Source organism: Rana temporaria, chromosome 11 (genome assembly GCF_905171775.1).
Source record: "Rana temporaria chromosome 11, aRanTem1.1, whole genome shotgun sequence".
NCBI classification, from domain to species: Eukaryota; Metazoa; Chordata; class Amphibia; order Anura; family Ranidae; genus Rana; species Rana temporaria.
Genome location: NC_053499.1, coordinates 4,856,477 through 5,000,655, shown reverse-complemented (window position 1 = coordinate 5,000,655; position 144,179 = coordinate 4,856,477). Strand labels below are relative to the sequence as shown.

Sequence of the window (144,179 nt, the reverse complement as noted above, 5' to 3'; positions counted from 1 at the left end):
ATCTTTGTCGCACATATGGAGAATGTGAGGAGATCGCAGATAAAGTTTGGAGCACATCAACGTCTCGATCTGTCTGAGAGCAAGGCCAAGGTCCCTGCAAGGTCCCCAGCGAGCCTCGGCGCGACCCGCGGACCCAGCGCGACCCGTGGACCCAGTGCCTGCTCTAAAAAGAAACTGCATTATAATGACTGAAAAAAAGCTTTGAACCGTCTTATAAGGTGACCCTGTAATAAGTCATTGTTTAAACCCTGTAATTTAATAAATCCGTTTTCCCCCAATTACTGAATTCTCATACCAGCTTTAACATGTCCTACATGTCCTAGCATTGACTCGGCAGCTCAGCTCCCCCTTCCCAGCAGAGACTCAACATCTCCCCCCCCCCCCACATACCCCTATTCCCAGCAAAGACTCAGAATCTCAGCTCCCCCCCTCCCAGCAGAGACTCGGCAGCTCACCCCCCACATACCTCCATTCCCAGCAAAGACTCGGAATCTCAGCTCCCCCCCTCCCAGCAGAGACTCAGCAGCTCACCCCCCACATACCTCCATTCCCAGCAAAGACTCAGAATCTCAGCTCCCCCCCTCCCAGCAGAGACTCAACATCTCCCCCCCCACATACCTCCATTCCCAGCAAAGACTCAGAATCTCAGCTCCCCCCCTCCCAGCAGAGACTCAGCAGCTCACCCCCCACCCCCATTCCCAGCAAAGACTCAGCATCTCAGCTTCCCGATCCAAACCGAACCTCAGCAGCTCCCCTCTGCCAACAGAATTTCAGAAGCTCCGTTCCCCCCTCCCAGCAGAGACTCTGCATCCTTGCTTTCCCCCCTACAGCAGAAACTCAGCAGCTCAGCTTCCCCATTCCAGCAGAAACTCCATAGCTCAGCTCCCCCCTACAAGCAGAGACTTGGCTGCCTACGGTAGCTCCCCCCTCTCAGCAGCTCCATTCCCCCCTCCCGGAAGAGACTCGGCAGCCCTGCTTTCCCCCTACAGCAGAAACTCAGCAGCTCAGCTCCCCCCTTCCATCAGAAACTCCATAGCTTAGCTCCCCCCTAAAAGCAGAGACTTGGCTGCCTAGCTCCCCCTCTCAGCAGCTCCATTCCCCCCTCCCGGCAGAGACTCGGCAGCCCTGCTTTCCCCCTACAGCAGAAACTCAGCAGCTCAGCTCCCCCCTTCCAGCAGAAACTCCATAGCTCAGATCCCCCCTACAAGCAGAGACTTGGCTGCCTAGCTCCCCCCTCTCAGCAGCTCCATTCCCCCCTCCCGGAAGAGACTCGGCAGCCCTGCTTTCCCCCTACAGCAGAAACTCAGCAGCTCAGCTCCCCCCTTCCAGCAGAAACTCCATAGCTCAGATCCCCCCTACAAGCAGAGACTTGGCTGCCTAGCTCCCCCCTCTCAGCAGCTCCATTCCCCCCTCCCGGCAGAGACTCGGCAGCCCTGCTTTCCCCCTACAGCAGAAACTTGGCAGCTCAGCACCTCCCCTTTTCAGCAAAACGTCAGCAGCTCAGTTCCCCATCCCATCAGAGACTCAGCAGCTCACTCCCCCCCGCCAAGCAGAGACTTGGCATCTCATATCCCCCTCCCAGCAGAGACTCAGCAGCTCACTCCCCCCCCCCACATACCCCTATTCCCAGCAAAGACTCAGAATCTCAGCTCCCCCCCTCCCAGCAGAGACTCGGCAGCTCACCCCCCACATACCTCCATTCCCAGCAAAGACTCGGAATCTCAGCTCCCCCCCTCCCAGCAGAGACTCAGCAGCTCACCCCCCACATACCTTTATTCCCAGCAAAGACTCAGAATCTCAGCTCCCCCCCTCCCAGCAGAGACTCAACATCTCCCCCCCCACATACCTCCATTCCCAGCAAAGACTCAGAATCTCAGCTCCCCCCCTCCCAGCAGAGACTCAGCAGCTCACCCCCCACCCCCATTCCCAGCAAAGACTCAGCATCTCAGCTTCCCGATCCAAACCGAACCTCAGCAGCTCCCCTCTGCCAACAGAATTTCAGAAGCTCCGTTCCCCCCTCCCAGCAGAGACTCTGCATCCTTGCTTTCCCCCCTACAGCAGAAACTCAGCAGCTCAGCTTCCCCATTCCAGCAGAAACTCCATAGCTCAGCTCCCCCCTACAAGCAGAGACTTGGCTGCCTACGGTAGCTCCCCCCTCTCAGCAGCTCCATTCCCCCCTCCCGGAAGAGACTCGGCAGCCCTGCTTTCCCCCTACAGCAGAAACTCAGCAGCTCAGCTCCCCCCTTCCATCAGAAACTCCATAGCTTAGCTCCCCCCTAAAAGCAGAGACTTGGCTGCCTAGCTCCCCCTCTCAGCAGCTCCATTCCCCCCTCCCGGCAGAGACTCGGCAGCCCTGCTTTCCCCCTACAGCAGAAACTCAGCAGCTCAGCTCCCCCCTTCCAGCAGAAACTCCATAGCTCAGATCCCCCCTACAAGCAGAGACTTGGCTGCCTAGCTCCCCCCTCTCAGCAGCTCCATTCCCCCCCTCCCGGAAGAGACTCGGCAGCCCTGCTTTCCCCCTACAGCAGAAACTCAGCAGCTCAGCTCCCCCCTTCCAGCAGAAACTCCATAGCTCAGATCCCCCCTACAAGCAGAGACTTGGCTGCCTAGCTCCCCCCTCTCAGCAGCTCCATTCCCCCCTCCCGGCAGAGACTCGGCAGCCCTGCTTTCCCCCTACAGCAGAAACTTGGCAGCTCAGCACCTCCCCTTTTCAGCAAAACGTCAGCAGCTCAGTTCCCCATCCCATCAGAGACTCAGCAGCTCACTCCCCCCCGCCAAGCAGAGACTTGGCATCTCATATCCCCCTCCCAGCAGAGACTCAGCAGCTCACTCCCCCTGGAATCAAGCAACTGATCAGCAAGTTGCACAGCTAAGGTCAACAGCATCCAGTGGTGGACAGCAGGGAGGAGCATGCACATCTAAAGGGAGAACAGCTCTTGTAGACTCCGCCTCAATCCCTTTCCCCCTCCAGCTCTCAGATAATTACACCGACTTCAATGACTTTGAAAGGAACGCAAATCTTGGTTTATCCACCAAAAATAGGTTTGTTTTGGACGGCCGTCGTTTGTCAGCGGCGGCTTTATGGGGTAAAATTCCCTGGCCGATGTTTGCTGACAGTATAACGGATCGGGGGTGAGCCGTCCGCGCAGTGCAAAGATGCGGGCATCTGCTGTGAAATCTGTGCGGTGGTGTCCTCAATATGCTGAGGATCTTTCAGAGGAGCGCCATGCTGGCCCGGGGCTCCGGCGACTTGGCAAACCTTCGTTGTAGGTCGCGGCAGGATTTATCGCCCGGAGCCAAGACTTAGTCGCTGCACGGCGCGGTTTATTTTTTAATTGTTAGAGGGACATTGTTACTCAATAATAAATATTCCGTATATACTCGAGTATAAGCCGAGTATCGGCCTAAACTGAGGGAAGAAAAAAAATCGTATATATTTTTTGGGGGATATTTATTATAGAAAAAAGTAAAAAATATTGCATCTTTTTTCAAAATTGTCGCTCTATTTTTGTTTATAGCGCAAAAAATAAAAACCGCAGAGGTGATCAAATACCACCAAAATAAAGCTCTATTTGTGGGAAAAAAAGGACGCCAATTTTGTTTGGGAGCCGCAGTGCCGAATCGCAAAAACTGGCCAGGTCCTTTACCTGCGTAAAGGTCCAGGTCTTAAGTGGTTAAGCGGTTAAAAAGAAAAAAATCCCATGTACAGTGGAACCTTGGTTTATGAGTAATGCAGTTAACGGGCGTTTTGAAAGACGTTCGGCAATAGATCCGAGATCAGCCGAGCTGCCCCTGAGTACTTCTGAGGCTCCCAATTTTGAGTTTCATAAACTGTTGGGCGTGTATCGTGTGACATAAAAATTTGGAACTACCGCTATTTTATTCTCTGGAGTGTCTGCTTTCACAAAATACATCGGCCCAGATCCACGAAGAACTTACGGCGGCGTATCTATTGATACGGCGCGTAATTTCTACGATGCGCCGGCGTATCTTTGTTTTGTATTCACAAAACAAAGATACGCCAGAATGTGGGCTAGATCCGACTGACGTACGTCTTAGTACGCCGTCGGATCTTAGGGTGCATATTTACGCTGGCCGATAGGTGGCGCTTCCGTTGATTTCCGCGTAGAGTATGCAAATTAACTAGATACGCCGATTCTCAAACGTACGTCCGCCTGGCGCAACTTTTTTTTACGTCGTTTGCGTAAGGCTTTTTCCGGTGTATAGTTACCCCTGCCTCTATGAGGCGTACGCAATGTTAAGTATGGACGTCGGGCCAGCGTCGAATTTTTCACGTAAAACGTTCGCGAATAGGGCTTTGCGTAAATTACATTCACGTCGTCTAGGCATTGAGCGGGCGTAATTTAATTTGAAAATTCGACGTGATTAAACTGAGCATGCGCGCGCCGTTCGAAAAAAGCGTCATTTACGTGGGGCCATGCTTAGTTTACATAAAACACACCCCCCTGTTCCTCATTTGATTTAGGCGCACGTACGCCGGCACATTTATGCTACGCTGCCGTAACTTTAGACGCAAGTGCTTTGTGAATACAGCACTTGCCCCTCAAAGTTGCGGCGGCATAGCGTAACTACGATACGCTACGCCCATTTAAATTTACGCCTATCTACGTGGATCTGGCCCATCATGTTCTGGGGTTTTTATGTAATCTTGTGGCCTAATTTTTTTTGTTTTAAACGTGCGCATAAAGAAAAAAAAAACGCAAAAAAAAACGGCTCAGGGATCAGAAGGGTTAAGCGCTAAGCTGCGCCCCTGTATTGGTTGATCCCGCGTCACTTTCCCGCTATGGCCGGTGAAGGGAGACGGGTCGGGATTAGTATGCCGCGAATCGACGTGACCCCGACCAGAAATGAATTAACCTCGGATCAATTCTCGTCTATGGACCCCGTCCACTGCTCACCCACCGGAACCCGCGCGGGGCTGTCGGGGGATGGTGGGAGAGATGGTGGGAGGAGTCATTCGGGATTTATTGGTGTTTATGTAATGGGATGATTTTTAAATAAAAAATAAAATCTGGAACTCTTTTCTACAACCGAAAATTCTTGTTACTCTTCAAATAATCTTTTGGTCTTAATGAATCTCTTATTATACGTCCGACTTTTATATAAAGGGACAAAGGTTGTGAGACGCCTACAGCAGAGCGGCGCGATTCTGGCCAAAAAGAGAGTCGCAATTTTTTTGCTTAGGATAAAGATCGTGATTCTCGCAGCGAAAATCTTTTACATTATGCACAAAAAATTCAGGGCTAAGTTTACTGGTGCGTTTTTTTTCTTTTTATTCATTAACCACTTAACCCCCGGACCATATTGCTGCCCAAAGACCAGAGCACTTTTTGCGTTTCGGGACTGCATCGCTTTAACTGACAATTGCGCGGTCGTGCGACGTGGCTCCCAAACAAAATTGGCGTCCTTTTTTCCCCACAAATAGAGCTTTCTTTTGGTGGTATTTGATCACCTCTGCGTTTTTTAGTTTTTGCGCTATAAACAAAAATAGAGCGACAATTTTGAAAACAATGAATATTTTATTACTTTTTACCATAATAAATATCCCCCAAAAAAAGATATAAAAAAACAGTTTAGGCCGATACGTATTCTTCTACATATTTTTTGGTAAAAAAAATCGCAATAAGCGTTTAGCGATTGGTTTGCGCAACATGTATAGCGTTTACAAAATAAGGGATAGTTTTTTTGCATTATTATTTTATTTATTTTTTTACTACTAATGGTAGACTGCGACATTATGGCGGACACAACGGACAATTTTGACACGTTTTTAGACCATTGTCATTTTCACAGCGAAAAGTGCTAAAAAAATGCACTGATTACTGTGAAAATGACAATTGCAGTTTAAGAGTTAACCCCTACAGCACCCCCTAGTGGTTAAGTGTGACCTCATATGTGTTTTTAACTGTAGGGGGGAAGGGGGTGGACGTGTGACGTCAGTGATCGTCTTTCCCTATATCAGGGAACACACGATCACTGACACTACCACATTAAAGAACGGGGAAGCTGTGTTTACACTCACCTCTCCCCGTTCTTCAGCTCCTGTGACTGATCACGGGACACTGGCGGCGATCGGGTCCCGCAGCGTTTCGGACCGGGTCGCGGGCCGCGCGCCCCACGGCTGGGCATTTAAAGGGGACGTACCCTTACGTGATTGTGCCCAGCCGTGCCATTCTGCCAACGTATATCGGCGTTGGGCGGTCCAAAGGGTTTTTAAACTTTCCTAATTTACACACAGAAGTCTATTCCTTTGATATAAAAGACAAATTGATACAATGTTTAGACTTAACGTTCCACTGATAAAGAATGTTGTAAAACTTGTCAGACTGCCCAGACTTTGACTTTTGATGGCTGAGAGCAGAGAGAAAATTCTCTGCATACCAAAGATCGGGAAACCCTTTGCCAAGATCTCAACGGGAAAAATCACGATAACGATTCTTGGCGATTAATCGTGCAGCGCTAACCTACAGCATTGAACACCGGAGGGGGGTTGGTATTTTTCAACACCCCCCAGCTCAACATGAAAGAAAATGTATACACACCCGGCCACTTTATTTGCCGGTCCGTCCAGCCTTGTCGGTGTCCGACGCGTCCGTCTGCCGGGGGTTGCAGCGTTGTGTGTTTGAGTTTGCCGCCTCGGTCGAGCTGTGCAGAGCTGGATTTCCGGTGTGTTCGGCTTCTCTCGGCTCCTCTCGCTTGGCTGCGGGCGGAAGCCGAGCGTGGCCGAGCATAGCCAAGTGCGCAGTACACTCGACTCGGTCTTTGTCGGCGGCGCTCAAAGACAGCGGGGATCGGCGTATAACGCGCACCCACGATTTCCCCCTGATTTTAAGGGGAAAAAAGTGCGCGTTATACGCCGATAAATACGGTAATCATTCCTGAATATATTAAAGGAGTTAATGGTATGAACCTTCCTTTAGGGGGCGTGTCTTATTGGTGTGCAAACTTTTATTTTTTATTCAGTGAAGTGAAAAATACCAATTTTCTGAGCGGCATCATTGCTTCTGATTTAAAATTAGTACATTTGCTCAGTGACATTTATCGTGGAAAGAAAACAATAGACCAGCTTACCTACAGATTACAAAGGCTGGAGTATAAAAGGGGGGCAGGCTGTGCCCCAACCAAAGCTGCATTCACAACATGCGGGTGCGAGGGAGCATGCGCACGTTCCTATGCGCCGTGTGTAGGGCAGCATCATTCATTTTCAACGGGCTGCCCTAAACTATTTAAAAAACGTAAAAGAAGTCTTTGACCCTTTTGGAAAATCGCACCACAACGAACCGCGCGGTGCTGGTTTGAGAGCCCCATAAAAGCCCCTTGCCGGTTGTTAACACCGATACCGATCTGCTACCAAATGGTTAACATTGCGATCGGCTATTGCTGCGGTTTTCACCATTCTACACCCTTGCTGTAATGGCTTTCTCGTGACAACAGAGATGAATTCCCTCCTTCTCCTTGTCATGTATGTAGCATCCTTGCTGAAGGACTGCTGAGATCACAGATTACCAGATAACATTGAATTGTTTCCAGTCAAGCCGCTTCGTCAGCTATAATGAAGAATTAAGACTGAAGGATCGGCTTGGATCAGCTGCGGAAACGTCATTCGACTATCTATCCCACCACCAGGATAAATGGAGACCTTCACAGGCCTATTGAATTGGCTTTAATCCGTCAGACCTGACTTGTAGATAGGCAGAAAGGATGACAGGGAACTGAAGAGAGTGCAGAGAAGAGCCACCAATCTGATAAGAGAAATGGAGGAGCTCAGCTACGAGGAATGATTAACTGATCGGAATTTATTCTTCCCTATTAACAGGCAATTAAGGGATATGACCGCCATGAATAAATACCGTGACCTTGGTGCAAGGTCATTCACTTTACGGTCATTGCAAAGGACAAGGGGCACTCTTTGTATCTGCATGAAAATAGGTTTAATCTTGACATATGTAAAGGCTTCTACGGTATGAATGTGGAATAGACTTCCTCAGGAGATGATTCTGGCATAGACTTCCTCAGGAGATAATTCTGGCATAGACTTCCTCGGGAGATAATTCTGGCATAGACTTCCTCAGGAGATGATTCTGGCATAGACTTCCTCAGGAGATAATTCTGGCATAGACTTCCTCAGGAGATGATTCTGGCCTAGACTTCCTCAGGAGATGATTCTGGCCTAGACTTCCTCAGGAGATGATTCTGACCTAGACTTCCTCAGGAGATGATTCTGGCATAGACTTCCTCAGGAGATGATTCTGGCATAGACTTCCTCAGGAGATGATTCTGGCCTAGACTTCCTCAGGAGATGATTCTGGCCTAGACTTCCTCAGGAGATGATTCTGGCCTAGACTTCCTCAGGAGATGATTCTGGCCTAGACTTCCTCTGGAGATGATTCTGGCCTAGACTTCCTCAGGAGATGATTCTGGCCTAGACTTCCTCAGGAGATGATTCTGGCCTAGACTTCCTCAGGAGATGATTCTGGCATAGACTTCCTCAGGAGATGATTCTAGCATAGACTTCCTCAGGAGATGATTCTGGCCTAGACTTCCTCAGGAGATGATTCTGGCCTAGACTTCCTCAGGAGATGATTCTGGCCTAGACTTCCTCAGGAGATAATTCTGGCCTAGACTTCCTCTGGAGATGATTCTGGCCTAGACTTCCTCTGGAGATGATTCTGGCCTAGACTTCCTCAGGAGATGATTCTGGCCTAGACTTCCTCAGGAGATGATTCTGGCCTAGACTTCCTCAGGAGATGATTCTGGCCTAGACTTCCTCAGGAGATGATTCTGGCATAGACTTCCTCAGGAGATGATTCTGGCATAGACTTTCTCAGGAGATAATTATGGCATAGACTTCCTCAGGAGGTGATTCTGGCATAGATTTCCTCAGAAGATGATTCTGGCATAGACTTCCTCAGGAGATAATTCTGGCATAGACTTCCTCAGGAGATAATTCTGGCATAGACTTCCTCAGGAGATAATTCTGGCATAGACTTCCTCAGGAGATAATTCTGGCATAGGCTTTCTATGGAGCTAATGCTGTAATAGACTTCCTCTGGAGCTAATGCTGTAATAGACTTCCTCAGGAGATAATTCTGGCATAGACTTCCTCTGGATTCTTCCCAATGACACCAACAATGGGTCCCAGTGACACCAGTGATGGGGCACAATTCCTCCCAATGACACTGATAGGGCCAATTCCTCTCAATGACACCAACAATGGGTCCCAGTGACACCAGTGATGGGGCACAATTCCTCCTAATGACACCGATGGGGCCAATTCCTCCCAGTGACACCAACAATTGGGCCAATTCCTACCAATGACATCGAGGATGGGGCACAGTTCCTCTGAATGACACCAACAATGGGTCCCAGTGACACCAGTAATGGGGCACAGTTCCTCCCAATGACACTGATAGGGCCAATGACGCCAACAATGGGGCCAATGACACCAACAATGGGTCCCAGTGACACCAGTGATGTGGCACACTTCCTCCCAATGACACTGATAGGGCCAATTCCTCTGAATGACACCAACAATGGGTCCCAGTGACACCAGTAATGGAACATAATTCCTCCCAATGACACCAATGGTGGGGAATTGTTTACTCCCCCTGATGCTGGAACATTTTGTACTCCCGATGGCCACAGTCCCCCCCCCCCCCCCTCATAAAATTTGAAGGACAGTAAACTGGCCCTTTGTTTAGAAAGTTTAGAGACCCCTGACCTAGATCATGAAGAAACCGCAGCACAACGATGACCTCATCCCTGTAGTTTTCTCCTGTTAGCATGTCCACTGTGTTAGACTGACAGCACTTTGTAAGGCAGCAGAGCTCTGATTGGCTCCCAGAGTGTAACAGGATTGGGGTCTCTTTTCTAGGTGAGGTAGAAATGCGTTTCATTCCTGTTTTAGCGACTCCATGGCTCGATGTAATCATTTTTTTTTTCTATATCTGCCTGGAGTTCGGCTCTCATGTAAATCACGGCGTCGGCTGTTCCCAGCGAGCGGTAAAATTACAGATATCGGTATCTCCGCTCTTCGCTGTACACGTGTTTATCCCGGGCAATTTGTAAGCAGATGGCGCGCCGATCGTTGTAAGTTTATTTGTAAGCCGACTTAAGTGGTCTCCGAGGGGCAAATAAAAGCGCATAATAGGGTAATAATGAAATGTATTCTGTCCTAATCTCCCCGGCTCCGCCGCCGAGCGCCGCTCTGGCAAGCCGGAGGGGGACGATAAGAGCAAGGTGAAGTGGATCTATCCCGGAGAGACTCTCTCGGCGGCTCCGGGGGCCAGCTGAGCGCTCGGGAAACATCAGTCATCTGATATCTACATGACACTGATTAATTGTGCCGATCATGGCGAGGTGTTTCCGAGGCTCCGGTGCTCCGTTCAGCTGCGAGGAGAATACTGCACAAAGCAGATTGAAGGCTCAGCCGGAAAATTATACATTGATTACCTCTTCGCTGAACGGTCTTCTGGAGCAGGGAGATTTGGAAAGGAAACTCGTCCAGAGAGAAATACGAAATGCTGGTTGCCTGGCTGCTGTTGCGATACTTTGATTAGGAGCAGGGCAGCCATCAGGAATTATGGGGCCCCTTACACAGCTTCAGGCATGTGCCCCCTGTAGCAGAGAACCGGGGGGGGGGGGGGGCTGCTGCCTGAAATTGAGAAGTGGGGGGGCTGCTGCGAATTGAGAAGCGGAGGGGGGGGGGGCCTTTACAAAAAAAAGTAGAAATAAAGAAAAATATATATAACCTCTGGGCCCTTTAATAAAAAATAAATATATATATTTATATATATATATATATATATATTATTAAAAATTTTTATAAAAAGAAATTACAAAAAAGGGGGGTTGCCATCCGGGACCTCTGGGCCCTTTAATAATAATAATAATAATAAAAAAAATAAACATTTTATAAAAAGAAAAAAAGGTTTCCACATGGGGCCCTGGGGACCTCTGAGCCCTTTAATAAAAAAATATATATATATATATATATATATATATATATATATATATATATATATATATATAAAGAAATAAAATAATATAAAAAAAATGTATTTTTTTTATAAAAAAAAGGGGGGTTGCCATCTGGGGACCTCTGGGCACCTCTGGGCCCTATAATAATAATAAATATATATATATATATATATATATATATATATATATATATATATAAAATAAATAAATATATACACAAATATTTTTTTTTATTATTAAAAAAGGGGGGTTGTCATCCGGGGCCCTGGGGATCCCCTAAAAAAAATGGTCCTTTAATGAAAAATAAAATAAAAATAAATTAGAATTTTTTTTTTATAAAAAAATAAATAGAAAAAAGGGGGGGTTGCCATCCGGGGCCCTGGGGGCCTTCGGGGGCCCCTGGGGACCTCCGGACCTCTAAAAAAAATTGGCCCTTTAATAAAAAATAAAATAAAAATATAATAAATATATATATATATTTATAAAAAAAGGAGAGTTGCCATATGGGGCCCCGGGGACCTCCAGGCCCCTAAAAAACAAAAAAAAAACTAAAAAAAAAAAAATATATATATATATTTTTTTTTAAAAGGGGGTTGCCATCCGGGCCCCTGGGGACCTCCGGGCCCCTTACATGTGTACTGCCTGTACCCCCCTGATGGCGGCCCTGATTGGGAGGAACGATTGGGCTTGATGCTGAATACTTATTCTGGATCAATAACTGAATGGTATGCAAGCAGCTAACAGTCGGTAAAGGCAGTCTTAGTATTCCCCTTAAAATCGGGTTTTATGCGACTGCGTCAATCACAGAACCTTTTCATCCCAAACCCCTCTTTAGTTCCAGAGCCTTTTATTCCTTGAATCCCAGAGGTCTTTCTCCTCTATACCCCCCTCCTCCCCTTTAGGTTCTAATAGGTGGATTCAGGTAGGCGGGCGCATAGTTGCGGCGGCGTAGCGTATGGCATTTACACTACGCCGCCGTAAGTTTGCAAGGCAAGTACTGTATTCACAAAGTACTTGCCTGCAAAGTTACGGCGGCGTAGCGTAAATGCGGCGGGCGTAAGCGCGCCTGATTTAAAATAGGCTGAGGGGGCGTGTTTTATGTTAATTAGGCTTGACCTGACGTGATTGACGTTTTTTTGGAACGGCGCATGCACCCAGGGCCGGTCCTAGGGTCACAGACGCCTGGGTGCAGAAATATTTCTGGCGCCCCCACATGGGCGTGGTCATCTTACTAACTCCTCCTATTTAAACATGTTTCTATGGCTACGACTAAAACAAAGAGATGCTCCCCTAAGAAGTCTTCATTAGTGTCCCCCATCAGAGCCCCCCACAGCAGGTGTCCCCCATCAGAACCCCCCACAGCAGGTGTCCCCCATCAGAGCCCCCCACAGCAGGTGTCCCCCATCAGAGCCCCCCCACAGCAGGTGTCCCCCATCAGAGCCCCCCCCACAGCAGGTGTCCCCCATCAGAGCCCCCCACAGCAGTTGCCCCCCATCAGAGCCCCCCCACAGCAGGTGTCCCCCATCAGAGCCCCCCACATCAGGTGTCCCCCATCAGAGCCCCCCCCCCCCCCACAGCAGGTGTCCCCATCGGAGCCCCCCACATCAGGTGTCCCCATAGATCAGTACTTGTCCAATAGATCCCTGTAGCTCGGGCTCGCTGGGAGCAGAAGCACTTTACAGGGGCGGGGCATATGTGGCATCTTTGGTTACTTGGAGGGTGGCACTCGGAGAGCATTTCTGGGAGTGCACGGGATGATTGGCAGCAGCTCCGGCCAACCCAGAAGCCTCTCATCACACCGCCTATGGGAGAAGAGCCGACACACGCAGAGGGGGCGGGGCAAACAGGAGACTGCTGGAGCCTAGTGCCGGAACGTGTTTCGGTAATTGGCTCCGCTGTGGTACCCAGCCCGGATTCCGGGGACAGCGGGAGGTATGTGCTCTTGTCAGTTGCCAGCGGAGAGAGCAAGCGGGGTGGGGAACCGCAGCACTCGCTACATGCGCTCTGCCTCTGGACACAGACAAGGAGGAGGGAGGGGAGCACTTGGAGCCTCGGCGCCCCCACCTCTGCAGGGCCTGGGTGCGGAGCATCCTGTGCACCCTGCCTAGGATCGGCCCTGCATGCGCCGTCTGCCTACATATCCCAGTGTGCATTGCGGCTAAGTACGCCGCGTGGTCCTATTGATTTCGACGTGGACGTAAATGACGTAAATCGCTATTCACGGACGACTTACGCAAACAACGTCGAACATTTAGACACGGGAACGGAGGCCATACTTAACATTACTATTCCAGCTATTTGATGGAATAACTTTAGGCCTGATAATGCGTTACGTAAACAGCGTATCTTTACTGCGTCGGGCAGGCGTACGTTCGTGAATCGGCGTATCTAGTGATTTACATATTCTACCTCGACCGCAATGGAAGCGCCACCTAGCGGCCAGCCTAAATATTGCACCCTAAGATAGGACGGCGCAGGCCGTCGTATCTTAGATAGGTTTAAGTGTATCTGAGATTGAGAATACACTTAAACTTAGGTCGGCGCAGATTCCGAGTTAGGCTATCAGTAGATACGCCGTCCTCACTGTCTGTGAATCGGGTGGCGGGCAGCGGCGCGACTCTGGATGCGCGCCGGGCCCTTCCCGTGGATCGCCCCAGCTGCGGTGGGCGCCCCCTTCCCGTCAGCCGCCCCTCCTGCCCTTCGTGGGGTCGGGAGGGTGTCGGCGGGCGCGGCGGGGGTCAGTACGAGTGAATCTACCTATAAGCCTTTTTTTCCCCAAATACATGCTTTACTTAGGAGGTACCCTTGTCCCGGCCCCTGAAAGGTACAAGAGTATCACTTACCTGTATGTATGGCGGCAGCATTAGACCTACAGATGGTATCAACTTTTGTTCTTTTTGTTTTTCTCTCTGCAGGTGAGGTCTTGGCGGGGAAGATATTCGTGCGCAAGAACCGGAAGGACCCGCGTTCCCTCCTTCTAACCCTTACCCTGGACAGCGCGACACAAACCTATATCGTGCAATAGACGCACAGGCTGCTGAAAACTCAAGTCTTTTTTTCTAGATATATTCATTGAAATAAATTTATTAAAACATTTAATTTTTATGGTGTTGTTTGCAGTTTCCCAAAGCAAAATGACTTTAAAAATGCTCTGCCACTTGTGACTTGGCCGGGAAGCTGCGCCGCCTCTACTGATGATGTGCTGTTAGGCCCCGCCCCCTTCCTCTGTTAGTAAATAGGGGAGCCTCCTCGGATATGAGCGTCGGATATCCCAGGAGGAGCCAGGACACCGCCGTCATTCGCCTAGCCACTAGGCGCCCGCGCTATAGCCGAATGACGGCTAGAGTGCGGACCCCATTTGCCGGGAGGACGTCAATAGACGTCCTCCACTTTGCACGCGCCCTGTGCTCCAGTGGCGGCTGGTGCTCAAAATTTTTGGGGAGGGCGCAAACGAAAAGAAAAAAATTGCAGCCTCACTGTGCCCATCAAATGCAGCCACTGTGCCATCAAACGCAGCCACTGTGCCATCAATCTGCATCACTGTGCCATGCCAACAAACGCAGTTACTGTGCCATGCCATCAAACGCAGCCACTGTGCCATCAATTGTCACCACTGTGCCATGCCATCAAACGCAGCCACTGTGCCATGCCATCAAACGCAGCCACTGTGCCATCAAACGCAGCCACTGTGCCATGCCATCAAACGCAGCCACTGTGCCATCAATTTGCACCACTGTGCCATGCCAACAAACGCAGTTACTGTGCCATGCCATCAAACGCAGCCACTGTGCCATCAATTGTCACCACTGTGCCATGCCATCAAACGCAGCCACTTTGCCATGCCATCAAACGCAGCCACTGTGCCATGCCATCAAACGCAGCCACTGTGCCATCAATTTGCACCACTGTGCCATGCCAACAAACACAGTTACTGTGCCATGCAATCAAACGCAGCCACTGTGCCATGCCATCAAACGCAGCCACTGTGCCATCAATTGTCACCACTGTGCCATGCCATCAAACGCAGTCACTGTGGCATGCCATCAAACACAGCCACTGTGCCCATCAATTGTCGTCACTGTGCCCATTGATGTCACTGTGCCCTTTTATTGTCACCACTGTGCCAATTGTCCCCACTGTGCCCTTTAATTGTCACCACTGTGCCCATTGATGTCACTGTGCCCTTTAATTGTCGCCACTGTCAATTGTCGCCACTGTGCCCATTGTCGCCGCTGTGCCCTGTAAAATGCCACTCCCCCCCCCCCCCCCGCCCAGCACTTACCTTTCTGGGGTCGGCCATCCTCCTTCCACGTCCCTCGATGTCTTCTCCCGCCCTCGATGACGCTTCAGCCAATCAGGTTACAGGTGAACCTGATTGGCTGAGACGCCTGTCAGTCTTATCCAAGGAACACACCCCCCGTATGTCCCCTGGATAAGCATCCGGAAGGCTGAGGGCTGTACTGGGAAAGCCTATCAGAGCCGCTGGTTAAGTTAAGTGCCCGGTAAGCAAGTGGTTTGGCAAATGATGGAGAGCGGGCCGAAACGTAATAATAAAAAATAAATAAATGGCGCCATATATTGCCGTCTTTACAGGATACAACCCCAGTGATCTACATAAGACGGGGAGTCCTAAAAAAAGGGACTTTAAAGAGTTCAGCACACATCTCTGTCCATTGTGTTCTGTAATAGATAATAGAACCCCAACGTGTAATTAGTATGTTTTTGTAGCGTGATCTGAGGATCGGTGGCGGCTTCCATTACTTATCATGTCTCTCCCGTCACGTCGGTTCTATAGACTCCAGGTCATGCTCTGCCGACTTCATCCCCTCCCCCACTGTGTTACTAAACTGGGTTTTCCCATTGTTACCTTTAGGCTTTAATTATTATGCATTTTAATTAAATCCTGCTTTTTTATTCATAAGCTATTTGGTTCGTTAGCCATCAGTGTGGGGTCCGGAGAGGAGAGCCGAGCCCTTGACGCAAATGTTATTCCTTCCCCATCGGGATCGTCTCGTTTTTTATATTTCCCCAGGTATAGTACGGCGCGCACGTCATCAGAAAGTGAGGGAACAGAATGGGAAACTATAGACCCTCTTTCAGGTTTTTATTGCTGGAACACACATACACTATATTGCCAAAAGTATTGGGACACCTGCCTTTTACACACAGATGAACTTCAATGGCGTCCCAGTCTTAGTCCCCACACACAGGCCCTGATTCACGTAGAAGCGTGCATCTTTGTGCGGGCGTAACTTATCCTATTTACGTTACGCCTCCGCAACTTTGACAGGCAAGTGCCGTATTCTCAAACCAAAGTTGCGGCGGCGTAGCGTAAATAGGCCGGCGTAAGCCCGTCTAATTCAAATGTGGTAGATGTGGGCGTGTGTTATGTAAATTTAATGTGACCCCACGTAAATGACGCTTTTTACGAACGACGCATGCGCCGTCCGTTAAAAGTATCCCAGTGCGCATGCTCCAAATGAACCCGCAAGAAGCCAATGCTTTTGACGTGAACGTAAATGACGCACAGCCCTATTCGCGAACGACTTGCGCAAACAACGTTAAACGTGAAAAATTTTACGCTGTTCCGACGTCCATATTTAACATTGCTACACCTCATCTGCGCCTCATATGGCAGGGGTAACTTTACGCCGGGAAAAGCCTTACGTAAATGGCGTATCTGTACTGCGTCGGCCGGGCGTACGTTCGTGAATTGGCGTATCTAGCTGATTTACATATTTCTAGGCGTAAGTCAGCGTACACGCCCCTAGCGGCCAGCGTAAATATGCAGTTAAGATACGACGGCGTAGGAGACTTACGCTGGTCGTATCTTATACAAATTCTGGCGTATCTGATTCTTTGAATCAGGCGCCAAGATACGACGCCTCAGACTCAGAGTTACGACGGCGTATCTGGAGATACGCCGGCGTAACTCGTACGAGAATCTGGGCCACAATATCCAACTTTTGTTGTCATATTTCCTTCAGATTTACCAAAACCATGTAGTGCGAGGGCCTGCCTGATTGCATACAAATTAGAAACGTCTAAGATTTGACCTTATAATATATGGTTTACAGAAAATTGTGACTATATTGTCAAAAGTATTGGGACGCCTGCCTTTACACGCACGTGAACTTCAATGGCATCCCACTCTTAGTCCGGAGGGTTCAATATTGAGTTGGCCCCGCCCTTTGCAGCAATAACAGCTTCAACTCTTCTGGGAAGGCCGTCCACAAGGTTTAGGAGGGTGTCTATGGGAATGTTTGACCATTCTTCCAGAAGAGCATTTGTGAGGTCAGGCACTGATGTTGGATGAGAAGGCCTAGCTTGTAGTCTCAGTTCTAATTCATCCCAAAGGTGTTCTGTCAGGTGGAGGTCAGGACTCTGTGCAGGCCAGTCAAGATCCTCCATCCCAAACTTGCTCATCCATGTCTTTATGGACCTTGCTTTGTGCACTGGTCCAAATCATTTGGTGGAGGGGGGATTATGGTGTGGGGGGGGGGGGGATTATGGTGTGGGGGGATGTTTTTCAGGGGTTGGGTTGGCCTCTTAGTTCCAGTGAAGGGAACTCTTAAGGCATCGGCATACCAAGACATTTTGGACAATTTCATGCTCCCTTCCTGTTCCAACAAGACTGCGCACCAGTGCACTAAGCAAGGTCCTTAAACACATGGATGAGCGAATTTGGGGTGGAAGTCTGCTGCAGGCAGGAAGTAGCATTTCAACCTCTATCAGTGTCCCACAGTGCCTCCCAGCCCCTGGCAGTGCCCCCAAACCTGCTGCAAAACTTCTAGCCCCTCATTGTGCCCTCAACCTCCCACAGGGCCACACAGCCCCCAGTAGTGCCCCCCAACTTGCTGCAGAGCCTTTAGCCCCACAATGTGCCCTCAACCTCCATCTGTGTCCCACATTGCCACCCATCCTCCTACAGTGCCCCTCAGCCCCTGGAAGTGCCCCACAGACTGTTGCAGAGCCCTCGGCTCCCCATTGTGCCACCCACCTCCAATAGTGTCCCTCAGTGCCCCGAAGCCCCTGAAAGTGCCCCACAGACAGACTGTTACAGAGCCATCAGCCCCACATTGTGCCACCCACGTTCAATACACCCCCCCCCCCTAAGCCCCTGGATGTGCTGCAGAGACTTTAGCCCCACATTGTGCCCTCAACATCCAATAGTGTCCCACAATGCTACCCAGCCCCCGGTAGTGCCTCCAACCTGCTGCAAAACCTTAACACCCCCCCCCCCATTGTGCCTCCAACAGTGTCCCCCATCCTCCCACAGTGCCACACAGCCCCCAGTAGTGCCTCCAACTTGCTGCAGAGCCTTTAGCCCCCCATTTTTTCCTCCACTTCCATCAGTGCCCCCAAACATTGTACAGTAACTTTGTAGTAAGTCACAGGTTGAGAGGCTGCCGCAAAGGGGGCGGATCTGTGTCAGACAATTGGGGTGACAGGTCCTCTTTATCATAGAACTTTTTTTTTTCTTTGAGAGTTTCAAGAAGTAATTTTTCCTAATTTTAGGATTATCTCGGCGCACGGAACAAAATGATCTCCTAATATTGCTCATCAGCTTTCCCTGTAAAAGCCGTCCCTTGTGATCGAAGGAACGATCGGCCTTGCTTGCCAAGGAAGGTTATGCGTTATAAATGGATGGCGGTGTCTTTAGATTTGCAATCATCACCTTTTACGATAAAACGGGATTTTAATAAAAAGTCCTTTGTGAGTCCATCACTTTGCATTATTTATAAGAATTGATCGCCGTCCGCGAGCTGTGACAATGGCGCGCGCCTTAATGTGAACAAACAGAGGGCTCAGGTGACGGCTCCGGAAAAGCACACTGACATTGACATATAAGGCAGATTAATTCTAATCAGCAATTAAGAATCTAATTAATTAGCAGCTGCCAGAACTGGTTTATTCTCAGCAAATGAGGTGCAGGTCCCAAAACTTTTTTTTTTTGCCCAATGTCACCTAACTTGATGACACGGGAAATGATCGGCTCTGGAGGGACAGTCAAGGGAGGAAAGACGTGGATCTGTTTATCAATGTGACCCGTTCTACTAAACGCCTGGCGCTGGACTGTGCGTAAAGTCCGAAGGTTCCGTTCTTTAACCACTTCAATACCGGGCTTTTATACCCACCTCCATACCGGGCCTATTCTGGCACTTCTCTCCTACATGTACAAATCATCATTCTTTTGCTAGAAAATTACTCAGAACCCCCCCAAACAGTATATATATATATATATATATATATATATATATATATATATATATATATATATATATATATATATATATATACTATGTTTTTTTAGCAGACACCCTAGGGAATAAAACGACGGTCACTGCAACGTTTTATCTCGCACAATATTTGCGCAATCATTTTTCAAACTCCTTTTTTTTGGAAAAAAATTGTTTCACGAATTAAAAAAAATAACAAAACAGTAAAGTTAGCCCAATTCTTTTGTAAAATATGAAAGATGATGTTACACCGAGTAAATAGATACCCAACATGTCACGCTTTAAAATTGCGCACACTCATGGAATGGCGCCAAACTTCGGTTCTTAAAAATCTCCATAGGCGATGCTTTGAAATTTTTACAGGTTACCAGTTTAGATTTACAGAGGAGATCTAGTACTAGAATTGTTGCTGGCAGTCTAACGCACGCGGCGATACCTCACGTGTGGTTTGAACGGCGTTTACATATGTTGGCGGGACTTACGTGTGCATCGCTTCTTCGCGCGAGCTGCCGGGGACAGGGGCGTTTTTAATTTTTTTTTTTTACTTATTTCTTTATTTTGTTACACTTTATTTATTTATTTATTTATTTATTTTTTTACTTATTTATTTATTTTGTTACACTTTTTTTTTTATTATTACTTTTATTCCTATTACAAGGAATGTAAACATCCCTTGTAATAGGAAATGTGTGTGACAGGTCCTCTTTATGGAGAGATGCGGGGTCAATAAGACCCCACATCTCTCCTCCAGGCTGGAAAGCATGAGATCGGTGAAAAAAAATTCACCGATCTCATGATTACTGTTGCTTACTACATGGGTGCTCAACCTGTGGCCCTCCAGCTGTTGCGGAACTACAAGTCCCATGAGGCATTGCAAAGCTGATAGTTACAAGCATGACTCCCAAATTCAGAGGCATGATGGGAATTGTTACATAGTTACATAGTTAGTCAGGTTGAAAAAAGACACAAGTCCATCCAGTTCAACCACAAAAAACAAAAAAACTAAATAAAAAACACAGTAAAATCCTATACACCCAACTCCATACCCACAGTTGATCCAGAGGAAGGCAAAAAACCCCAGCGGAGCATGATCCAATTTGCTACAGCAGGGGAAAAAATTCCTTCCTGATCCCCCGAGAGGCAATCGGATTTACCCTGGATCAACTTTACCTACAAATCTTAGTACTCAGTTATATTCTGTACATTTAGGAAAGAATCCAGACCTTTCTTAAAGCAATCTACTGATCTGGCCAGAACCACCTCTGGAGGGAGTCTGTTCCACATTTTCACAGCTCTTACTGTGAAAAAACCTTTCCGTATTTGGAGGTGAAATCTCTTTTCCTCTAGATGTAAAGAGTGCCCCCTTGTCCTCAGTGTTGACCGTAAAGTGAATAACTCAACACCAAGTTCACTGTATGGACCTCTTATATATTTGTACATGTTGATCATATCCCCCCTTATTCTCCTCTTCTCAAGAGTGAATAAATGTAGTTCCTCTAATCTTTCCTCATAGCTGAGCTCCTCCATGCCTCTTATCAGTTTGGTTGCCCTTCTCTGCACTTTCTCCAGTTCTCCTATATCCTTTTTGAGAACTGGTGCCCAAAACTGAACTGCATATTCCAGATGAGGTCTTACTAATGATTTGTACAGGGGCAAAATTATATCTCTGTCTCTGGAGTCCATACCTCTCTTATACAAGAAAGGACTTTGCTCGCTTTGGAAACCGCAGCTTGGCATTGCATGCCATTATTGAGCTTATGATCAACTAAAACCCCCAGATCTTTCTCCACTACAGACCCCCCCAGTTGTACTCCCCCTAGTATGTATGATGCATGCATATTCTTAGCCCCCAAGTGCATAACTTTACATTTATCTACATTAAACCTCATCTGCCACTTAGTCACCCAATCAGACAGAGCATTGAGGTCGGCTTGTAAATTGGAGACATCCTGCAAGGACGTTATTCTACTGCATAGCTTGGTGTCATCTGCAAAGACAGAAATGTTACTTTTGATCTCAGACCCAATATCATTTATAAATATATTGAAAAGTAAGGGTCCCAGCACTGAACCTTGGGGTACACCACTCATAACATTGGACCATTCAGAGTAAGAATCATTAACCACGACTCTCTGAATTCTGTCTTTCAGCCAGTTTTCTATCCATTTACAAACTGATATATCCAATCCTGTAGACCTTACCTTACACATGAGCTGTGTGTGCGGAACTGTATCGAACGCTTTTGCAAAATCCAAATATATCACGTCCACAGCCACGCCTCTGTCCAGGGTTTTACTTACCTCTTCATAAAAGGAAATCAGGTTTGTCTGACAACTTCTGTCTTTCATGAATCCATGTTGTCTGCTGCTTAAATAGTTTTTTTCCTGCAAGAACTCATCCATGTGGTCTTTTATTAAACGTTCCAGTATCTTCCCAACTATAGAAGTTAGACAAACAGGTCTATAGTTACTTGGTAAAGACTTTGTTCCCTTTTTAAATATGGGCACCACATTGGCCCTGCGCCAATCCAGTGGTACTATTCCTGTCATTAATGAGTCCCTAAATATTAGATACAGTGGCTTTGAAATGACAGAGCTCAACTCACCTAGGATCCGTGGATGGATGCCATCAGGTCCAGGTGCTTTATCCACCTTTATTCTGTCTAAATATTTCTGGACCATATCACTATTGAGCCATTGTGGATTTGGGGCTGTGTCACTCCCACCCCCATTTTGGACATGAGCTCCCCCATGCTCCATTGTATACACAGAGCTGAAGAAAACATTTAATAAATTTGCCTTCTCTTTGTCCCCAGTCACCCACTCTAGATTATTTTGTAAGGGGCCTACATGCTCAGACTTCACCTTTTTACTATTAATATATTTAAAGAATTTTTTGGGGTTTGTCCTACTATCTTTTGCAATCTGTCGTTCATTTTGAATTTTTGCATCCTTGATTTCCTTTTTGCATATCCTGTTATATTCTTTGTAACATTTAAACAACACTAGTGTTCCTTCATTTTTATATAATTTTTCTTATTGTTTATAGCTTTTTTAACTTTGACCGTGAGCCACATAGGTTTTATTTTTAGCCTTTTAAACTTATTGCCCATGGGAACATACTTGGCAGTGAGGTTCCACACAGTCTTTTTGAAGAATTCCCATTTTTGTTCTGTGTTCATCTGTGCCAATAGTCCCTCCCAGTCCAAGTCCTGGAGAGCAGCCCTCATCCTTGGAAAATTTGCTCTCTTAAAATTTAGTGTTTTAATATTTCCTGTATGTATTTCTTGCTTATAGTTAACATTAAATGAAATCATGTTATGATCACTGCTACCCAGGTGTTCCTTTATCTGAACATTAGTAATAAGCTCTGCATGGTTTGAGATTATCAGGTCCAATTGTAGTTCGGCAACAGCTGGGGGGCCACAGGTTGAGCACCTATGGCTTACTAGCTGCAATCGCGGCTTTGTTTACTTACGGGTACCCGGGCGTGACGTCATCACATCGCGCCCGGGGCTTCCGACGGTCATAGAGATGACTGGTGACCATCAGGTCACCAGTCATCTCTATGCTTCCTGCCTGTGCCGGACGATTCTTTCTCCGGGCCCCCGATGGCACGGAAGAGTCCGGAGAAGCACCGGATGGCGGCGGGAGGGATGTCCCCTCCCGCCGCCTATAAGAATGATCAAGCGGCAGAACCGCCGCTATGATCATTCTTATGGTGCACAGAATCGCCGGCACTAAAGAATGATATCTGAATGATGCCTCTAGCTGCAGGTATCATTCAGATATCCCCCCACAAAGCCCAGGACGTCATATGACGTCCACCCAGGATGGGAGATCCCATCTGTGGACGTCATATGACTATGGGCCAGTATTGAAGTGGTTAATTATGTTTGTGATTTGTATTGGATAGCAAGACAAGCTCATCTTCCAAGACCTCTCTGTCCCGTAATGTTCTCCGGTGAGGCGCTAACGTTACATTATATGGACAAACATTTGTGGACACCTGACCAACGTACCTGGATGAGCTTGTTGGACATCCCATTCCGAAACCATGGCCATCACCCCTCCCCCTCCCCTTTGCAGCTATATTCAGGGCCATCTTTAATGCAGGACAAAATGGGAAGCTGCCCTGGGCCCACTCATTGTTCTGGGCCCCTTGAGCCCACACTGTACTGTACTGTAATGTACTAGGCCAGTGGGCCCTCTCTTCTTTTTTTTGTTCCGATTTATCCCAAGGGCTCTGTGCAGGACACTTTTCAGTTCCTCCAAGCCAAACTGGTCAATGTTTCTCGACCTTTTTTTGTTATGACGCCCTTTAAAAGTACACAAAATCTTGAGGCATCCCAGTCTAAAATGGAAAAAACATAAAAGTTACTTATCAATGGAGGGCTGTTTTTTTAATTTATATTTGAATTGGCTTTTTTTTGGGTTGGACCAGCTATTCTTTACCAGGGTTCCTCCAGAGGTGTCTAGGGGTTCCTTGAGATGTGGCTGGTTGACCACTCATTTGGCAGAGCCAGCTTCATGACACCCATAATCTTTTTTGTAGTATGAGGGACATTCTTCTCACTGATCACCAATGTAAGGGACATTCTTCTCACTGATCACCAATGTAAGGGACATTCTTCTCACTGATCACCAATGTAAGGAACATTCTTCTCACTGATCACCAATGTAAGGAACATTCTTCCCACTGATCACCAATGTAAGGGACATTCTTCTCACTGATCACCAATGTAAGGAACATTCTTCCCACTGATCACCAATGTAAGGGACATTCTTCCCACTGATCACCAATGTAAGGAACATTCTTCTCACTGATCACCAATGTAAGGGACATTCTTCCCACTGATCACCAATGTAAGGGACATTCTTCTCACTGATCACCAATGTAAGGGACATTCTTCCCACTGATCACCAATGTAAGGGACATTCTTCTCACTGATCACCAATGTAGGGACATTCTTCTCACTGATCACCAATGTAAGGGACATTCTTCTCACTGATCACCAATGTAAGGGACATTCTTCCCACTGATCACCAATGTAAGGAACATTCTTCCCACTGATCACCGATGTAAGGAACATTCTTCCCACTGATCACCAATGTAAGGGACATTCTTCTCACTGATCACCAATGTAAGGGACATTCTTCTCACTGATCACCAATGTAAGGGACATTCTTCCCACTGATCACCAATGTAAGGAACATTCTTCCCACTGATCACCAATGTAAGGGACATTCTTCTCACTGATCACCAATGTAAGGGACATTCTTCTCACTGATCACCAATGTAAGGGACCTTCTTCCCACTGATCACCAATGTTAGGGACATTCTTCTCACTGATCACCAATGTAAGGGACATTCTTCCCACTGATCACCAATGTAAGGGACATTCTTCCCACTGATCACCAATGTAAGGGACATTCTTCTCACTGATCACCAATGTAAGGGACATTCTTCTCACTGATCACCAATGTAAGGGACCTTCTTCCCACTGATCACCAATGTAAGGGACATTCTTCCCACTGATCACCAATGTAAGGGACATTCTTCCCACTGATCACCAATGTAAGGAACATTCTTCCCACTGATCACCAATGTAAGGGACATTCTTCTCACTGATCACCAATGTAAGGAACATTCTTCTCACTGATCACCAATGTAAGGAACATTCTTCCCACTGATCACCAATGTAAGGGACATTCTTCTCACTGATCACCAATGTAAGGAACATTCTTCTCACTGATCACCAATGTAAGGGACATTCTTCCCACTGATCACCAATGTAAGGAACATTCTTCCCACTGATCACCAATGTAAGGGACATTCTTCCCACTGATCACCAATGTAAGGGACATTCTTCTCACCGATCACCAATGTAAGGAACATTCTTCTCACTGATCACCAATGTAAGGAACATTCTTCTCACTGATCACCAATGTAAGGGACATTCTTCCCATTGATCACCAATGTAAGGAACATTCTTCCCTCTGATCACTAATGTAAGGGACATTCTTCCCACTGACCACCAATGTAAGGAACATTCTTCTCACTGATCACCAATGTAAGGAACATTCTTCTCACTGATCACCAATGTAAGGGACATTCTTCTCACTGATCACCAATGTAAGGGACATTCTTCCCACTGATCACCAATGTAAGGAACGTTCTTCTCACTGATCACCAATGTAAGGAACATTCTTCTCACTGATCACCAATGTAAGGGACATTCTTCTCACTGATCACCAATGTAAGGGACATTCTTCCCACTGATCACCAATGTAAGGGACATTCTTCCCACTGATCACCAATGTAAGGAACATTCTTCTCACTGATCACCAATGTAAGTAACATTCTTCTCACTGATCACCAATGTAAGGAACATTCTTCCCACTGATCACCAATGTAAGGAACATTCTTCTCACTGATCACCAATGTAAGAAACATTCTTCCCACTGATCACCAATGTAAGGGACATTCTTCTCACTGATCACCAATGTAAGGGACATTCTTCTCACTGATCACCAATGTAAGGGACATTCTTCCCACTGATCACCAATGTAAGGGACATTCTTCCCACTGATCACCAATGTAAGGGACATTCTTCTCACTGATCACCAATGTAAGGGACATTCTTCCCACTGATCACCAATGTAAGGAACATTCTTCTCACTGATCACCAATGTAAGGGACATTCTTCCCACTGATCACTAATGTAAGGGACATTCTTCCCACTGATCACCAATGTAAGGGACGTTCTTCCCACTGATCACCAATGTAAGGGACATTCTTCCCACTGATCACCAATGTAAGGGACATTCTTCCCACTGATCACCAATGTAAGGGACATTCTTCCCACTGATCACCAATGTAAGGAACATTCTTCCCACTGATCACCAATGTAAGGGACATTCTTCTCACTGATCACCAATGTAAGGAACATTCTTCCCACTGATCACCAATGTAAGGGACATTCTTCTCACTGATCACCAATGTAAGGGACATTCTTCCCACTGATCACCAATGTAAGGAACATTCTTCTCACTGATCACCAATGTAAGGGACATTCTTCCCACTGATCACCAATGTAAGGAACATTCTTCCCACTGACCACCAATGTAAGGAACATTCTTCCCAATTTTGTTTATTAAAAGTCTTGCAAACAAAAAGCATAAAATCACTATATATAAAAAATACATAAATATATACATATTTACATAAATAAAAATAAATATAGCAAATCTGCTCTCAAACAAAAGACTTTACAGCAAAGCAAAAATCATGTAACCACTGGTGAAATAAATCCTACTACAACACACACCACTACACCAGACAAACCTACAAGGTCAAGAAACAAACCCGCACCCATTATGCATGCAGCCCTTCTTCAAAAAGATACTAACCAACAAAAGCTAAGGGAGTGAAAGAGACAGAAAGGGAAAAGAACTCCTCACTCAGAGACGGGCAGCTCACCAAAGGCAGGTCTGATATTCCTCCACGCCCTTTTCCAGACCGCCCTAGGTTCCCTGCCCTTCTCAAGACCCCGAATTTTCCCAACCTCACCCAGAATATCGTGCACCACCACCTCGACAGAGAGGACTTTCTTCCGCAGGGTAATCTGACACCGTGCATTCCATGTGAAGTAACGGACAACTATACTAACTAGAAAAAGTGTATTGAAATCAAAATCCCAGTGAGTCGGGAATGCCCCATACACCCACTCCGCATAACTCATGCGATAGAAAAAGGGAATGCCTAGAGCCCTCCCCACCCTTTTATACACCTCTATGTTAAAGGGACACTGCAGCAAAAAGTGGTCCATAGACTCCACTTTACCAACACACTCTGCTCTCGGACAATCCCGATCATCCACAGAGCGATTCTTCAGGTTCCCTCTCACATAGAGCCTTCCATGGAAAGCGAGCCAAGCTTGATCCCTAAACTTCAGAGGGATTCTTTCTAAATTGATTAAACGCAATCCCTCCCTCATTACAGAGCCTGGGCAATCCCTTAAGGCCAGTGACACACTGAAAGCCGAGCTCAAAATTCTCTTCTCCAGAAGCTTCCTGGGGAGGGACTTGATATCCTCCGCTGTCACCTGCCACTGCCGAAGTATTTTCAGACACGGGGCAACATAAGCCGGGAGCTTGCCATGTTGGACTCTCAGACTTTTCACTGGCCCGCCATCTTCCCAGCATCGCAGAAAAGGCCTAAAACAAGACTGAAAAATACCCACCCATCCCGGCGGGTTCTCTGCTAGCATGTTACCAAGATTGTACTTTAAAAAGAGCAGAGAAAAGAAAACTATTGGGTTGACCATTCCTAGGCCACCCTCCCGCCTAGACAGGTAAGTTACATTGCGTTTAATCAGGTTTAGCCTATTTCCCCATAACAGTTGGAAAAAACAGCTGTACACCCTTGCATAGAGAGATGATGGCAAGATACAGACGAAGCTGACATATAAAAAGATTGGGACCAGGTACGTTTTGATCAAGTCAACCCTCTCCCTCAAGGAAAGCCTCCATTTCTTCCAGCTTGCTACTTTGGCATTGGCACACACCAACCTGCTTTCCCAATTTCGATGACCATAGTCACCAGGACCAAATTTGATGCCCAACACTTTAATTTCCTGCTGGGGCTCTTGGAAGGCATCCGGAAGTTCGAAGCTTTCACCCTCCTCACCCATCCAGAAAACTTCACTCTTTTCATGGTTGACTTTAGAACCAGAGGCCTCCGTGTACTGCTCTATCATAGAGACCACCTCCTGCGCCTCCTCCGTCCCAGAGACAATAACAGACACATCATCGGCGTAGGCCACGACCTTCAAGGGCGGCACACCAGCAATGCCCAAAGGCACCCCGCACAACGATCCACACTCTAGCCTTTTTATGAAGGGGTCGATTGCGAATACATATAGCAGGGGGCTCAGAGGACATCCCTGGCGCACACCAGAGCCAACCCCAAAAGGCCGTCCAACCCAACCATTAACCAGTGGGAAGCTCTCAGCCCCTCTATATAATGTCTTCAGCCAATCTATAAACCTCCCCTGCAGGCCGTATCTACCAAGTAGCAAATACAGGTACTCGTGATTGACTCTATCAAAAGCCTTCGCCTGATCAAGTGCCAGCAAGTACTTTCTCCATCCAGCAGCCCTGCATCGTTCCAAAGCCTCCCGGACAGCTAAAATCGCTGAAAAGGTGCTTCTACCTTGGACTGAGCAGTGCTGATGACTGGACAACAAATCGCCTGCCACTGACGACAAGCGCCAAAAAAGAATCTTCGCCAAGATCTTTCTATCAACATTGAGAAGACTGATGGGGCGCCAGTTCTCAATCATTGAGGGGTCTTTACCTTTTGACAGAAGAATCACAGCGGATTGCCTCATGGAGGGAGGGAGCGAACCCTCTTCTAGACAGCTGTTATAAACCTCTGCTAAAAAAGGAGCCAGAATGGACTTAAAACACTTGTAGAATTCAGCTGTCAACCCATCTGGCCCAGGCGATTTTTTGGTAGCCAGCTTGTCTATAGCATGAACTACCTCATCCGCTGAAATTGGTTCTGTCAAATCCATCAAAGGCAATGTACCATTTCCCAATCCTGGAGTAGAATCCAGAAAGCTTTCCATCTTGTCCCGACAAAGGTCCTTTCTTCCCAGAAGGTCAGCGTAATATGATCTGAAGATCTCCAGGATCCCTGATCTGGACTTCACCAGGGAACCCGTACCATCCCTCAGGCCTATGACCGTCTTAACTGCTATGCCTTGCTTACAGTTCTGGTAAGGATCAGGCGAGTGATATTTTCCATAATCCCTCTCCAGAACCAAGGAGGCACGCCGGTCGTATTGACACTTCCTAAGAAGAAACTTCACCTCAGAGATCTCCCCTGGATCTCCTCCATACGAGACAAGACGATCAAGCTTCCTCCGCAAATGCTGGTAGGCAATGTACATACCAAGCTGCTTCTTCTTACCTATGGCCTTGAAAAGTCCAATTGCCCTTTGTTTCACAAGCTCCCACCACTCTGACTTACTGCTGCAAAAGTCCAGAATAGAAACCTGTGCCTGAAAAAAATCCTCAAAGGATTGTCTTACCTCTACATCTTCCAGGAGAGCCGAATTCAGTTTCCAGGTACCCCTTCCCCTGGGTGGAGTGTCCGAGGCATTCAGAGTCACAGACAGCATACAGTGGTCAGAGAACTCCACCGCCCTCAACTCAGGAGCCGAGAAAGCAGAGTTCTCCTTTAAAAAAAACCTATCTATCCTACTCTGACTATTCCCTCTCTGAAATGTGAATCCCGTGCAGCCAGGGCATTGCTTAATATGCACATCTACCAGGCCTGCTTGTCTCACCATATCTCTAAGAAAAACGCTATCGTATCCCAGCCTGTCTATGGAGCCTCTCCTGTCTTCAGGCCTAATGATGGTGTTAAAGTCACCTCCAAAGACAACCTGCTGGGACGTAAAAAGGAAGGGCTTGATCTCTGTGAGGAGGCATTTCCTGCCCCACCTTGACTGCGGCCCATAGATATTGATCAGGCGCAGGTCATGCCCCCTAACAGAAACGTCCAACACCATGCATCTACCTATTTCTACCTCAATTACCCGCCGGCACGTTACCATATCGGTTTTAAAAAGTACCGCAACTCCGCTGCAGGGCTCAGCCGCAAGAGACCAAAAGGAGGGACCGCATCTCCACTCCCTTTTTGCCAGATGGACATCGGCCAAAGTATGGAGCCAGGTCTCTTGCAAAAATAAAATCTCGGCATCAAACTCGCTGAGCAAAAATAAGGCCATATCACGAGCTCTTGCAGATTTAATGCTGGCGACATTAATGGTCGCCACCTTTATCGGAGGGGGAACTGCCATCAGGATGATTGGGGTAGTCGTTTCTTGACCTTCACCACACTCTCATCACCAGAAACCGCTCTCTTCAAACTACGTGACTCCCCCTCATCCATAGATGAAAAAGAGGAAGACAAAGACATCTCATCACCCGACAACACAGAAAAGGTGTTACCAAGGGGAACCCCTCTTGGATCCGACTCTGAGGAAGAGACGACTGGTTTTCTAGCCTTTCTCTTCTTTTTTTTCTTCCTCCTGATCGTCTCCCACCCCTCCTCATCCGAATCCCCATCAACTGAATGTGAGACATGGGGTATGGACACCCCTCCATCGGCCCCACCCCCATCCAGCACCCCCACATTCCCCTGACCACGCTTGCGCTGCCGAGGGGCAGGGACTGGAGGCTGAGTGGGAAGATCCGCTAAACCTGCCCCCCCAGCAGCCTCCGCCAGTCTGGAGGATCTACGAATAGATGGATTAGGGACAGGAGGGACAGATTTAGGGACCACATCTCTATGGGGAACAGAAACAGATGACACAGAAGGGACAGACTCAGGGACCACATCACTAGGGGGAACAGAAACAGATGTCACAGACACAGAAGGGACAGACTCAGGGACCACATCACTAGGGGGAACAGAAACAGGTGTCACAGACACAGGAGGGACAACAAGGGTTTCAGTGGCCTCATCCTCCTTATCCAGCCTCTGCAGCTCAGCCTCCAACCCTGGCAGGTTATGTAATGCCTCCGGGCATTGACTGTAGGGGTGACCAAGTTTTTGGCACAAATTGCACCGAATGTCAGTGCAGTCTTTAGCCAAATGGCCGAGCTCCTGGCACAAAGAGCATTTCTTGCGGGTGCAGGTGGAGGCAAAATGGCCCTTGTCACCACATTTATTGCACACCTTAGGCTGACCCTGGTAAAAAATGGTCAGCCTGTCCCTCCCCAGAAAGGCTGAACAGGGCAGATGTTGAACAACATTTCCCTGTACCCCCAATTTTAGTGACACTGTCCAGGCCCCTGTCCATATCCCATGCTGATCAAGGACCTTCCGCAGTGGAGCGAGGACCTCACCATATCGGCGTAACCATACTACCAAATCAGCCTCTGGGATGGATTCGTTACGCACAAGGATCGTCACTGATTTTATTAGAGGCTGCCTGGAAACCACCTTTGGCATCCAACCATTCCACTGCGGAAGGTCCCTGCGCCCCCTAAAACGTTCCCAAAATAAATCCAGACCCTCAGGTTTTACAAAGGATAAATCAAATTCCCAACTGCCAACAGGACAAATCAAAGCAAAAATGTCAGCGACTTTGAACCCCATTTCCAGGATCAACTCTGCCACCCTCCCCCTTACTGGTGGGGTCCCCTCCCCCTCCCACTTCAACTGGACCACATTTCTTCTCTTATACCCACCAACCATCCCACCACTAAACCCCCCCAAATTGTGACCACCAACATTTGCACCATTCCCCCCACCCTCCTTGGTGCGATTCCCCAAAACTGCTGCATAGCTGCCGTTGTTCACAAACCTCCCTGCAGAGGGTCCAGTTGTGCGTTTGGCAGATGATTGCACAGCTGAGTCTTTCCTCTGCTGAGCAGGAGGAAAAATGTCATTGTTAACCCCTTCACCACCACCCACCACATCCATTGCTTCATCAATAATATTACGGTCATTATTTCCTGGCACATTAATAATTCCAGCCGTGTCCACATTCACAGCGGTATCCACACATACTTCACCTCCAGGCAGACTCTTCTCCATCAGGGCAGGATTGTCAACTGAGCAGGGTGAAGGTTGTTGTAATCCAGTACCAGGTGAACCAGTGCAGGAGGCTTCCATCGCTGCTTCCACTCCACTTGCTGCACTGTGCTGCTCCCCTCCCCCACCTGCATCAGTCAGCCCAGGTGAGGCTGAAACTGGCTCTTTGGAGCTGGCAGCCATCTTGGTTGTAGAACCAGAGATCCCAGCAGTCACAACAGAATCCATTTGCAGGGCGCATGATGTAGATCCATCCATACTGCTCTGGTGGGCTGGTGACACCTCTGCCAGGGGTTTTCCCTTCATGTCTGCAGAGGATTTCTCCACAGCAGAAACACCACTCACTTTAGCTGGGACACCGTCCACTTTAGCCGGGACACCACTCACTGCAGCTGGAGGGGCAGACATGTTGGAAAGCGGCTGCACAGTACACTGGGATTTCTCCACCAGTGCTGGTCTGCGACCCCTCTGCGACTCCACAGCGACTTCTGATGCCTCACCAGCAGACCTGTCTGCCCTTAGGGGTGACTCCATCTGCTGGATGAAACGTAAGGTGCCATGTTGACCCTCAACCCCTTGGCTGGTTGCCGCTGGCGATTCCCCAGCCTGACATGGGGGGAGAGGCGCAGAGGCAGATGGACCCGGGTTGTCTGTAACTTGCGACTGCCGCTGATCCACAGAGGTCTGGCTGGCAAATCTCCTCTCATTTTTAAATTTTTCTGAAAAAGCTCCACTTTTATCTTTTAACTTCTCCAATAGTAAAGATTGTACCTTCACTTTCTCCTCCATCTCTTGTAGCTCAGGCTTCATGGCTGAACGGTTCTTACTCCAGGCCTGGAAGTACTTAGTTTTGAAGTTTTTATGTTCAGCTTTCAAACTTTTAAGTTTCTCCTCCGCTCTTCCGATCGCCCGAAAACGATCAATTACCTTTTGTCTGAATACATCCGTATTCTCACCAGGGCCTGGACCCACAGTCAGATCCTGCACCACCTCCTCCTCCTCACTAGGCCCCGTATCATCAGGGGCATCCGTCCCAGGGCCTCCCCCAGGATCAGGCATTATTCCTGGGCCAAGCTAGCAGGCAAGGCCCAGGCTTGAAAAAAGGTTGGATCTCTCAGAGAGCTCCTTGGGTGTGTCCTCCTCCTCCTTCCCACTGATCACAAATGTAAGGAACATTCTTCTCACTGATCACCAATGTAAGGAACATTCTTCCCACTGATCACCAATGTAAGGAACATTCTTCTCACTGATCAGCAATGTAAGGGACATTCTTCCCACTGATCACCAATGTAAGGAACATTCTTCTCACTGATCACCAATGTAAGGGACATTCTTCCCACTGATCACCAATGTAAGGAACATTCTTCTCACTGATCACCAATGTAAGGGACATTCTTCCCACTGATCACCAATGTAAGGAACATTCTTCTCACTGATCACCAATGTAAGGGACATTCTTCCCACTGATCACCAATGTAAGGAACATTCTTCTCACTGATCACCAATGTAAGGGACATTCTTCCCACTGATCACCAATGTAAGGAACATTCTTCTCACTGATCACCAATGTAAGGAACATTCTTCTCACTGATCACCAATGTAAGGAACATTCTTCTCACTGATCACCAATGTAAGGAACATTCTTCCCACTGATCACCAATGTAAGGGACATTCTTCTCACTGATCACCAATGTAAGGAACATTCTTCTCACTGATCACCAATGTAAGGAACATTCTTCTCACTGATCACCAATGTAAGGAACATTCTTCCCACTGATCACCAATGTAAGGAACATTCTTCTCACTGATCACCAATGTAAGGGACATTCTTCTCACTGATCACCAATGTAAGGGACATTCTTCTCACTGATCACCAATGTAAGGGACATTCTTCTCACTGATCACCAATGTAAGGAACATTCTTCCCACTGATCACCAATGGGCACTTTTGTAAACTCATCACCACTGTAGGGAGGACATGCTTTCAACCAACCACCAATGTAAAGGGGCATTGTTACCACTGACCACCACTGTAAGGGGAGAATTCTTCCTACCAACCACCAATGTAAGGAGGCCATTTTTCCACTGACCACCAATAAAAATGCAATTTGTTCCAGACCTCCTGTCAATTGATATTAGAAAGGGTTCCCTGAGACCTGAGAATTGTTAAGGGTTCCTCTGGGTTAAAAAGGTTGAAAAAAACTGAACCGTCTTTTACTTTAAGTACTTCACCTTGGAAACGTAGTTTTTATCTCCCAGCGAGTCTCCGGCTGAACAATTCTCTTATATTGTCACTTAGTTACCATTTCCCAACGAGCCTCCGGCTAATCACTTCTGTTTCACTAATTACATTATTTTTACAATCTCTCTCCATTTTCGTACTTTCTATTTCCCAATAATTAATTATCACCTGATCTCCCGTTGTTCTCATTCTCCTTCTCCAACAGATTTCTTCTTCTTCTTTTATTCTTGATTTATTTAGATTTTTAATTAATTTTAATTGGATGTATTTATTTTTCTTTATCCTGATGAAGGGGCCTCTTAGATCCTCCAAAAACATGTTGGTCTTTCTTTATGGGATACAACACCAAAGAAAATGAATCTGGGTGAACGTGTGTTGGCGTGGAATTCTGTTTCTTAATCGGCTACCACATTGTTATGAGAATATCGCTAAGGCTACATTAGAGGCTGCATTAGAGGCTACATTAGAGGCTGCATTAGAGCAGCGCTCCTCAATCTTTTTTCAGCAGTTTAAAAGTATCCAAAATCTAGAGGCAACCCAGTGTACAGTGATAGAAAAATATCCGTGTTAATTATCAATGGTAAACATGAGCCTGGGACAAGGCACACAACTGTCTTGATGAGATAAACGTTATCAGAAGCCCACCCCCCTTAACATCAGATGCCCATCCATCACGTCATATGCCCCCCTTCACATCATAGGTTCCCCATCACATTAGATGCCCCCCTTCACATCATAGGTTCCCCATCACATCAGATGCCCCCCTTCACATTATAGGTTGCCCCATCACATTAGATGCCCCCCTTCACATCATAGGTTCCCCATCACATCAGATGCCCCCTTCACATCATAGGTTGCCCCATCACATTAGATGCCCCCCTTCACATCATAGGTTCCCCATCACATTAGATGCCCCCCTTCACATCATAGGTTCCCCATCACATTAGATGCCCCCCTTCACATCATAGGTTCCCCATCACATTAGATGCCCCCTTCACATCATAGGTCCCCATCACATCAGATGCCCCCCTTCACATCATAGGTTCCCCCATCACATCAGATGCCTCCCTTCACATCATAGGTCCCCCGATCACATCAGATGCCCCCCTTCACATCATAGGTCCCCCGATCACATCAGATGCCCCCCCCGACTAGGTTTCCCCATCACATCAGATGCCCCCTTCACATCAGAGGTTCCCCAATCACCTCAGATGCCCCTTTCACATTAGAGGTTCCTTAATCACATCAGAGGTTCACCCATCACATCAGATGCCCCTTCACAACATAGGTTCACCCATCACATTAGATGCCCCCCTTCACATCATAGATTCCCCCAACACATCAGATGCCCGCTTCACATCAGAGGTTCAGGGCTGTCTTTAAGGCAGGGCAAAGGGGGAAGCTGCCCTGGGCCCTGTCATTGTTGTGGTTCCCAAAGCAGCTAAGATTAAAGGAAAGCGGAAAGGGAAGGAAAGAGGAAAGAAATGGAAAGAAGAGGAAAGTAAAGGAAAGAGGAAAGGAAAGAAAAGAGGAAAGGAAAGGAAAGAGGAAAGAAAAGGAGAGGAAAGAGGAAAGGAAAAAGGAAAGGAGAGGAAAGAGGAAAGGAGAGGAAAGGAAAGAGGAAAGGAGAGGAAAGAGGAAAGGAAAGAGGAAAGGAGAGGAATGGAAAGGAAAGAGGAAAGGAGAGGAAAGAGGAAATAGTTCAGTTAGTGCTGGAACCATTTAGTGTCACTATCAGTGTGTTTAGATTAAAAAACAGATTAAAAAACAATAATGGATTCTATTGCTTCCGGGTCCTTCTTTGGGCACAAAGAACACACATGTCTAAGTTGTAAAATTTGGGCGTTAAGGTTTGTTTCACTTTGGACATGAAGAGGTTAAAAAGGCACAATAATGTACCCCAATCACCTGCACAGAGTGAATTTCTACGATGCAAACTAAATTCAGGTGTTTCTGCCGGTGTGAAGAAATCCTGATGGACCTGGATAGAGTTCTACGTTTTTAGTGCGATTCTCATGCAGGACGCGGTGGAAATAAGAACGCAGAAGGATGAGATCTCGCAATCCGGCTCATCATGGCAGGTTATTAGGGGAGAGAATGGCATTAGGGAACTAATCAGCTGTTAAACAGATAAGTGTCTCGCCAGCCGAGCGGAACGCGGCACAGATGCTTCTCTATCCATCGCCTGAACTCCATTACCGGAATTATTCGGATTGTCTGCTGTGACTGGACTGACCCCAACATTTCGTCTGGATGCATTCGGGCTTGTGAATGAAAACTGAAACAAGGGAAGATCAGTCTCATTTCATAGCGGCTGAATGATTGGCGAGCCAGCCGAGGGATTACCTGATCATTACCGGATCAGATCCTGACCTGGGATGGACACAATGGATTGGGTGGGAATTGATTTAACCAGAAAATTAATATTTGCCACATTTTTTTTTCCATGTAATTTTTTTTTATTAAGAACAAGGTATAAATACGCACTTTTCATACAGATAAAAGGTGAATATTGGACAAATTTGGACCAACTTTAAACTCTACTTACGAGAACTTTGCTTGAAAAATAGCTAATTAAAACAAAATGATCTTTTCTGTAATTTAGTTTTTTTATTTGATTTTTTCCTTTTGACTCTTGGATTAGAGAAACGTTTCTCAATCTTTGATAAGTTGCGGCACCTTTTATGCAAAATCTCGAGGCACTCTAGTTTAAAATGTCTTAAAAACATAAAAAAAGATTATTAAATGTAAATGTTACTTATCAATGGGAAACATGAGCCTGGAAAAATGCACACAACCACCTTGATGAAATGAATCTAATATCCAAATCCTTCACCGCAGAGGTTCCCCTATCACGTCAGAGCCCCCCCCCCCCCCTATTCATGAGAGTACCCCGATCACATCAGAGTGCTCCATCACCACACAGTGCCTCCAACACATCAGAAGCAACAATCACAGAGCCCTCCAATCACACATTCCCCCATGATAGAGCCCCCCAATCACCCAGTACCTCATCACAGAGCCCCCCCAATCACCCAGTACCCCATCACAGAGCCCCCCAATGACAGACCCCCCCAATCAACCAGTACCCCCATCAGAGCCCCCCAATCACACAGTCCCCCATCACAGAGCCCTCCAATCACACATTCCCCCATGATAGAGCCCCCCAATCACCCAGTACCTCATCACAGAGCCCCCCCAATCACCCAGTACCCCCATCACAGAGCCCCCCAATGACAGACCCCCCAAATCAACCAGTCCCCCATCACAGAGCCCCCCAATCACACAGTCGCCCATGAGAGGGCCCCCCAATCACACAGTCCCCCATCACAGAACCCCCCAATCACACAGTCCCTCATCACAGTGCCCCCCAATCACACATTCCCCCATCACAGAGCCCCCCAATGACAGAGCCCCCCAATCAAACAGTCCCCCATGACAGAGTCCCCCAATCACACAGTCCCCCATCACTGAGCCCCCCAATGACAGAGCCCCCCCCAATCACACAGTCCCCCATGACAGAGCTCCCCAATCACACAGTCCCCCATCACAGAGCCCCCCCAATCACACACTCCCCCATCACAGAGCCCCCCAATCACACAGTCCCCCATCACAGTGCCCCCCAATCACACAGCCCCCACTACAGAGCCCTTCAATCACACAGTGCCTCCAACACATCAGAAGCAACAATCACAGAGTCCTCCAATCACACAGTCCTCCATCACAGAGCACCCAATGAGAGAGCCCCCCAATCACACAGCCCCCCATCACAGAGTCCTTCAATCACACAGTCCCCCCATCACAGATCTCCCCAATCACACAGGCCCCCATCACAAAGCCAAACAATCACACAGTCTGCCCATCACAGAGCACCCCAATGACAGATCCCCCCCCCCCTCACAGAGTCCTCCAATCACACAGTCCCCCTATCACAGAGCCCCCAATCACCCAGTTCCCGATCACAGAGCCCCCAATCACACAGTCCCCCATCACAATCCCCCCCTATCACACAGTCCACCACAGAGCCCCCCAATCACAATCCTCCATCACACAGCCCCAAATGACAGAGCCCCCCAATCACACTGTCCCCCATCACATAGCCCCCCAATCACACAGCCCCCCATCACAGAGCCATCAAATTACACAGTGCCTCCAACACATCAGAAGCAACAATCACAGAGCTATCCAATCACACAGTCCTCCATCACAGAGCCCCCAACAAGAGAGCCCCCAATCACACAGCCCCCCATCACAGAGTCCTTCAATCACACAGTCCTCCATCACAGAGCCCCCAACAAGAGAGCCCCCTAATCACACAGCCCCCCCATCACAGAGCCCTTCAATCACACAGTCCCCTCATCACAGAGCCCTCCAATCACACAGGCCCCGATCACAAAGCCAAACAATCACACAGTCTGCCCATCACAGAGCACCCCAATGACAGATCCCCCCCAAGCACACAGTCCCCCCTTCACAGAGTCCTCCAATAACGCAGTCCCCCTATCACAGAGCCCCCAATCTCCCAGTTCTCCATCACAGAGCCCCCAATCACACAGTCCCCATCACAACCCCCCCCCCATCACACAGTCCACCACAGAGCCCCCCGATCACAGTCCTCCATCACACAGCCCCAAATGACAGAGCCCCCAATCGCACTTTCCCCCATCACAGAGCCCCACAATGACAAAGCCACCAAATCAATAGATACAGCGGATGCGCGCACAGTGCTGGAGCCGCTGCGCGTGGCCGCAATATCCGCCAGTCACCTGCGATCGCTCCACAGAGAGGCAGAATGGCGATCTGCCTGTGTAAACAAACAGATCCTAGTTCTGTCAGGGGAGTAGTGAGAGATCGTCTGTTCCTAGTGATCAGAAACTACTATCTCTCTCTACTCCCAGCCAGTCCCCTCCCCCCACAGTTGGAAACACCTCCCTAGGGAACACTTAACCCCTTGATCGCCCCCTAGTGTTAACCCCTGCCCTGCCGCTGGGGTTAAGTGTTCCCTAGGGAAGTGTTGATACTTTTTTGGGACTAGTGACATTTATACAGCGATCAGAGCTATAAAAATGCACTGATTACTGTGTAAATGACACTGTGTCATTTACACAGTAATCACTGCATTTTTATAGCTCTGAACACTGTATAAATGTCAATAGTCCCAAAAAAGTGTCAAAAGTGTCCGATCCGTCCGCCGCAATGTCGCAGTCCCGCTAAATATCGCTGATCGCCGCCATTACTAGTAAAAAATAATAATAAAAATGCCATAAATCTATCCCCTATTTTGTAGACGCTATAACTTTTGCGCAAACCAATCAATAAACGCTTATTGCGTTTTTTTTTTACAAAAAATATTTAGCAGAATACGGCCTAAACTAAGAAAGAAATGTGTTTATTTTAAGTTTTTTGGAGGATATTGTAGCAAAAACTAAAAAAAATATTGTTTTTTTTTTTCAAAATTGTCTGCTTTTTAATTTGTGTTTATAGCGCAAAAAATAAAAACCGCAGAGGTGATCAAATACCACTCAAATACCAGCTCTATTTGCGGGGAAAAAAAAGACGCCAATTTTGTTTGGGAGCCACGTTGCACGACCGCGCAATTGTCAGGTAAAGCGACGCAGTGCCGAATCGCAAAAAATGGCCCGGTCTTTGGGCAGCCAAATCCTCCGGGGCTGAAGTGTAGAAATGATTTGCGCTATCCTGCGATGAGGAATAATTCTTTTTTTTTGGGGGGGGGGGGGGGTATGTGATGGAATACGTTGCGTTCTAAGACGACTTTACAGTACTAATCCCTGTTTCGGTTGGAGGATTTTCTTGACTCCTTTAGTCCCTCCCCACCCCCACCTGTAGGGTTGTACCACCCCGAGGTATTATTCTATAACATTTCTTTGAAAAGCGAACGTTTGATGTGACTTTCACACCTCATGTCGCATCGCTATATATTTCCAAGATTGTATTTCTATAGGATTTAAAGTGCACCCCTCAGGCAGTGCAATCACCCCCCTTCCTGAACAGCTCCTGCCAGAAAAATGAACAAAAGCCAAATTGCATATTTGTTTTCACTGATTTTCTCCTTCTTCTGTTCTCTCTGTAGACCTTCAAGAAGACAAGAAGAGCAGTAAAGCCCATTATTTGCTAAATACTACCAAGCAGAATAAACAGCATACAAGATAGTGTGAAAAATATATTTGACCACTGGTCAAGGGCATTGAAGTAATATGGCCACTGGTCAAGGGCATTGAACTAACATGGCCATTCTTCAAGGCCATTGAACTAATATGGCCACTGGTCAAGGCCATTGAAGTAATGTGGTCACTGGTCAAGGCCATTGAAGTAATATGACCACTGGTCAAGGCCATTGAAGTAATATGGCCACCGGTCAAGCCCATTGAACTAATATGGCCTTTGTTAAAGGTCATTGAAGTAATATGACCATTGGTCAAGGTCATTGAAGTAATATGGCCACTGGTCAAGGCCATTGAATTAACATGACCATTGTTCAAGGCCATTGAAGTAATATGACCACTGGTCAAGGCCATTAAAACAATATGACCATTGTTTAAAGTGGAAGTAAACCCTCCTATCGGTTTCAGTCAAGGAAGCGGCCATCTTGACCTCTGTTTAATCTGCAACAGCCATGATGCTGTACATGTGACCTGTTATGAAACCAGCCATTGGATGGTTTGGCAGTTTGGTTGAGAGAACAAACAAATGTGACAGCTAGCATTTCCGGCATGCCGGGAAAGTTAACTGTTTTTGTAACTATCAAATTGAAGGGTTTACTTCCACTTTAAGGTCATTGAAGTAATATGGCCACTGGTTAATGCCATTGAACTAATATGGCCATTGGTCAAGGTCATTGAAGTAATATGACCACTGGTCAAGGCCATTGAAGTAATATGACCATTGTTCAAGGCCATTGAAGTAATATGACCACTGGTCAAGGCCATTGAATTAATATGACCATTGTTCAAGGTCATTGAAGTAATATGACCACTGGTCAAGGCCATTGAAGTAATATGGCCTTTGTTAAAGGCCATTGAAGTAATATGACCATTGGTCAAGTCAAGGTCATTGAAGTAATATGGCCACTGGTCAAGAAGACCATTGAATTAATATGACCATTGTTCAAGGCCATTGAAGTAATATGACCATTGGTCAAGTCAAGGTCATTGAAGTAATATGGCCACTGGTCAAGAAGACCATTGAATTAATATGACCATTGTTCAAGGTCATTGAAGTAATATGACCACTGGTCAAGGCCATTGAAGTAATATGGCCTGTGTTAAAGGCCATTGAAGTAATATGACCATTGGTCAAGTCAAGGTCATTGAAGTAATATGGCCACTGGTCAAGAAGACCATTGAATTAATATGACCATTGTTCAAGGCCATTGAAGTAATATGACCATTGGTCAAGTCAAGGTCATTTAAGTAATATGGCCACTGGTTAATACCATTGAACTAACATGGCCATTGGTCAATGCCATTAAAGTAATATGACCACTGGTCAAGGTCACTGAACTAATATGGCCATTTAAGTAATATGGCCCCTGGTCAAGGCCATTGAAGTAATAAGGCCACTGGTCAATGCCATTGAACTAATATAGCCATTGGTCAATGCCATTAAAGCAATATGGCTGCTGGTTGAGGCCATTGAACTAACATGACCATTGTTCCAGGCTATTGAAGTAATATGGCCACTGGTCAAGGTCATTGAACTAACATGGCCACTGGTCAAGGCCATTGAAGTAATATGGTCATGTGGCCATATTAGGTCAATTATGTCACAAGCATCCCCACCCCTTTGTGTATGTGCAGCTGTGGGGCAGAGAATGTCTCATCCACAGCTGATTGGCCCAGGAATGACAACTGCCAGCTCATCACTAGTTGTCAGCCTAGGACAGAACGTGTGTTAGTGGCAGGATCACCAGGTGAAAATAAAGAGAAAAAAGCCTAAAAAAAAAGAAAACTTATGCAGCCACCACATCTGAGGACTGGTAAGCTGAAATATATTACGTTGTTATTCTTGGGCTTTGATACACTTTAAATTTTGTCAGATGAGAAATGAGAGTTTTATATAAAAAGCCCTGAAGTCTATAACAATGGAACACAGAGGTCTCTTCCTTGACGTGGGTTCAGGTCCTCGCCCCTCTTCCTCCCGCCAAGCTTCTTATCTCCGCGCAGAGAGTGATGGCGATGTGATCGAGGAGCGAATCAATTACTATTTTTCATCTTTGACAAAGTAATTAAGACTGCGGTGGCTTGTTAATTCGGTGTGAATGGCGGCGCCGGTGATGGATGCAGATTTACAGCCAGTCGTTGGGAAGGAGGTTATGGCGGCGCGGAGTCAGCGGCTCCCCCGGGACCTCATCCCTGCCTAAATATTATGGAGTACAAGAGCCCTGGGAAGGAAACGGTCATCTCCGCGGGGCGCCTTTCCCACGCCGATCACGGGACGCCACAATATGGGCTCCATATTACAACAATGTTGCCATATTAAAGGGATATTGTTACTTTTTGTCCTTTTATCCTCCATTGTTTGATTATTATGTGGTTATTATTTACAGAAAAAATAACGTTTTTTCTGCCATTTAATTTTAAAATGTTTGATAAAAAATTTACACCATTGGTGAGTGAAATTAAGAATTTTAAATCCCTCCACATTTTTGAGTCCTGACTCCACACAATACTTGAGCTCTGGTGCTTTGAGCTCCCGAAACGCGTTGCTATTTATTTTATGTCTCCTAACACCAGTAAAACATTTTTGAACTCTCAGATTTTTTTTGGGTGGTGGTTTTTCTTCTAAATCTAAAAAACACAAAAAACATAGATACACTTTTACTCCTTCCTATCCACCCAGGAATCCCTTTAACTGCTTCCAGACCGCCCTGTGTACTATTCCTCCCGCTGACACCAATGATGGGACACGATTCCTCCCACTGACACCAATGATGGGACACTATTCCTCCCAGTGATACCAATGATGGGGCACTATTCCTCCCAGTGATACCAATGATGGGACACTATTCCTCCCACTGATACCAATGATGGGACACTATTCCCCCCACTGACACCAATGATGGGACACTATTCCTCCCACTGACACCAAGGATGGGACACTATTCCTCCCACTGACACCAATGATGGGACACTATTCCTCCCACTGACACCAATGATGGGACACTATTCCTCCCACTGACACCAATGATGGGACACTATTCCTCCCACTGACACCAATGATGGGACACTATTCCTCCCACTGACACCAATGATGGGACACTATTCCTCCCACTGACACCAATGGTGGGACACTATTACTATTATACCAACAACAGGGCATTATTCCTCCCATTGACACCAACAACAGGGCACTATCCCTCTCTTTAACACCAACGATGGGGCACTATTCCTCCCACTGACACCAACAACAGATCACTAGTCCTTCTTACTGACACTAACAATGGGCACTATTCCTCCCACTGATACCAATGATGGGCCACTATTCCTCCCAGTGACACCAATGATGGGACACTATGTTTCCTACTGACGCAAACAATAGGGCACTATTCCTCCTACTGAAACCCACAATGGGGCACTATTCCTCTCACTGATACCAATGATGGGGCACTATTCCTCCCACTGACACCAATGATGGGGCACTATTCCCCCCACTGATATCAATGACGGGACACTATTCCTCACATTAACACCAACAACAGGGCACTATCCCTCTCATTGACACCAACAATGGGGCACTATTCCTCCCACTGACACCAACAACAGATTACTAGTCCTTCTTACTGACACTAACAATGGGCACTATTCCCCCCCACTGACACCAATGATGGGACACTATTCCTCCCACTGACACCAATGATGGGGCACTATTCCTCCCACTGACACCAATGATGGGACACTATTCCTCCCACTGACACCAATGATGGGACACTATTCCTCCCACTGACACCAAAGTTGCACGTTTTAAATAGTCCACAATGATAGAAGCACCTCCAGCGGGTTCCTCCAGTATCTCTTCCCACCAGTTCTATGGATGAGACCATACAGGACATAGATCCTCCATTCACTAAGCTTTCCACGCCGGGTGATCTGGTCCTTCAACATTCTTCTGGAAGTTGTTCTCGGCCCCATCAGTGGTTTTCATTTTGGTTTTCTGGTCCTTTAATTATTGGATTTTTAATAAATAGGATTTATTTTCCATATGGCCGTGGACAGAATTCCCTTCCTCCATAGAAGGAACGTCTTCTCTGCAAGATGAATATCTCTGAAAACATCATCATTATTATTATTGGTTGTCCTCCTGTGTTCCGGAGATAATGGCCGGCCTCGGTCTCTGGGGGTCATTCATTTTACACTCTGTCACTTCATTGTCTTTGGTAAATGGGAATTCACTAAACAGTCTGATTATCCCACCACATGCCCGCATGCCCGGCCCTCAATAAACACCAATGAAATGCTGAGACTTAAAATGAAGCCAAAACCAAAAAATGCGGAGAAGAGCGTTGTTTGCTGGTTTCCTTGTTTTGTAGAAGAACACGTAATATTCCGGAAAGCAGATTCCATTAAAAACATTTTTTTCAATATGAAACCAAAATCAAGAACACGGGGACATGACCTCAAACCAGTTGTGGCTGGTGTTCAAAATTTTTGGGGGGGCACCATCAAACTGAAAAAAAAACACATCAATTGCAGCCACTGTGCCCATCAAACGCAGCCACTGTGCCATCAAATGCGGCTACTGTGCCCATCAAAAGCGGCCACTGTACCCATCAAACCCAGCCAGTGTGCCCATCAAACGCAGCCACTGTGCCCATAAAACACAGCCACTGTGCTATTAAACGCGACCACTGTGCCCATCAAACGCAGCCACTGTGCCCATGAAATGCGGCTACTGTGCCCATCAAACGCAGCCACTGTGCCCATCAAACCCAGCCACTGTGCCCATCAAACGCGGCCACTGTGCCCATGAAACGTGGCCACTGTGCCCATCAAACGCAGCCACTGTGCCCATCAAACGCGTCCACTGTGCCCATCAAACGTAGCCACTGTGCTCATCAAACGCAGCCACTGTGCTCATCAAACGCAGCCACTGTGCCATCAAATGCGGCTACTGTGCCCATCAAAAGCGGCCACTGTACCCATCAAACCCAGCCAGTGTGCCCATCAAACGCAGCCACTGTGCCCATAAAACACAGCCACTGTGCTATTAAACGCGACCACTGTGCCCATCAAACGCAGCCACTGTGCCCATCAAATGCGGCTACTGTGCCCATCAAACGCAGCCACTGTGCCCATCAAACCCAGCCACTGTGCCCATCAAACGCAGCCACTGTGCCCATCAAACACAGCCACTGTGCCATCAAACACGGCTACTGTGCCCATCAAACGCAGCCACTGTGCCCATCAAGTGCAGCCACTGTGCCATCAAACGCGGCTACTGTGCCCATCAAACGCAGCCACTGTGCCATCAAACACAGCCACTGTGCAATCAAACGCAGCCAATGTACCCATAAATTGTCACCACTGTGCCCATCAAACGCAGCCACTGTGCCCTTCAATTGCTGACACTGTGCCCATCAATTTATGCCAGTGTGCCCATCAATTGCCACTACTGTGCCCCATCAAATGTGGCCAGTGTGCCCATCAATTCCGGCCACTGTGCCCATCAAACTCGGCCACTGTGCCCATCAAACCCAGCCACTGTTAGATTTGGCCAAGATACGAGCGGCGTAAGTCTCCTACTACGTCGTATCTTGGGGTGCATATTTACGCTGGTCGCTAGGTGGCGCTTCCGTCGATTTCCACGCCGATTCACGAACGTACGTGCGCCGGGCGGATCAAGATACGTCGTTTACGTAAGGCGTCTGACCGGCGTAAAGTTACCCCTCATGAAGCAGGGGTAAGTCATGTTAGGTATGGACTTCGGAAACGTCCGAACAGCGTCGTATTTTACGTCGTTTGTGTAAGTCGTCCGTGAATGGGGCTGGGCGTAGGTTACGTTCACGTCGACTAAGCATTGAGCGGGCGTAATTTACTTTGAAAATTCGACGTGATTCGCGTTATTTACACGGGGTCACGAATCATTTACATACAACACGCCCCTTACTAATTTGAATTAGGCGGGCTTACGCCGGCCCATTTACACTACGCCGCCGTAACTTAGAGCGCAAGTTCTTTCTGAATTCGGGACCTGCCGCTCTAACTTACGGCGGCGTAGTGTATCTGAGATACGCTACGCCCGCCTAAAGATAGGCGCCTCTTTGTGAATCTGGCCCCTTATGTCAAAACAATCAGTAGATCCAACAAATAGACCTCGAATGGTAAATAAGGCCATTACAATAAAGGACCAATAGATTACATTGGTGGGCATGAGAGGCGGGGCCAAATCTGTCTAATGCAGGAATTGGCATACAGCTTAGAGAGGGTGGGGCAAGACCAGGCTTTCAGGGATTGTGGGTCAGTGGCCAGCTGTTTGTGGTGACATTAAAAGTGCCCAAACTACTGCATGCCTGGCATTATACAATGGGCTACTGGTACTCCTTTCAGGTTTTTATACATTCAGATGTGATAAATTGTATACCAAAGGCAACAGAAGTTATTACTTATCCTTCAAATTCATAGGATTGCTGTAAAGTCAAATAGCGAAACCCTCCAATTGTCAGAATCTGAAAATAGAATAGAATTATTTCTTTCTTCCTCTCCCTCTTTCCTCCTTTCTTTTTTCTCTCCCCCCCCCCCCTTCTCTCTTTGACCTTCTCCCTCTGTTCTATGTCAGTCTCTTTATTTATCTCTATTGATTCTTTCTTTCTTTCTTTCTTTCTTTCTTTCTTTCTTTCTTTCTTTCTCTTTCTTTTTTTCTTTCTTTCTTTCTTTCTTTCTTTCTTTCTTTCTTTCTTTCTTTCTTTCTTTCTTTCTTTCTTTCTTTCTTTCTTTCTTCCTTTCTTTTTTCTCTTCCCATCTCCCCCCCCCCTCTCTTTGACCTTCTCCCTCTGTTCTATGTCAGTCTCTTTATTTATCTCTATCTATCTATTCTTTCTTTTTTTCTTTCTTTCTTTCATCCTTTCCTTCTCTTTTCATCTCTTCCCCCCTCTCTTTGACCTTCTCCCTCTGTTCTATAACAGTCTCTATATTTATCTCTATTCTTTCTTTCTTTCTTTCTTTCTTTCTTTCTTTCTTTCTTTCTTTCTTTCTTTCTTTCTTTCTTTCTTTCTTTCTTTCTTTCTCTTCCCATCTCCATGCCCTCTGTCTCTTTGACCTTTTTGACCTCTGTTCTATGTCAGTCTCTTTGTTTATCTCTATCTGTTCTTTCTTTCTTTCTTTTTTTCTCTTCCCATCTCTTCCCCCTTCTATTTGTTTGACCTTCTCCCAATGCTCTATGTCTCTCTCTTTATGTATCTGTATCTGTTCTTTCTTTCTCTTTCTTTCTTTCATTCTTTTTTTTCTTTCTCCCTTTCTTTCCTTTTTTCTCTTCACAACTCTTTCCCCCCTCTCTCTTTGACCTTCTCCCTCTGTTCTTTCTTTCTTGTTTTCTTTCTTTCTTTCTTTCTTTCTTTCTTTCTTTCTTTCTTTCTTTCTTTCTTTCTTTCTTTCTTTCTTTCTTTCTTTCTTTCTTTCTTTCTTTCTCTTCCCATCTCCCCGCCCTCTGTCTCTTTGACCTCTTTGACCTCTGTTCTATGTCAGTCTCTTTGTTTATCTCTATCTGTTCTTTATTTCCCTCTTTCTTTCTTTCTTTCTTTCTTTCTTTCTTTCTTTCTTTCTTTCTTTCTTTCTTTCTTTCTTTCTTTCTTTCTTTCTTTCTTTCTTTCTTTCTATTTCTTTCTTTTTTATCCCTTTCTTTATTTTTTTCTCTTCCCATCTCTTTCCTTCTCTCTCACTCTTTGACATTCTCCCTCTATTGTCAGTCTCTTTATTTATATCTATCTATTCTTTCTTTCCCTCTTTCTTTTTTTCTTTTTTTCTTTCTTCCTTTTTTTTCTCTCCCCCCTTCTATCTGTTTGACCTTCTCCCTCTGCTCTGTCTGTCTCTTTATTTATCTCTATCTGTTCTTTCTTTCTCTTCTTCTTCCTTTCATTCTCTCTTTCTTTGTCCCTTTATTTCTTTTTTTCTCTTGCTATCTCCCCCCCCCCCCCCTCTCTCTTTGACCTTCTCCCTCTGTTCTATGTCAGTCTCTTCTTTCTTTCTTTCTTTCTTTCTTTCTTTCTTTCTCTCCCCCTCTTTCGTTCTTTCTCTTCCCATCTCTTTCCCTCTCTCTTTGACCTTCTCCCTCTCTTCCAGGGTTACCAGCCAGTAGATTTACTGACAGTTAGTAAAAACCTGTGATTTTTTTTTTTACAACTGCCAGTAAATATCAGGGGCTGGTAATTTCATGCTGTGTTGACTTTTTATGTGTAAATCAGGTGACTTGACTTTGTTATAGGTATTGTCAGTGTTTCCATATCATGTTTATACTGTTCAAATATTCACTGTGTTCGTTTTCAATAGGAGTTCTGTCATTTCTCATGGTTGTGGGTAAAAAATGTGCTCGACCAGTAAATTTTCCATGTTTTGTCAGTAAAAAATGCTGCAGGAGGTTGGCAACCCTGCACTCTTCTGTGTCAGTCTCTCACACATTCCCACACCTCTCTCTTTTTTTTCTCCCCATGTTTTCTCTCTCTATCTCTTTTTTCTCTTCTTTTTCTTTCTCTCTTTTTTTTCCATCACTCTCTTTATTCTATTTTTTTCCCTCTTTTACCCTCCCTCTCACTCCTTAGAAGCTCCTACTGCACCTTCTATATATATATATTATATATACAATGTTCTATACAATCACAGCCTACAGTGACTGGATCAGACACTTTCCATGTACTTGCCCCCCCAGCATTGGGTACAGGATTTCAATCACCCACAGAGAGCCATGTATACTGATAATAACCAGTGCCAGCACATGAGGCTGTGAGCTGCCGGGCAGTCAGGGGGTTAAATATCTGTGACGTCACTTTTTATAGTAACTGCAGTTGGTAGTGTAGCCTCTTATTAATGTCACTTTAAAGAGAAAAATAAATATTGAGTCGTTTTGCTGGGACAGCAAGTGACGCAAATCCTGAATCTAATGAGTCAGCGTTCTAATAAATAGGAAAAGTGTTAACCACTTCAATGCTGACACACACACACACACTGATATATATATATATATATATATATATATATATATATATATATATATATATATATATATATATATATATATATATATATATATATATATATATATATATATATATACATATAGATAGATATAGATAGATATAGATAGATATAGATATATAGATATAGATAGATAGATAGATAGATAGATAGATAGATAGACAGACAGACAGACAGACAGACAGATAGATAGATAGATAGATAGATAGATAGATAGATAGATAGATAGATAGATAGATATAAATATCTATATATATGAATTCATATCTAAAATATCCATATTTTTTAATTAGTTAAAAAATCATGTAGGTACATCTGTATATTATTGGTAATATCAGAAAATGACACATCTGGGAAAATAAATCCTATCATTTGTAAAATGACTTTGATCGGATATATCCGTCTGAGTTCCACATTATAAAGTCGGATAAATCTGCTCTTCTTTACACTTGTCAGTTCCTGGGATCTCAGGACTCCTCATGGTGAATTTCCTTCTACTTCTCATTCAAGAATAAGATTTTCTTACAAAAGAAAGACACGAAATTGATACATTTTATATCTTTTTAACGCTGTGCTGGGAAGGAAACAATCCATCAACAAGCATAAACATAGAAGATTACAATTGTCTGGTCCTAAAATGAGCAACTAAAACCAGAAAAAGGTGGTGGAAAAAAATGTTGAGAACATAAATAATCTGAAACAGTTTAAAAAAAAAATCTAAATGGGCCGTACAGGTATTATAAAAAAAAAGTAAATTGTATATATATAGATAATATAAAGAAAAATGGACATTTCCTCTTACTTCAGCACGACGGAGAGCTCCCCAAATATTACATGACCTTCATACCCCCAATAGAGATTTATTTTGTATTCATCAACATATATATATTGTATATAATTGTATTGAACTTATATATGTATTTATTTTTATATGGATATCTATCTATCTATCTATCTATCTATCTATCTATCTATCTATCTATCTATCTATCTTGTGTATTTTTGTGTGTATCTATGTTTTAATGTATGTATGTACAGTATGTATATTGCTATCTGTATATATATATATATATATATATATATATATATATATATACAGATAGCAATATACATACTATATATATATCCATCTATCTATGTATCTATGTATGTATGTATGTATGTATGTATCTATCTGCATCTATCTATGTATCTCCCTATCTATCTATCTATCTATCTATCTATCTATCTATCTATCTATCTATCTCTCTCTCTCTCTCTCTCTCTCTCTCTCTCTCTCTCTCTCTCTCTCTCTCTCTATATATATATATATATATATATATATATATATATGCATCTATGTTCTATCAATGTATGTATTATTGTGTGTATGTATGTTTTAATGTATGTATGTACAATATCTATCTATCTATCTATCTATCTATCTATCTATCTATCTATCTATCCATCTATCTATTTATTAACTTTATATATGTATGCAGGTATGTATGTATGTATCTATTTATCAACCTTAGGTTTGTTTATCTATCTATCTATCTATCTATCTATCTATCTATCTATCTATCTATCTATCTTGTGTATTTTTGTGTGTATCTATGTTTGAATGTATGTATGTACAGTATGTATATTGCTATCTGTCTATATATATATAGACAGATAGCAATATACCTACTATATATATCCATCTATCTATGTATCTATGTATGTATCTATCTATGTATCTACCTATCTATCTATCTATATATATATATGTTCTATCAATGTATGTATTATTGTGTGTATGTATGTTTTAATGTATGTATGTACAATATCTATCTATCTATCTATCTATCTATCTATCTATCTATCTATCTATCTATCCATCTATTTATTAACTTTATATATGTATGCATGTATGTATATATCTATTTATTAACGTTAGGTCTGTTTATCTTTCTATCTATCTATCTATCTATCTATCTATCTATCTATCTATCTATCTATCTATCTATCTATCTATCTATGTATCTATCTATCTATCTCTGTGTTATTGTGTGTATCTATGTTTTAATGTATGTATGTACAGTATGTATATTGCTATCTGTCTATCTGTATATACATAGATCTAGCTTTATCTATATCTATCAATCTATCTAAGTATTACAATATATCTATATATCTACCAATGTGTAGATGTATTATTGTGTGTAGGCATGTTTTAATGTATGTATCTACAGTAGCTTTCTGTCTATCTATATATGTATATATACATCCATTTATTAACTATTCATTACCTCTATCTATCTATCTATCTATCTATCTATCTATCTATCTATCTATCTATCTATCTATCTATCTATCTATCTATCTATTAATGTATTGTTGTATGTATGTTTTACTGCATATACAGTGTGCATATAGCTATCTGTCTATCTATCTATCCATATATGTATCCATCTATTTATTACATTTATATATATATATATATATGTATATATGTATGTATCTATTATTTATTCACGTTATCTCTATCTATCTATCTATCTATCTATCTATCTATCTATCTATCTATCTATCTATCTATCTATCTATCTATCTATCTATCTATCTATCGTTCTGTCTATAGACATGCCAATCTCTTCTTATACAGCCCTGAGCTCTCTATTATGTGATAAGACACTTCTGTGAACTATAAAGACCTTGCTGGCACATCCCAGTATAAATGAGTGAATAGTAAAGTGAATAGTAAATCCTTTTAATTAGCTAATTAGAGAATTTCTCAGCACAGAGAAGCTCCGAATATTCGGCATTTAACCCTTAGTAGGTATCTCATCCCTGGGAAGCGGGCGATGTGGCACTGAGCCTGGCAGTCCAGTCCCTGCAGAGTCCCAGCAGGACACACATGGCATGCGAATGCAAAGTGAATAAAGAACATGCTGGAGCTGACAGGGACTCATTGCTGGCTGAGTATTTAATGCAGAAGGACGTGGTCCCGGCGTGCCCCCTCTAATTACTGATCCCCCCCACCCTCCTATGAGTCACATTAACTACGACATCTCCCGGATGACTGACAGCTCGCTGGGATATGGGAGGATGCGGTCCCTTTAAGAAGTGAATGCAAAAGTAATGATTTATCAAACTCTTATTATCAAGAAAATGTCACAGGAAGGGCACCTTGTTCTGTACTGACGCAAAGCCGACTCTATTCCAGCAAGCTATAGAAGCCTATCCTGCTCTCAGCAGTCTATTCATTCTTTCCCAGTCGGCCGTGTGGATTTATCTGCTGTGGATGCACACCTGGAGAGAGGTGAGTGAGGGGACCTGTGATCTGGGGGGGGTCACCTAATTCTATAACTACCCCATTGTGCTGAACCTGACCCCAATATCTGCCTGTACTCAGGGGACTGTCCCCAGTGCTGAACCCGACCCCAATATCTGCCTGTACTCAGGGGACTGTCCCCACTACTGAACCCGACCCCAATATCTGCATGTACTCAGGGGACTGTCCCCAGTACTGAACCCGACCCCAATATCTGCCTGTACTCAGGGGACTGTCCATGGTACTGAACCCGACCCCAATATCTGCCTGTACTCAGGGGACTGTCTCCACTACTGAACCCGACCCCAATATCTGCCTGTACTCAGGGGACTGTCCATGGTACTGAACCCGACCCCAATATCTGCCTGTACTCAGGGGACTGTCTCCACTACTGAACCCGACCCCAATATCTGCCTGTACTCAGGGGACTGTCCCCACTACTGAACCCGACCCCAATATCTGCCTGTACTCAGGGGACTGTCCATGGTACTGAACCGGACCCCAATATCTGCCTGTACTCATGGGACTGTCCATGGTACTGAACCCGACCCCAATATCTGCCTATACTCAGGGGACTGTCCCCACTACTGAACCCGACCCCAATATCTGCCTGTACTCATGGGACTGTCCCCACTACTGAACCCGACCCCAATATCTGCCTGTACTCAGGGGACTGTCCCCAGTACTGAACCGGACCCCAATATCTGCCTGTACTCAGGAGACTGTCCCCACTACTGAACCCGACCCCAATATCTGCCTGTACTCAGGGGACTGTCCATTGTGTTGAACATGACCCCAATATCAGCCTGTACTCATGGGACTGTCCCCACTACTGAACCCGACCCCAATATCTGCCTGTACTCAGGGGACTGTCCCCAGTACTGAACCCGACCCCAATATCTGCCTGTACTCAGGGGACTGTCCATGGTACTGAACCCGACCCCAATATCTGCCTGTACTCAGGGGACTGTCCCCACTACTGAACCTGACCCCAATATCTGCCTGTACTCAGGGGACTGTCCATGGTGCTGGACCGGACCCCAATATCTGCCTGTACTCAGGGGACTGTCCATGGTGCTGGACCGGACCCCAATATCTGCCTGTACTCAGGGGACTGTCCATGGTGCTGGACCGGACCCCAATATCTGCCTGTACTCAGGGGACTGTCCATTGTGCTGGACCGGACCCCAATATCTGCCTGTACTCAGGGGACTGTCCATGGTACTGAACCCGACCCCAATATCAGGAGACTGTCCCCAGTGCTGAACCCGACCCCAATATCTGGCTGTACTCAGAGGACTGTCCATGGTGCTGGACCGGGCCCCAATATCTGCCTGTACTCATGGGACGGTCCCCAGTACTAAACCGGACCCCAATATCTGCCTGTACTCATGGGACTGTCCCATACTGAACTGGACCCCAATATCTGCCTGTACTCAGGGGACTGTCCCCACTACTGAACCGGACCCCAATATCTGCCTGTACTCATGGGACTGTCCCCACTACTGAACCCGACCCCAATATCTGCCTGTACTCAGGGGACTGTCGATGGTACTGAACCCGACCCCAATATCTGCATGTACTCAGGGGACTGTCCCCACTACTGAACCCGACCCCAATATCTGCCTGTACTCAGGGCACTGTCCCCAGTGCTGAACCCGACCCCAATATCTGCCTGTACTCATGGGACTGTCCATGGTACTGAACCCGACCCCAATATCTGCCTGTACTCAGGGGACTGTCCCCAGTGCTGAACCCGACCCCAATATCTGCCTGTACTCAGGGGACTGTCCCCACTACTGAACCGGACCCCAATATCTGCCTGTACTCAGGAGACTGTCCCCACTACTGAACCCGACCCCAATATCTGCCTGTACTCAGGAGACTGTCCCCACTACTGAACCCGACCCCAATATCTGCCTGTACTCAGGGGACTGTCCCCACTACTGAACCGGACCCCAATATCTGCCTGTACTCAGGGGACTGTCCATGGTGCTGAACCATTTTTTTATTTTTATTTTTAAACTAAGCTTGCTGAAAGGACTGTGTGACCCAATGTCATGTCTGTCTGTCCTTTATTTATTTTAAACTACAAAAATATTATTTTATCTGTTTCTAGCAAATAATTGTGTAGATTGCTGACAGAACATAGAAAACAATGGAACTATTTAGCAACATTTTGAATTAAGTTTCTATATGTAAAATATTTTGAGATTGTCTGCCTATCTCTGTCCAGTGTATTCTCTCTCTCTCTCTTCTCTCTCTCTCTCTCTCTCTCTTTCTTCCTATGTCTCTTTCTGCCTGTTTTCTCTACTTCTCATGCACACAATCTCCCCCTTTCCCTTTCTTTCTCTTACTATTCTATCTCACTCACTATCTTTCTCACCCCACATCTCTTATACAGACTCTCTTTCCAGGCTCTCTCTTTTGGTCTAGTCTCTTTCTATCTCTGTTTTCTCTACCTTCATTACACACTTTTTTGTCACTTTGCCTCTCTCTCTCTCTCTCTCTCCTTCTCGCTTTGTCTCTCTCATTCTTTCTCTGCATCTCCTTCTCTTTCCCTATTCCTTTCTCTCACTCTCACTCCTTTTCTCTCTCCCCCCCCCCCTTCTCTCCCTCTCTCTCTCTCTCTCTCTCTCTCTCTCTCTCTCATTCTCTCATTCTCTCTCTCATTCTTTCTCTGTATCTCTCCGTCTTTTTCCACTGTCTCTTATTCTCCCCCCCTGTCTCTCTACCTCTAATCCACTGTCTCTTATTCTCTCTCGTCTGTCTCTCTGCCCCCCCCCTCTCTCTCTCTCTCTCTCTCTCTCTCTCTCTCTCTCTCATTCTCTCATTCTCTCTCTGTCTCTCTCATTCTTTCTCTGTATCTCTCCGTCTTTTTCCACTGTCTCTTATTCCCCCCCCTGTCTCTCTACCTCTAATCCACTGTCTCTTATTCTCTCTCGTCTGTCTCTCTGCCCCCCCTCTCTCTCCTTCTCTCTCTGTCTCTCTCATTATTTCTCTTTATTTCTCCTTTCTCCTCCTCTATCTGCCTCTAATCCACTGTCTCTCATTCTCCCTCCTCTGTCTCTCTGTCTCTCTCCTTCTCTCTGTCTCTCATTCTCTCTCTGTATCCCTCCTCTCTTTTCCTTTCGCAGTCTCTAATTCTCTGCCTCGCTCCTTCTCTCTCTCATATCTGTCTCTCATTCTCTATCCTTATCCTTCTGCCTCTCTCTTTCCATACCCCCCTCGCTCTCTCTCTCTCTCGCTCTCTTGATATCAGACCTAGTATCTACCATATAACCTTTATATCTATAGGCCATATATATATAATAAGTGTAAACAGCTGATCCCTGGCTTCCTGTAAAGGTAATTACCTACCTGTCCTGATTACCTGATGCCCCTCACCCAGGGGAAGGAAGGTGGGGGGGGGGGTTGGTTTTGCAGTCTCTCCCCTCTGGATCTGCAGCCTGTCTATAGAATCAGGCAGGGCTGTGTGCTGCAGCAGAGTGACACAGAGCAAATGGGGCGGAAAATTAAAGAATCTTTGTACAATAGTGAGAGGAGCAGGGAGCCTGTTCCAGCCGTGATATGAAACCCAACAAGGCTGGGGGGGTGTCCCGCACCCCCCCCCCCCCACCATTCTGCATGCTCTATCCCCAGGCTTGTCTCTTCTGTACACCCCCATGGCCTGTGTGTTCCATACAAACACTCTTAGACTAGAACATAATTAAATGTTCCTATAGCATTGGGTACAAAGCTTAGTCAATGCTCTGCTGCTTCCCACAAGCCATTAAATGCTGTGCTGGCATTACAGACGGGGCTAAACCAATGGCATTGGGCAAGTTCCAGGGGACAGAAATCTAGGCTTGTGTGATAGAACCTCATTGCTCTTTTACAGGACTTCGTGAACCCAATGGACGTGCTGGGGCAGAAGACAGTGAACAGCCCAGAAGGTGCTGGCCCGGGACTTATTGAAGGCACCAGGCAAAGTCCTGACAATGACCTCCCTCTGCAAGCCTCCTCCAAGCTGGCCAGGTTGTCCCAATCAGCCTCCAACGATGGCAAGGGCTTTGCAGCAGAAGAAGCGAGACCCTGCGCCCTGGAGCGCTCCAGAACTGGGGGTTCCTGCAAGGTCAACAGCACCCCAAGCCATGCTGGCACCTTCTCCCTGAGGAAGGACTCCGCCGAGAACTTTCCACTGAAGAACCAGGTCATGGCTGACCTCAACGGGCAGAGCAACTCGGTGCCATGCAGGATTGTGCCCCTCCAAAGTGCAGAGGGGGACAGCCAACAGGCCTTCGGGATGACCACCCTGGAGCAGAACAATGCCAAGGGAGGATGGGTGCCCCTGAGCCAGAGCACGGTGGTGCTGGGCACAGATGGCAACACGTCTGTTCTGCCTGGCAGCCTGACAGAGGTAAGTTCCTGAGGCTTTTCATATGTTAATTGTCCTCAGATATCAAAAGTCTGGAAGGACCAAATGTACCAATTGAAGGGTTTCCCAGAATAATATTCCAAGTCATTATTTTATCATTGGAAGTTATACAAGTGGAGGAGTTGGATGCTATTAGTGGATCTAAAAGGTTTAGATTTGCCTTCATTTCTTCCATTTACAGCCACTTACCTGCAGTGTCACTTACCTGGTCTTAGGCTGGCCATACATTATATAATTCTCTTATTCAATTTCCTTCATTTACAACCACTTACCTGCAGTGTCACTTACCTGGTCTCAGGCTGGCCATACATTATACTATTTCCTTATTCAATTTCCTTTAGATCTACCTTCATCTGTGAAGTGCAAGAGCCTGCCCGATTGCATACAAGTAGAAAGCCTTTAGGTTTGACCTCATATTATACGGTTTTGGTAAATCTAAAATAAAATTGTATAATTTATGGCCAGCCTTGGGAAGTGTGAAATCCAATGTACACAGACATTATTCCCAACTGGTATCTTTTTATCTATCTATCTAGAATAAAAATAAATATTATATATGTAGCTATAGATAGAGATATCTATATAGATCGATGTATCTATCTATATAGATAAATCTATCTATCTGTATAGATAGATATATCTATAGATATAAATAGCTATATCTATAGATATAGCTATAGATATATATATCTATAGCTATAGATATGTATATATCTATAGATATCTATCTCTCTCTCTCTTTCTCTCTCTCTATATATATATATATAGAGAGAGAGAGAGAGAGAGAGAGAGAAAGAAAGAGAGAGAGAGAGAGAGAGAGAGAGATAGATATCTATATAGATAGATATCTATAAATATATACATATCTATAGCTATATATATATATATATATATATATATATATATATATATATATATATATATATATATATATATATATTATATAGCTATATCTATAGATATAGCTATTTATTTCTATAGATATATCTATCTATATAGATATCTCTATATATAGCTACATATATAATATTTATTTTTATTTTTATGTATATATATATATATATATATATATATATATATATATATATATATATATAGATATAATAGATATATATTTATATCTATCTATATCTATCTATCTATATATATATATATATATATATATATATATATATATATATATATATATATATAGATAGATATAAATATATATCTATTATATCTATATATTTTTTTACATCGACAGGGTCCAACTATTTTTATTTTTATGTATGTATATATATAGATATAGATAGATATAGAGATAGATAGATAGATATAGATATATATATATATATATATATATATATATATATATATATATATATATATATATATATATATATATACATTATAAATATATATCTACATATATATATATATATATATATATATATATATATATATATATATATAGATAGATAGATAGATAGATAGATATATATATATATAGATATATAGATATATATAGATATAGATATATCTATCTATCTATCTATCTATCTATCTATCTATCTATCTATCTATCTATCTATCTATATATATATATATATATATAGATATATATATGTATATATATATATATATATATATATATAGATATATATATATAGATATATCTATAGAACTATATATCTATATATTTGTTTACATCGACAGGGTCCAACTCAGTTGATACTGGGAGATATGGATGTAATTCATGAAAGCTGTCACTCACTCTAGATACTAGATATTGATATATAACATGATAACTGTCACTCATAGAAATGAATATAATACATACATGATCACTCACTCATAGATATGGATATACTACATGATAACTGTCACTCAGAATACATGGTAGCTCTCCCTCACTCACATGGTCAGGATCTAAAACCATAGAGTTGTCACTCACTCATAGGTCAGGATTTATTCCAGGACAACTGCCACTCACTCACAGTTATGTATATAACGCAAACAATAAATACAATAACTATGGAGTGACTTAGAAATAATACACACTAGCTGTACCCCACTCACAGGCCAGGTTATAATACATGACAATTGCCACTCATAGGTCTGAATATTATTGATCACATCTGTCACTCACTCATTGATCAGTATAGATAATACACGACAGTTGTCACTCACTACAAGTTGTCACCCAGAGTTGTGTTGTAATCCTGACATCTGATTTCTGCCCTCTAGGAAGATGATGGAGATGAGAATAAAGCCAGAGGAAACTGGTCCAATAAACTGGATTTTATCCTGTCTATGGTGGGCTATGCGGTGGGTCTGGGCAATGTCTGGCGGTTCCCTTACTTGGCTTTTAAAAATGGCGGAGGTAATGTGTGTGTGTTTGTGTGTGTGTGTGTGTGTGTGCAGACAGGCATTGCTGTGTGTACAAGGCAAGAGAACTCCATCACATCCCCACACATTTCATCAACCTTTCCGATTGTTCAAAGCATGCAATGTGCATGGATCTCATGGTTATAACAGTCTGCGAGTCGCTGATAAAATCTATACAATTATTATTGTGTCTGTTTTTTTCCACTGCAGTTTGTGTGTAACATTTGTGCTATAACCAGCGATCTGAATTTTATCAATTTCATTTTTTTTCTTTTTTTTCTTTTAAACCATACCCTACATTCCAATTGTAGTTATTATTTTTGTGATTTAAAAAAGACGACCATTGTGTTTTTCATTAATTGCACTATACACAGTCACACAATAATTTGTAATAAACTGATAGACACACAGTCACACAATAATTTGTTTTAAACTGATATACACACAGTCACACAATCATTTGTAATAAACTGATAGACACACAGTCACACAATCCTTTGTAATGAACTGATATACACACACAGCCACACAATCATTGGTAATATATTGACACACAATCATTAGTAATATATTGATACACACAATCATTATATAGTATTGGATAGATATACACAAAATCACCAGTAATAAAATCGACACACACACACACACACACAATCATTAGTAATATATTGACATACACACACAATCATTAGCACTATATTGATACACACAATCATTAGTATTATATAGATATACACAAAATCACCAGTAATAAATCGATACACACATACACACAATCATTAGTAATATATTGATACACACACACACACACACACACACACACACACACACACAATCATTAGTAACATATTCACACACACAATCATTAGTAATATATTGACACACACACACACACACACACACACACAATCATTAGTAACATATTCACACACACACACACACACACACACACACACAATCATTAGTAATATATTGATACACACACATAATCATTCGTATTATATAGATATACACAAAATCACACAATCATTAGTAATAAATCCATATACACACACAACCACACAATCATTAATAATATATTAATAATTACAAACAGTCACATAATCATTAACACACTAGTGATATACACAGAGTCACACGATCACAGGCAATTGATATGCCCACACTTACACAATCATCAGTGATATACAGATGTACACACAGTCACACAATTATCAGTAATAGCGATAGTGCTACACACAGCCTTTGGTCATATATTTCTGCACACAATTACAAGTAATATATTGCTACACAGTGACACACTTATTAGTATTATATTGCTACACAGTCACACACTTATTAGTATTATATTGCTACACACAATTGCACAATCATTGGTCAATGGTCATATATTGCTACACACAATCACAAGTAATACATTGCTACACAATCACACAACCGTTGGTCATACATTGCTACACACAATAATTCGTATCGTATTGTTACACACATTGGACATATATTGCTACATATAATCACACAATCATTAGGATTGTATTGCTACATAAAATCATCGGTCATATATTTCTGTACACAATCATTACACACTCGTTAGTAATATGTTGCTACACACACTTCACACCCCCATTGCAATCTTTATATGACATCGTGTTAGTGCACAGACGAACTAGTTGTATTTCTCCAGTTGTTTATTGTGCATCGTTTTGCTTTTTACACACATCACAAAGAAATTTTCTATTTTTTGTTACAATTTTTATTATGTTTTTTTGTTCCCTTCTACAATTGATTACGATGAAATGCGATGTTTAAGCTGTGTACAATGGTGTGTTATTACACATTGCAGTATAATGCCATGACACAAAGAAGTGCAGTGTTGATCTGCATTGTGCAATGCGGTGTGCAAGGACTGCAGTGTTCATATATCAGGGGAACAAAGTCCTGATAAGAACTCTTTTATATTTGATACAGTTTTGTGTTGGTATTTACACACCCCTGCATTGTGTAATGTTGTTGTAATTGATACAAGGTCACTATTTTCCGAAATCTTATTGATGATGGGTGCAGGGTCACAGGGCTGCAGTGTGTAGAGGACACTTGTATAAGGACAGATATGATGACACATATGGAGGAGTGTCCCCAACACACACACACACACACACACACACACACACTTGTGTACGTCAATAGACACACCAGGCTGCTGTGTATCTGAGTTGTGTCATTACTATTGCAGTTCTACAATACTGCAGTGTACAGACCACGTGTATTAGAACGACAAAACATGGCCACAAATCTGTGCAAACAAAATTATTTTCAACATTTTCAAACTGCAAAATACAATATTACAAATGCACAACACAATGATATACAACCAGCTGCTGGATATTGTGTTGTATACGATTCCATTTATAGATTACTGATGTGTACAGATTTGCAGCAATACAATTATTCTATGCTAGACTGAATACGACCCCCCCCCCCCTAGTTGTGGTAGCTTGTACATCCTTGTATTAGAATTGTGTTATACTGTACATTGTATATCATTTCGGATGATATACAGGCAATGTGTTTGGATGAATACAGTTATTACATGCAATCAGACACCATACACTACATTGTACAATATTATATACACTCACACACCATACTACATTGTACAATATTACATACAACCAGACACCATACTACATTGTACAATATTACATGCAATCAGATACTACACTACATTGTACAATATAACATACAATCAGACACCATACTACATTGTACAATATTACATACAACAAGATACTACACTACATTGTACAATATTACATACAACAAGATACTACACTACATTGTACAATATCACATACATTTAGCCATTACACTACATTGTACAATATTATATACACTCACACACTATGCAATGTACAACATTACATATACACCCAGACACTACACTACATTGTACAATATTACATACACTCAGACACTATACATTGTACAATATTACACACACTCAGACACTATACATTGTACAATATTACATACAACAAGATACTACACTACATTGTACAATATCACATACATTTAGCCATTACACTACATTGTACAATATTATATACACTCACACACTATGCAATGTACAACATTACATATACACCCAGACACTACACTACATTGTACAATATTCCACACACTCAGACACTATACATTGTACAATATTACACACACTCAGACACTATACATTGTACAATATCACATACACACCCAGACACTACATTGTACAATATTATATACACTCACACACTATGCATTGTACAATATCACACACACTCAGACACTATACATTGTACAAAATTACATACACACCCAGACACTACATTGTACAATATTACACACACTCAGCCACTACACTACATTGTACAATATTACATACACTCAGACACTATACATTGTACAATATTACACACACCCAGACACTATACATTGTACAATATTATATACACCCAGACACTACACTACATTGTACAATATTATATACACCCAGACACTATACATTGTACAATATTACACACACCCAGACACTATACATTGTAAAATATTACACACACTCAGACACTATACAATGTACAATATTACACACACTCAGACACTATACATTGTATAATATTACATACACTCAGACACTATACATTGTACAATATTACATACACTCAGACATTATACATTGTACAATATTACACACACTCAGACAATTTGCTGTACATTATAAGACTAAATAAAGCCAAAAAATCACACTGTACAGTTACATACAGCCAAACAATATACTACACTTTGCAATAAGACACACAGCTAGACAATACACTACATTGTACATTGTTATATACACTCAGAAAATATACTGCATGGGACAGTATTGCATTCACTCAAACTACACTGCAATGTACATTTTATTTTACATTTTCCTGCACTGCGTTCCACACACACAGACAATACACCACAATGTACATTATAACAACAACTTAGACAATTTACTACAATGTGCAATATTATATGACATTATACTGCACTTTATTACATACACTCAGACACGATACCACAATGTACATTATCATCACATGCACTCAGACAGCAAACTGCATTAGCAGACACAATTGCACATTTTGTTACTTCTTCTTGTCAAGCACCTAAGCATTTCTGCTTTCTATATACATTTTACTACATCAAAATAAATAAAGACATAAAAAGTGAATAACGTAATTAGTAAAAAATAAGAATAAAAAATACAAAAAAAATAAAAATGACAGAATACCCCAAATAATGTAAATACAGGAAGCCCCAGAATATAATCACACCATCAGTACAGAATTGTTAGGTGTATAATTGTGTACCGGAATGTTGTTTCGCGTTCACAGTCTTGTGTAACTAATAGATACAACCCATTCGTATGATGATAATATGATCATAATATTATCTATGAAGAGAAATTGATAAAAATGACGTCACATTTAAATAACAGTTATATAAATAAATGAAATAATGCATTTTTATCTCTACACTGAAACATTGTGTATTGTTACACAGGTTTTATATAACAATTATTTCTACATTATGGAATGTATTATGAATGAAGGGATTGCTGAGCCCCCATCTATCCCAGAGAATTCCGCAGACAGGAGTTTGATTGACAGCTGACACCTGCAGCCTTAAACAGTCCCTTTTATTATAATCCTCCTGCTGCAAAGTAACATTGTTGTAACAAAGTGACATTGTTGCAGTAAGAAAACGCAACCAAGATAAAGCGAAGATTAATATAATGACTATAGATAGGGAGGGAGAGGTAGAGGGGGAGAGAGAGATGGGGGAGAGAGAGGGGGGGAGAGAGGGGGAGAGATGGAGGGAGGGAGAGAGATGGAGGGAGGGGGAGAGAGAGAGAGAAGGACAGGAGAGGGACAGGAGAGGGAGAGTAGAGGGAAAGAGAGAGAGGGGGAGAGAGAGGGGGGGAGAGAGGGGGAGAGATGGAGGGAGGGAGAGAGATGGAGGGAGGGGGAGAGAGAGAGAGAAGGACAGGAGAGGGACAGGAGAGGGAGAGTAGAGGGAAAGAGAGAGAGGGGGAGAGAGAGGGGGGGAGAGAGGGGGAGAGATGGAGAGAGGGAGAGAGATGGAGGGAGGGGGAGAGAGAGAGAGAAGGACAGGAGAGGGACAGGAGAGGGAGAGTAGAGGGAAAGAGAGAGAGGGGGAGAGAGAGGGGGGGAGAGAGGGGGAGAGATGGAGGGAGGGAGAGAGATGGAGGGAGGGGGAGAGAGAGAGAGAAGGACAGGAGAGGGACAGGAGAGGGAGAGTAGAGGGAAAGAGAGAGAGGGGGAGAGAGAGGGGGGGAGAGAAAGAGGAGGAGAGAGATGGAGGGAGGGAGAGGGAGATAGAGAGATAGATCTGGAGTAAGGGAGAGAAGGACAGGAAAGGTAGAGAAGGACAGGAAAGGGAGAGAGAGAGAGATGGGGGTGAGAGAGGGAGGGAGAGGTAGAGGGGGAGAGACAGAGGGGGGAGAGAGAGGGAGGGAGGGAGAGAGAGAGAGAGAGATGGAGGGAGGGGAAGAGAGAGAAGGACAGGAGAGGGGGAGAGAGAGAGATGGGGGAGAGAGAGGAGGAGAGTGAGAGGGGGAGACAGATCGAGGGAGGGAGGGAGAGAGAAAGAGGGAAAAAGAGAGAGAGATCTGGAGTAAGGGAGAGAAGGACAGAAAAGGGAGAGAGAGATGGGGGTGAGAGAGGGAGGGAGAGAGAGAGAGGGAGGAGAGATGAAGGGAGGGGGAGAGAGAGAGAGAAGGACAGGAGAGGGACAGGAGAGGGGGAGAGAGAGAGAGATGGGGGAGAGAGAGGGAGGGAGAGGGGGAGAGTGAGAGGGAGAGGGAGAGAGAGGGGAGGGAGGGAGAGAGAGGGAGAGGGAGAGAGAGAGAGAGGGAAGGAGAGAGAGAGAGAGAGAGAGAGAGAGAGGGAGAGAGAGGGAAAGAGAGGATAGGGGAGGGAGAGAGCGAGAGAAAAGGAGAGAGAGAAAGTCATAAGGATACAGAAAAAGGGAGAAAGGAGGGAGAGGGAGAGAGAGAGAGATAGAGAGAGGGAGAGAGAGAGAGAGAGAGAGAGAGAGAGAGAGACATATATATAGAGAGAGAAAGAGAGAGAGATAGAGAGAGGGAGAGAAAAGGAGAGAGATAGAGAAAGTCATAAGGATACAGAAAAATGGAGAAAGAAGGAGGGAGAGAGAGGGGGAGGGGGGCAGAGAAGGAGAGAAAAAGAGAAGGGTGCAGAGAGCAGAGAAGAGGGAACAGATACAGTAATAGAATGCTGGATTTAGAAATCAGACAGATGTCTGATTTGTAGATAAGTGACACCAATTAATTAGACTCTCATTATTGATTTTGCACACAGTTTCACTTTAATAAAGTGGTGTCAGCACAATAGACAGCTCAAAGAACAATAGTGATAGACTGTCAGACAGGCAGATCCAATGGGGGAGACACCAGTTCAATAAAGCCATGTACAGAATTTAGCAGTTTCACAACAACTACATCAACATGGAGGACATTTTTCTCCTGATTAGGGGTATGCTCAGGTTTGGGCTGAAGTTGGGTTTGGATGGAACCCAGCAGACAGCTAGTACTTCTGCCAACTGATGCCCAATCAACTGCAGCCAGGGCATTCCCTTACTCACCTACACCAATACAATGGGGAAGGATGTCCCTAAAATCATTGACCTAATAATAATCATATGAGGTCAATGATGTCATGAGCACTCCTCCCCTTTGTGTATGGGCAGATGCGGGGGCGGGGAATGCCCTGACTGCAGTTGATTGTGGGGCAGAAGTGACTCCTGAATCTTGATCTGTTTTCTACCCTAAGATGGCGCTGACTTTGTTGTACTAAAACCTTAAACAAGGGTCTTCAAGTCCCCAAATGTGCAATGTTCTTCAGACCTTAGAGGGGCCAGACTGCCCCTAGTGGAAGCAGAAAATGCCCCAGGCCCAGTAATCATTGGAAATAAAATAATACACCAGGGTTGGTTAGCAGTGAGAGTAAAAGAAAACCCCTAGTGTCTGCAGTCTATGTGAGGAATAGTGCCCCATTGGTGTCAGTGTGAGAAATAGTGCCCCTTCACTGGTGTCAATGAGAGGAATAGTGCTCTGGCATTGGTGTCAATGGGAGGAAAAGTGCCCCATCAGTGGTGCCAATGGTAGCAATAGTGTCCCAACATTGGTGTCAATGGGAGAAATCGTGCCCCATCAGTGGTGTCAATGGGCGAAATAGTGCCCCATCGTTGGTGTCAATGAGAGGAATAGTGCACAATCGTTGGTTTCGATGAGTGGAATAGTGCCCAACATTGGTGTCAATGGGAGGAATAGTGACCCATCATTGGTGTCAATGGGAGGAATAGTGACCCATCATTGGTGTCAATGGGAGGAATAGTGCCCCATCATTAGTATCAATGGGACGAATAGTGCCCCAAGATTGGTGTCAATGGGACGAATAGTGCCCCAAGATTGGTGTCAATGGGAGGAATAGTGCCCCAAGATTGGTGTCAATGGGAGGAATAGTGCCCCAAGATTGGTGTCAATGGGAGGAATAGTGCTCCAAGATTGGTGTCAATGGGAGGAATAGTGTCCCAACATTGGTGTCAATGGGAGGAATAGTGCCTCAAGATTGGTGTCAATGGGAGGAATAGTGCCTCAAGATTGGTGTCAATGGGAGAAATAGTGTGAGTAGAAGGAATTATGCCTCGTCGATGGTGTCAGTGGAAGGAATAGTGCCCCATTGTTGATGTCAGTGGCAGGAATAATGACTCAAGGGCCATATAAAGGCAAGCAAAGGGCTGCATTTTTTGAGACCACTGCAATAGAGTATTTCTCTCTTCCTTCAATACTACTGGCTGGCCTTCTTGTCACTTACCCGTCATGGGGGGTCCAGGCCCCTCTCCTCTTATTCCCAGTGGCTCCAATACAATGTTTAGTTGCTGGTTGCAGAACTAATAGGAAAGGAATCAATCCCGGTCATTGTCAGTTATGAAGGATGGTCCAGACCAGGGCTGTCTTAATGAGAGGGCGCTCCTGGGCACTGCCAATGGGGCCCCAGCTGCATGGGGGCCCATGCACTTTCCCCAAAGCAACTGGTCCTTGAGCCGTCCTACCAACTTGATGTGTTTACCTGCACTGTCATCATCGTAGGGGCCCCAGAGCATTACTTTGCCCAGGGGCCCATGATGCTATTAAAATGGCCCTGGTCCAGACATTGGTTTTAAAAACAATATAACAGCATTGGCCTCAGTATTAACCCTTAATAATCTGAGTATATTACCCCTTGAAAGACAATGAAGGGCTTAAAGTGGTATCGGCTGCTTTAAGGGATTAGTAAATTAGGTTTCTGGTTACAGGTGTATTGTTAGAGTAATATGAGCAGGAGGGGGAAACCTCCTCTTTAATTGTATATAAGACTTGTATTCTGGTTCTAATAAACAGTCCATGTTCAGCAATCAAACGAGTATCGTCTTGTTTGTTGTTGTCAGTGGTTGGAATATCTGATATCTAGATTCAGACTGGGAGGAAGAGGTGTATGACGAAAGCACTCAAGCGGGATGTGGGACGCTTCTTTACCTTTATCCAAATCTGCTATTACATCTAACACTCCCCTCCTCCCAGACTGACAATTCTGCTGTCCAAAGGTGCCCCCCCTGTGCTCCTTCATCCTGAGTGGGGGGGGGGGCGCTATAATACAGGGGATGTGTTACTGGCCAGGTCACCAGGTAAAAACAGAGCAGGAAAAAGCCTAAAAAAAAGGAAAAGAAATTCAGCCAGCACATCTAATGATTGGTAAGCTGCAATATACAGTAGTACCTTGGATTGCGAGCATAATCCGTTCCAGAAGAATCCTTGTAATCCAAAGCACTCGTATATCAAAGCGAGTTTCCCCATAGGAATCAATGCAAACTCAGATAATTAGTTCCACATCTACTGCTTGTCTATGCAGTACGGCATGAGGACAGAGGTGGGGGGGGGGGGTATGCGGGAGACACTCGGAAACACTCAGAGACGTTCAGGGCCGATCCTAGGGTCACAGGCGACTGGGTGCAGAAATATTTCTGGCGACCCCACATGGGCGTGGTCATTTTACCAACTCAATGGATGTGATTTTACATTCGAGTCAATGAGATGCAATTTTGCAATGAAGTCAATAGGGGGCATTTTTGCATTAAAGTGGATGTAAACCCCTCTCATCCTTTCTAAACTCCTCCCATAGTGCTGATCTATAAGGATATAGATGCCTCCTGCATGTATCCTTACCGGTCAAATATCTCCCCTCCGTCTGTTATAAGAACTGAAAAACTGCAGATTCTGTGGGTGGGTCTGTTGTCTGGAGCTCTGTGGGTGGAGTCGTGATGTTAGTAGACTCCCCGCCCTCCTCTACACTCCCCTTGTCAGCATGCATTTTTTCCTGTGTATTCCTTACACTCAATTCTGCTATGATCACTAACATCCAGTCAAAATCCAGAAAAGTAACCACATGACTTCAGAAAAGGAGTGGGGGTGGGAATTAAAAAATAATGCCTGTCTCCAGACTAGTGCATGAGCTATGTATATAACCCGTCACTCACAGCAAGGGGGAGGAACGGACCAAGGTTTTTCTCTGTAAGTCTGTTTTATTTCACTGAACAATAAAAGAGGATTGCTCAGAGATCGATTAACTCTGTGTGGCAAGACTGGGCACAGATGATAGGAAATCTTATACTCTACATTGTGACATAAAAAAAAATGTTTTTTTTTTCCGGGTTTACATCCGCTTTAACCACTTAAGACCCAGACCATTATGCATTTAAAGGACCAGGCCCCTTTTTGCAATTCGGCACTGCGTCGCTTTAACTGACATTTGCGCGGTCGTGCGACGTGGCTCCCAAACAAAATTGGCGTCCATTTTTCCCACAAATAGAGCTTTCTTTTGGTGGTATTTGATCACCTCTGCGGTTTTTATTTTTTGCACTATAAACAAAAATAGAGCGACAATTTTGAAAAAAAAATATATTTTTTACTTTTTGCTATAATAAATATCCCCAAAAAAGATATAAAAAACTATTTTTTCCTCAGTTTAGGCCGATACGTATTCTTCTAACTATTTTTGGTAAAAAAATATCGTAATAATCGGCTATTTATTGGTTTGCGCAAAAGTTATAGCGTTTACAAAATAGGGGATAGTTTTTTTTTAAACATTCCAGTTTTATTGAAAGAAAACAGAAAGGAAATAGGGGATAGTTTTATGGCATTTTTATTATTATTATTTTTTTTCCTAGTAATGGCGGCGATCAGCAATTTTTATCATGACTGCGATATTGCGGCGGACACATCGGACACTTTTGACGCAATTTTTGGACTATTGTCATTTATACAGCGATCAGTGCTATAAAAATGCACTGATTACGGTGTAAATGACACTGGCAGGGAAGGGGTTAACCACTAGGGGGCGCTGGAAGGGGTTAAGTGTGTCCTAGGGAGTGATTCTAACTGTGTGGGGGCTACTGATGACAGGGAGCAGTAGATCGGTGTCCTGTCACTAGGCAGAACAGGGAAATGCCTTGTTTACATAGGCATCCCCGGTTCTGCGGCTCCGTGACACGATCGTGGAACACCGGCGGACATCACGGCGGGCAGGTGTGTGCCCGCTAGGTGGCAGATTCAAAGCAACGTACCTGCAACGTACCTGCCCGTGCCATATTGCCGACATATATGTGCGTTAGGCAGTCGGCAAGTGGTTAGCATGCGCACCAATATGGACCTTAGATACACGTTAGCACGTGGATGTTAGGAATCAACAGCAAGGATGGCTAGATCACAGCACATCAGGGCACGGGGCACATCAGGGCACAACACGTACATGGCACATCACATCAGGGCCCATCACAGCACATCAGGGCACACCACCTTGAGGCACAGCACATCGGGGCACGGGGCACATCAGGACACATGGCACATCAGGACACGAGGCACAGGGCACATCAGGACATGGGGCACAGGGAACATCAGGACACAGGGCACATCAGGACACGGGGCACAGGGCACATCAGGACACGGGGCACAGGGAACATCAGCACACAGGGCACATCAGGACACGGGGCACAGGGCACATCAGGACGCAGGGCACAGGGAACATCAGGTCACGGGGCACATCAGGGCACATGGCACATCAGGACACAAGGCACAGGGCACATCATGACACGGGGCACATCAGAGCACAGGGCACATCAGGGCACAGGGCACATTAGGACACGGGACACAGGGCACATCAGGACACGGGGCACAGGGCACATCAGGACACGGGACACAGGGCACATCAGGACACGGGCACAGGGCACAACAGGACACAGGGCACAGGGCACATCAGGACACAGGGCACATCAGAGCACAGGGCACATCAGGGCACAGGGCACATTAGGACACGGGACACAGGGCACATCAGGACACGGGGAACAGGGCACATCAGGACACGTGACACAGGGCACATCAGGACACGGGCACAGGGCACAACAGGACACAGGGCACATCAGGGCACATAGCACATTAGGGCACATTATGGTGCACATAGTTTACCATCCAGCATGCAGAGTAGCGCAGGAAGGGTGTGTAATATGTTCTCTCTCCGGTCACGTCACTCACTCGGCTCCCCGGCGGCCCCTCCTTTCTTCTCGTCCATCCCAGATGATGTCACAAGCAAATGGGAATGGACAAGAAGAGAGGAGGGGCCGCCGGGGAGCAGCGTGAGTGCCGTGACAGGAGAGAGAACATATTACACACGCTTCCTGCGCTACTCTGCATGCTCGCTAAATCTCGATCTACCCGTCAGGCGCCAGCTGTCGGCAATTGACGTGTAGATCGCCGCGGACCTCCGACCGGCCCACTGAGCCATCGGCCCACCGGGAATCTCCCATTAGTCCCGATGGCCAGTCCATCCCTGAACACAGGTCACAAGGGGTGCAAGAAGGGGAGGGACCAGGACTGGAATAAGAAACAAGGGGAGCAGATGTAAGGCTGCAGGGTGCAGGGTACAGAATGCAGGCGCAGGATAAATGGCGGCAGCAGCATCTGACTTAGCACAAGGTGTATCAGCAGAAGATGGACTTAAGTACCCTCCCAGCAGCCAGCACCAGGTGGAGAATGATTACTGAGATATGCTGGCTGCTGGGAGACACCCGCTGGTAGACACTGGAACTACAACTTTCCACTCTGGAATTTACAGTGCCCCCAGCAGGTGACCCAGGTCCTGACAGTGCATCAACATTCATATGGAGCGGGCCATGAGCTATAATAAGTACACCTGCACATCTCCAGGAACATCAGTGTACTCAACCTTCCCGGCAATGGGACTGTGGATGGAACATGAAATCACACTATTGCATAACATGTCTCATAAGTACATCTCTCTTTAGCTTTGGCCCTCATTTGAATTCTTGAATTTAATATCGGTGCCTTAATGCGTTGTTTGTCTTTTCAGGTGCTTTCCTAATCCCCTACCTGCTCATGTTGGCACTGGCGGGGGTCCCCATCTTCTTATTGGAAGTGTCTCTGGGGCAGTTTGCCAGTCAGGGGCCCATCTCTGTGTGGAAAGCCATCCCGGCCTTTCAAGGTAAGTCCCTCTCTGCTCAATGTTCAGTGTGGATATTGTTATATAGGATTATTTGTGCTCTCATCTCTCCGGTTGGAGACTGCTGTAATGTTTTAGCAAGCTCAGAAATCCAGGTCTCTCGAAAGTTCCACAATCAGATTTTTTTTAAAACCTTCAAAGCAAACACAGGGTAAAAATCAGTCAGAGGTCGATGCGTTTCAGCCAATGCTGGCCTTAGGGACGAAACGCGTAAAATCTAGAAGTAAAGCTTGTGCTTCTATTGTGTTTGCTGTGTGCAGGTGATGCTTATCTTATTTTTAAATACATGGAGAGCTGACCATGGGACTTGAACTTGCGCTGTAATTCATTATTTTCACCAAACAACATTGCTTGATTTACATTATTGGTTGTTTTTATGGGAATGTTAGAGTTTTCTGGCTTTCTTCTTCTTGATTTCTGATTTCATGTGCTTATCCTGAAACAAACGTCTGATCCTATAACGATTATCCAGTGTGTGTCTGTGTCATGGACCGAACGTGACCAACGGTGCTCAGAAGAACGCCTTCACCACATATAGTGCATGCCTCCCAAATGACATGTCACATTAAAGTTGAGAAGCGGGGGGGGGGGGGGGGAATCGGGGTTTGCTGCCCACAGTGACGTCAAACATTCAAGATTAAAGTTGAGAAGTGGGGGGTGGGGGTGTTCTGCTGTCGGAAATGACATCTTACATTAAAGTGAGAAGTGGGGTGAGAGGCCGATAATTACTTCACCAGGCGGGGCCTCTAGTCATTTGGGGGGCCCTCCACAACTTTGTGGGGCCCTAAGCGGCTTGCATAGTGAGCCTATAGGGCGGATCGGCCCTGACGCCTTCTACCAGATATATCTCAAATTATAGAGCTACAGATTACCGTATTTATCGGCGTATAACGCACACTTTTTTCCCCTGAAAATAGGGGGAAAATCACGGGTGTGCGCTATACGCCGATAGTGTACCTTGGGCTCAGAGGGGGACAAGCACTGCCGAGTGCCCCTGAGCACCGCCGGAATTCACGAGCCGTCTCTCCTGTTTACTCGGCTCTAACGTCACACACACACACAGTCCCGCTTCCGCCATCGGCATTGGACCAGTGTTCTATCAATCACAGGAGCTGGTCCAATGCCGATGGCGGAGGCGGGACTGTGTGTGACTGCCGCCGAATAGACAGGAGTCGACGACGGAGACGATGGCTCAGTGATTTCCGACGGCTCGGTGATTCCCTTTGCTGTACATTCTTCTTGACAAGGTACACACATATGGAGGAAGTTCCGCACTAGGGCATAGGATGTCGAGAGTACTCGACAATGGCTGACAATGCCTGAGCAGTCACATAACCCATAGGCTCCTATGGCCTGTTGTCTGTTGTCGCCTCTCCCTCCTTTCCCCTGCAGTCGCCACTGGATGACACAGGGGAGCTGACTCAAGTGACAGGAATGGAGAGGCATTTAGGCTGGAGATGGGGCACATAGGCTGCATTTAGGCTGAAAATGGGGCACATAAGCAGGGCCGATCCGAGGGTCACAGACGCCTGGGTGCAGAAATATTTCTGGCGCCCCCACATGGGTGTGGTCATCTTACTAACTCCTCCCCTTTACTCATGTTTCTATGACTACCACTCAGGCACAGAGATGCTCCCCTAAGAAGTCTTCATTAGTGTCCCCCATCAGCAGGTGTCCCCCAACAGAGCTCCCCACAGCAGGTGTCCCCATAGATCAGTACTTGTCCAATAGATCCCTGTAGCTTGGGAGCAGAAGCATATTACAGGGGGCGGGGCATAGGTGGCATCTTTGGTTACTTGGAGGGTGGCACTCGGAGAGCATTTCTGGGAGTGCACGGGATGATTGGCAGCAGCTACGGCCAACCCATAAGCCTCTCATCACACCGCCTATGGGAGAAGAGCTGACACACACAGAGGGGGCGGGGCAGACAGGAGACTGCTCCAGGCACACCGGACAGAATTAATTAGTGGAGCCTAGTGCCGAAACGTGTTTCGGTAATAGGCTCCGCTGTGGTACCCAGCCCGGATTCCGGGGACAGCGGGAGGTATGCGCTCTTGTCAGTTGCCAGCGGAGAGAGCAAACGGGATGGAGAACCGCAGCACCCACGCTCTGCCTCTGGACACAGACAAGGAGGAGGGAGGGGAGCACTTTGGAGCTTCAAAGCCCCCACCTCTGCAGCGCCTGGGTGCGGAGCACCCCATGCACCCTGCCTAGGATCGGCCCTGCACATAGGCTGCATTTAGGGACAGATTAGGCTGCATTGAGGCACAGATTAGGCTGCATTTAGGCTGCAGATGGACACTGACCACAAAATTAAAAAAATATATATTTTCCTGAAACTTCCCTCTGAAATTGGGGTGCGCGTTATACGCCGGCGCGCGTTATAAGCCGATAAATACGGTACTTATTGTCAGTGTGATTGTGAGTGGAATGGAAAGTTTCCTCTGTTTGGCTGTTGAAACCTTTCGGATCTACCACAAGCGAGTGAGATCTCGATAATTTGAGATCAGATATATCTGGTAAGCGGCGTGCACTATATTATGTGGTGAAGGTGTTCTTCTGAGCACCAGTTGTGACGTTTGGTTTATGACACAGACACACACTGGGTATTTGTTATAGGTTGGGACATTTGTTATAAATATTTGCACATAAAGTATCACTTATTAGACACGCGCGCTTTGTTTCGTTTCGAATAAGCATTTGGACAAATTTTTCGTTATTTGGAGATATCCGAATCCCCGAATTACAGTACAAACAAATTCCATTAACAAAAGGAATTCGGAACAAAACGGATTGCACATTGTCTATTATAAACGCTCACCCTGATGTGTGTTCTAGGTAACACATACCCTTATCTCCTCCGCGCAGAGGCGTATCTAGTGAAAATAGCACCTATGGCAAGCACTGAAATTGCTTTGCCTGCCCGTGCCATTCTGCCTCTGTAAATGTACATTAGGCAGTCGGCAAGCGGTTAAGCCAAAATTGCTTATTCTTTCCACTGATTTAGTTTGGCGAAGACAACCAGTCCAGTAAGGGGACTGGTTGTCTTCGCCAAACCTTAAGCAGTGGAAAGCAAACCAATTTTGGCTTAACCGCTTGCCGACTGCCTAATGTACATTTACGTCGGCAGAATGGCACGGGCAGAGTCCTGATGAAGTTCTGGGTGAGCGAAATGTGTCAGGGGAGGTGGTTACCCAGCTGACGCATTTCGCTCACGCAGAGCTTCGTCAGGACTCTGTGGTTAAGCTCTGAGTTAATGAAATGTGTCATAGGGAGGAGCCTAAGTGGACCTTGTATGCGGTCAGAATTAAAAGCTGACCTCCAGAAAGATATAAATGATGCAAATTAATTTAGCTATGTATTAAATATCACACACTTGAATGCATTTCCTTCCCCCGGATCAAGCAGTGTGAATACCCACACTTTGGCTCGGTATGGGCCTACTGCAGTCCCTGTACAGAGGAGCTCAGAGAGGGGGAGGGAGAAGCAGCACAAAAGGCCAATCAGGAGTGTTGCAGTTCAATGAGTGGCAGGTGAGCTCATCAGTCCTCTGCTTCTCCTTTCACTGTCCAGTCACAAGTCACGGGGGGAGGGGGGGGGACCAGACCTCTAAGTGTTGCTGTACTGCAGCATAGAAAAAACAGGTCTCTCCCCCCCTACCAGGCATGGCAGTCAGGACTGGATGGACCGCAATACAAATCCTTTGTACTCTATTCCATCTGATTGGAGTTTTTATGACCTTTTTCTCTGTGGAGTTTTTAATGTCTCATCTTTATTATGCAGGCAGGAAAGATTTATTGAAAAAGAAATGATATTCATGATGATCTTTTCACCTTTGTTTGCTGATAAGGAAAAATAAAAAAATTAATGCGATTTCTGTGTTTTTTCCCCCCGCAGGCTGTGGAATCGCTATGCTCATCATATCAGTATTGATCGCCATTTACTACAACATCATTATGTGTTACACCCTCTTCTATCTCTTCGCCTCCTTGGTCTATACCTTGCCCTGGGCCTCTTGTACCAACCCCTGGAACACACCGGACTGCAAAGATAAGGACAGGCTGATGTTGGGTAGGTTGGAGGTTCGGTGGAACTCACTGAGTGCTGCACGACGTGTTACATTGGTGTGAAAAGATACAAAGGGCCAGATTCTCGTAGAATGGAGTAAAACTCCGGCGGCGTAACGTATCTCGTTTACGTTACGCGGCCGCAAGTTTTACGGGCAAGTGCTTGATTCACAAAGCACTTGCCTGTAAAGTTGCGGCGGCGTAGCGTAAATTCTCCGGCGCAAGCCTGCCTAATTCAAATGATCCAGGTACACTGAAGATGGGTTATGGATGGGTCTTCCAGCATGACAATGACCCAAAACATACCGCCAAGGCAACAAAGGAGTGGCTCAAGAAGAAGCACATTAAGGTCATGGAGTACAACTTACACGCATCTCGCTTAGCATGCGCCGGGCACACACACTTTCGTGAATCGCCGTATTTCCCTCATTGGCATGTTTGAATGGCTAATCAATGGGAGCGGCACCATGCGCCCAGCCCATATGTGCGCCCACCCTACGCCGGCATGTGCAAGCTACGTCGGCGGTGTGTAGCCTGTTTTTAGGCGCATGTTGGTTCGTGGGTCTGCCGCACACATACGCCGGCGCACATTTGCACTTACGTCGGCGTAACGTGTTATACGTCGGCATAAGTGCTTTGTGAATCTGGGCCTTTATTTCTTTGTAAAAACGGTTACAATGTATTTTTCTTTGCGGCCGTTTCCTGTTTAATGAGCAATATTCCCGCAGTGGAACAAAAGCGCCCTCCTGTGGAGAGAAGGTGCAATAACAGCCAATCTCAAAGACCGCATGGTGCAGTGCAGCACAGACAATGTCCTGGGGGGGGGGGGATTCAAAAAAATCCTCTATAATTTTCTGTAAAGGATCCCGTATAATGTCTTCATTACAGCAAATCAACTTAAAGAGAAAAATAGATTACTGATGAGTGCATTATATATAGAATGATAACACATTTTTTTTTTTTTTTTTGCCTTTGCATTTTGTTGGAAGCTGATAAATACAAAGGGCCAGATCCACAGAGAGAGTACGCCGCCGTATCTACTGATACGCCGGCGTACTTTCAAATTTCCTGCGTCGTATCTTTAGTTTAGAATCCTCAACCCAAGATACGACGGCATCTGGGTTAGATCCGACAGGCGTACGGCTTCGTACGCCTTCGGATCTTAGATGCAATACTTCGGCGCCCGCTGGGTGGAGTTCTCGTCGTTTTCCGCGTCGAGTATGCAAATTAGCTATTTCCGACGATCCACGAACATACGCGCGGCCGTTGCATTCTCTTACGTCGTCTCTAGTCGGCTTTTTTGCGGCGTATAGTTAAACCTGCTATGAAAAGTATGGCCGTCGTTCCCGCGTTGAAATTTGAATATTTTTTTTTGCGTAAGTCGTCCGTGAATCGGGGATGGACATAATTCACGTCTATGTTAAAAAAAATGACGTCCTTGCGACGTCATTTAGCGCAATGCACGACAGGAAATTTAGGGACGGCGCACGCACAGTTCATTCGGTGCAGGGACGCGCTTCATTTAAATGAAACCCGCCCCCTAATCGCCGATTTGAATTCCGCGCCGTTACGCCGCTTGAGATACACTACGCCGCCGTAACTTACGGCGCAAATTCTTTATGGATTCGATTTAAAGCCAGGTAAGGTACGGCGGCGTAGCGTATCTCGGATACGATGCGCCGGGGCAGATCTTTGTGGATCTGCCCCATAGAAATTATCAAGTGAAAAAGATAATCAAATAAATGATTAATTAAGACAAAAAAAAAACACAATACACTAAAAACCAAAATGAATTAATTGACAAAATTTTAGGTGACGTCACATACTGAAAGCAGGAAATGACATGTCTGGGTGGCGGGGGGGGTTTGTACGCCATTTGTGTGCAGAGCGCCTCCAGGTGGCCATATTACATTTTAAGAAAAATTACGGGGCTGCAGATTAAAAAAGGAAAGTTCATTTTTTGTTATGAATATTACAATACAGTATGACTTGAGTCACAATAGTACAGTATATGCTTCATTATTATTATTTTTTTATTTGCTATTTTTTTCCCATGAAAGTGGAGTTACCCTTTAACTTTTTCTTTATTTTTTAAAAATATATATTTTTTAAATCCTTTTTCTCTTTTATGTGGGGATAACCGTCTCTTCCTCGTGTTTTTTGCTGTATACAGATTCCTGCCTCATTGGAGGTCACCCGAAGATCCAGATCAAGAACAGCACGTTCTGCATGTCGGCCTATCCCAACCTGACGATGATCAACTACACCACCAACCACGGGAACAAGTCTTTTGTCAGCGGGAGCGAGGAGTACTTCAAGTAAGAGACGTGACCGCATGACGTGTGACTTGGGTACAGCGTTGCATGACCGCGCAATTGCCAATTAAAGTGCTGAATGGCAAAAAAATGCTCCGGTCATGAAGGGTCAATGCCATGTTGATGAGGGGGGTAGATGGAACCAGGGCAAAATGTGAGCATGTTAAACATCAACTTTGAATATTTCTGAGTGAAATGACTTCGGGTTCCTTGAGTTTTGGAATGTTTATTATTTCAGGTACAATATGCTGAAGATTTCGGACGGCATCGAATATCCCGGTGAAATCCGGTGGCCTCTCGTGTTTAGCCTGTTTCTGGCTTGGGTCATCGTCTACGCGTCTCTTGCCAAAGGGATCAAGACCTCTGGAAAGGTAGGGGAGATCCTACAATATGATACGAGATGTAGAAGAACGGATCACTTCCCGAAATGACAGTATTTACAGTATCTCACAAAAGTAAGTACACCCCTCACATTTTTGTAACTATTTTCTTCTATCTTTTCATGTGACAACACTGAAGAAATTACACTTTTAGGTAGATTCAGGTAGAGTTAGGCCGACTTATCAGTAGATAAGTCGACCTAACTCAGAATCTACGCCGACTTATGTTTAAGCGTATGCTCAAACAGAGATACGCTTAAACATATCTAAGATACGTCGGCTTGCGTATGTACTTACCTGCTAAGTTACGGTGGCGTAGCCTAAATCGGCGGGCGTAAGGGCGCCTAATTCAAATCTGTTTGAGGGGGGCGTGTTTTATGGTAATGGGGCTTGACCTTACGTTTTTCACGTTTTTTTTATTACTGCGCATGCGCCGGGCGCCTACATTTCCCAGTGTTCATTGCGGCTAAGTACGCCGTACGGGCCTATTGATTTTGACGTGGACGTAAACGACGTAAATCGCTATTCGCGGACGACTTACGCAAACGACGTAAAAACTTCGAATTTCGACGCGGGAAAGGCGGCCATACTTGACATTACTATTCCATGTAGGGCTAAGCTCTAACTTTAGGCAGCCTATCTCTAACGTAAACAGCGTAAAAGTACTGTGTCGGCTGGGCGTACGTTCGTGAATCGGCGTATCTCCTCATTTACATATTCTACGCCGACCGCAATGGAAGCGCCACCTAGCGGCCATCCAAAATATTGCAATCTAAGATAGGACGGCGCAAGCCGTCGTATCTTAGATATGTTTAAGCGCATCTCTGTTTGAGCATATGCTTAAACATAAGTCGGCGTAGATTCTGAGTTAGGCCGGCTTATCTACTGATAAGCCGGTCTAACTCTTTGTGAATCTACCTAAAAGTGTAATTTCTTCAGTGTTGTCACATGAAAAGATACAAGAAAGATTTACAGAAATGTGAGGGGTGTACTTACTTTTGTGAGATACTGTATATGTACTTCTGTCCAAGGACATTGTTCTCTGTGGATTTCCAGGGACGTCCTTACAATAAAAAGATCCAATAATTCAATTTACACAAAAATTTGATACAATTTAGTAAATAAGCTGCAATGAAAAGGTTCTCCACTGCAGCCCCAAGTCGGAACGTCGATCATGTTTCGGAGTGAATGTTTTCTTGTTATCCAGTTTATCTGAAAGTCATTTTTATTTTTTGTTACACTTGATACATTAAACGCTTGTTGTTGCAGATTTTCTAGATTTGTTGCTTCTTCCTCTAGTGGCTTCCTATCTGTCAGGCCTCGTACACACGGCCGAGGAACTCGACGTGCCAAACACATCGAGTTCCTCGGCCAGTTCAGCCCTGAAGCCGCCGAGGAGCTCGGATGGCCGAGAGCTCCCATAGAACAACGAGAAAATAGAGAACATGTTCTCTATTTTCTCGACGAGTTCCTCGGCGGCTCCATCGGGCCGAAAGTGTACACACGACAGAGTTTCTCGGCAGAATCCGGCTCTGACCGAGTTTCTCGCCGAATTCTGCCGAGAAACTCTGTCGTGTGTACGAGGCCTCAGAGGGTGCAAATAAAAAAAATGTCAGCACATAGATAACCAACCCTCTTGGGAGGGTAAGGCCCCTTTCACACCACTGCGACTTGAAAGTCGCATGATTTTGTCGCGATTTTACCACAATTTGCGCGATTTTAGGGAATGTCTGTGTATTCTTGAGGTCTATGGACCTCGACTCGCAACAAAGTCGGACCAAAGTAGTGCAGGGACTACTTTGAAGTCGGAGGGACTTGAAATCATACTGATATGAATGGTTGTCATTGAAAATCATGGCGACTTTGCCATCTCATTTAAATTTGAAAATTCATAAATTCGAAAATTAATAAATTCATAAGTGCATAAATTCATAAATTTGAAAATTCATAAATTCATAAGTTCATACATTTGAAAATTCATAAATTCATAAATTCGAAAATTCATAAATTCATAAATTCGAAAATTCGAAAATTAATAAGTTTATAAATTCATAAGTTCATAAATTCATAAATTCGAAAATTCATAAATTCATAAGTTCATAAATTTGAAAATTCATAAATTTGAAAATTCATAAATTCATAAGTTCATAAATTCGAAAATTCATAAATTTGAAAATTCATAAATTCTTATGTTCATAAATTCGAAAATTCATAAGTTCATAAATTTGAAAATTCATAAATTCCTAAATTCGAAAATTCATACGTTTATAAATTCATAAGTTCATAAATTCATAAATTTGAAAATTCATAAATTTGAAAATTCATAAATTCATAAGTTCATAAATTCCTAAATTACAAAATTTGTCAATTCCTAAATTTAAAAAATCATAAGTTCATAAATTCGAAAATTCATAAGTTCATAAATTCATAAATTCGAAAATTCATAAATTCATAAGTTCATAAATTTGAAAATTCATAAATTCATAAGTTCATAAATTTAAAAATTCATAAATTCATAAATTACAAAATTTGTCAATTCCTAAATTAAAAAATTCATAAATTCATAAATTCGAAAATAAAGGAAATCCAAAAATTCTAAAGAATAACTAACTAATAATAACTAACTATTAAATTATAGGTATTGGACTTTCCTTTCAAATTTGGCTCAACGAATACGAATTTATCCGAAGTAACATCATGCTAATTGACAGCACAGATTGCTCATAGTAGAGGAAACTCCTCTTGCATTATGGGAGTTTTTGTTTCTAGTACAGACCTGGAAATGTTTCCTTGAGGGAGATTTACTAAAACTGGAGCACTCAGAATCTGGGGCAGATGTGCATGGCGGCCAATCAGCTTCTAACTTCAGCTTGTTCAATGAAGCTTTGACAATAAAACCTGGAAGCTGGTTGGTTTCTCTGCACAGCTGCACCAGATGTTCAGTTTTAGTAAATAGCCCACTTTGACACATTACTACATTTAAAATAAAAATATACACTATATTACCAAAAGTATTGGGACGCCTGCCTTTACACGCACATGAATTTTTTTTGGCATCCCAGTCTTAGTCCGTAGGGTTCAATATTGAGTTGGCTCCGCCCTTTGCAGCTATAACAGCTTCAACTCTTCTGGGAAGGCCGTCCACAAGGTTTTGGAGGGTTTCTATGGGAATGTGTGACCATTCTTCCAGAAGAGCATTCGTGAGGTCAGGCACTGATGTTGGACGAGAAGGCCTGGCTCGCAGTCTCCACTCTAATTCATCCCAAGGGTGTTCTATCGGGTTGAGGTCAGGACTCTGTGCAGGGCAGTCAAGTTCCTCCACCCAAAACTTGCTCATTCGTGTCTAATCGACCTTGCTTTGTGCACTGGTCCAAATCATTTGGTGGAGGGTGGATTATGGTGTGGGGTGGGGAGGGGGATTATGGTGTGGGGGTTGTTTTTCAGGGGTTGGGCTTGGCCCCTTAGTTCCAGTGAAGGGAACTCTTAAGGCATCAGCATACCAAGACATTTTGGACAATTTCATGCTCCCAACTTTGTGGGAACAGTTTGGGGACGGCCCCTTCCTGTTCCAACATGACTGCCCCACTAGTGCACAAAGCAAGGTCCATAAAGACATGGATGAGCGAGTTTGGGGTGGAGAACACCTGTGGGATGAATTAGAGTGGAGACTGCGAGCCAGGCCTTCTTGTCCAACATCAGTGCCTGACCTCACAAATGCGCTTCTGGATGAATGGGTCAAACATTCCGATAGACACCCTCCTAAACCTTGTGGACGGCCTTCCCAGAAGAGTTGAAGCTGTTATAACGGCAAAGGGCGGGGCCAACTCAATAATGAACCCTACAGACTAAGTCTGGGACGCCATTATAGTTCATGTGCATGTAAAGGCAGGTGTCCCAATACTTTTGGTAATATAATGTATTTGATGTTAGGTCTATGTTAATGCACTAAGGTTCCAAGCAGTGCGGGAGAGTGTTGCTCATGCAATGACATACATCTAACACTAGAGGGCGGAGAGGTGAAATGAATTCAACTTATTACACTCAAAAACATTTGCTGTACGTTTGACACATTGTTTCCATTTAATCACTGTACACCGGTCCTCAGCCTCTGTGACTTTGTATATAAATGACGTCTGTCTGTCCGGAGCGTGTTGACGTGATTCACTATGTTACTTTCGCTCAGAATAATTTTGCACGTTTTTCAGGTTCTCTCTGGCCACCTGGGAGTGAAGCCATATTAATTACTGGAATGTTCTCTGCAGAGACTGGTTAGTCTGAAAGGAAGGCGCTTCTTGTATTCCCGCAGAACCTGCAGCAAAGCCACGACACATACAGGAGACACTATATACAGGCACAATTCAGGAGACACTATATACAGGCACAATTCAGGAGACGCTATATACAGGCACAATTCAGGAGACACTATATACAGGCACAAATCAGGAGACACTATATACAGACACAATTCAGGAGACACTAAATACAGGCACAATTCAGGAAACACTATATACAGGCACAATTCAGGAGACACTATATACAGACACAATTCAGGAGACACTATATACAGGCACAAATCAGGAGACACTATATACAGGCACAATTCATGAGACACTATATATAGACACAATTCAGGAGACACTATATACAGGCACAATTCAGGAGACACTATATACAGGCACAATTCATTAGACACTATATATAGACACAATTCAGGAGACACTATATACTGGGCACAAATCAGGAGACACTATATACAGGCACAATTCATGAGACACTATATATATAGACACAATTCATGAGACATTATATATAGACACAATTCAGGAGACACTATATACAGGCACAATTCAGGAGACACTATATACAGGCACAATTCATGAGACACTATATACAGGCACAATTCATGAGACACTATATATAGACACAATTCAGGAGACACTATATACAGGCACAATTCAGGAGACACTGAATACAGGCACAATTCAGGAGACACTATATACAGGCACAATTCAGGAGACACTATATACAGGCACAATTCAGGAGACACTATATACAGGCACAATTCAGGAGACACTATATACAGGCACAATTCATGAGACACTATATATAGACACAATTCATGAGACACTATATATAGACACAATTCAGGAGACACTATATACAGGCACAATTCAGAAGACACAATATATAGACACAATTCAGGAGACACTATATACAGGCACAAATCAGGAGACACTATATACAGGCACAATTCAGGAGACACTATATACAGGCACAATTCATGAGACACTATATACAGGCACAATTCAGGAGACACTATATACAGGCACAATTCAGGAGACACTATATACAGGCACAATTCAGCAGACACTATATACAGGCACAAATCAGGAGACACTATATACAGGCACAATTCATGAGACACTATATATAGACACAATTCAGGAGACACTATATACAGGTACAATTCAGGAGACACTATATACAGGCACAATTCAGGAGACACTATATACAGGCACAATTCAGGAGGACTTTTTACACTGCAGAGTTGGGGGCCCGCAGCACCTGGAAACACAAGATTTGTTTGTTCACAATATCACATTGCCCAGTGACGGTTAGGGATGTATTTATAAAAAATTATTTGCATAGCCATCAAAACTACATGTAAATTTGATGTGTGTGTATAGGGGCAAAATCAAGTCTTTATTCACTGCGGATCGAATATGTAAATGGAGAAAGTACCACATTGTGGCCACTGGATGGAGCCGAGGAGCATACATATTTCCTCACAGCACCATCTAGTGGCCCTAATGCAGTATTTTCCCCATTTACACAGAGAATTTAGCCTGCGGACATTTCACTTTTCTCCATTTACACAGAAAGAATTTACATGCAGTTTCGATGAATAAACAGCTATTCGATTTTTTTTTCTTTTTATACAAATACAACAACTTAAAGACTATTTTCTACACTAACATATTAGTTTTGACACACGTCTAGAAAGCAAAACAAACAAACATACAAGCGAGCCAACTGCATCAAAGGGATTACACTCTTCTACCACCAACATTCAGATCCTGCCATATACAGTATATATACAGTACAGGGTGAAGAACCACTACTGAGAAATGCAGGGCGACTTCAATGACAGAATTGAGTCAGTAGGTGGCAGCAGTCATCACACACCATCCCAGCCTTTGGTGTTCCCTTTCTGAAGTCTTGGGGAAGATTTGGTAGATGTCCTCCTCCTCCATGTTATGTGCCGTCACACTGTGCCTCCTGTGATACTCTGCTTTGTGCACATAGTTGCTGTGACCTTCTGTGATTGCTGTAATGTCTCTTTTATTCCAGGTGCTCACACAGATACGGGCCGGATCACTCCGAGTGTACACAAGGCTCAGCGCCACCCCCACCGCCACACACACACCGCCATAGTACAGTATAGATTTATATGGGAGCAAGGCTTTAGTAACAATGTATCCTGGGTGTCAGACCAAATATTTCATTTATTACATTGTTTTTTTTAAATCAGCATTCCAAATTTTGCCCGAATTAGGACTATGGTCTTTTCACTTTTCCTAGATATTCTTAAAATTATAATGTAAATTAATCTATTAATGCCTGTTAAGGTATGAAAAAACAAGTTCCTGTATATGGTTTTAAAATACATTTAAATAAATATATAGGGCTAGATTCAGGTAGCTTGGCGCTTCTTTTGGCCGGCGTAGCGCATCGCCCCTAATGGACGTGATGCCACTGTCCTCTACCATTTTGTTCTTTACAAGGATGCACTCATGACACAGGATTCTCAGAGTACTGTGGGTTTTCTAAAGAGGACACCATAACAGAAGCTGTTTTCCCTCATACTCTCTTGCACTGTCTTCTCTCTTGCTCCTTTCCCCCATTTCTCCCTCATATTTCTCTTCCCCCTTACTCTCCACTTCTCTATTCCTCTCTCATTTTTTCACTCTCTCTTACCACCTCTCCTTTACTTTCACTCTTCTTTTTTTACTTTCTTCTTTTCTGGCTTTGTTTGGTCTCTATTCTCTATCACTTCTCCCCTACCATTCCCTTCTTTACTAGGATGCACTCATGACACAGGATTCTCAGAGCACTATGGGTTTCTAAGGTGAGACCGCAGCAGAGGCTGATTGCCTTCATACTCTCTCTTGTAATGTCTTTTACTTCTCTCTTTCTCCTTCCTACCTCATATTTCTCTTCCACCCTCCCAACTCGTCACTTCTCTATTCCCTTTCCTTTCTTATTTTGTATCCTCTCTCCTTTCTCTATTTCTTTTCTCTCTCTCTTTCTCGCTCTCTAACCCTCTTTTTTCCCCTCCCTCTTTCTTTTTCCTCTCCCCCTTCTCTCTCCTTTGTCTTTTGTTCTTCCTAAGGAGAGATGATAGCAGAAGCTGTTTGCTTTCATACTCTCTTTCTTGCACTGTCTCTTCTTCTCTCTTTCTCCTTTTCCCCCTCCTCCCACCCCACTCTCCACTTCTCTATTCCCTTTCCTTCTTTATGTGTCACTCTCTCTCCTCTCTCTCCTTTTTTCTCTCTTCACCTCTCCTTTCCCTTCCCTCTCCTCTTCGCCTTTGTTTTTTTCCTCCCCTCTTCTTTATTGCTTTCCCTCCAACACTTTCCCTTCTTTACTAGAATGCACTCATGACATTCTCAGAGCACTGTGAGTTTTCTAAGGAGAAACAGCAGAAGCTGTTTGCCTTCATATACTCTCTCTCTTCCTCCTTCCCGTTTTCACCATCATAACCCCCTCCACCACCCGCCACCCACTCTATTCCATTTCCTTCATTATTTTTCATCCTCTCTCCTCTCTCACCTTCTTTTCTCTCTCTCTCTCTCTCTACCCCCCCCTTCTTCTTCATCCATTCCTCTCCCTTTTCCTTTCTCCTCACCGCCTTCTTTCTCCTCCATCTTTCTTTTTCCCCTCTTTTCTCTGTATCCCTTTCCTTCTTTACTAGTAGTTTACTATCAGGCTGTCTTTTTCTCATTAAAACTCCCAATGCAGTGCAGTGCATGAAGAAAGTCAATCCTCTGACTTTTTCAGCTATGTGTGTAATTTAAGCTTCCACTCAGATTAAACCTGCACTTGTATATTTCCATATTTTACATATAAAATAGGTTCATAAAATATTGATAGACATTGAATAATATTTTTACATTTGCAGCTCAGTATAGCTACATACAGGGCCGCCATCAGTGGGGTATAGGCTTTACACCTGTAAGGCTGGCCCCCCTCCCGTTTTTTTTTTTTGCATTACACTTGTAAGGGGCCTGATGTTCCCCAAGCCCCCCCCCCCCCGCTTATTACACTTGTTTTTTTCCGTCAGCAACCCCCCCCCCCCGGTTCTCTGCTCCAGGCGGGGCCCTGCCTAAAGCTGTGTAAGGGGCCCCAAAATTTGTGATGGCTGCCCTGGCTATTTATTTTTGGTCTCAATTTTTACTTGCTCATTGTTCTATTTCAGGAACATATTTGTAGGTGGAAAATGTATCTTTCTCGACATGTGTGGCTATGCGATCAGCATCTTTGCTGAACGAATGCCGAGACATTATATGACTGAGATTGTTAAGTAGTGTTTAGTAGCGGTATAGTGTTTTGAGTGAAGGTTTCTTTACAGAGTGAGAGGAACAGTAAAGCACAATCACTGCTAATCAGTGGGCACAAAATATGCCCGCGTATAATAAAACAACACACCATGATAGCATGGCATACATTTATAGCATGCTGTTTGTACACCAATGTTTTACAAATCTGTAAAGCCCCCTTCCTAGCCATTTGTATGACCCCCCCCGACCGGCAGAGCCGTGCCATACACTCGGAGGGATCGTGCACATGTCCGGTCTCTCTAGGATCTGTGTAAACTCTCCGGGATCTGTCCAGTCTGTCCTCTGTGATGGTGGTGAACCCAGTGCTGTTGTTTGCACCATGCTCCCTCCCTATACCTTTCATAGGAAGATAATCCTGTTTTGCTTTATCGTCCAGGTTGTGTATTTTACAGCCACGTTCCCTTACGTGGTCCTCATCATCCTCCTCATCCGAGGGGTGACCCTGCCCGGAGCCGGAGCCGGGATGTGGTATTTCATCACCCCCAAATGGGAGAAGCTGGCAGATGCCATGGTAAGCACCGAGGCCGCAGGGTACAGTAGATGACTAAAAAATAATAATAATAAATTGACATGTCTTTCAAACCATAAATGTACACATGATACCTAAAACTTTGTATATATTATAGAAATTGGCTGATCACAGAATTAAAGTAGTTTACAGCAATGGCATCACATATGTTGCTGGTCATACACTTCTTTAGGCAGAAGAGGGCGCTGTTTATCCACAAGGCACTTTCCAATAGGAATATTAGAGCAATAGTACTACATACAATGTATCACCTACTATTTAACTATGTATATGTTAGAGGGCGCTGTTTACCCACAAGGCACTTTCCAATAGTAATAATAATAATGGAGCAGTATTACAGCAATTTCATCACATATGGTAGAGGTCATACACCTTTTCCGGCAGAAGAGGGCGCTGTTTACCCACAAGGCACTTTCTAATAGTAATATTACAGCAATAGCACTACATACAATGTATCACCTACTATGTAACTATGTATATGCTAGAGGTCAAACACCTCTTCCGGCAGAAGAGGGCGCTGTTTACCCACAAGGCACTTTCCAATAGTAATATTACAGCTATAGTACTACATACAATGTATCACCTACTATGTAACTTTTTTTTAACTATGTATATGCTAGAGGTCATACACCTCTTCAGGCAGAAGAGGGCGCTGTTTACCCACAAGGCACTTTTCAATAGTAATATAACAGCAATAGCACTACATATGTTGCGGGTCATACACTTATTCTGGCAGAGGAGGACGCTGTTTGCCCACAAGGCACTTTCCAATAGTAATATTACAGCAATGGTACTACATACAATGTATCACCTACTATGTAACTATGTAACTATGTATATGCTAGAGGTCATACACCTCCTCCGGCAGAAGAGGGCGCTGTTTACCCACAAGGCACTTTTCAATAGTAATATAACAGCAATAGCATACTACATATGTTGAGGGTCATACACCTTTTCTGGCAGAAGAGGGCGCTGTTTGCCCACAAGGCACTTTCAGAAGTAATATTAAATTAATAGCACTACATACATTGGCCCGGATTCACAAAGCACTTACGCCAACGTATCTCGAGATACACCACGTAAGTGTAACAATGCGCCGTCGTATCTGTGCGCCGTGCCCACAAAACTAGATACGCCTGAAAATAGGCTTCCTACGACCGGCATAACTTGCCTATGCCAGCGTATCGTGGGCGCATAGTTACGCCGGACGCATTTGCCGCTCCCATAGATTTTCTACGCACATATGCAAATGAGGGAGATACGCCGATTCACAAACGTAGTTGCGCCCGGCGCATAATATACGCGGTTTGCGTTAGTCGTACGTCCGGCGTAAAGTTATTCCCCATATAGGAGGCGCAACCCATGCAAAGGTATGGACCAGGGAACACAGCCTTCATATTTTACGTAGTTTACGTAGTAGTACGTGAATAGGGCTGGGCGTAGGTTACGTTCACGTCGTAGGCAGTGATTCGACGTATCTTAGGGAGTAGTTTCGACGTGATTCTGCGCATGCGCACTGGGTTGCGTCCACGGGACGGCGCATGCGCCGTACATTAATCGTATCTTTATGACGCTCAGTACATCATTTACATGGGGTCACGCCTCATTAGCATGGCTCACGCCCACTTCCACCTACGCTGGCTTACGCCGAGGAAAAACAGCGTAGATTTGGGGGCGAGTGCTTTGTGAATACTGTGCTTGGCGCTCTGTGCTACTCCGGCGTAGCCTAAAAAAGATACGCTACGTCGGCATAAATATGCGCCAATGTATGTGAATCCGGGCCAATGTATCACCTACTATGTAAGTATGTATATGCTAGAGGTCATACACCTCTTCCGCCAGAAGAGGGCGCTGTTTACCCACAAGGCACTTTCCAATAGTACTACTAATAATGGAGAAGTAGTGCCCGAGCCTTTTTGGCCGGCAGTTTGCATTTTCCAGCTGAACACAGCGATTCTTCTCTCAGCTCGGATCCCGATTGGTTTGGAGTAAAATGTAACAAGCGAGCGTAAAGACATTCGCATTATGAAAAGTGTCAGAATTTCCCCCCCCCCCCCCCCCATTCCCAGATGAGCAATTCCACACCGCTCATGTAATCTACTTTTAAATTGCCTAATCGATCGGAGTGGTCACATGGGCTTCCCAACGCGTCAGTGATGAAGGGAACAACGCGCTTTCACAAATCCCTCGATGGAAAACGCGTCCTGAATGTATTTATAACCCACAGAAAATGCTCCGCGAACATTAGTGGTGATCAACGCTGCCGAGTGCTGAGTATTCGGGTAATGAAGCGTTATTCCTTCATAAATTCAGGATCCCGCGCCATGAATTCTGTGCTGGTTACTGTCTAAGAGCTTCCAAAGAGGACCCACCGCATATTCTCTACTATAATCATATTATATATACTGTATGGCCCGGATTCACAGACAGCGGCGCACATTTATGCCGCCGTAGCGTATCTCCTGTACGCTACGCCGACGCAGCGCAGAGAGGCAAGCACTGAATTCACAAAGCCAGTGCTCCCAAAACTGCGCTGGGTTTCTCAGGCGTAAGCCGGCGTAGGTGGAAGTGGGCGTGAGCCATGCAAATGAGGCGTGACCCCATGCAAATGATGGGCCGAGCCCCAGACAGATACGTATAACGAAACGGCGCGTGCGCCGTCCCGTGGACGCATCCCAGTGCGCATGCTCAGAATCACGTCGGAACTACTCCCTAAGATACATCGGATCACTGCCTACGGCGTGAACGTGACCTACGCCTAGCCATATTCACGTCCAATGTAAACTACGTAAAATACGTCGGCTTGTGTTCCCTGGTGCAGCCCTTTGCATGGATACTGCGGAGTTACACCTCCTTTATGGGGCATAACTTTTTCGCCGGACGTATAACTTACGCGCACTTGCGTCGGGCGCACGTACGTTTCGTGAATCGCCGTATCTCCCTCATTTGCATATTTGAATGGAAAATCAATGGGAGCGCCAAATGCGTCCAGCGTAAATATGCGCCCACTCTACGCCTGCGTAGGCAAGTTACGTCGGTGGGATGAAGCCTGTTTTTAGGCGTATCTTAGTATGTGGGTCCGGCGCACACAGATACGACGGCACATATTTGCACTTACGCGGCGTATCTGGAGATACGTCGGCGCAAGTGCTTTGTGAATCCGGGCCATTATCTGTATAGTATATATACCTGTATATTTTTTGTTTCATTTTAATATATATATAATATATATTTTATATAATAAAAAAATATATTGTATATTATTTAAGTAATATATAATACAATAGAAACAAATATGTTATCGCTTATTATATTCTTTATATATTATATAATAAATATTACAATATCTCTCTAATAGCAGAACAGTTTGCACCTCTTAATCTATTGAAGCCACATTTTTTTTTCCAAGAATTACAATTTTAGCAAAATGAGTCACTTCACTACAAAGAAAGTTTAGATTCATACAATAACAAGCTCCTTTTGCCTCTTCCAACATATGTATACTTTAAAGACATAAAAAGAAATCATAAAATAATTTAATATTATTTAAATAACAATAAATACTCCCTTATACCTAATATTTTTTTTTATTAATGAAGCAAAAAGAAAAATTCAAGTCAAAAACAAAAAAAAAAAAACCCAATAGCTGGTAGATTCGAAAATTTGATCTTTTGCTGCAATACTAACATTCAATCTGACACCGTCCCCCATAGTACTTATTTTCTGCCTCTAGATGTCCCCGGTCTTCTGGGTTGAATAACAGCGAGTAGGAAAGGGCTGGGGCTGGGTTAGCAATGGGTGGGGCTAAGCAGTAAAAGTGAAAAGGCTGAGCATGATGGAGTTGGAGCTTAGCAAGGCAGGGGTGGGGCTGAACAAGTGGGGAGGATCAGGTTTAGCAGGAAGAGGGTTGTGCTGAGCAGAAAATGGGTGGGGCTGGATAGGAAGGAGGTGAGGCTGAGTAGGACAGGGATGAGGTTGGGATGGAAAGTGGGAAGGAGTGAGGCTGAGCAGTAAGGCTGGAGAACTGAGTAGGAAAGGGGGTGGGGCTGGGTTAGCAATAGGTGGGGCTAAGCAGTAAAAGGGAAAAGGCTGAGCATGATGGGGTTGGGGCTTAGCAAGGCAGGGGTGGGGCTGAACAAGTGGGGAGGATGATGTTTAGCAGGAAGAGGGTTGTGCTGAGCAGAAAAGGGTGGGGCTGAATAGGAAGGAGGTAAGCTGAGTAGGACAGGGATGAGGTTGGGAAGGAAAGTGGGAAGGAGTGAGGCTGAGCAGTAAGGGTGGAGAACTGAGTAGGAAAGGGGTGGGGCTGGGGCTAAGCAGTAAAACGGAAGAGGCTGAGCATGATGGGGTTGGGGCTTAGAAAGGCAGGGGTGGGGCTAAACAAGTGGGGAGGATCAGGTTTAGCAGGAAGAGGGTTGTGCTGAGCAGAAAATGGGTGGGGCTGGATAGGAAGGACGGGAGGCTGAGTAGGACAGGGATGAGGTTGGGATGGAAAGTGGGAAGGAGTGAGGCTGAGCAGTAAGGCTGGAGAACTGAGTAGGAAAGGGGTGGGGCTGGGTTAGCAATAGGTGGGGCTAAGCAGTAAAAGTGAAAAGGCTGAGCATGATGGGGTTGGGGCTTAGCAAGGCAGGGGTGGGGCTAAACAAGTGGGGAGGATCAGGTTTAGCAGGAAGAGGGTTGTGCTGAGGAGAAAAAAGGTGGGGCTGGATAGGAAGAAGGTGAGGCTGAGTAGGACAGGAATGAGGTTGGGAAGGAAAGTGGTAAGGAGTGAGGCTGAGTAGTAAGGGTGGAGAGTTGAGTAGAAAAGGGGTGGGGCTGGGTTAGCAATTGGTGGGGCTAAGCAGTAAAACAGAAGAGGCTGAGCATGATGGGGTTGGGGCTTAGCAAGGCAGGGGTGGGGCTAAACAAGTGGGGAGGATCAGGTTTAGCAGGAAGAGGGTTGTGCTGAGCAGAAAATGGGTGGGGCTGGATAGGAAGGATGGGAGGCTGAGTAGGACAGGGATGAGGTTGGGATGGAAAGTGGGAAGGAGTGAGGCTGAGCAGTAAGGCTGGAGAACTGAGTAGGAAAGGGGTGGGGCTGGGTTAGCAATAGGTGGGGCTAAGCAGTAAAAGTGAAAAGGCTGAGCATGATGGGGCTGGGGCTTGCAAGGCAGGGGTGGGGCTGAACAAGTGGGGAGGATGAGGTTTAGCAGGAAGAGGGTTGTGCTGAGCAGAAAAAAGGTGGGGCTGGATAGGAAGAAGGTGAGGCTGAGTAGGACAGGAATGAGGTTGGGAAGGAAAGTAGTAAGGAGTGAGGCTGAGTAGTAAGGGTGGAGAGTTGAGTAGAAAAGGGGTGGGGCTGGGTTAGCAATTGGTGGGGCTAAGCAGTAAAAAGAAAAAGGCTGAGCATGATGGGGTTGGGGCTTAGCAAGGCAGGGGTGGGGCTGAACAAGTGGGGAGGATGAGGTTTAGCAGGAAGAGGGTTGTGCTGAGCAGAAAAGGGGTGGGGCTAAACAGGAAGGAGGTGAGGCTGAGTAGGACAGGGATGAGGTTGGGAAGGGAAATAGGAAGGAGGTGAGGTTGAGCAGGACAGGGATGAGGTTGGGAAGGAAAGTGGGAAGTGGGAAGGAGGTGAGGCTGAGTAGTAAGGGTGGAGAGTTGAGTAGGAAAGGGGTGTGGCTGATCAGAAAAGGGGTGGAGCCCTGCAGCACTGGCGCCTTCACATTACCAATTATACAATTGTAGGGATGATTTTTGATTGGCCTCCAAAGTGAATTTGTGTTTTAAGAAATTAACATTTATGTCTGAAAATGTTCCAGGTATGGAAGGACGCGGCTACGCAGATCTTCTTCTCTCTGTCGGCAGCCTGGGGTGGGCTCATCACTCTCTCCTCCTACAACAAGTTCCACAATAATCTCTACAGGTGGGTCCAATGAGAACCGTTATCTGATCTAGTATCAGAGACCTGCAGAATGTTCTTCATGTGAGATCTACAGGAACCTCTGATTGAAGGACAGTTATGGTCTCCTGTCTAGATCCACTCCACTAATGGATTTCTGAGGTTGGGTTGCCTGAAGACGACAATGGCGGGCCACATCTGTGTAATGTGTGTTGAAACGGTCACTTGTTGTCCTCTCTGGAAATGCCTGTGGACAAAGTGACAGAGCAGGAGCTTGGAAGGCAGAGACAAAGCGTTGTCACCCTATAACAGGAAATAAAAAGGAAAATATGTGAAGCTCTTCCTCTTTTACAATGTGATGTGAATACAAAATAAATAAAATAAAGTGGTGACCCCTAGTGGGAGTATTACATATGACACCAAAAAATATATTAAATACCATAGATCACAACGGAAGTGATATGTGCAACTAGTGACCTCTAGTGGACATAAAACTCACAACACATATATCACAATAACATTGATATGGACAAACAGTGACCTCTAGTGGTTACAAAAATGATCACACATATCTATATCAGACAAAGTCCATTTATCCAATAATATCTTCTGTGAACCAACGCTGTCCACACACAATCCAACGGTGAATGGTAACAAATGAGTGACTTAATACCACGTTGACCCTCCACCAGTCACACTATGCGCTCACCTCCCAGAGCAGCCCCCAATTGGACCAAGTAGCACCTTCTTACCCTTTGGGGGTCTCAATCCAGCATCTTTAAGCTCCCAATAGTGGACTCCTTGCAATCATGATCTCTCATAAGGGTAAAAAAAGAACTAGCATAGTGTAATACAGTAAAACCTTGGATTGCAAGGATAATTTGTTCCAGAAACATGCTTGTAATCCAAAGCACTTGTATATCAAAGCATTTTTTTTACAGGGTATAAAAGAGAAGAGAGGCGCCTCTAAGTGTAGCAATAATTTGCTAAATGTTGTTCCTTCATTGAATGTAACCATATTGCTACACTTAGAGGCTTCTCTCTTCTTTTTTATACTTAGTTGTGACATGACGCTACTCTTATATCAAGACATCGCTTGTATATCAAGGAAAAATGTATTAAAATATTTTGCTTGTCTTGCAAAACACTCTCAAACCAAGTTACTCTCAAACCAAGGTTTTACTGTACTGTAAAACAAAATGTATTTGTGTAACCACTAGAGGTCACTAGTTGCACATATCACTTTCATTGTGATATATTTCATATATTTGTTGGTGTCATATATAATACTCCCACTAGGGGTCGCCACTTTCTTTTATTTATTTTGTATTCCTATCACATTATAAAAGAGGTAGCGCATATTTTTCTTTTTACTCTGGTCTACTAATAACAGTTGGTGTTAAGCAGCAACCTCTTAGATTTAATATATAGCACTTATTTTATATTAGTAGCGCAGAAGTACATTTCTTTTTATTTCTATAACAGGAAATGCCTGGCATGGTAGGCAGACAGGGACAAAGCGTTGTCACCCTATAACAGGAAGTGCCTGGCATGGTAGGCAGACGGAGACAAAACGTTGTCACCCTATAACAGGAAATGCCTGGCATGGTAGGCAGACAGGGGCAAAGCGTTGTCACCCTATAACAGGAAATGCCTGGCATGGTAGGCAGACAGGGACAAAGCATTGTCACCCTATAACAGGAAATGCCTGGCATGGTAGGCAGACAAGGACAAAGCATTGTCACCCTATAACAGGAAATGCCTGGCATGGTAGGCAGACGGAGACAAATTGTCATCAGCCTAAGACAGGAAATGCCTGGCATGGTAGACAGACAAGGACAAAGCGTTGTCACCCTATAACAGGAAATGCCTGGCATGGTAGGCAGACAGGGACAAAGCGTTGTCACCCTATAACAGGAAATGCCTGAAATGGTAGGCAGACAGGGAAAAAGCGTTGTCACCCTATAACAGGAAATGCCTGGCATGGTAGGCAGACAGGGACAAAGCGTTGTCACCCTATAACAGGAAATGCCTGGCATGGTAGGCAGACAGGGACAAAGCGTTGTCACCCTATAACAGGAAATGCCTGGCATGGTAGACAGACAGGGACAAAGCGTTGTCACTCTATAACAGGAAATGCCTGACATGGTAGACAGACAGGGACAAAGCGTTGTCACCCTATAACAGGAAGTGCCTGGCATGGTAGACAGACAGGGACAAAGCGTTGTCACCCTATAACAGTAAAATGCCTGGCATGGTAGGCAGACGGAGACAAAGCGTTGTCACCCTATGACAGGAAATGCCTGGCATGGTAGGCAGACAGGGACAAAGCGTTGTCACCCTTTAACAGGAAATGCCTGGCATGGTAGGCAGACAGGGACAAAGCATTGTCACCCTATAACAGGAAATGCCTGGCATGGTAGGCAGACAGGGACAAAGCGTTGTCACCCTAAGACAGGAAATGCCTGGCATGGTTGGAAGACAAGGACAAAGCGTTGTCACCCTATAACAGGAAGTGCCTGGCATGGTAGGCAGACGGAGACAAAGTGTTGTCACCCTATAACAGGAAATGCCCGGCATGGTAGGCAGACAGGGACAAAGCGTTGTCACCCTATAACAGGAAGTGCCTGGCATGGTAGGCAGACAGGGACAAAGCGTTGTCACCCTATAACAGGAAATGCCTGGCATGGTAGGCAGACAGGGACAAAGCGTTGTCACCCTATAACAGGAAATGCCTGGCATGGTAGGCAGACGGAGACAAAACGTTGTCACCCTATAACAGGAAATGCCTGGCATTGTTGGAGGACAAGGACAAAGCATTATCACCCTATAACAGGAAATGCCGGGCATGGTAGGCAGACAGGGACGAAGCGTTGTCACCCTATAACAGGAAATGCCTGGCATGGTAGGCAGACAGAGACAAAGCGTTGTCACCCTATAACAGGAAATGCCTGGCATGGTAGGCAGACGGAGACAAAACGTTGTCACCCTATAACAGGAAATGCCTGGCATGGTAGGCAGACAGAGACAAAGCGTTGTCACCCTATAACAGGAAAGGCCTGGTATGGTAGGCAGACAGGGACAAAGCGTTGTCACCCTATAACAGGAAATGCCTGGCATGGTAGGCAGAGAGGGACAAAGCGTTGTCACCCTATAACAGGAAATGCCTGGCATGGTAGGCAGACAGGGACAAAGCGTTGTCACCCTATAACAGGAAATGCCGGGCATGGTAGGCAGACGGAGACAAAACGTTGTCACCCTATAACAGGAAATGCCTGGCATGGTAGGCAGACAGGGACAAAGCGTTGTCACCCTATAACAGGAAATGCCGGGCATGGTAGGCAGACAGGGACAAAGCGTTGTCACCCTATAACAGGAAATGCCCGGCATGGTAGGCAGACAGGGACAAAGCGTTGTCACCCTATAACAGGAAATGCCCGGCATGGTAGGCAGACAGGGGCAAAGCGTTGTCACCCTATAACAGGAAATGCCTGGCATGGTAGGCAGACAGGGACAAAGCGTTGTCACCCTATAACCGGAAATGTCTGGCATTGTTGGAGGACAAGGACAAAGCGTTGTCACCCTATAACAGGAAATGTCGGGCATGGTAGGCAGACAGGGACAAAGCGTTGTCACCCTATAACAGGAAATGCCGGGCATGGTAGGCAGACAGGGACAAAGCGTTGTCACCCTATAACAGGAAATGCCCGGCATGGTAGGCAGACAGAGACGAAGCGTTGTCACCCTATAACAGGAAATGCCTGGCATGGTAGACAGACAGGGACAAAGCGTTGTCACCCTATAACAGGAAATGCCTGGCATGGTAGGCAGACAGGGACAAAGCGTTGTCACCCTATAACAGGAAGTGCCTGGCATGGTAGGCAGACAGGCACAAAGCGTTGTCACCCTATAACAGGAAATGCCTGGCATGGTAGGCAGACAGGGACAAAGCGTTGCCACCCTATAACAGTAAAATGCCTGGCATGGTAGGCAGACGGAGACAAAACGTTGTCACCCTAAGACAGGAAATGCCTGGCATGGTAGACAGACAGGGACAAAGCGTTGTCACGCTATAACAGGAAATGCCTGGCATGGTAGACAGACAGGGACAAAGCGTTGTCACCCTATAACAGGAAGTGCCTGGCATGGTAGACAGACAGGGACAAAGCGTTGCCACCCTATAACAGTAAAATGCCTGGCATGGTAGGCAGACGGAGACAAAACGTTGTCACCCTAAGACAGGAAATGCCTGGCATGGTAGACAGACAGGGACAAAGCGTTGTCACGCTATAACAGGAAATGCCTGGCATGGTAGACAGACAGGGACAAAGCGTTGTCACCCTATAACAGGAAGTGCCTGGCATGGTAGACAGACAGGGACAAAGCGTTGCCACCCTATAACAGTAAAATGCCTGGCATGGTAGGCAGACAGGGACAAAGCGTTGTCACCCTATAACAGGAAATGTCGGGCATGGTAGGCAGACGGAGACAAAGCGTTGTCACCCTATAACAGGAAATGCCTGGCATGGTTGGAAGACAAGGACAAAGCGTTGTCACCCTATAACAGGAAATGCCTGGCATGGTAGACAGACAGAGACAAAGCGTTGTCACCCTATAACAGGAAATGCCTGGCATGGTAGACAGACAGGGACAAAGCGTTGTCACTCTATAACAGGAAATGCCTGGCATGGTAGGCAGACAGGGACGAAGCGTTGTCACCCTATAACAGGAAATGCCTGGCATGGTAGGCAGACAGGGACAAAGCGTTGTCACCCTATAACAGGAAATGCCTGGCATGGTAGACAGACAGGGACAAAGCGTTGTCACCCTATAACAGGAAGTGCCTGGCATGGTAGGCAGACAGGGACAAAGCGTTGTCACCCTATAACAGGGAATGCCTGGCATGGTAGGCAGACAGGGACAAAGCGTTGTCACCCTATAACAGGAAATGCCTGGCATGGTAGGCAGGCAGGGACAAAGCGTTGTCACTCTATAACAGGAAAAACCTGGCATGGTAGGCAGACAGGGACAAAGCGTTGTCACCCTATAACAGGAAATGTCTGGCATGGTAGGCAGACAGGGACAAAGCGTTGTCACCCTATAACAGGAAATGCCTGGCATGGTAGGCAGACGGAGACAAAACGTTGTCACCCTATAACAGGAAATGCCTGGCATGGTAGGCAGACAGGGACAAAGCGTTGTCACCCTATAACAGGAAGTGCCTGGCATGGTAGGCAGACAGGGACAAAGCGTTGTCACCCTATAACAGGAAATGCCGGGCATGGTAGGCAGACAGGGACAAAGCGTTGTCACCCTATAACAGGAAATGCCCGGCATGGTAGGCAGACAGGGACAAAGCGTTGTCACCCTATAACAGGAAATGCCCGGCATGGTAGGCAGACAGGGACAAAGCGTTGTCACCCTATAACAGGAAATGCCCGGCATGCTAGGCAGACAGGGACAAAGCGTTGTCACCCTATAACAGGAAATGCCTGGCATGGTAGGCAGACGGAGACAAAACGTTGTCACCCTATAACAGGAAATGCCTGGCATGGTAGGCAGACAGGAGCAAAGCGTTGTCACCCTATAACAGGAAATGCCGGGCATGGTAGGCAGACAGGGGCAAAGCGTTGTCACCCTATAACAGGAAATGCCTGGCATTGTTGGAGGACAAGGACAAAGCGTTGTCACCCTATAACAGGAAATGCCTGGCATGGTAGGCAGACAGGGACAAAGCGTTGTCACCCTATAACAGGAAGTGCCTGGCATGGTAGGCAGACAGGGACAAAGCGTTGTCACCCTATAACAGGAAATGCCCGGCATGGTAGGCAGACAGGGACAAAGCGTTGTCACCCTATAACAGGAAGTGCCTGGCATGGTAGGCAGACAGGGACAAAGCGTTGTCACCCTATAACAGGAAGTGCCTGGCATGGTAGGCAGACAGAGACGAAGCGTTGTCACCCTATAACAGGAAATGCTTGGTATGGTAGGCAGACAGGGAGGGACCATTTTATCTTTTTCTTTCCTAGTCTAGAAATCTTCTGCATTCCAAATTCCAGACATTCTATTGCAGTTATCACAAAGCTTCAAAATACTGTGAGGCAGCGACACCTAGTGGCCAAATTACATTACAACACGCCAGCTGTGTTTTCAGGAGATTTACATGTTCACTTCAGTATGAGAGAAGTATTTTGTGTGGGTTTAGGTTTTAGCAGAGCCACCCTGGTAGCTAAATTCCCCAAATTTCCAGGATCCTCGCCCCATAAAGGGTCTATGTATAAAACATTCGCTGAATGAATGTGACACACACTCACACAGATCCAATGACATTTTCCGTGTTATAGAACAGTGTTTCTCAACTCCAGTCCTCAAGGCGCCCCAACAGGTCATGTTTTCAGGATTTCCCTCAGATGAAACAGCCGTGGTAATTACTAAGGGAGGGAAATTGATCAAATCACCTGTGCAAAAAAATGGAAAGCCTGAAAATATGACCTGTTGGGGCGCCTTGAGGACTGGAGTTGAGAAACACTGGGGTAGATTCAGGTACATTTGCGCAGTTCTTACGGAGGCGCAGCGCACCGTTTTGCCGCTGCGCCTCCGTAAATTACCTGTGCTACGCTTAATTCATGGAGCAGTAGCTCCGTAAATTGCGCGGGCACTCCTTAAAAATGCCCGGCGTAAGGGCGCGTAATTTAAATGATCCCGTAGGGGGCATGGATCATTTAAATTAGGCGCGTTCCCGGGCCGAACGTAGTGCGCATGCTCCGTCGGGAAACTTTCCCGACGTGCATTGCGGCAAATGACGTCGCAAGGACGTCATTTGCTTCAACGTGAACGTGAATGGCGTCCAGCGCCATTCACGATTCACTTACGCAAACAACGTAATTTTCAAACATCGCGACGCGGGAACGACGGGTATACTTAGCATTGGCTGCCCCTGCTAATAGCAGGAGCAGCCTTACGCGGAACCCGACGAACATAACCGACGTAAACTGCGTACGTAGGGCGCGCGTACGGTTGTGAATCGGCGTTAGTATGCAATTTGCATACTCTACGCTGACCACTACCGGAACGCCACCTAGCGGCCAGCGTAAGAATGCAGCCTACGATACAAGCCTTATGCCAGTCATATCTTAGGCTGCAGTCGGCGTATCGAGCTCTCTGAATCAGGAGCATTCGATACGCCGGCGCAACTAAGCAATTGCACTGCGTAACTATGGTTACGCAGACGCAGTTGCTTTCTGAATCTACCCCAGTGTTTCTCAACTCCAGTCCTCAAGGCGCCCCAACAGGTCATGTTTTCAGGATTTCCCTCAGATGAAACAGCCGTGGTAATTACTGAGGGAGGGGAACTGATCAAATCACCTGTGCAAAATAATGGAAAGCCTGAAAATATGACCTGTTGGGGCGCCTTGAGGACCGGAGTTGAGAAACACTGGGGTGGATTCAGAGAGCAATTACGCCAGCGTATCCATAGATACGCAGCGTAATTGCTAAGTAGCGCCAGCGTATCTACTTTCTGTATTCAGAAAGCTAGATACGCCGACTGTAGCCTAAGATACGACTGGCATAAGTCTCTTACGCCGTCGTATCTTAGGGTGCATTCTGACGCTGGCCGCTAGGTGGCGCTCCCGTAGTTGTCAGCGTAGAGTATGCAAATTGCATACTTACGCCGATTCACAAACGTACGTGCGCCCGGCGGTAGTTTTTTACGTTGTTTGCGTACGTCGTTTTTCGCCGTAAGGCTGCTCCTGCTATTAGGAGGCGCAGCCAATGTTAAGTATGGACGTCGTTCCCGCGTCGCGATTTAAAAATTTTACGTTGTTTGCGTAAGTCATCCATGAATAGGGCTGGACGCCATTTACGTTCACGTCGAAACCAATGGTGTCCTTGCGACGTCATTTACTGCAATGCACGTCGACAAATTTTAGGGACGGCGCATGCACAGTACTTTCGGCGCGGGAACGCGCCTAATTTAAATGATCCACGCCCCCTACGGGATCATTTGAATTACGCACGCTTACGCCGGCCCCTTTTACGCTACGCCGCCGCAACTTTACAGGCAAGTGCTTTGTGAATCAAGCACTTGCCCGTAAAACCTGCGGCCGCGTAACGTAAATGTCATACGTTACGCTGCCGCAGTTTTGCGCGCCCCTACCTGAATCCACCCCACTGTCTGTTATAGAATTATTTCATATGACCGTCATCGCCATCTAGTGGCCATAATATGGTATTATTTTTTTAAATAATCCAATCAGGTAAAAAAAAAAAATCTGGCCACTGGGTGGCGCTCATGATCATAATAGATCGTTTTATAACACAGAATATGGCACATTTTGTTGGGACTGTGTGATCTCGTGTCACTTCTGTTTATTGGAAAGGAACGACAAAGATCACAGAGGTATAAAGCGCCTCGTGCCTCGGGATCTGGATGTTTTTTTAGGGAACAAAACAGCTGCATTCCTATATGTATAATGGTGGAATTTTTCTCATTCAGGGACACGCTGATTGTTACCTGCACCAACAGTGCCACCAGTATATTCGCTGGATTCGTCATCTTCTCTGTCATTGGCTTCATGGCTCATGAGCTGAAGGTGGACATTGACAAAGTGGCTGATCAAGGTATGAAAGATCCTTCTCCACAGAGTGCCGAAATCATGAGACTTGGGGGTCCCAGAACACTGACACACTGACACTTGGGGTCCCAGAACAATGACACACTGACACTTGGGAGTCCCAGAACAATGACACACTGACACTTGGGGGCCCAGAACAATGACACACTGACACTTGGGGGTCCAGAACAATGACACCCTGACACTTGGGGGCCCAGAACAATGACACACTGACACTTGGGGGTCCAGAACAATGACACCCTGACACTTGGGGGTCCAGAACAATGACACACTGACACTTGGGGGCCCAGAACAATGACACACTGACACTTGGGGGCCCAGAACAATGACACACTGACACTTGGGGGGGTCCAGAACAATGACACACTGACACTTGGGGGTCCAGAACAATGACACACTGACACTGGGGGTCCCAGAACACTGACACACTGACACTTGGGGGCCCAGAACAATGACACACTGACACTTGGGGGCCCAGAACAATGACACACTGACACTTGGGGGTCCCAGAACAATGACACACTGACACTTGGGGGTCCAGAACAATGACACACTGACACTTGGGGGATCCAGAACAATGACACACTGACACTTGGGGGTCCAGAACAATGACACACTGACACTTGGGGGTCCAGAACAATGACACACTGACACTTGGGGGTCCAGAACAATGACACACTGACACTTGGGGGTCCAGAACAATGACACACTGACACTTGGGGGATCCAGAACAATGACACACTGACACTTGGGGGTCTAGAACAATGACACACTGACACTTGGGGGTCCCAGAACAATGACACACTGACACTTGAGGGTCCAGAACAATGACACACTGACACTTGGGGGTCCAGAACAATGACACACTGACACTTGGGGGTCCAGAACAATGACACACTGACACTTGGGGGTCCAGAACAATGACACACTGACACTTGGGGGATCCAGAACAATGACACACTGACACTTGGGGGCCCAGAACAATGACACACCGACACTTGGGGGTCCAGAACAATGACACACTGACACTTGGGGGTCCAGAACAATGACACACTGACACTTGGGGGTCCCAGAACAATGACACACTGACACTTGGGGGCCCAGAACATCGACACACTGACACTTGGGGATCCAGAACAATGACACACTGACACTTGGGGCCCCAGAACAATGACACACTGACACTTGGGGGTTCAGAACAATGACACACTGACACTTGGGGGTCTCAGAACAATGACACACTGACACTTGGGGGTCCAGAACAATGACACGCTGACACTTGGGGGTCTCAGAACAATGACACACTGACACTTGGGGATCCAGAACAATGACACACTGACACTTGGGGGCCCAGAACAATGACACACTGACACTTGGGGATCCAGAACAATGACACACTGACACTTGGGGGTCCAGAACAATGACACACTGACACTTGGGGGCCCAGAACAATGACACACTGACACTTAGGGGTCCAGAACAATGACACACTGACACTTGGGGACCCCAGAACAATGACACACTGACACTTGGGGGCCCAGAACAATGACACACTGACACTTAGGGGTCCAGAACAATGACACACTGACACTTGGGGGTCCAGAACAATGACACACTGACACTTGGGGACCCCAGAACAATGACACACTGACACTTGGGGGTCCAGAACAATGACACACTGACACTTGGGGGTCCAGAACAATGACACACTGACACTTGGGGGTCCAGAACAATGACACACTGACACATGGGGGCCCAGAACAATGACACACTGACACTTGGGGGCCCAGAACAATGACACACTGACACTTGGGGGCCCAGAACAATGACACACCGACACTTGGGGGTCCAGAACAATGACACCCTGACACTTGGGGGTCCAGAACAATGACACACTGACACTTGGGGGTCCCAGAACAATGACACACTGACACTTGGGGGCCCAGAACAATGACACCCTGACACTTGGGGGTCCCAGAACAATGACACACTGACACTTGGGGCCCCAGAACAATGACACACTGACACTTGGAGATCCAGAACAATGACACACTGACACTTGGGGGTCCAGAACAATGACACGCTGACACTTGGGGGTCCAGAACAATGACACACTGACACTTGGGGGTCCAGAACAATGACACGCTGACACTTGGGGGTCTCAGAACAATGACACACTGACACTTGGGGGTCCCAGAACAATGACACACTGACACTTGGGGGTCCCAGAACATCGACACACTGACACTTGGGGGTGCAGAACAATGACACACTGACACTTGGGGCCCCAGAACAATGGCACACTGACACTTGGGGGTCCAGAACAATGACACACTGACACTTGGGGTCCAGAACAATGACACACTGACACTTGGGGGCCCAGAACAATGACACACTGACACTTGGGGGTCCAGAACAATGACACACTGACACTTGGGGGCCCAGAACAAGGACACACTGACACTTGGGGTCCCAGAACAATGACACACTGACACTTGGGGGTCCAGAACAATGACACCCTGACACTTGGGGGTCCAGAACAATGACACACTGACACTTGGGGGCCCAGAACAATGACACCCTGACACTTGGGGGCCCAGAACAATGACACACTGACACTCGGGGGTCCAGAACACTGACACACTGACACTTGGGGGCCCAGAACAATGACACACTGACACTTGGGGGCCCAGAACAATGACACACTGACACTTGGGGGTTCCAGAACAATGACACACTGACACTTGGGGGTCCCAGAACAATGACACACTGACACTTGGGGGTCCCAGAACAAGGACACACTGACACTTGGGGGTCCAGAACAATGACACACTGACACTTGGGGGTCCAGAACAATGACACACTGACACTTGGGGGTCCAGAACAATGACACACTGACACTTGGGGGTCCAGAACAATGACACACTGACACTTGGGGGTCCAGAACAATGACACACTGACACTTGGGGGTCCAGAACAATGACACACTGACACTTGGGGGTCCCAGAACAATGACACCCTGACACTTGGGGGTCCAGAACAAGGACACACTGACACTTGGGGGTCCAGAACAAGGACACACTGACACTTGGGGGTCCAGAACAATGACACACTGACACTTGGGGGTCCAGAACAATGACACACTGACACTTGGGGGTCCAGAAAAATTACACACTGACACTTAGGGGCCCAGAACAATGACACACTGACACTTAGGGGCCCAGAACAATGACACACTGACACTTGGGGATGCAGAACAATGACACACTGACACTTGGGGGTCCAGAACAATGACACACTGACACTTGGGGGCCCCAGAACAATGACACACTGACACTTGGGGGCCCAGAACAATGACACACTGACACTTAGGGGTCCAGAACAATGACACACTGACACTTGGGGGTCCAGAACAATGACACACTGACACTTGGGGGCCCAGAACAATGACACACTGACACTTGGGGGCCCCAGAACAATGACACACTGACACTTGGGGGTCCCAGAACAATGGCACACTGACACATGGGGGATCCAGAACAATGACACACTGACACTTAGGGGTCCAGAACAATGACACACTGACACTTGTGGGTCCAGAACAATGACACACTGACACTTGGGGGCCCCAGAACAATGACACACTGACACTTGGGGGCCCAGAACAATGGCACACTGACACTTAGGGGTCCAGAACAATGACACACTGACACTTGGGGGTCCAGAACAATGACACACTGACACTTGGGGGCCCCAGAACAATGACACACTGACACTTGGGGGCCAGAACAATGACACACTGACACTTGGGGTCCCAGAACAATGGCACACTGACACTTGGGGGTCCAGAACAATCACACACTGACACTTGGGGGCCCAGAACAATCACACACTGACACTTGGGGGTCCAGAACAATGACACACTGACACTTGGGGGTCCAGAACAATGACACACTGACACTTGGGGTCCCAGAACAATGACACACTGAAACTTAGGGGTCCAGAACAATGACACCCTGACACTTGGGGGCCCAGAACAATGACACACTGACACTTGGGGGTCCAGAACAATGACACACTGACACTTGGGGGTCCAGAACAATGACACACTGACACTTGGGGGCCCAGAACAAGGACACACTGACACTTGGGGGTCCAGAACAATGACACACTGACACTTGGGGTCCAGAACAAGGACACACTGACACTTGGGGGCCCAGAACAATGACACACTGACACTTGGGGGTCCCAGAACAATGACACACTGACACTTGGGGGCCCAGAACATCGACACACTGACACTTGGGGATCCAGAACAATGACACACTGACACTTGGGGCCCCAGAACAATGACACCCTGACACTTGGGGGCCCAGAACAATGACACACTGACACTTGGGGGTCCCAGAACAATGACACACTGACACTTGGGGGCCCAGAACACTGACACCCTGACACTTGGGGGTCCAGAACAATGACACCCTGACACTTGGGGGTCCAGAACAATGACACACTGACACTTGGGGGTCCAGAACAATGACACACTGACACTTGGGGGTCCAGAACAATGACACACTGGCACTTGGGGGCCCAGAACAATGACACACTGGCACTTGGGGGCCCCAGAACAATGACACACTGACACTTGGAGACCCCAGAACAATGACACACTGACACTTGGGGGTCCAGAACAATGACACACTGACACTTGGGGGTCCAGAACAATGACACACTGGCACTTGGGGGCCCAGAACAATGACACACTGGCACTTGGGGGCCCCAGAACAATGACACACTGACACTTGGGGGTCCCATAACAATGACACACTGACACTTGGGGGTCCAGAACAATGACACACTGACACTTGGGGGTCCAGAACAATGACACACTGATACTTGGGGGTCCAGAACAATGACACACTGACACTTGGGGGTCCCAGAACAATGACACCCTGACACTTGGGGGCCCCAGAACAATGACACCCTGACACTTGGGGGTCCAGAACAATGACACCCTGACACTTGGGGGTCCAGAACAATGACACACTGACACTTGGGGGATCCAGAACAATGACACACTGACACTTGGGGGATCCAGAACAATGACACACTGGCACTTGGGGGCCCAGAACAATGACACACTGGCACTTGGGGGCCCAGAACAATGACACACTGGCACTTGGGGGCCCAGAACAATGACACCCTGACACTTGGGGGTCCAGAACAATGACACACTGGCACTTGGGGGCCCAGAACAATGACACACTGACACTTGGGGGCCCCAGAACAATGACACACTGACACTTGGGGGTCCCAGAACAATGACACACTGACACTTGGGGGTCCAGAACAATGACACACTGACAAATGGGGGTCCAGAACAATGACACACTGACACTTGGGGCCCAGAACAATGACACACTGACACTTGGGGGTCCAGAACAATGACACACTGACACTTGGGGATCCAGAACAATGACACACCGACACTTGGGGGTCCAGAACAATGACACACTGACACTTGGGGGTCCAGAACAATGACACACTGGCACTTGGGGGTCCAGAACAATGACACACTGGCACTTGGGGGTCCAGAACAATGACACACTGACACTTGGGGGTCCCAGAACAATGACACCCTGACACTTGGGGATCCAGAACACTGACACACTGACACGTGGGGGCCCTAGAACGTTTCCAGTATAATTTAGCCCTCAGTCTGTACAATCTGTTTCGGAGATCTTTGCCATATTAACTGACTTCTCCCACCCCCCAGGTCCTGGCATCGCGTTCGTCGTGTACCCCGAGGCTCTCACCCGCCTTCCTTTGTCTCCATTCTGGGCGATAATATTTTTCCTCATGCTTCTCACTCTGGGGTTGGACACAATGGTAAGACCAGAAGAGCTCATTGCTCATCTCTGATTCTATGGAAATGTTTGTCATACGACTTTGATACAATTATGTGTTGGATGGTCCAATATTAGGAGATCAGATCTGCAGATTGAGGAATATTGGGAGATCTTCCCTGAACCTGCAGGATGAATATGAGAGGAAGGAGAGGAGGAGGAGGAGGAGGGAAGGGGAAGAGGAGGGGCGAGGGGAGGGGGAGGGGGAGAGGGAGGAGGAGGGAAGGGGAGGGGAGGAGGAGGAGAGAGAGGAGGAGGAGAGGGAGGAGGAGGAGGGGGAAGAGGAAGGGGAGGAGGGGGAAGGGTAGGGAAAGGAGAAGGGGGAAGGAGAGAGGGAGGAGGAGGAGGGGGAAGGGGAGGGGGAGGAGGAGAGGGAGGAGGGGGATGGGGAGGAGTAGGGTGAAGGGGAGAAGGAGGAGGGGGGGAAGGGGAGGAGAAAGGGAGAGGGGGAGGAGACGGAGGAGGGGGAGGGAAGGAGGAGGAGTAGGAGGGGGAGGAGGAGGAGAGGGAGGAGGAGGATGGGGAGGGGGAAGGGGAGGGGGAGGAGTAGGAGGAGGAGAGGGAGTTGGAATGGGAAGGGGAGGAGGAGAGGGGGAGGGGGAAGAGGAGGGGGAAGAGAAGGGGGAAGGGGAGGAGGAGGAGAAGGGGAGGGGGAGGAGAAGGGGGAAGGGGAGGAGGAGAGGGAGGAGGAGGAGGGGGGAGGAGGAGAGGGAGGAGGGGGATGGGGAGGAGTAGGGTGAAGGGGAGGGGGGGAAGGGGAAGAGGAAGGAGGAGGGGGAAGGGGAGGAGACGGAGGAGGGGGAGACGGAGGAGGGGGAGGGAAGGAGGAGGAGTAGGAGGGGGAGGAGGAGGAGGAAGGGGAGGGGGAGGAGGAGGAGAGGGAGGAGGGGGATGGGGAGGTGGAAGGGGAGGGGGAGGAGTAGGAGGAGGAGAGGGAGTCGGAATGGGAAGGGGAGGAGGAGAGGGGGAGGGGGAAGAGGAGGAGGAGGGGGAGTCGGGGGGAGTCGGAGTAGGAGGAATGGGAAGAGGAGGAGGAGGAAAGGGAAGGGGCGGGGAAGGAGTGTGAGGGGGAGGAGGAGGAGGAGGAGGGGGAGGGGGAGGGAAGACTACACAAATCAGTTATGTTCAATGAATTAAAGTTACAGCTAGAGATGAGCGAACTTCTGAAAAGCAAGTCGCAAGCCGCAATGAAATCGGCTAGACATGTGCAATTTATTTAGTTCTGAATTCATTTTTTAACGAATATCGATAAATTAGTTGATTTGGAAATATCCAAATGAATGAAAAACCTTTTAATTCTGGAAATTCAGAAATTTGGAAATTTGAAATCCTGAAAACCCGAAAATTTGAAAATCTGAAATAATAATTTAACTAATAATTACTAACTATTAAATTATAGGAATTGGATTTTTTTTTTAAATTTGGCAGTCAGAAAACGTAACAAATACAAATTTATCTGAAGTTAATAATTATTTGAAATAACGAATGACGCATCTAAAGGAATCGAACGTAACATATTAATAATAGTAAATAACAATAATAATAATAATAATAAAAAATATTTAATATATATATATATTTTTTTATAACATTGAAATCAACTCATAGATATTCATAGCATAGAAAAAAAAAAAACAACAAAAAAATTATCACATGCCAAACTGAATCAACGGAATAGGTAGGCATGTTCACAACATAACATATATACATTTTTTTACAGATTTTATTTTACTATACAAAGTGAGTGGATATTAAAAAGTAAAGTATAACTTTTTTTTTATTTTTTTTTATGAAACCTTCATTTTAATGAGTATGAGATTGTTTTTTATTGTTGTTGTTGTTTTTGTTGTTGTTGCGGTGTTCACTATGTTATGAATTTTTATCTCTTCTCCTCAGTTTGCCACCATTGAGACCATAGTGACGTCTGTTTCTGATGAATTCCCCAAATACCTGCGCACCCACAAGCCGCTGTTCACCTTAGTGTGCTGCATCGCGTTCTTCATAGCGGGGTTCCCCATGATCACGCAGGTCAGTGGTGACGTCATATACACAAATAATATCAGCGTCTACTTCATTGGGTGAGCATTGTGTTGGTGGGCTGGACACCTACAGCGGGATAATCAGATTAAGTGGTTTGTTAGTCATAGTTACATAGTTAGGCTGAAAAAAAAAATACAGAAATAGTCCATCTAGTTAAAATGATAGATAAAAAATAACTAGAAAATACCTAATCCTATACTCACAGTTAATCCAGAGGAAGACCAAAAAAAAAACAGTTTGCTCCAGCGGGGAAATAAATCAATTCCTCCCTGATTTCCAGAAGGCATTCATATACACTATATTGTCAAAAGTATTGGGACACCTGCCTTTACACGCACATGAACTTTAATGGCATCTCAGTCTTAGTCCGTTGGGTTCAATATTGAGTTGGCCCCGCCCTTTGCAGCTATAACAGCTTCAACTCTTCTGGGAAGGCCGTCCACAAGGTTTAGGAGTGTGTCTATGGGAATGTTTGACCATTCTTCCAGAAGCGCGTTTGTGAGGTCAGGCACTGATGTTGGACGAAAAGGCCTGGCTCGCAGTCTCCGCTCTAATTCACCACAAAGGTGTTCTATCAGGTTGAGGTCAGGACTCTGTGCAGGCCAGTCGCAAGTTCCTCCACCCCAAACTCCCTCATCCATGTCTTTATGGACTTTGCTTTGTGCGCTGGTGTGCAGTCATGTTGGAACAGGAAGGGGCCGTCCCCCAAATTGTCCAAAATGTCGCCTTAAGAGTTCCCTTCACTGGAACTAAGGGGCCAAGCCCAACCCCTGAAAAACAACCCCACAGCATAATCCCCCCCCCCACACCATAATCCCCCCCTCCACCAAATGATTTGTACAAAGCAAGGTTCATAAAAACATGAATGAGCAACAAGTTTGGGGTGGAGGTAAGGCCATTGCAACAGGACAGGCAAACCAAGCAATAGCATGGGGCCCCTCGCTGGCCCCCCTCGCAACTAACTCGCTGCACGGGAGGAGGAAAGAGGATGAGGAAGCAGGAAAAACCAAGAACCCCCCCTTCTGAACTTGAAAAGACGTGGATGTCATTTTCGGCAGCAGCACCCGCCCTGCTTCTGAACGTGAAAAAACTCAGCAACACCCCGCCCCCCCCCTCGCTTCTCAACTCGAAAACAAATGTCATTGTCCATTTTGCTTGGGGCCCCCAAATTCCTTCAAATGGCCCTGGGTGGAGGAGCTTGACTGGCCTGCACAGAGTCCTGACCTCAACCTCTTAGAACGCCTTTGGGATGAATTAGAGTGGAGACTGTAAGCCAGGAACCAAGGGACATGCTTGGGGGTGGAACCAAGGGGCATGCTTGGGGGTGGAACCAAGGGACATGCTTGGGGGTGGAACCAAGGGACATGCTTGGGGGTGGAACCAAGGGACATGCTTGGGGGTGGGTAGGGGGTGAAACCAAGGGACATGCTTGGGGGTGGAACCAAGGGACATGCTTGGGGGTGGGTAGGGGGAAGGAACCAAGGGACATGCTTGGGGGTGGGTAGGGGAGTGGAACCAAGGGACATGTTTGGCGGTGGGTAGGGGGGAAGGAACCAAGGGGCATGCTTGGGGGTGGGTAGGGGGTGGAAACAAGGGACATGCTTGGGGATGGAACCAAGGGACATGCTTGGGGGTGGGTAGGGGGTGGAACCAAGGGACATGCTTGGGGGTGGGTAGGGGGTGGAACCAGGGGGCATGCTTGGGGGTGGAACCAAGGAACATGCTTGGGGTGGAACCAAGGGGCATGCTTGGGGGTGGAACCAAGGGACATGCTTGGGGGTGGAACCAAGGGGCATGCTTGGGGGTGGAACCAAGGGGCATGCTTGGCAGTGGGTAGGCAGTGGAGATGAAGAGTGACCCAGAAGGGAGAAGGGTAGAGTTCCTGCACCTACTTTCTGAGAAAAAAGCCCTGATTTTACACATTAGAATTGCAGAGAATATAAATTTGGGGGGGGGGGGGAATTTCGGTGAACCGGGGCGGAGTTTTCGGTGTTCCAAACCACCGATTGCAGATTCCTGAGCGGTTTTGGATTTTCTAATGTTTTTTCCCGCAATGCTTTGTGACTTGCAGGGTGGAATGTACATGCTGCAGCTGGTGGATACATTTGCCGCGTCCTATTCTCTCGTCATCATCGCCATCTTCGAGCTGGTCGGGATTTGTTATATCTACGGTAAGTGGGGATGAGCTGTGAAGAATAAAACGGCTTCAGCCTGACTCCTCCCAGTCCACCCCCCTGACGCGTTTCACCTTTCCTATAACTAAGTCGTATGACTAAGCCCGGTGGGTGGGGTGAAATGCTATAAGGAGCGCTTTAAATGTGTACACTGAGCCAGGACAGGCTTTCCGAGCACTGGCACCCAGCATTAATGTATGTGAGCCACCGGAGCATTACACTGGGGGGAGGGGCAAATCTTGCTATTAAAATTAAAAAAACCCTGATCGCCGCCATTAGTAGTAAAAAAAAAAAAAAATTATAAAAATGCAATTCAACAATCCCCTATTTTGCAAACGCTATAAATTTTGCGCAAACCAATCGATAAACGCTTATTGCGTTTTTTTTTAATGTATTTTTTGGGGGTATTTATTATAGCAAAAAATATTGCTTTTTTTTTCAAAATTGTCGCTCTATTTTTGTTTATAGCGCAAAAAATAGAAACCGCAGAGGTGATCAAATACCACCAAAAGAAAGCTCTATTTGTGGGAAAAAAAGTACGTAAATTTTGTTTGGGAGCCACGTCGCACAACCGCACAATTGTCGGTTAAAGCGACGCAGTGCCGAATCGCAAACAATGGCCCGGTCATTGGGCAGCCAATTCTTCCGGGGCCCGAAGTGGTTATTTGCTATGCAGAGCTGCACCAGATTTTTTGCACTCTCCAACTTGCGTCAATAGTAAAAAAAACGAGCGCGGTATTTGATACCTTGCAGGGGAAATCTACAGCGCAGTTTTTTTCCAATGACGCAAAAGCACTTTTGCCCCCCTAACCGCCAATTGTCATCTTGGCTGGAAGCGAAGGATTTCTCCATGTAACGGACCCCCATGGGACAGGGGTTAACACCGTTTACGATATTCCATTCCACCAACCCAAGACAGCTTATCCGACACTCCACAATCCAGCAGACACGATTCATAAGAATTCCCCAGAAGAACGAGACACACAAGCTCTGTTCTCTGGTTCCAAACGAATGAATACTTTAATGGTAAACTCAGCTCTTCTTATACAGTTATCAACCAAATATGGACAATGACTCAACTCCACCCACAACATGACACAAGGAACTTCAATACACATTCCTTTAGATGTAAGTCAGACTTTCTGGCACCGAATCTACATGAGTCAATTACTATAGCTGACATGACAGACATCATGGGCTAGATTCAGAGACAGTTTTGCTGGCGTATCAGTCGATACGCCGTCGTAACTCTGAATCTACGCCATCGTAAATGTAAGCGTATTCTGGAAACCAGATACGCTTAAATTAGGCTAAAATACGAGCAGCGTAAGTCTCCTACGCCGTCGTATCTTAGGGTGCATATTTACGCTGGCCGCTAGGTGGCGCTTCCATCGATTTCAGCGTAGAATATGCAAATGAGCTGTATACGCCGATTCAGAAACGTACGTGCGCCCGGCGGATTTTTTTACGTCGTTTGCGTGAGGCTTTTTCCGGCGTAACGTTACTCCTGCTTTTATGAGGCGTAGCCAATGTTAAGTATGGACGTCGGGCCAGCTTTGAATTTTGCGTCGTTTACGTCGTTTGCGTAAGTCGTTTCTCGAATAGGGCTTTGCGTAAATTACGTTCACGTCGAAAGCATTGACTATTTGCGACGTGATTAGGAGCATGCGCACTGGGATACGTTCACGGACGGCACATGCGCCGTTCGTGAGAAACGTCATTTACGCGGGGTCATGTTTTATTTACATAAAACACACCCACCTCTTGACAATTTGAATTTGGCGCGCTTACGCCGGCAGATTTACGCTAGGCCGCCGCAACTTACGGAGCAAGTGCTTTGTGAATACTGCACTTGCCTCTCTAAATTGCGGCGGCGTAGCGCAAATAACATAAGCTACGCCCGCACAAAATTACGCCCCCCTACCTGAATCTAGCCCCATGACTTTTAGAGGGTGTTAACTCACAACACATATTATCATCAATAGAACTTTCACACAATAGTGTTAGTTAGCATAGCACAATGAAATATCTTAGGAGCCAGGCTTAATTAACACAATAGACAATAGAATGCAATCACAGCAAGCTTTCATCACTACAGCCAAGTAGCTGGAGGTGATTAACATCAATTAACATCTCAACAGTCTATGTTCCACATTGAAGGAGACACTCTCCTATTGACCTGTTGGGGTCAGAAGGAACAACTTGTAATATTTCAAGATCTCCTGCAATACATGAATTATCACTACTGTCCCATCTCATGTAATCCGAGATATCAGTTCTCAGTCATCCTATGCCCCTAGTGGACATAGGATGACCCTAGACCCAAGAGTCATTGGTGAAGCTGACACAGGAGTACCCCACATCCTTCAAGAGCCTCTGGGTCCCACGGGCCATACCGTTACACTCCACATCTCCATACGGGGGGCCCCTTTAAATAAAGCGTGGAAGCGTCGGCCTCGCGGAGAGATGCTATTTTGGTTTTTACGACCGTCGCTTGCGTTAAAGACGGGAATCATCTTCTGTTTACTGTTCCCAAAAGGAGAATTAGGCTCATCAGAACACATATGAGCAAAAAATATGCAGCGCCTTGCCAGGAGACTTCATGGTCGTCTTATTTACACGGATTAAACTCCCATTACAGCGTCACATGGAGCCGTTAGGAGGGAATTACGTCTGCGGTTTGGTTTCTAAAAGTTACACCGCTGTACAGGGTCTGTGACGTGACAGTGAGCACCAGTATAGTGTTAGAGGGGGATGGGGAGACAGGGACAAAAAACAGAAAAGTTTTTTTTATTTATTTGGAATTCCTTTATTTTTCAAAAAGTTGCAGTTTACAATCAGATAAAAAGAAGGAAAAGCGCAGAATATTCAATGACAATGACCGAGAGAGTCGCACAATTAGATCCACGAGCCAACAGGCCTAGCAGCACAGTGATGATCAGATATAAATATCTAAAAAATGTGATAGCGCTGCTACAATCTGACAAATAATACATAAATCCAGTAATATGCAACAAACGCATGTGCTGAATAAATATAAAGTCCAATAGTAAATGTATAAAAAAAAGTTGATCGAAACAAAAAATCTTCTTATAGAATGTGTTTCAAATGACACTTATGGACACTTTGCACCTATAAAGAAAAAGGTGCGCAGATAAAGATTTCAGTAAGTAAGTCACTGTGGTTGGGGGGGGGGGGTTACATAGGACCTCCTTCTTCAGGGATACAGGACATAAAAATGTAAAAAATTGTATGATACGGTATATGTATGACCACCCTGTTATCTTTTTTCTGTTCTGCAAATCGCTATAATAAAAATAATTATAATAATAATAATAATAGTCTTATATTACATAATATATAGATGGTACTTTACTTTGCCGCTCTGAAAATCCCTCCTCCAGCACACACATTGGTCTTTCCCCTGTATCCCTCCTCCAGCACACACATTGGTCTTTCCCTGTATCCCTCCTCCAGCACACACATTGGTCTTTCCCTGTATCCCTCCTCCGGCACACACATTGGTCTTTCCCTGTATCCCTCCTCCGGCACACACATTGGTCTTTCCCCTTTATCCCTCCTCCAGCACACACATTGGTCTTTCCCTGTATCCCTCCTCCAGCACACACATTGGTCTTTCCCTGTATCCCTCCTCCAGCACACACATTGGTCTTTCCCTGTATCCCTCCTCCAGCACACACATTGGTCTTTCCCCGTATCCCTCCTCCAGCACACACATTGGTCTTTCCCTGTATCCCTCCTCCGGCACACACATTGGTCTTTCCCTGTATCCCTCCTCCGGCACACACATTGGTCTTTCCCCTGTATCCCTCCTCCAGCACACACATTGGTCTTTCCCTGTATCCCTCCTCCAGCACACACATTGGTCTTTCCCTGTATCCCTCCTCCGGCACACACATTGGTCTTTCCCTGTATCCCTCCTCCGGCACACACATTGGTCTTTCCCCTTTATCCCTCCTCCAGCACACACATTGGTCTTTCCCTGTATCCCTCCTCCAGCACACACATTGGTCTTTCCCTGTATCCCTCCTCCGGCACACACATTGGTCTTTCCCCTTTATCCCTCCTCCAGCACACACATTGGTCTTTCCCCTTTATCCCTCCTCCGGCACACACATTGGTCTTTCCCTGTATCCCTCCTCCGGCACACACATTGGTCTTTCCCCTTTATCCCTCCTCCAGCACACACATTGGTCTTTCCCTGTATCCCTCCTCCAGCACACACATTGGTCTTTCCCTTGTATCCCTCCTCCAGCACACACATTGGTCTTTCCCTGTATCCCTCCTCCGGCACACACATTGGTCTTTCCCCTTTATCCCTCCTCCAGCACACACATTGGTCTTTCCCTGTATCCCTCCTCCGGCACACACATTGGTCTTTCCCTTGTATCCCTCCTCCGGCACACACATTGGTCTTTCCCCTTTATCCCTCCTCCAGCACACACATTGGTCTTTCCCCTTTATCCCTCCTCCGGCACACACATTGGTCTTTCCCTGTATCCCTCCTCCGGCACACACATTGGTCTTTCCCCTTTATCCCTCCTCCAGCACACACATTGGTCTTTCCCTGTATCCCTCCTCCAGCACACACATTGGTCTTTCCCTTGTATCCCTCCTCCAGCACACACATTGGTCTTTCCCTGTATCCCTCCTCCGGCACACACATTGGTCTTTCCCCTTTATCCCTCCTCCAGCACACACATTGGTCTTTCCCTGTATCCCTCCTCCGGCACACACATTGGTCTTTCCCTTGTATCCCTCCTCCGGCACACACATTGGTCTTTCCCTGTATCCCTCCTCCGGCACACACATTGGTCTTTCCCTTGTATCCCTCCTCCGGCACACACATTGGTCTTTCCCCTTTATCCCTCCTCCAGCACACACATTGGTCTTTCCCCTTTATCCCTCCTCCGGCACACACATTGGTCTTTCCCCTTTATCTCTCCTCCAGCACACACATTGGTCTTTCCCCTTTATCCCTCCTCCGGCACACACATTGGTCTTTCCCCTGTATCCCTCCCCCAGCACACACATTGGTCTTTCCCCTTTATCCCTCCTTACAGCACACAGACATCAATCTTTCCCCAGTGCTTACATTAAATTGAATATTAAAGACGACCATGCCACCCACTGTTGCACCCCCTGCACTCCTCTCCTGCATATACTACCTTCTGTCATACCTCCTGCACTCCTCTCCTGCATATACTGCCCTCTGTCATACCTCTTGCACTCCTCTCCTGCATATACTGCCCTCTGTCATACCTTCTGCACTCCTCTCCTGCATATACTGCCCTCTGTCATACCTCCTGCAGTCCTCTCCGGCATATACTGCCCTCTGTCATACCTCCTGCACTCCTTTCCTGTATATACTGCCCTCTGTCATACCTCCTGCACTCCTCTCCTGCATATACTGCCCTCTGTAATACATTCTGAGCTCCTCTCCTGCATATACTGCCCTCTGTCATACCTCCTGCACTCCTCTCCTGCATATTCCTGCCCTCTGTCATACCTCCTGCACTCCTCTCCTGCATATGCTGCCTTCAGTCATACCTCCTGCACTCCTCTTCTGCATATACTGCCCTCTGTCATACCTCCTGCACTCCTCTCCTGCATATACTGCCCTCTGTAATACATTCTGAGCTCCTCTCCTGCATATACTGCCTTCTGTCATACCTCCTGCACTCCTCTCCTGCATTTACTGCCTTCCGTCATACCTTCTGCACTCCTCTCCTGCATATACTGCCCTCTGTCATACCTCCTGCACTCCTCTCTTGCACCTATTAGCCACTTTCATATCCTCCACACTCTATTAATTCATATATTACCATCTCAGACACTTCTTTAGCATTGTTTGTTATATCCCCAACCTTTCCAATTCTTTATCAGGTACACTTTTGTTATAATTATAATAATAATAATAATAGTTTTTATACTTCCTCTATCCAACAGAATAAACATATTCTATTAAGAAAATGCTGAACTGGATTCTTCAATTCTACCACTAGGTGTCAGAGTGGTGCTATTTTTTTATTTTAATGCTCATCCAAATGCAGGGTGGAGCAGTAAAACATACATGTAGTGTGGATAATACTACTACTACTACTAATAATAATAAGGGTTGTCCCGATACCACTTTTTTAAGACCGAGTACAAGTACCGATACTTTTTTTCAAGTAGTCGCCGATACCGAATACCGATACTTTTTTTTTTATCTCATGTGACAGCGGCACATGTGTCAGTATGTTTTTTTTTTTTAATCTTTAACAATTTGTTTTTCATTTTTTACATTTTTATTTTATTTATAATGCTTTCTTCTTTTTTACGCTGGGGGGGGGGGGGGGGGGTGGACCGTGTCAGTGTGTTTTTTCTCAAATTTTTTTATTTCCTACAATAATTTTTTTTATTCTTTTGTTTTTTTATTCTTTATTTTTTTATTTATTTTTTCAGCCCTGTTGGGGGGCTTTGGTGAGATATCAGGGGTCTTAACAGACCTCTGACATCTCCCCTCTGAGGCAGAGAAAGGGACTAGGGACACAGATTCCCCAGTCCCTTTCTCAGCAGCATCAGCTGCGCTGAAAATGAAAGGAGAGAAGACATTCAGAGTGTCCCCCATTGCGCTCGCGACCCGGTCCGAAGCTCCGTGACCGCGCCCGCGGGACCCGCGGACCCGATCACCGGCAGCGTCCCGCGGTTGGGTACAGGAGCCGAAGAACGGGGAGAGGTGAGTGTAAACACACCTTTCCCGCTCTTCTGTGTGGCAGTGACACTGATCCAGGGCTGTCTTAATGAGAGGGCACACCTGGGCACTGCCCAGGGGCCCCAGCTGCATGGGGGGCCCCTGCCCTTTCCCCAAAGAAGCTGATCCTTGAGCCCGGGCTACCCCTATATTGGGGCAGCCCTTCTACATCCCAGATATCCCCCCAGCACTCTGACCCTTCTACATCCCAGATATCCCCCCAGCACTCTGACCCCTCTACACCCCAGATATCCCCCCAGCACTCTGACCCCTCTACACCCCAGATACCCCCCCCCCCCCCAGCACTCTGACCCCTCTACACCCCAGATATCCCTCCAGCACTCTGACCCCTCTACACCCCAGATATCCACCCAGCACTCTGACCCCTCTACACCCCAGATATCCCCCCAGCACTCTGACCCCTCTACACCCCAGATATCCCCCCCAGCACTCTGACCCCTCTACACCCCAGATATCCACCCAGCACTCTGACCCCTCTACACCCCAGATACCCCCCCCCCCCCCAGCACTCTGACCCCTCTACACCCCAGATATCCCCCCAGCACTCTGACCCCTCTACACTCCAGATATCCCCCCAGCACTCTGACCCCTCTACACCCCAGATATCCCCCCAGCACTCTGACCCCTCTACACCCCAGATATCCCCCCAGCACTCTGACCCCTCTACACCCCAGATATCCCCCCAGCACTCTGACCCCTCTACATCCCAGATATCCCCCCAGCACTCTGACCCCTCTACACCCCAGATATCCCCCCAGCACTCTGACCCCTCTACACCCCAGATATCCCCCCAGCACTCTGACCCCTCTATACCCCAGATATCCCCCCAGCACTCTGACCCCTCTACACCCCAGATATCCCCCCAGCACTCTGACCCCTCTATACCCCAGATATCCCCCCAGCACTCTGACCCCTCTACATCCCAGATATCCCCCCAGCACTCTGACCCCTCTATACCCCAGATATCCCCCCAGCACTCTGACCCCTCTACACCCCAGATATCCCCCAGCACTCTGACCCCTCCACACCCCAGATATCCCCCCAGCACTCTGACCCCTCTACACCCCAGATATCCCCCCAGCACTCTGACCCCTCTATACCCCAGATATCCCCCCAGCACTCTGACCCCTCTACACCCCAGATATCCCCCCAGCACTCTGACCCCTCTACATCCCAGATATCCCCCCAGCACTCTGACCCCTCTACACCCCAGATATCCCCCCAGCACTCTGACCCCTCTACACCCCAGATATCCCCCCAGCACTCTGACCCCTCTATACCCCAGATATCCCCTACCTCCTACCTACTTGATTTCTGTTTACCTGCACTGTCTCCATTGTAGGGACCCCAGAGCATCACTTTGCCCAGGGGCCCATGATGCTATGAAGATGGCCCTGCACTGATCGTCTGTTCCCTGATATAGGGAACGACGATCAGTGACAGTGATGTCACGGTTACAGCCACACCCCCCCTACAGTAAGAATCACTCCCTTGGGGCACACTTAACCCCTTAGCGCCCCCCTAGTGGTTAACCCCTTCACTGCCTCTGTCATTTTCACAGTAAACAATGAATTTTTATAGCACTTTTCGCTTTGAAAATGACAATGTTCTCAAAAATGTGTCAGAAGTGACCGATGTGTCCGCCATAATGTAGCAGTCATGAAAAAAATCACTGATCACCGCCATTAGTAGTAAATAAATTTGTTTTTAAAAAAAAGACATACAACTATCCCCCTATTTTGTAAACGCTATAAATTTTGAGCAAACCATTTGACAAACGCAATTTTTTTTTTTACCAGAAATAGGTAGAAGAATACGTATCGGTCTAAACTGAGGAAAAAAAAGTTTTTTTAAATATTTTTTGGGGGATATTTATTATAGCAAAAAGTAAAAAATATTGCATTTTTTTCCAAAATGGTCGCTCTATTTTTGTTTACAGCGTAAAAAATAAAAACCGCAGAGGTGATCAAATACCACCAAAAGAAAGCTCTATTTGTGGGGAAAAAAAAGGACACCAATTTTGTTTGGGAGCCACGTCGCACGACCGCGCAATTGTCAGTTAAAGCGACGCAGCGCCGAATCGCAAAAAAGGGGCCAGGTCCTTAACCTGCATATTGGTCCGGGTCTTAAGTGGTTAATATTAACTACTAACCTTTATTTTTTTTTTACTGTTGGGGAATTAAAGGTTTTGGAAGAATTTTTTATTGGCTCTTGTCTCAAGAAGGTTGAAACACCCTGTGCAAGGCTACCAATGGAGCTGCTTTCTCTTTTCTGACCACTAGATGGCACTCCTACCTTTTTACTTTATACTGATCAGAGTGTTCTGTTCTCTGTGCTGTTTTTTTTTGTCCTCTTGCAGAGAAGTGGAACTTGCTGTTCCTTTTCCTGAGTTCCCGCGCACTCCCAGATTAATATTAATGTTGTCACGGTGACCCTGTACGTGCGCGCGTGCCGACATCTGCTGTGTGCTGCCCATTGAAGTCAGAACTTTCCAATGTTTTGTTTCTTTTGATTTGTCACTTCTTCTTTTTTCTTTCTTTTGTCACTTCAGGTCTGCAGAGATTCTGCGAAGACATCGAGATGATGATCGGATTTCAGCCCAATCGCTTCTGGAAGGTTTGCTGGGCTTTTATCACGCCAACTATTTTAACTGTAAGTAGAATTTGTGCTTTACATTTTATTTATTTATTTTACTTGTTTTATAAGCATTTAGGGCCAGATTCACGAATATCTATGGCGGCGTAACATATCCCCTTTACGTTACGCCTCCGCAAGTTTTCGGCGTAAGTGCTTGGTTCACAAAGCACTTGCCTGTAAACTTGTGGCGGCGTAGTGTAAAGCCGTCCGGCGCAAGCCCGCCTAATTCAAATGATCCGGGTAGGGGGCGTGGATCATTTAAATTAGGCGCGTTCCCGCACCGAACGTTCTGCGCATGCTCCGTTAGGAAATTTCCCGCCGTGCTTTGCGCGAAATTACATCGCAGCGATGTCGTTTTTAGAACCTCGACGTGACTTACATCCATTCCTATTCACGGACGACTTACGCAAAAAATAAATAAATTCAAATTTCGACGCGGGAACGACGGCCATACTTTAACATGGCAAGTCTATCTATACGCCACAAAATAGCAGCTTTAACTATACGCCGGAAAAAGCCGACTACAGACGACGTAAGAGAATGCGACGACCGCACGTACGTTCGTGGATCGACGGAAATAGCTAATTTGCATACCCGAGGCTGAAAACGACGCGAACTCCACCCAGCGGGCGCCAAAGTATTGCATCTAAGATCCGAAGGCATACGAAGCCATACGCCTGTCGGATCTTACCCAAATGCCGTCGTATCTTGGTTTGAGAATACAAACTAAAGATACGACGCGGGAAATTTGAAAGTACGCCGGAGTATCAGCAGATACGCCGGCGTACTTCTTCTGTGAATCTGCCCCTTAATATTTTATTTTTTGCTATAGCAAGGGCCTAACAAGCCCCCCAAAGTTATAGCATGGGCAGGCGAAAGGTCTACTTTATGGGGGATGTGAGCAGGGTGATGTTGATGCCCACCGCACCAGTCACTCTCTCTCACGGATACGGTGTAAAAAAAGCGAAAAAAAAATCACCACATAGTATAAAACTGTAATGGTTTATTAAAAGGTTAATATAAAAATTCATAAGTCCAGCAAGACATGAATGAAATAATCCTGGTTGAAAAACAATCCGCAGATCGCAATCAAACGAGCGTGGTATGATTGAGCATAAACTCCGCCCTACTAGTTTCGTCATGCGTGACGTCATCGGGGAGATCAGGGTCTAATAGACCCCCCAATGCCCCCTGTCCTCCACTAATGAAGCACAGATCGTGCTTAACCGCTTGCTTACCGCGCACTTATACCCCCTTCCTGCCCACGGCAATTTTCAGCTTTCAGCGCTGTCGCACTTTGAATGACAATTGCGCGGTCATGCAACACTGTACGCATATGCCACTTTTTTATACATTTTTTCACACAAATAGAGCTTTCTCTTGGTGCCATTTAATCACCACATATTTTTTGCTAAACAAACAAAAAATACAGAAAATTTGGAAAAAAATAATAATTTTCATATTTTGTTTTTACAATTTTGCAAACATGTAATTTTTCTCCTTCACTGGTGGGCACTGATGAGGTGGCACTGATGAGGTGGAACTGATGGGCACTGATAGGCTGCAATGATTGCCACTGATAAGGCGGCACTGATAGGTGGCAATAATGGCCACTGATGAGGTGGCACTGATGGGCACTGATAGGCTGCAATGATTGGCACTGATAAGGTGTCACTGATAGGTGGCAATAATGGCCACTGATGAGGTGGCACTGATGGGCACTGATAGGCTGCAATGAATGTCACTGATAAGGCGACACTGATAGGTGGCACTAATGGCCACTGATGAGGTGGCACTGATGGGCACTGATAGGCTGCAATGATTGTCACTGATAAGGCGGCACTGATAGATGGCACTAATGGCCAATAATGAGGTGGCACTGATAGGTGTTGATAGGCAGCATTGATAAGTGGGACTGATGATGAGGCACTGATTGGCAGCACTGGTGGGCACGGATTAGTAGTACAGATGGGCACTTATAGATGGTACTGGTGGGCACTAAGGGGGCCGATGTCCATCTGACAGAAGCTGGTTAATGGCTTTCTTCTTTTCCTCATGCTGACTGCAACCGGTTTCTGTTTACTTCCATGATCCGCTGTCATTGGCTGACAGCTGATCACATGGTAAAGGTCCTGCAGTGATTGGCCCTTTATCCTGCTATGTGGTTATCGGGACTTATGTAAATGAGAATAAGAAAAATAAATGCATTATAATTATTATTATGACGTAAAAGTGGAGGAGGAGTACATATATGGAAGGGGGTGAAGGAGTTAAGTTTTTGTAACCAATGAAATAATCATAATGTAAATAATAATAATAATAATAATAATAATATTAATAATAATAATAATAATTATTATAATAATAATAAAAATGATAACAATAATAAATGCACATATATGGAAGGGGGTGAAGGAGGTATACATTTTTGTAACCAGTGAAATAATAATAATAATAATAATAATAATAATAATAATAATAATAATAATAATAATAAACACATTATAATTTAAATTAACAAAACAAAGCAGTAATAAAAAGAAATGAAAAAAAAAAATGGCCTGGAATTATAGAATAAGGGGTTTAATGTTGTGCGGAAATTATTATTATGTCTTAAAAGTGGAGATGAGTACATATATAGAAGGTGGTGAAGGAGTTATACGTTTTTTTAACCAGTAAAATAATAATATTGATGTAAATAATAATAATAATAATAATACAAATATTAAATGCCTTATAATTTACATAGTACAGCGTACATATATGAAAGGTGGGGAAGGAATTATACGTTTTTGTAACCAATGAAATAATAATAATGTAAATAATAATTGCATTATAATTTAAATAAACAAAACAGTAGGAAAAAAAAAAAGAAAAAAAAAATGGCCTGGTATTATAGATTAAGGGGTTTAATGTTGTGAGGAAATTATTATTATGACATAAAAGTGGAGGAGTACATATATGGAAGGTGGTGAAGGTTTTTGTAACCAGTGAAATAATAATAATGTTATTAATAATAATAATAATAATAATAATAATAATAATAATAATAATAATAATAATAACAATAATAATAATAAATGCATTATAATTTACATAGTACAGAGTACATATATGGAAGGTAGTGAAGGAGTTATACATTTTTGCAACCAGTGAAATAATAATGTAAATAATAATAATAATAATAATAATAATAATAATAATAATAATAATAATAATAATACTTATAATAATAAATGCATTATAATTACAAAAAAAAGTAAGAAAAAATAGATGAAAAATAAAAATGGCCTGGTATTATAGAATAAGGGGTTTAATGTTGCGAGGAAATTATTATTATTATGTCTTAAAAGTGGCGGCGAGTTTGGTGCTTAAGCATTAGCATCCTCAAAGTCTTTAATTCTCAAATTTTAAATTTAAAGTCTTTTATTTAAACTTGTAAACAAAAAGTGCCATAAAAAGCCTGGTCCTGAAGGGTGTTAAACGTGCAATCGTCGTAATCGTCTATTATTGGCGTCTGAACGCACGCCAGCGGCCAAGGTAGGTCCCTAAACTTTTCTATATGTAGTACATAATCTTAGACATTAGGTGGCAGCAAAGTACACCCATAGCCTATAGGCATAAATTATAGAAGCAGAATTAATTATATAGCATATAGGCAGCTAGCTAATGAATAATATATCCAAATTGGTGGCACAAATCCACAGTGTCAGCAGATAATGATCTGTTTTACTTTGCACAGACTGTCTACAGTTATGGGTCTGTTTATTACATGAAGAATTCATTTTTTTTTTTTGCCTGTGCTACGCTACAGCGAGAAAACATTACTAATGCTGCGGCACATCACACGATTTTTTTTCGGAATAACGCTGAGATAAAAGGGAGATCACACGCTCTTCCCCTGAGTGATGGGCTTCGGGGGATGGTAAAGCCTGCCGGGCCCACCTTGATCAATCAGTCATTTTTTTCTCTTTATGGAACTTACTTTTTATTTTCCTATAAATAGAGTCGTAGAAAAACTTCAGCGACACATTCGGCTGGATGGATGTCGAAATATCTGCGCAATTACATCACTTATAGGCGCACAAATGTTACAGCAATCACCCGCTATTTGTCACCAACAAAAACGGCAAAATGCACTGAAAGCTCCTTAAATGTCATAAATAATATCAGAGAAAATGTCTTCAGAGTTTTCTAAAGCTGAACAACCGGAGAAATTCAAAACTTCTCTTGTAAAGCGAGGCCACGCCTCCACAGCAAGGGTTAAAGAACTAAATCCACATTTTTTTTCCATTTTGGATAGAGTAAGGGAGGCAAGTGGCAGCTGGTGCGCAACATTTTTGGGGAGGCGCAAAACAAACTGAAAAATACTAAAACAAAAACATCATATGCAGCCTCTGTGCCCATCAATTGCAGCTACTGTGCCCCAGGGGAAGGGGAAGTTCCATTCAAATGGCGCCACCCTTTGGGCTCCGTCTGCTAATCTCGTGTTAGTAAAAGTTTGGTGAGAGACGATTCGCGCTTTTCAGTCCGTTACAGCGTGACGAATGTGCTTTCTCCATTACGAAGGCTAGTTTTACCAGAACGAGCGCTCCCGTCTCATACTTGATTCTGAGCATGCACGTTTTTTCCCCTGGGAAAAGCGTACACACGGATGTTTTCCGCGACAAATAAAATAACGACGGGAAAAACGACGAGAAAAAATAGAGCAGGTTCTAATTTTTTCGCGGCCAGTTTTCTTTTCTCGTTGAGAAAACTGCTAAGCAAAGTACACACGACCGTTTTCCACGACCACGATCTAAAAAATGGCAGTTTTCTCGTCATGAAAAACGGTCGTGTGTGCGCGACATTAGAGCGAGAGCAATAATTCTGGCCCTAGACCTCCCTCCTCTGTAACTCAAAACATGTAGCCAGTAAAAAAAAAAATTAAAGCGTCGCCCATAAGGATTTTTAAGTACCGAATTTGGCGCCATTCCACAATTTTGAAGCGTGACATGTTGGGTATCTATTTACTCTGCGTAACTTCATCTTTCACATTATGCAAAAAAATTGGACTAACTTTAATGTTTTTTTTTTAAGAATGAAACTGATCTTTTCCCCCCAAAAAAACGTGTTTGAAAAATTGCTGCACAAATACTGTGCGAGATAAAAAGTTGAAACGACCGCCATTGTATTCTCTAGGGCGGGGGTCTCCAAACTTTACAAACAAAGGGCCGGGTTACTGTCCTTCAGGCTTTTAAGGGGGCCGGACTGTGGCCAGTGGGAGTAGAAAATGTCCTGTGGGAGGGAAAGTGCCCCATCATTGGTGTCAGTGGGAGGAATAGTGCCCCATCATTGGTGTCAGTGGGATGGAATGGTGCCCCAATGTTGGTGTCAGTGGGAGGAATAGTGACCCATCATTGGTGTCAGTGGGAGGAATAGTGCCCCATCATTGGTGTCAGTGAGAGGAATAGTGTCCCATAATTGGTATCAGTGGGAGGAATAGTGCCCCAATGTTGGTGTCAGTGGGAGGTATAGTGACCCATCATTGGTGTCAGTGAGAGGAATAGTGACCCATCATTGGTGTCAGTGGGAGGAATAATGACCCATCATTGGTGTCAGTGGGAGGAAAAGCGCCTCATTATTGGTGTCAGTGGGAAGGAATGGTGCCCCATTGTTGGTGTCAGTGGGAGGAATGATGTCCCATCATTGCCATCAGTGGAAGGAATGGTGCCCCATCATTGGTGTCAGTGGAAGGAATAATTGCTCATTGTTGGCGTCAGTGGTAGAAATTATGCCCAACTGCTGGTGTCAGTGGAGAGCATAATGCCTTTTGTCAGTGAGAGGAATAGTGTCCCATCATTGGTGTCAGTGGGAGGAATAGTGCCCCAATGTTGGTGTCAGTGGGAGGAATAGTGCCCCATCATTGGTGTCAGTGGGATGGAATGGTGCCCCAATGTTGGTGTCAGTGGGAGGAAAAGCGCCTCATTATTGATGTCAGTGGGAAGGAATGGTGCCCCATTGTTGGAGTCAGTGGGAGGAATGATCCCCCAATGTTGGTGTCAGTGGGAGAAATAGTGACCCATCATTAGTGTCAGTGTGGGAGGAATAGCGCCTCATTATTGGTGTCAGTGGGAGGAATGATGCCCCAATGTTGGTCTCAGTGGGAGAAATAGTGCCCCAATGTTGGTGTCAGTGGGAGGAATAGTGTCCCATCATTGGTGTCAGTGGGAGGAATAGTGCCCCAATGTTGGTGTCAGTGGGAGGAATAGTGACCCATTATTGGTGTCAGTGGGAGGAATAGTGTCCCATCATTGGTGTCAGTGGGAGGAATAGTGCCCCAATGTTGGTGTCAGTGGGAGGAATAGTGACCCATCATTGGTGTCAGTGGGAGGAATAGTGACCCATCATTGGTGTCAGTGAGAGGAATAGTGTCCCATAGGAATAGTGACCCATCATTGGTGTCAGTGGGAGGAATAGTGACCCATCATTGGTGTCAGTGAGAGGAATAGTGTCCCATAATTGGTATCAGTGGGAGGAATAGTGCCCCAATGTTGGTGTCAGTGGGAGGTATAGTGACCCATCATTGGTGTCAGTGGGAGGAATAGTGTCCCTTCATTGGTATCAGTGGGAGGAATAATGACCCATCATTGGTGTCAGTGAGAGGAAAAGCGCCTCATTATTGGTGTCAGTGGGAAGGAATGGTGCCCCATTGTTGGTGTCAGTGGGAGGAATAATTGCTCCTTGTTGGCGTCAGTGGTAGAAATTATGCCCAACTGCTGGTGTCAGTGGAGAGCATAATGCCTTTTATCAGAGGGAACAATAGTGCCAAAGGGCCGGATAAAAAGAAAGCAAAAGGGCCACATCCGGCCCCCGGGCCGCAGTTTGGAGACCACTGCTCTAGGGTCTCTGCTAAAAAAAAACCATATATATTGTTTGAGGGTTCTGTGAATTTTTCTAGCAAAAAAAAAATGATGATTTTTACATGTAGGAGGGAAGTGTCGTAATTGGTCCGGATGGTGTCAGTGAGAGGAATAGTGTCCCATCCAGGGCCGGTACTAGGCAGGGGCGGGGCGGGCAGCTGCCCTGAGCGCAATGATTTAGTGCAGGAGGAGGGCGCAGTTTGCCTGGTACAATCAAGTCCACCACAGAACAGGCTGCAGAATGTAACACAGCAGACAGAGAGCGGCTTTGTCCCTGCATGTAAGCTCGATCGTAGCGCCGCCCCCTGTCTGCACTGTGCACTATACCAGTACATGTGAGTGATAGAGTGGAGCATCGGCTATCAGTGCTTTCCCTCTCCTAAACAGCGTCTTCTCTCCCCCCTCTCCACTCATCTCTATCACTCCTACTTTCACTTTCACAATGTCCGGATGTCTGAGGGACATCACCAGCTCTGCCCCCCTAATCTCCTAAATGTTATCTCTCTCTTGGAGCCCATTCCTCCTCTTTGTAGTGCCCCCTCCTCCTGTGTCCTTTTCCTTGGACCCCCTCCTCTCTAGCTGATCAGCCAAGCTGACTGATGTCTCTGTGCTGCTGGGCTGCCACTCACTATTCAGCAAACAGGTAACTAACATACTTTCATGCTTCATATCACTGTTAAAGGGGCTGTAAACCTTCATGTTTTTTTCACCTTAATGCATCCTATGCATTAAGGTGAAAAAACTTTTGTCACTGACCAGCCCCCAGCCCCGTGTTTTACTGACCTGAGCCCATTTGTTCCCGTGCCGGAGACACGCAAACGCTCTCTAGCCGGGGGTCTCGGCTCTTCATTGGATAGATTGATAGCAGCGCAGCCATTGGCTCCTGCTGCTGTCAATTAAATCCAATGATGCGGACGCCGGGGGTGGGGCTGAGTCTGGCACTCTGTGTTTATGCACGCAAATGCTGGACTCAGGAGCGTGCACGCTTGGTAAACCCCCAGGGAGAGTGCTTCTCCTAGGGGATTTTCCAATGCGAGAAGGAGCCGCGAGCGGCGTTGACGGCGATCAGGGTCACTCTGTGCAAAACTAACTGCATAGGTGTTGTGTGTATCCCCATGCCAGTACCCCATTCTTATCTACTGGGACATGAGGCTACATGGACACAGCCACCGTATCCTAACATGACATACAGGTGCGGGTCCCAATAGAAGTGAATGTGACGCTGGCACAGGGATGCATACAGGTGCGGGTCCCAATAGAAGTGAATGATACGCTGGCACAGGGATGCACACAATGTCTGTACATCCCCTTGCTGATAAATGAGAGCTCTGCACAGGACACACATGTCTGCACCACCTTAGTTGTGTGGATGGGGGGGATCTGCTCAGTTTTCTGTGATTGGACATAGGCCGATTAAAAAAATATATATACGGATTCATTTATGGGCAGCCTCCAGCTTACAATACACTATACAATCTGATTGTACAATATATTTTGGATCTACCACCAACTATGTAGTACAAAGGCCTGACTGATTGGATACTAGTTAAATTAATTGTTTAGGTTTGTCCATATATTACAATATTTTGGTAAATCTAACAGAGATTGCGTAGAGATTGTACAATCAGATTGTATAGTGTATGCTCACCTACAGAATAGTGTTCTTGTGCATGAGTAATAACAATGACAAATGTTTTCATGTTTTCCCTGTTATCTTTATTCTCATCTTTGCAGATTTGTTTTCCTAGGAGCTTTGTCTTTGAGTCCATTAAACACCCGGACACATTGTCTAAAGATGGGTACACACTGGGGTTGCGCCAATACCTGTTTTCCACTGGCAATTACGAGTACCAATACTTGTGCTCAAGTACTCACTGATACCAGTAACTGATACCTTTTGTGGCGAGATATGAGCCTATACAAAATTAATGGGTTCATATCATACTGCAAAGAATCGCATGTGATTTGAACAGGAATGCAGTGCGATTTCCTGCACCACTCCTGTGTGAACCCAGGCTGAAGTCACTATGACAAGGCATGGGATTCGGACAGGAATCGCACCGTATTCCTGTTCATATCACATGCAATTCTTTGCAGTGGAATATGAGCCCATTCATTATGTATGAGCTCAAATCACACTGCAAAATATTGTTTTTAGGTATCGAAGCATTTACTTGAGTACAAGTACTTGTGCAAATGTTTAGTGTCAGCAGCGATAGCGGTATCAGTACAACCCTAGTACACGCTATTTTTTTCCAGCAGGCTGAACAGATTCCTGCCTTCACTCAAACAAGATGGATGGAGGAATCCCCCTTCTTTGCTTTAGTACTCTGACAGCAGGACTCCTCCACTGTCAGAATACAATGATCAGAGCTGCCCATACATCGAAAGAGGTTTTTGAGCAAGACCAAGATCATGTTTAGTTCGTTCTAGCGCATCATTTATAATCTTCAGAAATCACCCTCGGGCAGCCAAGTTACTCATTATTGGCTGCGAACCCCATCAAAGCAAAGCGGTGTACTTTGTGATCATTGTGATGACCAATCACAAATTTAAATAGAAATAATGGTGCACTCTGCAACCATTACATATGCTTTTTTATGCTGCTTCTAGCTCCACCCCCTGCTCTGCGGGGGGGGGGGGGGGCGCATTTTGGCATCCCCGCCCTGGGCACTGAAATACCTTGTCCCACCACTGGTCCCATCATTGGTGTCATTGGGAGGAATAGTGTCCCATCATTGGTTAATTAATGACAAAGATATTGCTGAATAAACAGACCCATGGCAGAAATATGTTCAGGTGTAGGAGGTCAGGAGGTGAAATGGTTAAATTATTTGTTATGTTTTTTTTTTCCCCCTCCTCCACAGTTTATCTTGTGCTTCAGCTTTTACCAATGGGAGCCGATGACTTACGGTAACTACCACTACCCGCCGTGGTCGATGGTCCTCGGATGGTTGATGTGTACTTGTTCCGTCATCTGGATTCCAATCATGTTTGTCATCAAAATGTATCTGGCTCCAGGCAGTTTTATTGAGGTAACTAACAGCATCTCAATCATTATGTCGCCGCGTTTTGCATGCTAAACGCCGATCGTCTCTGTCCGCTGCAACCGGTGAGGTGGCGACAGCGGCGATGGCGGCGGCATCCAATAAGCAAGGGAACAGCTGGGACATTAAAAACATTACAAAGCGTTCCATGTCGGGCGAACACCTTGCCAAAATGTCGCAGCTCTCCGTCTCGGCGTCGCATTTTAAAGCGCTCATCTGGGAGGTCGAGGTGTCAAAATGGCAATTTAACGGAGATTTGAAAAATAACGCAATAGAAGCTCAATTAAAATAATGCGATTGAAGCTCAATTTATTTTAATGGCTAATAAACCATTAATGTTTTTTTTTTATGCCGGGGGTTTGTTTCGTTTTTTGTAAAAAAAAAGAAATAAAAAAAAATAATCTCCTCTCTATCAAAGTACATTATCAGTAAATGAAAATGGCATCTAAAATGAAGGCCATTTCTAGTCTCTATTTGCCGGGCGGCTCGATTAAGAAAGCAATTGTTCACTAAATAATTAAAATCTCGATTGCGAATTATTGTTTTTTTTTTATTTTTTATGAGGTTTGCTGTGTATACTTTGGAGGATTATCATAAATAGAGATTCAGATCCTCGGAGAGCCGCAGAGGTGACTGCAAAGGAATAATTAAGAAAAGTCTTTGAAGCTCTGGAAACATTGTTTAAAAGTCTCCAAGTATCAAAAGACGTATCTGTTTCCCCAGGGGATGCAAAACAATAAACTGATATATAAATATATAGTAAAAAGATACAAAATTACCCCTACATGAATATCAAAAGAAGTATCTATTTCTAAAGGCAGTGCAAACAATATACTGATCTATAAATATATATAGCTAGATTCAGAGAGAGTTAGGCCGGCGTATCAGTAGATACGCCGACGTAACTCTGAATCTGCGCCGTCGTAAGTTTAAGTGTATTCTCAAACTGAGATACACTTAAACCTATCTAAGATACGACAGCCTGCGCCGTCGTATCTTAGGGTGCAATATTTAGGCTGGCCGCTAGGTGGCGCTTCCGTTGAGTTCGGTGTAGAATATGTAAATGACCCCCCCCCCCCCACAAAAAAAAAGATTCCACCAGCCGCACTGATTAGAACCCTGGACAGGTTTTTGTTGCTTTCTGTGTACTCCTTACGGAGGGAGATTCACTCTCTCTATTTTTGGTTGTCCTCAGAACAGCAAAAGAGGGGAGATCTTCCAATAGGGACACTAGTTCTAGCAACAACCAGGGATTCCCTCACTTCGGAGGGATGTCCTCGCACCTCCTGTTTCGTGCGCCGTTTAGGAGATATTTACTGTAGATGCAGCTGGTGACGTCACCGGCGCATGCGCTCTGAAGGAAAAGCCACCTGTGCCATTCCTTTAGAGTCCTGTGCCATAAACGACAGCTCCCGCGGGGGGGGTGATGTCATCGCAGCTCCGGCCACTCACTCAGCTGCAGTCCGCAAACCCGGAAGGAAGATAGAAGCACCTTCAGCGGTGACAGCGCACCGTTTGTGGGCTTTGTTCGAAGGTAAGTTTCACATACATTAATGTGCTAGTTTGGGATGTATACTAGCACATTATTACATTGCCTTGCAGGTTTAAAAAAAAAAAGCCAGCAGTTTATTACCACTTTACCAAATATAGTATAGTAGAGTATTGTATCATATAGTATGGTATAGTGCATAAATAAGCTCCAACAACAAAAAAGGGATACACCATATACTAGCAGTATACATATAAACCAGTGCAGTGCTTAGTGAGCAATTAGTAAATCATAAAAGTCAGTAAAAAGACTTTTCATAGCCTTGCTTTTCTCTCCATCAGCAGTATGGCATGTAGAAATACAAAAAGGGCAAAGAATGCTCCCAATAGTGTGAACCCATTAATATAAACTTAACCACTTAAGCCCCGGACCTTTAGGCAGCTAAATGCCCAGGCCAGGTTTTGCGATTCGGCACTGCGTCGCTTTAACAGACAATTGCGCGGTCGTGCGACGTGGCTCCCAAACAAAATTGGCGTCCTTTTTTTTCCCACAAATAGAGCTTTCCTTTGGTGGTATTTGATCACCTTTGCGGTTTTTATTTTTTGCGCTATAAACAAAAATAGAGCGACAATTTTGAAAAAAATTCAATATTTTTTACTTTTTGCTGTAATAAATATCCCCCAAAAACATATATAATTTTTTTTTTCCTCAGTTTAGGCCGATACGTATTCTTCTACCTATTTTTGGTCAAAAAAATCGCAATAGGCGTTTATCGATTGGTTTGCGCAAAATTTATAGTGTTTACAAAATAGGGGATATTTTTATTGCATTTTTATTAATTTTTTTTTTTTTTACTACTAATAGCGGCGATCAGAGATTTTTTTTATGACTGCGACATTATGGCGGACACTTCGGACAATTTTGACACATTTTTGGGACCATTGTCATTTTCACAGCAAAAAATGCATTTAAATTGCATTGTTTATTGTGAAAATGACAGTTGCAGTTTGGGAGTTAACCACAGGGGGCGCTGTAGGATTTGGTGTTCACTTAGTGTGTGTTTACAACTGTAGGGGGGTGTGTGGCTGTAGGTCTGACGTCATCGATCGAGTCTCCCTATAAAAGGGATCACTCGATCAATGCAGCGTCATAGTGAAGCACGGGGAAGCCGTGTTTACATACGGCTCTCCCCGTTCTTCAGCTCCGGGGAGCGATCGCGACGGAGCGCCTATAAACGAATAGCCGCGCCGTCGTCCCGGATCGCTCCCCGCGGGAAATTTTGACCGCCGCATGTAGCGGGGCAGGCAAGGACGTACATGTACGCCCATTTGCCTGTACGTGCCATTCTGTGGACATACATATACATGCGGCGGTCGGGAAGTGGTTAATTAAAAAGAGGTTAAAAGCACTTACATTGGCAATGTATACAGCGTTTCACACAAAAATCCCAGAATTCCGGGTAAAGCCGTTCATGCAGGGTGACATCACGACTTTTCAGCTCCACCCAACGTGTTTTGTCACAAATGACGTCCCCGGGAATCTGCATGAAGCTGATCCTGTTATATATTACAAGCAACTATGTATAGTAACACAAGTCTTATTACAGACTTTTCTTGTGCTTCTCAGGACTTTTATGATTCACTAATTGCTCATTAAGTGCCGCACTGTTTTTTTTAAAGAATTTAGACTTGTAAAATTACTGAAACATATATGCTAATCAATGTTTCTTGTGTTTTTTTTTTTTACAGAGGCTGAAATTGGTATGTTCCCCACAGCCGGACTGGGGCCCGTTCCTGTCTAAGCATCGCGGAGAACGTTATAAGAACATGATCGACCCGTTGGGTACCAACTCACTGGGACTAAAACTTCCCGCCAAGGATTTCGAGCTAGGAACACAATGCTAGTATTTATGGTGTCTGTACATTTGCTGTACAGTCTTCTTCACCCATTTGTCATGATGTCCTCCTTCCCCCCCCCACTTCTTTCTCCAACAGTGCAGGTGGTCTCTTAGATACACTGTAGGATCCCTTGTTGCATGCAGTAGCAAAACGCCTATACTGACCACCCTGCTACTTGTTGCTTCCCCTTCTAGTGTCCATAACGTTTTGTTTGACTGCCAAATATCAGCAGTGCCTCGACAATGATTGTCCAGCTGCAGAAAATAGTTTAATTTTATAAGGGGAAAAAAAATGTGTAGAAATAATGATGACCCCACAGAACTATCTACCCTGCATCAGAATCATTCCATAGCTGACCATTCTCACCTTTTTTTGTTCTCTTTTCAATTTAAAGGTTGGCAACATATTCAAGCAGGGCAGCTGATAGAAATCATGGGGCCCCCGTACAGCCTACTTGACGGGACCCCCTTCAGCTTCACCCCTGGCCCCTCTTTCAGCCCCACCCCTGTCTCCGCTCCTGGCCCCTCCCCAGACCCCACCTTGAAACTGTCTCTGCAGCACAATACGGCATTGGTGGGCCCTAACGCATGTTCTACCTGCAGACAGTGGCACCAATGCCATATTGTGCTGCAGACAGTGCCACCCATGGTGCTAATGCCATAACGCATGTGCTGCCTGCTGACAGTTCCACCCATGCCGCCAATGCCATTTTGTGCTGCAGAGTGTGCCACCCATGCCGCCAATGGCATAATGCCATTGGCAGCATGGACGGCACTGTCTCTGCAGGCAGCACATGCGTTATGGGCCCTAACGCATGTGCTACCTGCAGACAGTGGCACCAATGCCATATTGTGGTGCAGACAGTGCCACCCATGGTGCTAATGCCATAACGCATGTGCTGCCTGCTGACAGTGCCACCCATGCTGCCAATGCCATATTGTGCTGCCATTGACAGCATGGAGGGCACTGTCTCTGCAGGCAGCAAATGCGTTATGGCATTAGCGTCATGGGTGGCACTGTCTGCAGCACATTACAGCGTTGGCGGCATGAGTGGCTTTAATGACGATGTTCGGTCATAGTGGCTGGAGGAGTTTTTTTTTTTACATTTATTAGTTCTCTGTTAAGGTTGCCCGGGCCCCCCTGCTGGCCGGGCCCCGGTACAACAGGGCCAGTTGTACTGGCCTATCAGCAGCCCTGTATTCAAGGCAGTTGAGTTAGGTCCCCCTTGAGCTTCAGAGTGTTGAGGTCTCCTCTGCCATTCCATAGCTTTGTTCTGTGAGTTTTCCTTCTTCTTGTGTCTCATAAGAGAAGTGAGACCCCCATATATGATGGATTTTCTGATAGATTAAGCTTAAGGGCTGTTAATTAGACTTTGTTAGAAAATAAATGCCTGCTGTCCTTTTATGTCTGATCAGATTGAGGGATGGAATGGAAAAATCCAGTCATGTGATACCCATACGTGGTCATCATATGGTGAGTCCATTGTTGTCCTTCATGATTTGGATTAGCCATCCCAAAAAGAGAAACGACCAACTATGTTTTATGAATTGGCAAATCTGTTAAAGGCCATACTTTGAGTTTGACCATCCGGGTCAGTTAACTCAATTCTGACCTGGATAGGTGACTACAGATTGCTGATTGTAGAACATTTTTCCATTGTTCATTTGGGTCAGCCTGGTTGGTAAGTAAAGATCTGGACGGAATGTTCCCATAGGTTATTGCATTGGTGCTCTTTGTTCTGTTATGCAATAACATTTTCTCTGAAGCCCCGTACACGCGATCTGGATTTCCAATCGGGAAAAGTCAGTGGGAAATTCAGACGGGAAAATTGAGAACATGTTCTCAACCTATTTCTGTCGGAAGTCAGATGGAGCCTACAGACGGTCGGAATTCCCAACCAAAAGCTCCCGATCGCGTGTACGGGGCTTGAGCGTAATTTTAGAAGACTTCTCAAAGGCTTCCTGTCAAGCCAAGAAAAGAAAAGAACGTTCATGTAAAACACCTCCTAAAGTAAGACCTTTTCTTTGGTGAACTTTTTTTTTAGCATCTCTTTGTCTACACAACCACTACTGACTCAAATGACTATCACAGTCTTTCCTATTTGCAGGGTCTATCCTGCCGACTATGCAAATTGAAAAATTTCCCCCCATTTCTAAACACCCTTTCAGTTACAAAAATGGTGTTGACAGTCTCTAAGGCCCAGATTCACAAAGCACTTGCGCCGACGTAGAACAAGATACGCCGATGTAAGTGCAAATGTGCGCCGTCGTATCTGTGCGCCGGACCCACAAACTAAGATGCGTCTAAAAACAGGCTTAATCCCGCCAACGTAACTTGTCTACGCCGGCGTAGCATGGGCGCACATTTATGCTGAACGCATGGTGGCGCTCCCATTGATCAGCCATTCAAATATGCAAATGAGGGAAATACGGCGATTCACGAACGTACGTGCGCCCGACGCAGGCTACGCGATGTGCGCGTAAGTTGTACGTCCGGCGTAAAGTTAAGCCCCATAAAGGAGGTGCAACCCAGCAGCAGACATGCGAAGGTCTGCACCAGGGAATACAAGCAGGCATATTTTACGTATCTTATGTCGGACGTGTGTCTGGCTGGGCGTAGGTTACGTTCACGCCGTAGGCAGTGATCCGGCGTAGTTTAGGCAGTTATTCCGACGTGGTTGTGAGCATGCACAGAGGGAAGCGCCCACATCCCAGCGCATGCGCAGTTCGTGATACGTATCTGTCTGGCGCTCGGCCCATCATTTGCATGGGGTCACGCCTCATTTGCATGGCTCACGCCCACTTCTACCTACGCCGGCGTACGGCTTCAAAACCCAGCGCAGTTTTGGGAGCAATGGCTTTGTGAATTCCATGCTTGCCTCTCTGCGCTGCGTTGGCATAGCGTACATTATTTGCGCTACGGCGGCGTAATGTGCACCCGCTTTCTGTGAATCTGGGCCTAAAGATCTAATTATCAGTCGACTTTGACCACTAGCTAACGAAGGTTTCAAATCACATTTTTTGGCCACCTTAAATTCAAGCGAAAAAATTAGCGTAAGTTAGAAGCACAAGTTACATCTCAACAAAACGCACTATCAAAGAATAAAAAAAAGTGTTTAAAAAGCTTTTTGGAAAATTGCAGTGGACAACCATTCCAAAACCATTATGCATTGCAAGTGCCACAAATCCAATTTGTTAAGTTGTTGTTATATGACGCCATGCGATAATCCAACGTCTTCCATGAACTGGCTCTAAACTGGAGCCCTTCAACACTTTAATCACATTCTCCAATCACATAAATATTTGCTTTTTGCTTTTTATTCCATTATGCTCATTATGCATTCAATTTTCACCTCCTGAAGCCATTATATAATTTGTGCCTAATTTTCTATACTCGCTACGATGTGTATTCCCGTTAGTAGATTCTGTACTTTGGTGTGTCGTTTAGTATTGACCCCCCCCCCCACCCCACCCCCACTCTTTCGTCTTTCTATAAAAACTTCTAAATGTGTTCCGTGAGCAAAACAATAGCAACCAGCTTTGTCTATATATTATATATATAGTATAATATTACATGTTTATCAAAATCTTCCTAATCCCAAACCAAGCCATATGTGTCTGTAAATAGCGTATTTTACTGTTGGGAGAAGGTCAAGTGCTGATTTATACATACAGAGCTATTGAAACATCGAACAAAAATATTTATAGCAGCAATGGGCAAGCTCTTGATGATAGAAATTAGTAAGGGAGCTAAACTATTTTGTTATATCCCGTGTTTACCATCATGAATTTGACTGTTTTTGCCCTAGTCAAGATGGCCAGACAAGATTAAAAGCCACGTTGACTGGTCAAAGACTCAAGCTCTTCTTCTGTGCCTTCAAAGTGTTTTCTTGGCCTTATGAGGATATATAAACTCTTTCTTTTGTTCTGAGTCTGCCTCATTTGATGGTTGTGACAGTTCCAAAAAAAGCTTCCATGGGTGCATTCACGTCTGAACCTTCTCATTTGAGGTGGCCATGGGTCACAGACGTTCCTTGGGACTTTCACACGAGAGCCGTCCCTGGTATTTTCTCCTGGTCCCACAGAATTTCCAAAAGAAGCTTCCATGGGTGCATTCACGTCTGAACCTTCTCATTTGAGGTGGCCATGGTTCACAGACGTTCCTTGGGACTTTCACACTAGAGCCGTGCCTAGTATTTCCACCTGGTCCCACAGCATTTCCAAAAGAAGCTTCCATGGGTGCATTCACGTCTGAACCTTCTCATTTGAGGTGGCTTGGCCAATGTTCACAGATGTTCCTTGGAACTTTCACACTAGAGCTGTGCCAAGAATTTCCTCCTGGTCCCACAGCATTTCCAAAATAAGCTTTAATGGGTGTATTCATATAAGAATCCTGAACCTTCTCATTTGAGGTGGCTTGGCCAATGTTCATAGATGTTCCTTGGAACTTTCACACTAGAGCCGTGCCTAATATTCCCACCTGGTCCCACAGCATTCCAAAAGAAGCTTCCATTGGGTGCATTTATATAAGAAATGTGAACCTTCTCATTTGAGGTGGCTTGGCCAATGTTCATAGATGTTCCTTGGAACTTTCACACAAGAGCTGTGCCTATGATTTCCACCTGGTCCCACAGCATTCCAAAAGAAGCTTCTATTGGGTGCATTCATATAAGAAATGTGAACCTTCTCATTTGAGGTGGCATGGCCAATGTTCACAGACGTTCCTTGGAACTTTCACAGAGCTGTGCCAAGTATTTCCTCTGGTTCCACAGCATTCCAAAAGAAGCTTCCATTGGTGCATTTATATAAGAAGCCTGAACCTTCTGATTTGAGGTGGCTTGGCCAATGTTCATAGATGTTCCTTGGAACATTCACACTGGAGCGGTACCAGGTATTTCAGACTGGTCCCACAGCAGGTTAAGAACAACCTTGAGGGATCATATTATAATATTGGCTTGGAAGGAAAGAGAAAGAGCTAATGAGCTTGACCATGAAAATAGGACTCTGTTAGCCTTTATCTGGCCCTTGGAATACTATTCCTGCCAATTATATGAGGCAATATTCCTCCTACTGATACCGACGATGGGGTAATATTACTCCTACTAATACCAATGATGGGGCATTACTCCTCCTCCTACTGTCCTACCGATCACAAACCCTGAGCCCATGTTTATTCTCACTGATGCTGGGCCCCAAAACATTTTTTCACTGGCCACAATCCGGCCCCCCCTAAAGTTTAAAGCATAGTAAACTGGCCCTTTGTTTGAGAAGTTTGGAGACCCCTGCTCTAAATAATTAAAAAAAGTACTCACTAAGCATATACTGGAAAGGAAGAAACACCACCGCACACCAACCTGACCCGAAAGATGAAACAAGGTAGTTTCAGCCTGATTCCACCCAGGCCACACTCCTGATGCATATTGCTCTGCCCATGAGGCTTAATCATGGAGGACCTCCATGACTAGGCCTGTGGGTGGGGCAAAATGCATTAGGGGAGTGTGGAGTCAAGTTGAAGCTGTCTTGACTCACCTTTCAGGCTGGGTCGTGTGTAGCGATATTTGCACATCCGTAAATGCGTAAATTTGTACATTCGTAGATTCGTAAATTTGTAAATTCATAAATTTGTAAATTTGTAAATTCAGAAATCTGAAATAATAATTAACTAATAATAACGCAACTATTACTAACTATTAAATTCTAGGTATTGTAATTTCCTTTCAAATTTGGCTGTTAGTGAACGTAACCAATACAAACTTATCCGAAGTTACAAATTATTTTACGAAATAACGAATGCCGTATCTAAACGAATAAAACACAATGAATTAATAATAATAAAATATAGTAATAATAATATTTTTTATTATTATTATTTTTTTTTTCCTTTCCATTTGTTTAGATATTTCTGGTAATTCATACTTTCGGATAAATTCATATGCGTTACATTCACTAACAGCCAAATTCGAAAGGAAATTACACTACCTATAATTTAATAGTTAGTTCTTATTTCATATTTTAGAATTTTCCGGTTTTCGGATTTTAGAAATACCAAATTTATGAATTTTCTAATTTACAAATTTACGAATGTACAAATTTACAAATGTATGAATTTACACGAATATACAAATTTACGAATGTACGAATTGCGATCATAACGAATGACCTGAAAAACGTATGAAACGAAAATTATTTTTTTTTGCCAGTGCACATGTCTACTTTCTAGTATATGCTACAGAGTCAATGGAAGGGTCCCCTAGCTGCCTGTACCCATGAGTAGGAGTCACTGGAGTTGAAGGATGATTGTGTGGATTGGCACTCCAAGTTTTTTAATGCCGCGTACACACGATCGGAAATTCCAACAAGAAAACCGTGGATTTTTTCTGACAAAATGTTGGCTCAAACTTGTCTTTCATACACACGGTCACACAAATCTTGTCAGAAATTCTGACCGTTAAGAACGCAGTGACATACAAGACGTACAACAAGCCAAGATCAATGAAATTCAATAGGCAGTTCGGCTCTTCTGCTTGATTCTGAGCATACGTGTTTTTCCTGCTCTCAATCTTTTGTTGGCAGAAATTTCGACAGAAAAAGTGTGATGGAGCCTACACACAGTCGGAATTTCCGACAAAAAGCTCTTGTCAGAATTTCCGATCGTGTGTATGTGACATTAAGGTTACAGTGAGTCAGGGGTGTATTTAGGTTTTGTGCTGCCCTAGGCCTGACTAAACTCGTGCACCCCCTAATTTAAATATGACCCACCCCTTCCTGTCAAGGCCACACCCCTTGCGGTTTAAGACCCACCCTGAAATTATCAAGTGGGGACACTAGTTCTGATGGCCTGGGGGGGGGGGATTCCCTTAATTTGCATAGATTTCCTCTCACTTCCTGTTCGGCTATTGGACAGGAAGTGAAGGGAAATCTCTGCAATAGGGCAGGGATGGTAAAAAATTTGAAGCGACGCCCCCCCCCTTACAGTTGCAGAATGCCAACCGCCCACATACTGGAAGCAGTGTGGCCGATTTATGGGGGCACTAAACTAATTTGCCTAACAGTGTAGTGCAAGCCGGCGGGTACACTGTCTGTGCTGCCCTAGGCCTGGGGCTTGTTGGCCTAGGCCAGGATACAGCATTGCAGTGAGTACTCTACTAGGCATTACGTATAAACAAACTGGCTAAATAACAAAACTCAAGAAAAACTATATCCCTACAAAACAATAAAACAAGTGGGAGAGAAACTTCCATACCTCCAAAGCAAAGCCAGATAATACAAAAGGGAAATTTCATGGCTCCAATCCTTGTAAAATTTAGAAAACGAGTGGATGACTGAGCCCAGTTGGTTCCTCCTAAACATCACTTTTTTTTGGTTCGATCCGCCATGTCTTGTTTGGAAATTGTATAGAAGCAACAGGTTTTTGATTTTCTGATTACTATAACTGTACAAAGCAAAGAACATGCTTAACTCTCTCGATTAGGAGAAAGCCACGTCCATTCCTCTACTGGAACATATTAAATAGGTTTGAATTTTGAAAACGTGCGACAGGAAAGCTAGATATTGCAAGCTGGTCCCATTTCTGATGTAAATATTCTTGTTTTCACCCCCCCACAATGGCTCTGCAGTTCTCGAGAGCAGTCTGCCAAGAAGGCGTCTACAATAGTCATGCTCCGATTGAGCAACGGATGACGCAACTTTTGTACATACTGCTGTATATAGCTCCATCCTTGTGCTTTTTTTGCCTTGTTCAACAAGCTGGAGTTTTTTAAGCACCTTGATTGGGCGACTATCTGTGAAAAAAAAAAAAAAACGGATCACAGCGTGTCACCTTGTCCATACTAAATGAGCGTCAATGGCTGATGAAAAGCGCAATGCCCTCTTGTACTGAGCAAATAACATATCAGTGAAGAGACAGGCGAGAAATATTCTTGATGCAAGACTGTAGCCTCAGATCAGAGCACTTGTCCAAGTGGCTTGTCGCATGCCCGGCTCTTGTGAAATTATCCTTTTGATTTGCGTTGATGTATCTTGATCGAGCTTCGTCGTACTTATTGTAGCATAACACATATAGCATCAGGCTGAAGGACGCAAACCATAGGGACTGGATCGGCCTTTGGTGATTTGGCTAGTGTAGTAAAGTGCAATATGCAGACCGGTTAGGAATTAAAGAGCTGGTCGCAGTGGTTCAGTGCAATGAATATTCAATAGACTTATAGAATTGTCCCCTTAGCACAAGTAAGAGTGTGAACTTATATTTTAAAGCACAATTTTAAGCTATTACAACTATGTGTAGGTTATAAAACAAAGGTGTTTAGAGGAATAAATTAGTATATTGAAATATATACATATATATATATAATGTAAATTAGATGTGACTATATAAAGATATTTAATTATAGTTTTATTTTCATATGTGCCAGTGCATGCTTGTTGCGATTGCGTGGTTCCTCGTCTGCTTGTCTATGTCCGCGTGTAGCCCTTGTATCCACCGTTTGTAATGATTTACGAGCTGTTTGTTGCTTACAGGCTTGCCTAAGTAGCTAGACCTCTGTGAGGTCAGGCAACAGAAAATAATCACTCAATGGCCCAAGATCCAATGGCCTATCAAGCCCCCAAAAAATGTATGTATTTTATAATTTTTTGTTTTTCGAGGATGGTAGAAATGAACGGTTGATTATAGTAACTTATGCAGGTAAAGGGCTTTAAATGCACAAATAGTACAAGAGCTTTGCTAGTTGGCCCATAGAGATTTGCTAATCCCTTTAAGGAACTTGGGAGAGGTAAAATATAAAGGCGCCAATCTCTTCAAGATTTGGTCTTCCTAAACGTGCCTCCCCCCTAGGTCACTGG

General features: G+C 45.4%; 1 protein-coding gene and 1 long non-coding RNA gene across 2 annotated transcripts in view; both read left to right on the top strand.

The window, feature by feature from the left end:
• LOC120916967 overlaps positions 1-14,100 on the top strand; it is an 18,453-nt gene extending 4,353 nt beyond the window's left edge. The window contains exon 3 of the long non-coding RNA XR_005744148.1: positions 13,917-14,100. This is a non-coding gene — a long non-coding RNA (uncharacterized LOC120916967). The remainder of the gene's footprint in view (positions 1-13,916) is intronic.
• Positions 14,101-52,369: 38,269 nt separating this feature from the next.
• SLC6A5 (solute carrier family 6 member 5) lies at positions 52,370-135,983 on the top strand. The gene is made up of 16 exons (XM_040327906.1): positions 52,370-52,584; positions 56,477-56,995; positions 59,243-59,378; positions 71,893-72,024; positions 75,940-76,113; positions 78,283-78,427; positions 78,663-78,795; positions 87,802-87,936; positions 93,753-93,856; positions 102,330-102,454; positions 108,245-108,357; positions 110,271-110,402; positions 112,486-112,585; positions 121,918-122,018; positions 131,773-131,940; positions 135,190-135,983. The coding sequence occupies exons 1-16, from the start codon at positions 52,567-52,569 to the stop codon at positions 135,343-135,345; spliced, it is 2,391 nt and encodes a 796-aa protein (XP_040183840.1). The 5' UTR covers positions 52,370-52,566; the 3' UTR covers positions 135,346-135,983.
• Positions 135,984-144,179: the final 8,196 nt, after the last annotated feature.

What these genes read in the sequence shown, in the direction of transcription:
- SLC6A5 (XM_040327906.1), top strand. An exon ending in AGCCATCCCGGCCTTTCAAG is followed by an intron (nt 72,025 to 75,939) that starts GTAAGTCCCTCT and finishes TTCCCCCCGCAG; the next exon opens with GCTGTGGAATCGCTATGCTC. An exon ending in AGAAGCTGGCAGATGCCATG is followed by an intron (nt 87,937 to 93,752) that starts GTAAGCACCGAG and finishes AAAATGTTCCAG; the next exon opens with GTATGGAAGGACGCGGCTAC.